This window comes from Miniopterus schreibersii, assembly GCF_964146895.1.
Source record: "Miniopterus schreibersii genome assembly, chromosome: 1".
Lineage (NCBI taxonomy): Eukaryota > Metazoa > Chordata > Mammalia > Chiroptera > Miniopteridae > Miniopterus > Miniopterus schreibersii.
Genome location: NC_138101.1, coordinates 119,757,180 through 119,879,075, shown reverse-complemented (window position 1 = coordinate 119,879,075; position 121,896 = coordinate 119,757,180). Strand labels below are relative to the sequence as shown.

Below are 121,896 nucleotides of genomic sequence, written 5' to 3'. Positions count from 1 at the left end.
CCATAGGCCTGCGCTTGCGCATCTCCAATACAGGCGCTTTCCCTTTCCTGGCGACCAATCCACTTCCTGCCTCCGGCCCTCGGAACGCTCCTCCCCTCGGCTGGGGCCCTGGCTCGAGGTGCTGGTTGTGGCTGTCCTATTGCTTGCCTGTCTCAAGAAATTTTCTCCTCTCATCAAGTGGGCAGTTCGAACGAACCATCGAGTGCCTGGTTCCTATCTGAGCCTTTGCTCGCGATCTGCCACCTCGTAGCTAAGCTAAGGGCATCGGTATGCTGGGGGATGGGCGACGCGGACTGTTTTCGATCTGGCAATTTAGAGGAGAGCTTCATCCTTTCCACCTCCCTCCGCCCCGCCCCCACCCACAGCCAGTCCGCGCTGGTGAGTGGCGGGCGGGAGGGCCGTCGGGCGGAGGGAGGAGGGGGAGCTGAGGGGAAGGCGGGCCCTCGGCTGCGAGATAGGTGGGGGGAGGGGAGGGGAGAGCCCGAGCGCTGGAGTTGGTGCTGAGAAACCCGGGGCTAATGTTGACAACAGGCTCGAGGTGAGTCCGGGAGAACCTCCTTCCTTTCCGCTCCAACGACCGGGAAGAAGTGGGTCTGGGGGACACCGGCCTGGATTCCTACTCCCTGGGGGGACCCAAGAAGCGACTCTTCACCCCAGCGCTCCGGGGGCGGCTAGCAGGAGACGGACTGTGGTCCAGCATCGTCCTCCTCAAACCTTTTTCTCCGAGGCTCCTACCAACGCGGGAGCCCCTGGTCCGGGGCAGGCATGAGGGGCGCCTGCCCCACATGCCGGGGCTGGGCCTCGCGGCTGGAGGCGGGGAGCCTGCTGTGTCGGGGTGAATGTGTTTGGGGGTGTGGAGTAGAGCGAGGGGAGGCTGGGGAAAGCTCTTTAGGAGCTGGGAGGGAAGCGAGGGCGAGGAAGTGGGGAGGGTGCTTGTGTGGGAGGATGTGGAGTAGGGAGACCAGCCGGAGAGTTTCAGTCTTCGGTGGTGAGGGAGTGTGGGGTGCGAAGTTAGGGTTGGGGCTAGGGGTGGTAGTCGAAGGTGACCGCGGATACCCGTAGCAAGGGGACTTGTGGCGGGGAAGCGTGGTAGGTATAGGAACGTGGAGCGAGAGCAGGGGTTTGTGGGAGATGTGTGTTAAGGGGAAGGGGGTTTGGTGTATTTGGGAATGGTGGTCGTAGATTATTTGGTTTACTTCAATTTAGTCTCGTAGGCTGATGATTCTTCGCTTTGCCTTCATCCCATGGCTCATGGTACTCTTTTTAGTACTGTTGAACCAAAGAGATGATCGCAGGATATTTGGTCTCCAGGTTGGCCAAGCAGAGCCAGCTCAGGGTACACACTGGACCGGACCTTCAGCTCTTTTTGTTTTAGGACTTGTACATAGTGATGCATCAGACAAAAGTGAAACTATTACTCACCCTTATCATTTATCATAGTTTTTAGGTGTTTATAAAAATTGTACAACTCATCAAGAGAATCCTTTTGAACACCGGTGAAATTTGTAAAAACTTTGAGTGAGGCTTTTATACTAAGGATGTTCTTTACATTCAAAGACTGGCAAATAATGCCCCTGTGCTGTTTTGCTCTTAGAACATCTGAATAATACAGAATTAAAAGGTAAACAGCATTCTCTTACTCTGGAGTATTTTCAGAGCAGTCTGATTGTGATTTCATACAGAGTCCATATGGTACTTTGCAAAGGAGGATCTTTAAAAGGGAAACACCCCTTTCTCTGCACTCTGTCCCCCAGTACGCTCCGTTGGTACCTGTTTTACTAGTGAAGTAGTTTTACTTTCTCTTGGAAGTTCAGATTATATTTAGAAAACTAAATAAAACATAAAGCTCAAGGGCCAGGACACTATTTGGGGAGCTAAGAATGTGGTTTTAAAGCATGGGTTCCTTTTAAGGACCATCTGAATGTAATTGTACTCAGTAAAATAATTTGTAAGAGCTACTTCTAATTAAAAGATCGCCAATTTTTATCTATTATTTTGAGATAGAATTTTTTTAAAGTTCTAGTTTCCACTTGAAAAACTTTGAAACACTTTAGGTAAAATATTTGGCTCTTTATTGAAGCATGGGTGTATTGAAGTAATATAAAAAGTTTAGCATTTCATTACTGCTGTTTAATTTTTTTAATAATTTTTTCAAATAATACAAATGCACACTGATCTCAATTATGTCGTTTGTATATTTTATTTGGCCTTTTAAATCTTAGAGTCAGGGTGTATAGTGGAAAAGAGCACTGGACAGTGAGTCTTGACCCAGCCACTAGTTGTGTAATCTTGGGCAAGTTACTGTTCTGAAGCCACCTCAATGTAAAAAATAAGAATTGGAGTAAATAAAAATCTTTAGTCCTAACTCTAAAAATCTTTAATCTTATGATGAACTTTTTAGTGTTCTGTGTGAAACAACATAAACATTTATTGAATGCCACCTTTATGCTAGAAGTATAAGAACTCTGTAAGAAAGGTAGCAGTATTTCCATTTTATCAGTAAATAGACTCAGAAGTTGTTGCCCAGTTTCCAGGTTGCAGAGTTGAGATGCAGACTTAAAGTTTTTCTGACTTTAAAGCCTATATTATTTTTTTACATGTTACATTGCTACCTTTATATGAACCTTCAGATTTTTACATTTTTTTGTTCACTGAAATTTAGTTCCAAGTATACTTGGAATATATGTTTGTAATATAAGGATGAAATGATTCAAAGAAGATACTAATACCAAGACTTAAGTGTGTTATTTAGAATCTTTTTTATTATGCTCTAGAGCAGGATCTAATTTATGAGTGCCTCCTACAGTGTGATGTAGTAGGCACTTAAAAATTTATTAAGTGAATGAAGACTATAGCGAATCACAAACATTTGGGAGACTCTGTTGAGCTAATAAATGATAATCCTTTATGAATTCGTCAGATTTCAAGTGAATTTCTTAATGTTTTAACAGTACTTAATATCTAATTTTATCTTAGAATTGAGACATTAATTGTAAATTTATTATTAGTTGTATTTCTTGTATTGCTGAAATGTTGCTTGTTGATGCTTGATATTAAAATACAAATTCTTTATAAACATTTTTTTACACATAATGACGAATATCGTAAGTAAGATTGTATTGGTTCCTCAAGAATTATCTTGCCCCTGAATGTTTTAGCTAGAATCTACCAAAATTTAAAAACATAATGTAAAAACTGCTTAGCCATTATCCGGAACTCTTTCTACCCTGAGATACATAATTTTGTGATTTTTCTTAGTATCTATTATGAAGTCTTCCAGCTCATCATTTTTCTCTCTCAAAGTTCTTAATAACTTTGGTTAAGCATATGGGTTCATCAGATTCCATCTCTGTCACCAGCTGTAGAGACCTTGGTCAGGTTACTTTGTCAGGTTTCAGTTTGCGCATTTGTAAAATAGGGAAAATAATACCCACCTCATAAAGCTTTTAGTATTAAATGAAATAAAGTATACGTTTACTATGGACCAGTGAGTGGTAGCCATTAGTATTATCCTCTCTTTTCAAAGTTTTCTTGCTTTAAGGCATGATATTTTCACATTAAAGATGGGTATTTAATTAAAGCAGTATAAGAAGTGATAACTATATTTCCCAGATAATATAAATAACTCTGTCTTGCCACATAAATAAGTTATGCCCTTTCATATTGCAATGATTGCTTAAGTAGGATTAACATCCTTTTTGTTCTGAGTTCCACTACTGGAGTTAACTAAAGCCTTTAGGTATCATTGTCAAAATACTGTACAGAACATGCAAGTAAGAGAGTAAGAGAGAGAAAGGGAAAGGAAGAGTTGACTGACATGTGCCTTCAAAAATTACTTAAAGTGCTTCTCCCGACCTAGGTTGTCTTTCTGTGATAACATTTTATTAGTGCTGAAATAAATGCTTTGTGTGTTAACAAGTAATATTTATTATTGCAAATGTTTTGTTTGCTAACCTAGTTTTTATTGCTTTAATTTAAAACCTATATTTGGAAATATTTAAGAGTACTGTGTATGTGTTAATAAAAAACTAGGCAGTTAAATAGAAAATATTTTGATTTTCTCGTACAACTTTCACATGATTTAGGGGTTAAAACATGGAGCATTGTCCATGAAAAATTATATTAAGACACTAGTTCTAAGTAGAGATATTTATTTTTAGAAATGAAAAATCCTGAATTTTGCAGGGAAATACATTTTTTTGTTCCAGAGTTTATTTCCAGCCAACTGTGTAGAGCCTGTACTGTAGACCAGTGCTATCCATTAGAACTTTCAGTGGTGATAAAAATGTTCTATATCTGCAAATGTCTGATTGGATAGCTACTAGCCACATATAGAATCTAGGACTTGAAATATGGATAGTGGCTATTGAAGAACTGAATTTCAAATTCTATTTAATTTTAATTAATTTATGTATGAGTAGCCACATATGGCTAGTGCAGTGGTTTTTGACTGGTGGTGATTTTGCCCCCAAGGGACATTTGGAAGTATCTGGAGTAACTTTTGGTTGTCAAAACTAGGGAGATACTACTGGCATCTACTGCATAGAATTCAGGGAATGCCACTAAACTTGGTATAGTACGTTACTACCCGTCTTCGCCACCCCACACACAACTCTCCCCCAAAACAAAGAATTATCTTGCCCAAAATGTCAGTAGTGCTGAGGCTGAGAAACTTGGCTGGTGGCTACTGTATTGGCAGATAAAGAACAGAATATACAAATTTTTATAAGCAACATGTTTACTTACACATTAATTTTGACTAATACTAATGAAGAGATTAAAAGTCTAGTCTAATTTGAGAGAGTTGACAGTTCTTGTATTTGAAAGTTTGATAAGGTTAGAAGAATAAGGCATCATTTGTGAGTCTTCTATTTTGTCAGTCGATTTGTAGGAGGCAAGAACTCATTTTTTCTCCAACTTAAATTCTTCTATTGAATATTGTATGAAGTGATGTCACTAGCATCTCTTAAAGGGTGTGAAATGTCTGATACATTAGTAAAGTATTAATGATATATTGTTTTGCAGTTGATAATTTAGGGTGATGCATATTTGGAAGTTTCTTATATTGTGCTCTCTACTTTTGTTTCTGTTTGAGTTTTTTTGTTAGTAAAAAAGTACTTAGACATAGGCATAACTAATAATGATAGAATGTGGAGAGTGACCAATATATTATTTTATCACAGAAATAGTATTCATTTTGCATGCATTTCTTTAATCTCTCACAATTGTCAAATTGCATTAGTATGTTCAGTTTTAAAAAATAGTGTTATATTACTAAAAAAAGTCACTGCATCTATGATACTGACATTCTTTTTTGTTTGACTACATGAACATATTTATTTAAACTTTTATATTTCCCACAAATATCCAAAGATAAACAAGAAGAAAAAAGTATTGGCAGTGTATTTAATAGACAGTGTTAATATTCTTTGTATGTAAAGCATTCTTACAATACTGACATTCTTTTACTCTTATAGATTGTCCTGGGTAACATAATGCCAGCTGAGCGTAAAAAGCCAGCAAGTATGGAAGAAAAAGAATCTTTGCTAAACAACAAGGAAAAAGACTGTGGTGAAAGGCGGCCAGTGAGCAGCAGGGAGAAACCAAAAGACGAGATCAAGCTCCCTGCCAAGAAGGAGGTTATTAAGGTCCCTGAAGATAAAAAGAAGAAACTGGAAGAAGATAAGAGAAAAAAAGAAGACAAGGAACGCAAGAAAAAAGAAGAAGAAAAGGTAAAGGCGGAAGAGGAGTTAAAGAAAAAAGAGGAAGAAGAAAAAAAGAAACATGAAGAGGAAGAGAGAAAGAAGCAAGAAGAGCAGGCAAAACGACAGCAAGAGGAAGAAGCTGCCCAGTTGAAGTAAGAACATTTTAATGATTGATGTGAGAAATGGGAAGGTAGAAATGTTTTGGAAAAGCAGTGATTTGAAATAAAACTTTTGGGGTGCAGTTCTTTAAGAGTTGGGAATATCTTATATGCTCTGTTAGTTTCACTAACTAGAGGCATGCCTACAGTGCTTTAATTCTTTTATTTTTTTTAATCCTCACCTGAGGATATTTTTTTCCATTGCTTTTCAGAGAGAGTGGAAGGGAGAGAGGGGGGAAAGAAACATCGATGTGAGAGACATCGATTGGGTGCTTCCCTGCACGTGCCCGACTGGGGCCAGGGATTGAGCCTGCAACCCAGGTACGTGCCCTTGGCTGGAGTTGAACCCGGGACCCTTCAGTCTGTGGGCCAGTGCTCTAACTACTGAGCAGAACTGGCTAGGGCAGTGCTTTAATTCTTTGAATTAAATAATAGTAATCTTTAATAAATATTTTTTGAGATATAGAGTAATCTGAATTATTTTGTTTTTTAAAAAAGCTTTTCAAAAAAAAATTCTATGGTATAATGCTCTACCTTTTTAAGTTGAAAGCTGCTATTTGTTGAGTTGTTACTATATGCCAGGCATGAGGAAGTGGATCAGTGTATATCCTTTAAGGCAGTTCTAATGAAGTTTTATGATCCTCATTTTACAGATTAATAAAAGTTAAAGAAGTTAAGTAACTTGCCTGAGGTCATAGTAAACGGTGGAGCACTGGGATTTGAACCTAGGTTGGGCTGACTTTAAAACCTTTGTCCTTAAGTTCTATAATGCCACCCATTCTTATCTTTATCGGAATTTATTTTTAACTATGTAAATCTATGCAAATAATATAGTAAATGGTGAAAAAGGTAGTCTTCATAGGAAGACTACTAGAATGTAGTGCAAATGACAGTTGTTGAATGGCAGGAGCTCTTCTCTTTACATATATAATTTAAAAAGCTGTCTGCAAACATGCATTGTTATGGATCTCTAGAATAGCTCAGCCACCTACTTTCTTACAGAAGTTCTTTAGTACAGTACTTTTTTTTAAAAAAAGATTTTTACTGATTTTTAGAGAGAAAGGAAGGGAGAGGGAGAGAGGAATATCTATGTGAGAGCATCGATTTGCTGCCTCCTGCACGCCCCCTACCTGGGATGGAGCCCGAAACCCCAGCATCTGCCCTGACCAGGAATCAAACCAGCAACCTGTCAGTACACCAGAGGACACTTAATCAACTGAGCTACACTGGCCAGGGCAGTACTTCTATTTTTAATGAGGAGCTGACCCTTAAGTCTGGAAAGCAATTGTAATGTATTATAGTTTTGGAATATTTAGAATCATGGTTCTTGAGAGTTTCTTGCTTATTTTATATTTTACTTTTTTAAAAAAAATTCACAAAGCTATTTCGTTTTACTGTAACTTTGGCTCCCTGTTCCCTCAAATACAAAGACCCTTAACATCAACAAAAAACCCAACTGTTTTTGGGAAAAATTCATACATATGCAAAAATATCTCCCCCCCACCCCCCAGTCTATACAGCATCAAAAATTATGTACATTTTTCCCCCTGGAGTATTTTGAAGCATCACATTATTTCACCTGTATATATTTCATTATATAAAAGTATTTTTAATACTGGTGAAAATTCAGTTACTCAGTGCACATGTATAGTGCAGTCTTGCTCAAGTTATAGTTTCTTAAAGTACACTCACTGTTAACCCTGTGTTTGTGTGTGGCTGGGAGACTTCCAAGAGATACATATCCCTGTTCCCAGTGATGGATGCAATCCTGTTGACATTGTGGTTTGTAGTGGGAAAAAAATCAAATATAGGGTAGCTCAAGATGATGAAAATCTACTTTTTAAGATATAAATATTTTAAAGTTATATATTTTGGTATCTTAGAAACCTAAAAGTCAGATTGTTTCCACTCTCCCACTCCTGCCCAAGTTATTTTACTGTATCTGCAATTTAAACATGTTTCATCTTTTTAGTAGAAATATAGGTAGATTTATTTTTAACTATTCTTTCCAGGATAAACTGAGTTTGTTAACCTTTTATTAAAGGAATTTTATCCTATAGTTTTCTTCTGGTTCCTTTCCAGATTTTTAAAGTTATACTTGAATTTTAAGACCCAAATGTAGCAAGGTACTTTAACATCTCAAAACATTTTTTTAAAAAATAGGTCTTTAGTGACTTCAGAGAGAGGAAGGGAGAGGTAGAGAGAGAGATAAAAACGTCAATGATGAGAGAGTCGTTGATTGGCTGCCTCCTGCACGTCCCCTACTGGGGGATCGAGCCCAAAACCCGGGCATATGCCCTGGCTGGGAATGGAACGGTGATCTCCTGGATCATAGATTGCTCTCAAAACATTTTTAATGTATTCTTTTATAATGTTTATTCTTTGTGGACAGTTTTTTTCTGTTTTCCCAGTTCTTTTATCTGTTTCAGGTTTTTTTGTTGTTGTTGTTAATCCTCACCTGAGGATATTTTTTCCATAGAGAGTGGAAAAGAGGGAGGGGGAGGGGAGGGAGGGACAGAGAGAAAGAAACATTGATGTGATGTGTGACACATCGAATGGTTGCCTCCTACATGTGCCCCAACTGGAGTTGGGAGTTGAACCTACAACCCAGGTACATGTCCTTCATTGGGAATGGAACCTGTGACCATTTGGTGTGCAGGCCAGTGCTCTAACCACTGAGCAACACGGGCCAGGTCAGTTTTAGTGATTTTTATCCTTCCCAAGCATATTATTTTATGTTTTTTATATTAAGCATCATGTATTTTATGTTTTTTTTTAGCTTTATCAAGGTATAAATGACAAAAATGCTTTATGCATTTAGCTTACTAGTTGGCAGAATGATTTTTAATTTAGGTATTTAAAACATCTGTTTTACTATATATGGCATTACCAGTACACTGAGTTCTTACTATCTTAAGTCATTAATAAAATGTCTTTAAAAGTAGTGAAAGGGCCTTTTGCATTTTTTGTTTTTCTTGGATTCTGATGCTTATGTGATTACTTTTTCATTGGCTTTCACCTTTATGAGATTTGGCAATGCTGCTTCAAAGGTAAACGGTATTTTACTTGTTTTTTGTTGTTTTTTTTATATAGGGAGAAAGAGGAATCTCTTCAGCTTCATCAGGAAGCTTGGGAACGACATCAGTTAAGAAAGGAACTTCGTAGCAAAAACCAAAATGCTCCAGACAACCGACCAGAGGAAAATTTCTTTAGCCGACTAGACTCAAGTTTGAAGAAAAATACTGCTTTTGTCAAGAAACTAAAAACTATTACGGAACAACAGAGAGACTCCTTGTCCCATGATTTTAATGGCCTAAATTTAAGCAAATACATTGCAGAAGCTGTAGCTTCTATTGTGGAAGCAAAGCTAAAAATATCTGATGTGAATTGTGCTGTGCACTTATGCTCTTTGTTTCACCAGCGTTATGTCGACTTTGCCCCATCACTTCTGCAGGTTTGGAAAAAACATTTTGAAGCAAGGAAAGAAGAGAAAACACCTAACATTACCAAATTGAGAACTGATTTGCGTTTCATTGCGGAATTGACAATAGTTGGGATTTTCACTGACAAGGAAGGTCTTTCTTTAATCTATGAACAGCTAAAAAATATTATTAATGCTGATCGGGAATCACATACTCATGTTTCTGTGGTGATTAGTTTTTGTCGACATTGTGGAGATGATATTGCTGGACTTGTACCAAGGAAAGTAAAGAGTGCTGCAGAGAAGTTTAATTTGACTTTTCCTCCTAGTGAGATAATTAGTCCAGAGAAACAACAACCTTTCCAGAATCTTTTAAAAGAATACTTTACGTCTTTGACCAAACACCTGAAAAGGGACCACAGGGAGCTACAGAATACTGAGAGACAAAACAGGTGATTTTCAAATGTTTCTCAGAATTGAGAATTTATTTTGGAGCTCATGCTTAAAAATGTTTAAAGTCTTCATGCTTCTGAAAGAACTTGTGGAAAAGGGCTCATTGCAGGTGATTTCTTAACATTCCAGGAAAATCTCAAAGTGTAACAGTCTAAGTACTCATATTTAAATGTGGGTCTATCATAGATTTTGCATCTGGTTTTAAAAGAAATCTGGCAAGCATATGGTGATTTTTACTTTGGATTTGTTTTCCTCCTGTGATCTAAAAACTCAATGCCAAGGGATAAATTTTCGTTTTCTATCATTAACTTACCTTCTATTCTTTTTCTGTGTGTTTCACTGTTCCCTCTCTATAACAGGTTTGGTCTTATTGTTTTGTATTTTAATTTATTGATATCACTATTGATGTCACTTGCTCTTTTTTAAAAAATGGGTTATTCATTATCAGTGGTATTTTAGATCAGAAATTTGGCAAATAGTGCACCAAATTTGCTGTGAAAAAAAATTTTTTTTAAATATTTTTATTGGTTTCAGAGAGAAGAAAGGAGAGGGAGAGAGAGATAGAAACATCAATGATGAGAGAGTCATTGACCGGCTGCCTTCTGCACACCCCCGCCTGGGGATTGAGCCTGCAACCCGGGCATGTCCCCTGGCTGGGAATCGAACCCCGATCGCCTGGATCCTAGGTAGACGCTCAACCGCTGGGCCACGCCCGCCCGGGCTTTGAAAAAATTTTTTAAATACCACTGTGTGAAGTGCATTTATAGAAGTTTTTCTCCTGGGGATATCCATTTAAAATACTAGAGAAATGATGTATGTGCATGTGGTAATTAGTGAAGACACCTGATTTAGGTGCTTCCTTTGTTGTTAACAAGATACTATAGACTACTGTGTAGTATCTGTAACTAAGAGTCCTCAACAAACTACAAGTTGATGGTAGCTGATGGCCATTAGGTCAGCTTTTACAGAGGGTAGATTTGGAGGAGGGCTGAAGGGGTACAGAAAGGAGGCAATAGCAATAGTCTGGCTGAGTACTTTGCAGCTATTTAAAGTTTATGGCTGAAAGTCTGAAATTGCTGTTGATAGAAAGTAATACAGACGGTACACGTTTCTGTTGCCATAAGACTAGTTGGGAAGGAAAAACTGGTTTAAGTAGTTACCACTAGAAGGTGATTGATTTAACTGGAAGAGAAGGCTAATATAGTTCATGTCAGTAGTACAGTTATGTCAGGATCAAGATAGGTGCAGAGGCTATATGGGTAAACTTTGGTGGTTGAGGGTTATTCATTCAGAAGTGAGAATTTAAGATGGCAATGTTAAAAAAAAAAAAAAAGATGGCAATGTTTCTTAAAAAAAAAAATTCTGGTTTTGTGATTTGAGTAGTGAGGACTTTTAAATTTTGAGGGGGCAACCAGAATGTATTTATATAGTCCGTAATGAATTAAAAAGGAAAACAGTGGTCCTCTATTAATAAATTTCACATATTTAAGGTTTCTTAATTAGGATTTACATAGTGTTTTGTCATTTTTCCCGTCTTTTTCCTTTTCACATATGTTCTACCTAGTACATCACAACTGATTTTGTAAATATGCGTACATTACTTTTTATTGGCTGCTTTAAGGATTTTGTGTCTCTTTGCTTTTGATTTGCCTCACAGAGGCATAGAGACTAGAGAAATTCTACAGTGATTTAACCTAATCACCTTTCCAGTGCAGGAATCCATTTTATAGGTTATCTGATAGATAAATTCTTTCTCTAAAAAACTCTCAAAGGAGATTAGTGGTCTGAACCATTCCAATGTTGGACACATGTATTTGCTAGGAATTCAAGCTGAAATTTAACTCCTCATAAAATGGTTCCCTTTGATTTATTTTTTCTAGTACAGATGGAATAAAGCTACTCAAACTGGGGCCATGACCTGCTTACCTGTTCACAGCGAATTAAATATAGAAACTGAGACTAAGCATTTGGACATTTTAATAGCAATTTTCCATTGTCATGATATTGTTACTATATTTTGTAAAAGTATCTGTAATGACTGGGAAAAACGTATTCCTTTATCACAGATAGTTTGAGAAGCACTGGCTTTTCATTCAGATACTAACTCATGATAATAACTCAAATACAGGGTGGGGCAAAAGTAGGTTTACAGTTGTTCATATGGCAAATAATTAATAAATGATAATATAAGAATAAACTTTTGTGTTTTGTACACTCACAACTGTAAATCTACTTTTGCCCCACCCTGTATTTGACAGATTGCTTGGTTTCCCTTTCATCAGGCTAAATACCTCCGGTTCCTTAGGTTTGCTCCATGATTTCCAGATACGTCACTGTTCTTAGGACATTTGTTTTGGATGCATTCTTTTCTGCCTAGGACCTAAAATTCTATTAGTTTTTATATTTGCCTTGTCATTCTTTTGACTTTTTGTTAGGCTTATATACATCTAAAGCTTAATTTCTTAACTGTTGCCAAGCCAGTTCTTCACCTTGAGCTAGTAAAGGAATTTTTTAAACCTAATTTCAGACTTAATCTCTTGTAAACTTTATTTAATGCTTTTGACCTATCATTTTAACCTAATGATGATTTTGAACATTGATTATCCACTGGTCACTTTAAGCTTGATAAGCAGACCTGTTTTTTCATTATTCAAGTCACCATGAAAATTTTGTACAGGAGGATATAGTGTTAAAAGCACAGTTTTGTGGCCTTTCTCCAGAAACTTTTACACATTTAAGTACAGAACATTAACTTGTGGTTATTAGAGGAGGTTATTTACCTAATGTAAATTGACCTTAGCAGTCTAGCAGTCATTTTGTCATGGGAGACTGTCCATTTAGATGTAATAATTTGGGGGATGTGAGAATCTTAATCACAATATAGAAAATAATTGGCATTTGGCTTGATAAATAGCTCATGCTTTAGGATAGCTTCAGTTTGAACAGCCTCTAGTAAAATGATTTAAATACTTGACTGAACAAAGAAGACATGAAGTGGATTAGTGCAGAGTCCCTGCTTGGCCTAATGTTAGGCTCCTTACTTCAAAGAGGGCATGATACATTTCCTCCCTCCCAATCATTATCTAGTAGATGTTCTGAGGTTTTTCTACATCCTGGGAATAAATTATGAGCAATAGTTTTTCCCAGTAGGTTTCTCTTAACGCCTGATAATGCTAGAAATCTAAGTGGATATTTAAGACTCATAGTTAAATTACTTTAAGCCTTTATTCAATATCTTGATAATGATGGTTTAAAAAAAATCAAATATACTGTTTGCATTCTGTAAATCTCAAATGCTTTTGGTCATTACAATTAGCTTGGGAGATGGCACTATTCTTAGAAGTTGTGATGTCTTATCTATACTCATTAAAGTCTATACTTAAAAATTCTTTCAACCAATTTAAAAAAGTAGAGTAATGACATCTCTGGTATTTTTTTAAAGACACTAATGAATGAATGAAAGGCAGTACAGAATGAGACTGACTAAGTCCCAGCTGTTCTTTTCTCATGTTATCTGGGCTGATACCATAGGTATTAGCTAGCTAGTTGTTTCCTAAGCCCCTGAGAGATTTAGATATTAGCGAGCAGTACAACTGACCCTAGGGTTGGGTAAATTCTAAAATTTGAGTTTATAAGCTTTTTGTACTTCAAAGAATATTTAAAATACATTTTGATTAAATGATTGATCTGGGGAGTTATAATTAATATCTACACATTTAAAAACATCATCTAGTAATATTTGCCAATTTAGAGTTAATAGCTTTACTTCTTGGTAGATTTTGCTTTGTATTACATTCAGTGCTTTTTATACTTTAGATATACTTTGTACTTTGAGATATTATTCTCATAGAGGTCATATGACAGTATTTTGGGGGGCATTTAATAAAAATTTGTCAAAATGACTTAATTTTTATTAGATACAACTTAATTGTGTAACAAAATTATTTCTTTCTGTATAGTGAAATCATGAATTCAGATATGTAGTGAGAATTTTGCCTGAATAATTCTGAAGTGTTTTAATTCCTTTTTTTGTCCCTAATTGGTGGGAATGGTGGCAAGTTTCTCTATGCATTACTGGTGAATTACAACCTTCATAATTGCATACTGAGTTCAGCAGCAGTAAGTGATTTGCATTAAAGTTTATTAAAAAAAAGAATTGTAGGTAGAATGTAGGCTTTTCCCCCCATTGTTAATAAAATCGGGAGGTGTTTTTTATTAATGCAAATTCACTAGATATTACCAATGTTGAAACTTAAAAACACATTGACCTTAAATTAAATAGTGTTACCTTTTACTTTCCTTCCAGGTAAGTTGTGCCTTGCCTTTACAGGGAGATTGTTTGATAAGCTGTGTAGTACTTAAGCACTATTAAGATGTTATGACATTTTGCTTTATTAGACTTAGAGGCTTTAACAATTTTGTAACTGCTCTAAAATTGTTACCTCCTTGCAGATATTCTCTAATTTTGATTCCGTGACTTTGACATAGTTCTTTAAAAATATTTGATTGTCCTGCCAGTGTGGCTCAGTTGGTTGGAGAGTCATCCCGTACACCAAAAGGAGGCTGGTTCGATTCCCAGTCAAGGCACATGCCCAGGTGGCATGTTCCATCCCCGGTTGGAATTCGGACAGGAGGCAACCAATCAGTGTTTTGTTTTTTTCTCCTCTCTCTCTCCCCCTTCCTCTCTCTCAAATCAATAAAGACGTGTCCTTGGGTGAGGATTTAAATATATATATATATATATATATATATATATGATTGAGTATATGCTTAACTGTGCTCTAGTATCTTTTCATGCAAGGTTATAAGACATTCATAACCGAATTCTAAAATGAAACCAAAAGAAAATGTAAGTTAATTCTCATGAAATTTAAGTTATTCTCATGAAAATTTGACAGTGTGCTAAAGGAGATGAAAAGTAAAACCAGGTAGTTTAAAAAAATTTTTTTAAATTGATTTTTAGAGAAAGAAAGAGGAAGGGAGAGGGAAAGAGAGAGAGCAACATCAGTGATGAGAGAGAGTCATTGATTGACTGCCTCCTGCACGTCCCCTTCTGGGGATTGAGCCTGAAACCTCAGCATGTGCCCTGACTGGGAATCGAACCCACAACATTTTGGTGTCCAGGGGACACTCCAAACAACTGAGCCACCTGGCTAGGGCTGTTATTATCCATCTCTTTTAACATAATTTGCTTCAGAATAAACAATTTTTTATTAACATTTTTCCTAATACATTGCAGAACATTTAGAGTAGCTGACTTTGAGTAGTATTCAAATAATTTATTTTATTTATTTAATTTTAATGACTTTTGTAAACTTCCAAAATGACATTCTAATGGAAATTTCTAACAAGCTCATTCAAAGTAATGTTAGTCGCTTCTTCTGTGGTTGGAATATTTTTAAATGCTTTGGGTTTTTGTTTCAATTTTTAAAATTTATTTATAAAACCAAAAGATACTTTGTTTTTGCCAGTAAAATTAGTCTGAAATAAATGTTTGGAGAGAGAAACTCTCCTCTATGATAATGTTTTTAGTTTTAAGAGAAATGCTCTTTAGCCTGGACTATTATGGATAAACTATTTTGACATTTTACTCATCTGTCCATAGAATTATATGATCTAATGTATATTTAAGTCATAAGAAAGTGATTGACAATTTCTCATTTTAGATCCTAAGGCCAGATTTTGAAAGAAAAAATTGGAGTTAATGAATAGTAATTTATATACATTGATCTCTCTTGTGCTTGTAATGGGAACTGATATTCCTAAAATAGAAAATGTTATTTGGAATGTAACAACATTTAAACAAAAGTTTATGTGGGTAGGAATGAAATAAGATGAGGAAGCCTGGAAATTGTTTCAAATAAGCAGGAACGAATAAGTATAGGCATGGTCTTTCCACTTTATTTACTGTAACTTTTAAGATGAAAACATCACCAAAAAAGCTTCTAAATCATTTTCTTCCTTGTTCATAAGAAAACTCAAATGACAAGGAATTAAAAAAATTTATAAATATTCCTTTTGAAAATTACTTTTAATTTACAATTGATAATTGATGTTTTAAAATCTATATCGTATTTGCATTAAGACTTATAAATTTCAAATGTTACACTACTACGTAAATATTTAGTTATTTAAAAAAACTAGATCCAGTTATAGACATCTCAACCATCTATGCTAATATAATAAGATTTTTATTTGACTTTATACATTTTGAAAATTTTTAGTAGTTTTGCATTTCTAATTATGGGTGGCTTATTAGTAAACTGTTTGCAGAGTGGAAGAGAAGTTGTGTCCTCTGCTCCTAGAGATGGCCTGGCCTTGGTTAAGTGGGTTGTTCACTTAGTATTTGTTACATGGATAAATAACCAGTACTTGCACAGTAAATTGAGAATTGGCTATGTGGAAGATAAGAGCTTTTTCAAAAGATAATGTCGATTCAAATAATTGTAGAAGTTTAAAGATACTGGTTCTTTCAATAACCTTTTGTTTTTGAAAATGAACTTGTTTAGGCTATGTTATTTTTGGTTAATTATCTCTTAGGGGAGTATGACTGTAATAAGACTAAATAATTTTTATTTAGTGGCATATTGTTAAATTTTATGTTTGCAGGCATAATTGTTTTTTTTGTTTGTTTTTTTAATATATCTTTATTGTTTTCAGAGAGAGGAGAGAGGAAAGGAGAGGGAGAGAGACAAATAGAAACATCAATGATGAGAGAGTCATTGATCAAGCCCACAACTAGGGCATGTGCCCTGACCAGGAATCGAACCCTGATCACCTGGATCCTAGGTCGACGCTCAATGGCTGAGCCACGGCCAGCCGGGCTGCAGGCATAATTGTTAATCATACTCATTCTTTGAAGAACCAGTGTTAAAATGTAATTGCTTAGGTGAATTATACAAATTTTAATTTTCAGATATATCTTAAAAATGTTAAATAAAAAAAGTTGTCAAAGAATATTGTGGTAATAAGCTTGTGTGATATATGGAACATTACCGGTGTAATAAAACATGATCACATCTATTTTTGGTAAGATTATTTTATTTTTATTTTCTTTTATAGACGTATTCTACATTCTAAAGGGGAGCTAAGTGAAGATAGACATAAACAGTATGAGGAATTTGCTATGTCTTATCAGAAGCTACTGGCAAATTCTCAATCCTTAGCAGATCTTTTGGATGAAAATATGCCAGATCTTCCTCAAGACAAACCAACACCAGAAGGTAAGATATCCTTAAAAACAAATACTATGATTTTTAGTAAGTACTACCATGAAAGTGTATTATTGTCAGATGTGTATTGAAAATTTAAGCCTTTTAAATGCCCTTAAAAAATTTTAAATGAAGTAGTAGTAAGACCTATTAAGAACCTTGAAAAACTACTTGAAATGCTCCTCTGAATGTAAAAGCCTTTAAACTTAGAGAATAATAATTAACTCATAATATTAGGATGAGTTCCTTTGGGTTCTTTTGTAACAGATACCCTTTATATCCAACGGGGGCCTGTCTTAAGCCATACTTGGAGTTGCAGAAAGATTCACTTTATTTATCAAATAGGTGATAAGGTGCATTGGACCTTTGGGATTCTAATATTTCTATACCCTTATTTTTAATCTGTTTGTTTTGAGTGATATATTATCTTAAATTGTTATTCAGAACTAAAGCTTACCTTGCAGTTTTGTGATATAAAGTGTTTATTATTTTGTGAGAGGAGTTGTTTTTCATATTATTTCAAAGGTGTATTTTAAATTTCCTTTATTGATTGTCCTTAGGTTGGTAGGGCCCCTAATATGTTACTCTAACCTGCCACACTAAATACTTGATAAAATAATTGTTAGGTAGATAAATGTTAATAAATTGTTAATAATTTTATTTTTATTTTTGAAATAAATTATTAATCTTGAAACTACCTGGCAATTTTATTTACTTAAAAATTTTAGCAGTGAAGTATTTGTACAGTCTTTGTATTACATGCTGTTGAGCCGACTCCAACTCCTGGTGACTCTGTGATAAGTGATGTGCAGTGTCCTGTTCTCAGCAGCCCTGCTCAGCTCCTGTAGACTCATGTCTACAGCTTCTTTTATGGAGTCAATCCATCTCATATTTGGTCTTCCTCTTTTCCTGCTGCTTTCTATTTTTCCCAGCACTCTTGTCTTTTCCAAAGAACTCTGCCTTCTCATGATGTACCCAAAGTAGGGCAGCTTCAATTTTGTCATTTTTGCTTCCAGTGATGTTTCAGGCTTAATTTGCTATAGGACCCACTTGTTCATCTTTCTGGCAGTTCAGGTATTGGTAGAGCTCTCCTCCAACACTGTATTTCAAATGAATCAGTTTTTTCCTGCTAGCCTTCTTCACTTCCAATTTTCTCATCTTTACATAGTAATTGGGAAGAGAAGGGTGTGGATGACCCTTAGCCTTGGTCTCTAAAGACACATCTTTGCTCTTGGGGATCTTTCCTAATTCTTCCATTCTGCCCTTTTGAGTCTCTGCCTTCTCTTGATTTCTTGGGTGGGGTCTCCATTTGAATTGATAAGTTAACCAAGGTAAGCAAAAATCTTTAACAATTTCAATGTCTTCATTGTCTGTGTTAAAGTTGTGTGTTTCTTCTGTAGTCATGATTTTTGTCTTTAATGTTCAAATGCAGTCCTGCTTTGGCACTTTCTTTCACTTTTGTCATAAGTTGTTTGAAATCATTGCTGCTTTCTGCCAGTAAGATGGTATCATCTGCATATCATTTTATTTTTTAATTAATTTAATTTTCTTATTTTTTATTTTATTGATTTCAGAGAGGAAAGGAGAGGGGGAGAGAGAGATAGAAACATCAATGATGAGAGAGAGTCATTGATCGGCTGCCTCCTGCAGGTCCCATGCTGGGAATCGTGCCCACAACCTAGGCATGTGCTCTGACTGGTAATCGAACTGAGATCATAGGTTGATGCTCATCCATTGATCCACACCAGCCAGGTTCATCTGCATATCTTAAGTTATTGCTATTTATTCTACCAATTTTCACTCCTTCTTCCTCTGAGTCTAGCCCAATTTTTCATATATTTTCTGTGGAAAGATTAAACAAATAGGGAGATCAAATGCACCCTTCTCTGACACATTTGCCTCTAGGAGGTCATTCTGTCTCCATATTCTGTCGTGACAGTGGCTTCCTGTTCAAGATACAGCTTATACATCAGGACAATTGAATATTGAGGATACATCAGGACAGTTGAATACTGAGGCACACCCATTTCTTTCAGAGCAACCCATAGCTTTTCATGATCAGCACAATCAAAGGCTTTATTGTAGTTTATAAAATGTAGACTAACCTTCTGAAATTCTTTGGGGCACTCTAGTCCAGTGACTGCTTGCAATTAGATCTCAGGGCCTCTTTCTTTTCTGAATCCAGCTTGAACATGTGGCATTTCTTGCTCCATGTAAGGTAGAAGCCTTTATTGTATCACCTTGCATATCACCTTACTTGTGTGGGAAATTAGAGCGGTGGTGCTATTGTTATTGTACTCCTTGGCATCTCCTTTCTTGATGATTGGGCTATATATTAAACTTTCCCAATCTGTAGTCTGTTTTGTTTTCCATATATGTTGACATATTTTTCTTAGGATTTTAACAGATTCAGTCTCTGTGGCTTGAAATAATTCTGTTTGTATCTTATATACCCCTGGTGATGTATTTCTTCTCAGTACTTTTGAGGGGAACTTTCACTTTACTTTCTAGAATTACAGGTTCTTCCTCCTAGTAATCTTCAAAGGTATCTGTCTCTTCTGTATAGATTTTCAGTATACTATTTCCACCCTCCCTTTTTTTATTCTGGTCAGATAATGTGCTTCCTTGTTGGTTTGTTCAGCATTCTAATCTAGGTTTGAATTTCCCTTTTTTAATCTTCTGGTAGAGTACTCCTGTTTTTCCTTTATTATTCTCTTCTATCTCCTCTTTATTTTTATGTGATAATTGTTGAGAAACTGAATTCAGGATTCTAATCCTGCTTTGTCACATTTTACTTTTGCCCCTCATTTATTTAGTATCTCTATTTTTCCTCCCTTTTTTCTTCTTCATTGTCTTCATTCTTCCCTAATAATATTTCCAGTTTCATTCCCCTGTTCTTCTGGTTTTTGGTCAGTGAAATTTAACCATGCAAATTTTTTTTTTTTAATGTGGACTTTAAATCCATCAGGAATGTTATTTACATTTTATTTTTTAGTGCTCTTCTTCACTTTTATTCAGTTTGAAATTAATAGTTCATGGTCAGTACCACAGTCTGCTCTTGGTCTTGTTTTGGCAGAGAAAATGCAACTTCACCTCCTGCTTTCAGTTATGTAGTCCACTTGATTTCTGTATTGGCCATCCCATGATGTCCATTTATTTATTTTTTATTTTTACTTTAAAAAAAATATATCTTTATTGATTTCAGAGAGGAAAGGAGAGGGAGAGAGAGAGATAGAAACATCAATAATGAGAGTCACTGATCGGCTGCCTCCTGCATGCCCCCAACTGGGGATCAAGCCTGCAACCCAGACGTGTGCCCTGATTGGAAATTGAACCCTGATTGCCTGGATCCTAGGTCAATGCTCAACTGCTGAGCCACGCCTGGCCAGGCCAGTGTGTCTTGTTTTGGTGTATGATTAAGTAATTCTTGGATACTGTGTAAAAGCTTTCAATTTCACCCTGGCTGGTGTTGCTCAGTGGTTACAGCATTGGCCCTCACACGTGGTGGGTTTGATTCCTGGTTAAGGGCACATACCTGGGTGGTTGTTTCAATCTCTGGCCCTGTTCGGGGTGCCTGTGGAGGCAACCAATTGATGTGTCTCTCTCACATCTATGTTTCTCTCTCTCTCTCTCCCTCTCCCCCCCCTCCCCTCTTTCTCTCTCTCTGTCCCCTGTCCCCCTATCCCTCCCTTCTGCTCTGTCTGGAAAAAAAATAACCAATGGAAAAAATATCCTTGGGTGAGGATTAACCAAAAAAAAAAGCTTTCAGTTTCATCTTCAGCCTCTGTGGTTGGAACATAGACTTGAATGATGGTTATGTTAATTAGGTTTTCTGGAAGTCTGATATTATTGGGTCAGACCTTGCATTGCAGCCCCTAGCTTTCTGTGCTACATCTTGCCTCAGTGTTGCAGCAATCCATTTTTTCCGAGTTTGTCATTTCCAAGTAGAACACTTTGTAGTTGCCCAACTAGCAATATTGCATTCCAGTCCATTTTCACTAACTGCAGGCATTGCAGTGCTTAGATGTTCCATTTCTTGCTTTATAATTTTTAGTTTACCTTGGTTCATGCTTCTCATGTTCCTAGTTCTGATTGTATATGCTGTGCAGCATCGTACTTTCCTTTTGCCTTTGTGCACATCGGCTGGTAGATGTCATTTTGGCTTTGATCTGGTTGTCATTAGCAACAATGCTCTTCCCTAGTAACTGTTTGACTGGCTTCCGATTTGGGAGTCTCATCTTTCAGCACTATCTCCTCTTTCATTTTGGACTGTCTCATTATATTGTTTTTAAGGTAAAATGAAAAAGTAAAAAAAAAAAGATGAAAGTGTAGTAGTGGCTTACCACTGCCTTCTGCTTCACATTGTGTGCGTCCACACCACAGGTGCTTGAGTCTGTGGTGTCGCAGTCACCAAACACATATGAGATGTAAGGGCCCTTTGGGTATTTTTTTTTTTTTTTAACTTTTTATAATTTTTATTTTTGTTTAAAGTATTACAGATGTCCCTTTTTCTCCCCAATGACCCATTCCCCCCCGTTCCTTCCCCCTCCCCAGTCACTCTCCCCACCATTGTCCGTGTCCTTGGGTTGTGTATATATGCACATAAATTCTTTGGTTACTCTCTCCCCCTCCATCCCCCCGCCCCCCTCCATCCCTCTGACATTTGGTCAGTCTCAACTATGCTTCCATGTCATTGAATCTATTCTGCTCGTCAGTTTATTAAGTTCTTTAGATTCCATGTATAAGCGAGATCATGTGATATTTTTCTTTCGCTTATTTCACTTAGCATAATATTCTCCAGGACCATCCATACTGTCCCAAAGGGTACGAGCTGCTTCTTCTTTACAGCTGCGTAGTATTCCATGGTGTAAATGTTCCACAGCTTTTTTATCCACTCATCTACTGATGGGCACTTGGGCTGTTTCCAGATCTTAGCTATTGTAAACTGTGCTGCTATGAACATAGGGGTGCATAAATCCTTTCTGATGAATGTTTCAGGATTCTTAGGATACATTTCTAGGAGCGGAATCACTGGGTCAAACGGCAGCTCCATTTTTAATTTTTTGAGGAACCTACATACTGTTTTCCATAGTGGCTGCACCAGTCTGCATTCCCACCAACAGTGTACCAGGGTTCTCCTTTCTCCACACCCTCGCCAGCACATGTCGTTTGTTGATTTGTTGATGGCAGCCATTCTGACAGGTGTGAGGTGATACCTCATTGTGGTTTTAATTTGCATCTCTCTGATGATTAGCGACGTCGAGCATTTTCTCATATGTCTCTTGGCCGTCCGTATGTCCTCTTTGGAGAAGTGTCTATTTAAGTCCTTTGCCCATTTCTTAATTGGATTGTTTGTCTTCCTCTTGCTGAGTGCTATGAGTTCTTTGTACACTTTGGAAATTAGCCCCTTATTAGATTCATCCTTGGCAAATATGTTTTCCCAGACCGTGGGGTTCCTTTGTATTTTGAGGCTGTTTTCTTTTGCTGTGCAGAAGCTTTTTAGTTTGATGTAGTCCCATATGTTTATTTTTTCCTTTGTTTCTCTTGCCCTAGGAGTTGTATCAGTGAAAAGTCCACTACGTGGGATGTCTGTGACTTTACTGCCTATGTTTTCTTCCAGGATTTTTATGGTTTCGTGCCTTACATTTAAGTCTTTTATCCATTTTGAGTTTATTTTTGTGTATGGAGAAAGTTGGTAGTCTAGTTTCATTCTTTTGCATGTATCTGTCCAATTTTCCCAGCACCACTTATTGAAGAGACTGTCTTTACTCCATTGGATACTCTTGCCTCCTTTATCAAATATGAACTGACCATAGTGGCGTGGGTCTATTTCTGGGGTCTCTATTCTTTTCCATTGATCTATATGCCCCCTTTGGGTATTTTTAAAGTATCCTTTTATAAGAAGGTGTTTTGTATTTTACGTCCTTAATAAGAAATGCCTATTGTACACTATGAATACATTTATTTTATTATATTTATATATAATCATGTACATAATTTCTACTAACTTTTGTATCTCCTGATCATTGATCACTGAACTTTTTAATTTTTTAAAAGAGGTTCTACCATAGAATTTGTTTTTTGGTTGAATCTGGCTGGCTTCTCAGACATTTTAAAATATTTATTATATTTTAGAACCGAAATATTTTCCTGGTGTTTAGCATCCTTTGGTGTTTACTTGGTTTATTTCTACCAAAGTTTTAGGAAGGTTTTGTATTGTTTTTGTTTGCTTTTTAATACTAAATTACTTTATAAGTATTTTTAGGCATTTTCCACAGATAATAGCTCTTGACAAAACTTTGTGAATGTTTTTAAAAGCTATATACTTCCACCAGGTGTAGAATTTGAGGGTGAGACTTTTCTCTTTCAGTACTTTAAAGATGCTGCTCTACTGTCTTTTAGCTTGCATTGCTTTGAATGAGAAAGTTGCTATCGTTCTTATCTTTGTTCTTTTCATAATGTGTACTTTTTTCTGGTTGCTTTAAATTTTCTTCATTATCACAGATTTTTAAGCAACCTAATTATACGTAACTTGGTGTAGATGTCTCTGTTTTTTTGTGCTTGGGGTTCACTGGACTTACTGAATCTGAGGGTTTATAATTTTTATCGAATTTAGAAAATTTGACTCTTATTTCTTCAAATATGTTTTCTTTTCTTCTCCCCTCCTATGGCGATTCAATTAAAATTGTGTTTGGTGGTTTGAGGTTGTCCTTTTGATTGTTAAGTATTTTTTTTTTATTGGATAGTTTCTATTGCTGTATCTTCAGATTCACTAATTTTTCCTTTTACAGTATCTAATATACTGTTAATTTCATATAGAAATGTCATTTTTATCTCTAGAAGCTGGTTATATTTTTCATGGTCTTGAATATGCTCAGTCTATCTTCTAGCTTGTTAAGAATCTGAAATATAGTTTTTTAATGTCCTTGTCTACTAATTTTATAATTTATATCATTTCTGCATTGCTTTTAATTGATTGATTGATCTTCTAAACATTTCTGGTAATTTTTCTACTTTGCATACCTGGTGTTTTATTGGATGTGTGCTGGATATTTTTTTTATTCTTAGAAATATCATTGAGCTTTGTTCTGGGCCTACTTAAGTTACTTGGAAACAGTCTCATTCTTTCCAGGCTTACTTTGTTAGGGGGGATCAGAGCAGCTTTTATTCTAGGACTAATTTTCTCTGTTACTAAGTAAGTATTCTTCTGTACTGATTTCCCATGAATTAAAAGGTTCATGAGTTGCCCAGCCGGGTGAGGCTCAGCGGTTGAGCATCGACCTAGGCTCCAGGAGATCGGGGTTCGATTCCTGGTCAGGGCACTTGCCCAGGTTGCGGGCTGCAGCCGATCAGTGACTCTCTCATCATTGATGTTTCTCTCTCTCCCTCTCCCTTCCTCTCTCTGAAATCAATAAAAAAAAAGGTTCATGAGTTATTATTTTCTCAGTTTCACCTAGCTCCCTTACACATAAGTGCTGATCAATATTTTCAAGGGACCTTGCATATCTCTGTGTTCTTTTCCCTGTGGTACTCTGTCTTGCAAAATTTAGCCACCTGGGCTAGAGTTTTGCCAGACTCTCAGGTCTGTCTTCCTCAACTCATGGAAACTGCTGGAGTCTGCCTGGGTTCTCCCTTTCTTGGCTGTGGTCTAGAATATCTTACCAGGCAATAAGCTAGGACAGTTAATTGTAGGGCTCAGTTTCTTCTCTTAGGAATCATTCTCCTGTGCTACCTGATAGCTAAGTGTTTGATAACCATTGTATTATATTGTTTGCCTGGTTTTTTAATACTTCATCTTGGCCTGAAGAGGCCTAAATTTTTCAGTAATTAGAATATCCTTTTTTACCTCACAGAAATGAAATTGTATCATAAATACTATTCTGCAACTACATTTTTAAGTTAATCATATGTCTTAGATGTCTTTTTATATCAGCTTATATTGAGTCTCATAATTGTTTAAAATTGCTGCATAGTAACATTCTCTTTTATAATTCTGCTGTATTTACCTTGTCCTCTTTTTACATTTAAGTTATATCTGATTTTTACCTATTACAGTCAATGCTATAATAAAATTTTGTACCTATGACTTCATGTGTACTAGTACTTCAGGGATAAATTCCTAGAAGTAGAGTTCTGAGTTAAAAGGTTATATGCATGTGAAGGTTCAATATATAACGCCAAATTTTCTTCTGAAGAAATTTGCATGCCACTAAGTATATAAGAATGAATGTTTCCTTTTGCTGAACCACTGAGCACACTGGCCAGTGTGGAAATTACTCTTTTTTATATACATTGCAGTATTTCCCCCCAATTTTCTGTTGTTTTTTGACTATATAGCATTTTTGCCTCTCAGAAGTTGAATTGTTTTTACAATTTAAAATACTATGCAAATGTATTATTTTTAAGATTTGCAAAATATTTGTGAGTGTTATAGAGTTAGAAAGTGAAAGTCTTCTGTCATATCCATTCTTTTTTCCAAGATAACCGTGGTTAAGTTTGATATGAATCTGTCCATACGTTTTTATATACAAAATGTATATGCAAAATATATAATCAGATATCATCTATATGCAGCTTTACTGTTAATTTATGTAAGATGACTTCCTTTTTTCTTTCAATGATGTATTTTTGAGAGTCCTCTGAGTCAGTTCAGGTAGGTATGCCTCATTTATCTTAATATCTGTGTCATTTGTTAGCCCTTCTAATATTGATAGACATTTAGATTCTTTCCAGTTTTGCTCTGTTGCAAACAGTGTTACAATGAATATTCGTGTAAATCTTAGTTTGTATTTTCTGTTATTTCTGAGGTACCATTCCTAGATGGAATCTTACACAGTCAAACGTTATGCTTATTTTAAATATTGACAAACAGTGACCAGTTAATCTCCCCCAATGCTAAATCTGTGCTTTAATAAAGAGAAAAGGGTGCTTACTTCCCTACTGTCTTGTCAACATTTGTTGGGATCAATCTTTTAAACATAATTTTATGGGTCAAAGTGATAAAAGTTTGTTTTAACATTATCCTGATTAATACTGAGGTTAAGGATCTTTTCATATGCTCTCTTACTCATCTGTTTAGAACCTTTATTTTTCTATTGGAGTTTTGGTCTTTATTTGTAGAAGCTCTTTATATTAGCATATTAATTCCTCTGTATAAATATTGCCAGTATTGTCTTCTAGTTTGTCTTTTCCTTTTGTTAATTTTTTATTAAACAGAAGTTGTAGATTTATCAGTCTTTTCCATTAGAGTATATGGGTTTAGTATCCTATGTTTAACTATATTTGTTCTAAGGCATATAATTAATGAGTTTGGGAGCCAGTGTTTTTTTGTTTTTGCTGTTCTTGTTTATGCTTAATAACTTTTAGTGAGTAATCTAATTTTTCTTAGGGTTATTTTTAATCTGCATGATCATTCTCCTATCTACAATTCTTGTTTGGAGAGAAGCACAGTGAGAATAGATACATTTCTGAATGGTCTCATGATTATGAAGTGGGAAGTTAATTACTTTTAATGTTTTCAGTTTAAGAATATATAGTTATATATAAAGGTAGACTCGTGTGTGTGAGTGAATTTATGTATGGTTTTCTACTCTCTACTGAAATATCTATGTATGTCTTAATCTTTCCTTCCCTTTTCCAGTTACTTATCAATTGACCAGTTATGACAATCTGCCTTATACCAAGGATTATGCCAAAAGGAGGGATGCTCTTTTCTCCCAAATTACATTTTTCAATTACAACTTTCATTCAGTATTATTTTATATTAGTTTCAGGTGTACATAGTAGTGATTAGACAACTATATACTTTACCCACTGTTCCCCAGATATTTCCAGTACCCACCTGGCGCCATGCATAGTTACCAAAATATTATTGACTGTATTCCCTGTGCTGTACTTTATATCCCTGTAACTGTTTTGTACTTTTTTTTTTTAAATATATTTTTGTTGATTTCAGAGAGAGGAAGGGAGAGGGAGAGAGAGATAGAAACATCAATTATGAGAGAGTCGTCATTGATCGGCTGCCTCCTGCACACCCCCTACTGGGGATCCAGCCCACAACCCAGGCATGTGCCCTGACTGGGAATCAAACCTTGATCTTCTGGATCCTAGGTCAGTGATCAACCACTGAGTCACTCCCTGCTGGGCTATTTTGTACTTCTTAATCCCTTTACCTCTTTCACCTAGTCCCCCAAACCCCTTCCTCTCTGGCATCCACCAGTTCATTCTCTGTGTCTATGAGTCTGTTTCAGTTTTGTTTGTTTGTTTAGTTTCCACTTATAAGTGTGATCACATGGTATTGGTCTTTCTCTGACTGACTTATTTCACTTAGCATAATACCTTTTAGATCTGTCCATGCTGTTGCAAATGGTAAGATTTCATTCTTTTTTATGACCAAGTTATGTTCCATTGTATATATGTACTACAATATTTTATCCACTTATCTATTAATGGGCATTTGGATTGCTTCCATATATTGGCTATTATAAATTACGCTGCAGTGAACAAACTGGTGCATGAAGAGGAATGCTTTTAAATTAAGGGTTGCCCAGCCTTCGTGGCATCAACCTATGATCCAGGTGGTTGCAGTCCAATTCCCGGTCAGGGCACATGCCCAGGTTGTGGGCTCAATCCCCAGTAGGGGCATGCAGGAGGCAGCTAATCAGTGACTCATCATTGATGTTTCTGTCTCTCTGTCTCCCTCTCCCTTCCTCTCTCTGAAATCAATAAAGATATATATTTTTAAAAATTAAGGGTTTATGGTCTACTTGGGAAGATAATTGTGATATAAGAGGGTTGGGAGTCATAAAAAAAAAGCTTTATGGGGGAAGTGAGATATGAAGCTGGACATTTTAGAAATGGCGAGGCTTATATATTTTTTATTTTGGTTTTAAGTTTCATGAAGATGGGCTTAATATATCAAGTGGCTACTTAACTTTCTTATTAATTGTTTAAAACATTGAAGAGAAAACCATCTTTATCCTATGCTGTTCTCTAGTTTGTCTTGGTTTAGAGCTTTACCTAAAACAATTTGCAGTTTGATGTTAAAGATGGTTATGTGAACAGTCCAGAGTGCTTGGTGATTGAAGAAGGCTTCTGTTAGTTGAATATTCAAGATTTATTAGTTATAAAATTGAAAATGTAGAATGTCTTGTGATGTTTAGCATGCTTAACCTGAAATAGTTTTTAATTCTCTGGGATTTACTATTTTGTAGAGCATGGGCCTGGAATTGATATATTTACACCTGGTAAACCTGGAGAATATGACTTGGAAGGTGGTATATGGGAAGATGAAGATGCTCGGAATTTTTATGAGAACCTCATTGATTTGAAAGCTTTTGTTCCAGCCATCTTATTTAAAGATAATGAAAAAAGTCAGAATAAAGAGTCCAACAAAGATGATTCTAAAGGTAAATTCTAGAGGACAAATATTTACATTAAGTGATATAAAAATTAGTTTCAAAATAGTATTTGTAAAAAAAAATATTTTTTAGTTACTAGTTTTATAATATGAACCTTGAATCGTTAGATTAAATGCATGACAGAATAATATGGAATGAAGCATGACAAGTTGATAATTGATATACTTTCAACAGTGTCAAAACTTTTAAGTTAATGTGAAATAATTTGAATATGTTTATTTGTAATACAGTGAATTCATGTGAGCTCTTGATAAGATCTAAATATCCCCCAGTTGGTTGGTTAGGGACAGTGGTAGATCTTCAGTGCTGTTTAGTGGAATGCTTTTTCTAGGCTAGATATCCCTAACTGTTTGTGAGAAAGAGTTACTTTAGAAAAATCAGAAGCTTTGAGATCATTAATATGGTGGAAGGTCCTGAATGCCAGTCACACCATGTTTTCTAAAGGAAATTCTGCCAAACCATAGAGATGGAGAAGAGATGGAAGGGTGTGGTGACAAGGATTTGGAGAGAGAGCAGATAATTTTTTTAAAAGTAATCTTGTATTCTGTTGTATTTATTAGGGAACCCATTTAAAAAATAATAGCTGATAATTTTTACTTAATAATCCCTTTATGCCAAATACCATTTTAGCACTTTATAATATACAGAAGAATTTATTTAATCATAATAACCCTGTGAGACAGCTACTACTGTTACTCCTGTTTTCCAGATAATGAAACTGTGGCACAAAGAGGTTAAATAACTACCCAGGGTTAAATAACTTACACAGCTAGTAAGTGGTAGATCTGAAATTTAAACCCTGTCAATGACTTGTGCTCTTAATTGCTCTGTTATACTGCTTTTCAAGTTATGTTAAGATTTTGTATTTTATACTAAAATTAGGAAGTAGTATACTTTGCTTTAGATGTATAAATATTGTAATACATACTTCCTAAAACATTCATTTACTCCAGTACCCATTAAGCAGTTTCTTCCCCTTCCTCCCTTCCTCCAGCCCCTGACATCTACCAGTTGGCGTTCTGTGTCTATGGGTTTATCTATTTTGAGTATTTCATATAACTGGAATCACACAATGTGTGATCTTTTATGTCTGTTTTCACTTAACACCATGTTTTGGGGGTATATCCATATTGTACATTTGTAAGTACTCCATTTCTTTTTATGGCTGAATTATATTCCGTTGTATGTGTATACTACAACTTATTTATCCATTCATCCGTTGATGGATTTTTACGCTGTTTCTATAGTTTGGCTATTGTGAATAGTACTGCTGTGTATATATACTTGTTTGAGTCCCTGTTTTCAATTTGTTCATTATATACCTAGGAGTAGAATTGTGATGTCATATGGTAATTCTGTGTTTAACTTTTTTGAGGAACTGCCAAACTCTTCCACAGTAGCTAAGCCATTTTACATTTTTACAGCAATGTACAAGGGTTCCAGTTTCTCCATATCTTCATCAGCTCTTGCTATCATCCAGTTTTCTCTTTGATTATAACCATTCTTATGAGTGTGAAGTGGTACTTCATTGTGATTTTGGTTACATTATTGTAATGACTAGTGAGTGACGTTGAATATCTTTTCATGTGCCTGTTGTCCATTTGCATATCTTCTTTGTAGAAATGTCTATTTGCCCGTTTTTTAATTGGGGTGCCTTTTTAGTGTAAGCATTTTTAAAATACATCCCGAATACCAAACCCTAATCAGATACATGGTTTGCAAATATTTTTCCCTTTGTAAAGATTGCCTTTGTACTTTCTTGATTATATCCTTTGATGCAGAAAGGTGGTTTTTATTTTAATGTAAACTTAATTTTTTAAAGCAGTTTTAGCTTCACAGCAAAATTAAGTGGAAAGTACAGAGTTTTCATATACTCCCTGCCCCATACTGGCACAACATTCCCCACTCTCCCACATCAACATATCATTATTATTTAAACACAAAGGTTTTTAACTTAAGTTTTTAAAAAAAGGATTAGTTTTGTCCCTTATTTCATGTACATATATATTGAATGGGGTGGGGTGGCGCTTGTTAGGATTGCTAATTAGAAGAACAGTAAAACTGTTCCTTACTTTTTATAACATTCTTCACGATCTTAAGTTAAAATACACTGAACTTTAAAATTAGGCTTTTTTTGTGAAAAAAGATAGTGGGGTCATCTTATGGTGAGAGAACCTTACAAGAGGCCCTTGTGGTACTTTAAAATAGTAAAACCTCTTGGTTGATCTCAAAGATATTTTTACCTTAACTTTATACTTTATGAAGAGTAGTATTGAAATATTTTAAGTATTTCAAGAATTAAAGGGAATAATGTATATAAAATACTCATTTTAGATACCTACTATCCAGTTTGTCAGTTAAAATTTTTTTAATTTTTTTGATTTCACAGAGAGGATGAGAGAGAGAGAAGCATCAATGATGAGAGTGAGTCACTGATGAGCTGCCTCCTGCATGCCCCCTACTGGGGATTGAGCCCGAAACCCAGGCATGTGCCCTGACCGGGAATTGAACCTCGATCTCCTGGATCATAGATCTTTGCTCAACCACCGAGCTACACCGGCTGTCAGTTAAAATTTTGAGTTGACATCATTTCTGTCTTCACCTCACTCTTCCATGCTCTATAACACATTTTTAATTCTCTAGTTTTTATTCTGCTTCCTTCCTTAGCAGGAGATTATGCTTGGTATAGTACTTCATAGAGAAGATAGGAGCCATCAAACAAATCTCTCTTGATATTGTGCTGCTGCTTATTTATAAATCTACCTGGCTTAGTAGTTATAGAATGTTTCTTCCCTGGGTGATATGGTAAACTTCTACATCTTCTATCAAAAGCCAGTCCATCTTCTCACTCTGAATCTTGTCTTTTTGTTTCTTCTGAACCCTGTGCAACCCATTATTCCTTTTCTGTGTCTTTAGCACCAGTCTTTCTCACTTTTTCTGTCTCTACTGTATCCTGACCTCAGTATACAAACATTTTCTCGTCTTTTAAAAACAAAACAGATCAAAACAAATTGTGAATACTTTGAAACCACCTGGGCCCCCTTTTAGCTACTGTCCTATTTCTTTCTTTCTTTCTTTTTTTTTTTTTAAAATATATCTTTATTGATTTCAGAGAGAGGAAAGGAGGGGGAGAGAGAGATACAGAAACATCAATGATGAGAGAGTCATTGATTGAGCCCACAACCCAGGCATGTGCCCTGACCGGGAATCGAACCCCGATCGCCTGGATCCCAGGTCTGCACTCAACCGCTGAGCCACGCCTGGCCAGGCGAGTTTACTGATTTCTTCTTGGAGCATTTCCGCCCCTTGACTTCTGTGATACTTAACCCTTCTGATTTTGCTTTCTACTTATCTTGAGCTTCCACTTTCATATGTCTTCTAAATATCAGTGTTTCTCAGGGTCCAGTGGAAGAAGAGGGAATAGTCAGTTTAGTAATCAAGTCTAGGTACCTCAGATGTACTTTATCTTTACTGCTACTATTCTAATGTAAGCTACCATCATTCTTAACCTGGGCTACTGTATGATAACCTCCTACCTGGCTGCCCTGTGTTTGCTCTTGCTTCCTCTGTGCATTCTAAAAGATGAATTTCACTCTTCTACCTAATATCTTTTAATGACTTTACCTTTATTTGTAATATAATGTAAACTTGTTAACTCTACATAGTTTGGTTAGTCTTCCTCTCCAACTGTGTCTGTTAAGGCATTGCCCTTTTTTCTCCTTTTTAGTCTCTGCAACAGCCAGTCTTCTTGCCTCATGGCCTTTATGCATTGTTCTATTATTCTGCTTGCAATCCTCTCCTCAACTATACCCCACTTGACTCTCAAGTGCATATTAGTTTAATTTCCTCAGATAGACTGTAAATTTCTTGAGATCAAGGGTCACATTTTAAGCTTTTTCTGAATGTTCAACAGCTTACCATTGTTCTGAATACATAGTAGCTAATCAGTAAATGTTGGTTTTTGATAACCAGACATCAGGCAGCACTGGAGAATGAGTATATATGCAATATGGGCAGGGTTTTTGTCTGGGACAGAGTTGTATCCTTGGTGCTTGGAACACTACTTGGCATGTAGTAGGAATTTAAATTTTAGTTGAATGAAAGGAAGAGTGAATGAAAAAATATTATTAGGTTGTCTCCATTTAGAAGCAGCAAAACCAGTCAATACTAGAGTTCTGATTGTCTCAAATATGGTATGGTTAAGTGTCAGTAAAACATTTCTGCTTTCAGTGCAGAAATTGTTATTGGAAGACTGTAAGGGAAGATGAGGCTGAGAAATGTAACAATTTCATTTATACTGTAACTTCATTACTCTTTGAAGCATAAATTCTTGAACTTCAGATTTTTTGTTTTTTACTTACGAAAATTTTGAAACATAGAGTAAGGCTAGTGTAGTAAACTAGCAATTACCTATTACTGAGCAGTAATTATCAACATTGTGCCAATCTTGTTGAATTAGGTTCAGTTTCTTTTTTTTTCATCCTTGCTATTTATTTAGTCTTTCAACAATTCCTGGCCTTTTTGTTTTGTTGCAATTTTTTGATTTCCTCTAACCTCTGACATTTAAATTATAAGAATGTTTTACTAATTGGTCTTTATATATTCTATTCTTTCCTATCTTTCTCATTTACCTTATATATTGTTGGTAAGTTAATTTTCCTGTCATATCACATTTAAATGTTATTCTCATGACCCAGCAAAGGTCATACTGTATAAAAGAGAAAGTCTGAGCTCATCTTGGGGTTTGAGACCTTCCTTAACCTGAGTCCACTTTATTTAATCAACTTTATTTTCCTCCTCATCTTTACCTCAGATCCTCATACCATGTATGTCTCCATCCATCCATCCATCCATCCATCCATCCATCCATCCATCCATCCCATCCATCCATCCATCCATCCATCCATCCATTCCTTCAGTGAACAGATGGCATACAGAGTCAAAGAAGTTATGGTTTTGCTTCTCATTGATCATATGTACTTTATAAAATCTGAATATATTAAATTTATACTCAAATGTTGCCAGGTATATATATAGATTCTAAGACAACTGATGCAAATTTTGTGAATTCTTACCTCTTTTGAAGCAGGATTTCAATATGACTTTTAATTCAAAGACACACTGGTTGTTTGTTTTTAAGCAGAGGCAAAAGAACCTAAGGATAATAAGGAGGTATCAAATCCTGATGATTTGGAACTTGAGTTGGAGAATCTAGAAATTAATGATGACACCTTAGAGTTAGAGGGTGCAGATGAAGCTGAAGATCTTACAAAGAAACTTCTTGATGAGCAAGGTAAGCACTATTTTTCCAAAATTTTAAATTTTTGATTAGTTTTTCTACCCAAAACTCTAGCCTAAGAATATGGATCTTTACTTAATAATTTCTGTTTTCCTTTTGTTTCCAAGCCATCGTTTTTTTGGAATTTGATTTAGAACAGAAACATTGCGTGTTCCATATTATGCGACGATAAGCTTTAGTGATCATCTAAATTCTAAATATCTTAATAGATATTTCTTATACTTCTCTACTTCCTAGCATTATTATGAATTTATTTTAATTCTATAATATAATCTTTACAATCTTAATGTAAATGTATTTGAGATTTATTCTGAAATGGTTGAGAGATAACCCTGGCCAGTGTGGCTCAGTTGGTTGAGCATTGTCCCATGCACTGAAAGGTTGCCAGTTTGATTCCTGGTCAGGGTACCAAATAAATAAATAAAATGGTTAAGAAGTAAAGAACAACTAGTAGATCAGTTCATCTGTAAAATGATCACTAGTAGATCATTTTATCTGTCTTTATAATTGAGTAATGTTTTGTATTCATTAATAAAAAACATTGTTAGTTTTATTAGTTAGGATTCTTTACTTAGAAGGATCTCTTCTGTCAGTATTACTTTTCTCTCTATTGGCTTCATTGTTTCCTGCTGCAGATTTTCTTTGTCTGTGTCATGAAGGGAGGATGGGCATGGCTGGTGGTGCCCCCCTGCTAAAAGCATACCAGCTGGTGACATCAAAGGAAAGAGAGATTCTTTCCACTGTCTGAATATAAGTTTCATGGAAGGACTTAGCTGGTCCTCTGTCATTCTTACCTGTGACCCAGGGGAATGGTGGTGTGCTGTGATCTGGCAGCACCCTTCCCCATCAAAATCCCATGGATTTCTTTTAAAAGGCAGCAATGAGAGTGCTGTTAATTGAAGACTTGCAGGAAGGGATGCTTAGTAGATAAAAATAACAAATTTACTATAAAACTACATGCAATCTATGAGTAAGATTTTGTGTCTAATGCAAAAGTTTGCTGCTTTATTGTTGATATCTGAAAGGCTGTAGTGACATGGGGTTGTGATTTTAGAGATACCCAAACTTTCTAGGGCAAAATCTCAAAAAAGGCTTCCTTTTTTCATTGGTAAGAAAAGTGTCCTAGGTTGTCTATTTCCCAAATAATTAATAATCTCATGTTTTAATTCTTATATTACTTCTATATATTAGAACAAGAGGATGAAGAAGCCAGCACTGGATCTCATCTCAAGCTCATAGTAGATGCTTTCCTCCAGCAATTGCCCAACTGTGTCAACCGAGATCTTATAGACAAGGTATGATTGTCTCAATATAACTTGACTCAAGCATATACACCTTGTAGGATAGCTCTAATTAGTAATGTCTGTGGTTTTTGGACTGTTTTAGCCATAGAATGAACCATTTCTTCAAACGGGATCTTATAATGGTATCCAAAATAAATACATAAAGTTGGAGCCAATCTGTAGATGTTCATTTTGGAAGTGGAACTGTCTCTAAAATCCTGTTTGCTTGACACCTCTTCATATAGGGACCCCACAGTTTGGAAAGTAAACCAGAAATTTTTAAAAGTATGCTCTGTAGATTACTGGTGTCTTCTGAGGCATTTAGGGGGTCTATAAGGTCAAAACTTTTTTTATACTAATATTAAGGTGTATTTTATTCCTTTTTCACTGTTTTTGATATTTACAGAAGTGATGACGGGTAAAGCTCCTGACATTTTTGCACAAATTCAGATGAAGCAGTAGCAGACTGTACTAGTAGCCCTTGTTGTCTTTGCTGCCGTGTATTTGAAATTTAAAAAATTGCCACTTTCACTTAAGAATCTCCTTGATGAATCCATACAAATTAGTGCTTTTATTTCATTTCACCCTTTGTGAGTACCTGCTGTTTTAATGTGATGAAATTGGAGGACATGTAAAAGCTCTTCTGCTGTCTCAAAGCTGTCTGGAGAAAAACCACTTGTGTTTGAGTTGCGAGCTGAACTATTTTTTTTTTCATAGAATACCATTTTTACTTGAAAGAATTGATAGAAAAACATTTTTTCAAACTTGGGTGTTTAGCTGACATTTTTCTAACATAAAAGGTGACCCTCTCACTTCAAGGATAACAACTAAAAGTATTTATTGCCAATGAACAAATTTGAGTTTTCAACAAAAATTAGAATTTTGGAAAACTTATGTCTACCACCATAAGCTTGACAGCTTCCCAGTTCTTTTCTGAGGAGACTTTATTCATGAGACTTTTCTGGTGGGATCAGTGGTGATATTAAATAATGTAATTTAAAAATATTATTTATGTGTTGGAAGATCTGCGTAGCTCAGTGAACCATTGTTTTGAGTGACCAGTACACAGTGTTAACAAAATTTGCTAGGGTGTTAAAGATTCACTCAAAGTGCGAGATAGATTTTAATCCAACAGTGGGGCAAGTTGATAAGGTTTCAGATTCCACATTTCTCCTAGCCCTTAAGAACTACCACTTGTCAAGTTTTGGTGTAGTATCGAAGAATATTTATAAATCCTGAACAGAATATTAAAATTCACCTCTTTTCCCCAGCTATATGTATGTGTTAAATTGGATTTTCTTCATATAGTTCGTCTAAAACAACATATCACAACAGATTGCATGCATAATAGATATGAGATTCCAGCTATCTTCTAAAAGAGTGCTACTCTTCTGTCATTAAATTTTTATTTATTTTTATTTTAATTGCTTTAAAATATGCTTTTTATTGATTTTAGAGAGAAAGGAAGGGGGAGGGAGAGAGAGAGAGAGAAAAACATTGATGTGAGAGAAACAGTGATCTTGTACTTCCAGAATGTATCCCAACCAGGGATCCAGCCCTCGGCACATGCCCTGACAGGGAATTGGACTGGCGACCCTTCGGTGCACAGAATGATGCCCAACCAACTGAGCCACACTGGCCAGGGCAATTTTTTAAATTTATTTTGAAAAATATAGTTACTTCCAAAAAACGTTAACAACTATACTTCAGGTCTGTAATTTGTTGTTGTTAATCCTTACCAGAGGATATTTTTTTCCATTGATTTCTAGAGTGAGTGGAAGGGAGAGAGGGAGGGGGAGAAAGGAGGGAGAGAGAGAGGGACAGAGAGAGAAACATCGACGTTAGAGAGACACATTGATTGGTTGTCTCCCTCATGCATCCTGACTGGGGCTGGGGATTGAACCTGCAATCCAGGTATGTGCCCTTGACCAGGAATTTAACCCGCAACCCTTTGGTATGTGGGCCAGCATTCTAACCACTGAGTAACAGTGGCCAGGGTGGGTCTTTAATAATTTTTAAGAGCATAAGGACTCTTGAGTCCCAAGGCTTGAAAATGGTTGCTTTAGGCCATATTTTTGTCAAAGTGGAATGTAATCTTTTATCTTTTTTTCCCCATAATGGTTTGAGGGTTCCCTATAGAGAGCTACAGAAGTTAGGTTATTTTTTGACTTTTGCTTGTGCAGCTATTCTTAAATAATTTAGATGTATTTCAGTAACTATGTAATCAAACAGTCTTTAAACTCTAAAATGCCTTACATCTTGCAGTGATTAGATCAATGTATAGTTTTCAGAAACTTTGTAATTACAGATTTATTTCAGTTTTAGGTAGTCTAGCCCAGCTGGGTGGCTCAGCTGGTTGAGCATCATCCTGTACACCGAAAAGGTTGAAGGTTAGATTCCTAGTCAGGAGCATCTATCTAGGTTGCAGGTTTGATCCCCCGTCAGGGTGCAGATGGGAGGCAACCAATCGATGTTTCTCTCGCACATAGATGTTTCTCTCTCTTGCTCTTCCTCTCTAAACAATCAATAAAAATATCCTCAGCTGAGGATTAAGAAAAAAACAAGAAGTATTCTTGATTTTTCTTTTAGAGTATATTAGAAACCACCTCTTAAACTATTGCTTATTTTTCTAATTTGGGATATCATTGAATCTTTCCCCTGCTAAATTTTCATTTACTTATTGGATATAAACAAAGGATGAAAGAGAGATACTTTGACACTCCTGCTCCATCCCCAATACCCCATTTTGAGTGCTATAATGGAAGTTGAAGGTGGGAAAAATCTCATCAGTTTTGTAGCATTACTGTTACAAATCTTTATTAGAAAGTATCCTTTAGTGCCCAGCTCAGTATTAAGTGCTGTTGCCAGTAATGACCATATATTAAATTCTGAGTTAGCTTTCTAAGGTCAGATGGAAAATAGGGGGCCACTCCTCCCTGTTGGATTGGACCCTGGTGGATTCCTCTGGGAGTCCGCTTTCTCATGACAGGAATTTCTTCCATATATGTTGTCAAAGGTCCAAATGGCTTAAGAGGGAAAAGTATTTGGGAAATAGGTAGAAAAATTGAAGAATTGTTTGAATTCAATAATTAATGTAACTCTGTAACGCAAAATGAAGATTTCTTCTGGGTGACTTCTGTGGGTAGTGTCATTCATGGTAATGCTTATTTCTGCATGCATTTGATGATCAGAAGAATTTATTTTTACTTCATAAAATAAAAAATGGTGTTGAACTGTCTTTCATTTACCTAAAACATTTTGAAACAAGTTTTTAAAAAACTGCTGACTGAGTTGTTAAGCAACAGTTGTAACCAAGGCAAGTAGACAACACCAGTGTAGGCATCTCCTTTGCTTTCATTTCTCCCCATAGGGCAGGACTAGTTAAATCTAACAATTAATATACATGTGACACTTTTTTTCTCTTTTTTAATTTTCTCGGGTTTATTAATTCTGGCAGTTTTTTTACTCCTGTGAGAAAACTTTTTACTCTACATATTTATTGAACCCCTGTGGTGTGTACCAGGCATTGATATACTTTATGAACTTTTAATCTGTGGAGAGTTTTGAACATTATAGTGGTGTTTGTTGGTTTTTTCATGTAACTGGCCTTTGATTATTATGGTAGGAAAAGTGTTTATTGACTTCTCTATTTCTATACAGTTTACTTAGATTATGCAAAGTATATATGTATTTAAAAGGATAATGTCTAAAATAGTTATTGAAGTACTTTTTATTTTTTGTGTTTCCTAGTTATGTTGAAACCTAGGCCATTATTAGTCATTTAAAAATTTTCTTAATATATTTTTTAAAAATGTTGATAGGAGAGTTGCTTTTCTTTTTGTTTTTGGCGTGTGTGTGTGTGTGTGTGTGTGTGAGTGTGTGTGAGGCTTCCTATTTTCTTTTGACCAATTTTCTTTTATGAGTACATGACCTTTGGGATTTTTTTTTAGTAGGTCCAGAATTTTTCAATGTTTCATATGGATGAATTGCTTGAAGGATTTTTGGGTTTTCTCTTTGTTATTCTCATTAGCTATGATAAGCTTTAATGTTATAAAATGTAAACTTCAATGATATTTATTATATTTCCTTTACAAGCAGAAGAAAAATATAAATTGATTTTACTTTCTTGACTAATATTGATCTAAAGATTCCGTCTTGGTGGATACTTTCACTGTGACCTAGGTTTAAATCTTATCAACCTCAGTTGTGCCATTTATTTCATCAAAAGTTTTAACCAAAAGGGAGATGTTTTATTATATCACTATCTACAGTAAAGAGTAGAAATCGTTTCTAATTCAGGGAAATCCGAGAATCTTTTATTTGTATCTGATCTTCAAATCTACCTAAAGATTGGTATGGAAAATAAAATAATCATGTGAGCCTATGGAAGGAAAATATTTGAGAAACTCAGAAGGATATATGATAATAGTTTGTTCCTTTTTAAAGTGTAACTTGTTATTTTCTGAAACCAACTATACTGAAAATTTTTTTAAAATTAATATACTTGCCTACATTTAAAAAATACCAGTTACTCATGTTGTTGTTTTTCAATGGTTTTCCAAAACATGTACCTCTCCTAGCCTTTTTTTTTAATGTTAAATTTATCTTTATTGTTGAAAGTATTACAGATGTCCCCATTTTTCCCCCGTTGACCTCTCCCTCCCCCCAGGCCTTCATCACACTATTGTCTGTGTCCATGTGTTATGCATATATGTATATAAGTTTTTTGGTTGATCTCTTTCCCTCCCACACACATTCCCACGCCCACCATCCCTCTGAGATTCCTCAGTTTGTTCCATGCTTCTGTATCTCTACTCTAGATCTGTTTTGTTCTTTTACACTTATAGTAGATGTTAGACATGTTGATGAAATATTGAACAAATATTTTTGTTATTAAAATATAGAACAGTGGATTGCTATACTAAATAGTCCTGTGATGTGGTTTGTTTAATTAAGTTACCAAATCTGATTGCTGACACTGAAACTTTCAGTCATTGTTGAGGCACTTTTACATGTCTTTTACATGTTTCTGGGAATAATCTATGCCTATCTCTCTTCATCTTTATTCCTTTTTGATGATTGGTTTAGTAATTTCCTCGGCTCCTGGTAAATGTTCTTGTTCCTTTATAATTTTACCAGAAAACTTTTCTGATATCAACATTGGTTTATTCAAGTCTAATGAGGTTAAAGCATTGATTGTATATTTAATATAATTATTTGCCAAACATTGCATGATCTTCAGTTCATCCACTCAAAGTTCTGTTTCTAACACTAGGTTGCAATTTAAAAGTTTATTAAACAAACTTTGAGATAAATAAGGATAGAGGAGCCTTAAGCTCTGTAAGCTTTTAGTTTGGGATATGCTTACAATACTAGTGTTTTAAAACCATTTGAAGTGTTTAGGAATGAGTGGAAATCCATTGTAGCATCCAGGGGTTTTGCTTTTAGTACCTAAATAAAGATTTTTTTTTTTTTTTAAGAAAAAAGTTTGCTTTTTCTCCTATAGGCAGCAATGGATTTTTGCATGAACATGAACACAAAAGCAAATAGGAAGAAGTTGGTACGGGCACTCTTTATAGTTCCCAGACAAAGGTAGGTATTTTTTTTTTAAAAAAAGAGTAATTTGTTAGTGTTTTTACTTTTGCAGTGATGATTGTAAGATCAAAGTTTTTATTTAATTCTTTAAAAACATTCCTTGTCAACAGACATTATTATTAGCAAATTTTTAGAACTTGTTTCTCATTGATTTTTGTTCTTTTTTTCTCATTAATTCTAAGTGGAAATATTTAGTGAATGTAACTTAATAATCTTTGCTAGAAGCAGCTGACTTTGATTTTTCCTTTTGAGAAGAAAAAATAGTAAATGGTATATAAGTTTTTTGGAGAGTTTTAATTTTGTGTAAAGATTAGACTAATTGAGTGTGTTTAATTCTTGCCGTTGTGTTTAAATGAAAATTTTCAAGTTATTTTGTAATTATTATAGTTTGGAATTGGAAGTCATATTAGTATGTGCTGCTAGGAATTCAAGTAGCATATTCAATTGTGTGCATTATGCTCTTAGAGAATTCTAATGCTCTAAATTACACTAAATGCCCTACTTCATCTGCAAATTTCAGGACCACTCATAGATTATTCACCTTTGGAACTTGGAGAAGATTCATTTCTGTTTATTCAACAGTAAATAATTAAAGAATTTTATTAACTGTTATGATGATTACATACAAGTTAGCTAAGATAGATACAAAAAAGATAAGAATTCTAAGGGATTTTACTAAAGGTTTCTTAAGCAAGATTTTAATTTGGTTCTTTCATTGATAGGGGCCCATGATCTCTTAATGGTAAGATTTCTCAGTGAAACCAAATCACTACCTTTTTTCTCTCTTTAATACTGGTTTTTATTTCTTCTCAGCATCATTAATATGAGCACTTGGTTTTTTATTTTAGTGGGGCAAAGGAGATGGAATGTGCTAATATCATAAGTAAGTAAGAATTATCTAGTTGAGAAAGTAAAAAAGATGAATATTTTTATTACATAAAATTATATATTGCATTTCATCAAATGCAAGATGCTTTTAGTTATGAGGTGTGCCAGTATTTTATGTGCAATAAGGAAGAAAAATATTGGCAATTTTAAGGCTTTGATTATGAAGCATATTTCACTTTCATATATAGGGGCAAAAGTAGGTTTATGGTTGTTCATCTGGAAAATACTACAATAATAAATAATAACACAAGAAAAAACTAGGTGTTTTCTGTATTCACAACTGTAAACCTACTTTTGCCCCACCCTGTATTTGTAAATGGGAAAAAGTGTGCACCTTGAATTAATGAGAACTCAAATATTTTTTTCCTCCATGTCTTGGACCAGATTTTCTCAAGTAATGCTTTTCTTTACCTTATACAATGGAATGCTTACTTTCATATATTTCTTCTCAACTGTGTATTTGAATGAAGAAACATGTATAGCAGTCATCTGGAATTATATAACAGAATAAAGCAGAGTTAGCAAAAATAAAAGGCTTTATTAACAAAAGAAATCATGCAGTGATATTTAAGCAGTTTACTTATAAAAGAGCATCTTGTTTCTCTGTATTCCCATTTCATTCCACTCTACCATGACCTGTTCCCCCCTCAGAAAAAAAAGTTCTCAAAGACTATGTACTATTATTTGGTTTTATACCAGTTATGTCCTTTATTGCTGAATTTATGTGCTTTTAGCTTAGCAGTTATCTGCAAATTAGGAATAGTTGGAATCTGCTAGAAACCACAGACTTGAAAGTAGTAGGAAGTAACAATTTAAAGTTTAGTTTGAGAGGAAAAGAAAAAAAATAAAAGATACAAGTACTTAAAATGAATGTATAACATTCTGGAGCCATGAGGAAGAGTCTTACATACCTAAAAGGTATAAATATAATAATTTAGGCTTTTTAAAAATCCTCACCTAAGGATATAGTTTTTTTAATTGATTTTTTAGAGAGAGAAGGGGGGGGAGAGAAAAATATCAATGTGAGAGAGAAACATTGACCTGTTGCCTCCTATGCACCCCAACCGGGAATCAGACCCACAACTTTTTTGATGTACTGGACGATGCTCTAAGCAACTGAGCAACCTGGCCAGGGCTAATTTAGGTTTCTCATAATCAGTCTAAGTGATCAGGAAAGATTAAATTATGTTCTAAAATTTTTTCACTCATTGACTGATTCATTAAGGCAGCAATTTTCAACTGGTATGTGCAAGAATTTTTAAAACATGCAGTACCTTACCATTTAATCAGAGGCACTGACTTCTTTTCCCTTAGATTGTCAAATAAAAAAGTGACAACAGCCAACACAACAATGTGAGCAAATCAAAATTATACTAAATTTCTTGTCAGATCAGCAAAAAATATATTTTTTGATGTGCCACAGAATTTTAGATTAGTTTATTTGCACCATGAGATGAAAAAGGTTGAAAAATTGCTGCATTAAGGGTTTGCTGTATACCGTGATTAGTGCTGGAGATACAGTAGCGAACAAGAGAGGTTTGTCTCTTGTGTTCACGCAGACTACAGTTTGGATAGGAAGACTAGGAAATCTAAGTGCAATTACCAAGAAGAATCTCAGCATGCTTTCAAGTATATAGCAAGTGGAACTGATTGATTTATTCTGGGGTGAGAGAAGGCTGCCTGGAACAAGGTCATTTAATCTGAGTTCTGAGAAAGGAATTAGCTAGACTAGGGATGAGTGAGGAACGGGAATGTTGAAAGAGCATTTCTGATAGAGGCAATAGTGTGTGCAAAGAGCCAGAGGCACACATCAAACTACTGCAAAAATCTCTTTCTTGGTTTTCCTGGACATTGACCTCTAAAATAAGCTGCAGGAAATGGCCCTGTGTACTTCTTTATCTCTGGCACTTAGCACAGTGCCTGACAACTAAAGATAAGATCAAGTAACATGGCATTTTATACGCCATTTCAACTTCTTTAGCCACTCTTGATCTTGGAAAATCCTGATCTGTAATGATATTTTGACTACCCTTTCTTCTCTCTACTTCCAAGCTTCTGTTTTCTATTCTATCTGTGGGGTATCCTTTATTATGCCTCTGAAAATCTCTGGCTCAGCCTTTAAGTCTTAGCATCAGAGCTGTCTTCACTGAATAATCATCCTTATTTCTTTTTTAAAAAATTTATCTTGCCCTGCCGGGCCTAGCTCAGCGGTTGAGCATTGACCTAGGATCCAGGAGATTGGGGTTCGATTCCTGGTCAGGGCACATGCCTGGTTTGTGGGCTAGGCAGCTGATTAATGACTCTCTCATTGATGTTTCTATATCTTTCTCTCCCCCTCCTTTCCTCTCTCTGAAATTAATAAAGACGTTTAAAAAAAATAATAAAATAAAAAATAAAAATTTATCTTTATTGTTAAAAGTATTACAGATATTCCCCCCTTTTGCTCCTTTATTCCCCTCTACCCTGCATCTGCGCCCCCCCCCCCCAGGACTTCACCACACTATTGTTTGTGTCCATGGGTTATGTATATATGCATATAAATTCTATGATTAATCTCTCCCTACCCACTCACCTACCCTCGTCTTCCCACTGAGATTCATCAGCCTGTTCCATGCTTCTATGTCTCTGGATCTCTTTTGTTCCTCAGTCTGTTTTGTTTATTAGATTCCACATATGAGTGAGGTCATGTAAAACTGAATCAGGAAGAATCAGAAAACCTGAATAGGCTAATAACTGATAAAATCGAAGCAGTAATAAAAAAACTCCCAGCAAACAAAAGCCCTCAGCTTCCTCTAATCTACTGTTTATTCCTTCCAATGTATTCTTTATTTCTGCTATGTCATTCTTAATTTCCTTCATAGTTTCTATATATTTTTTCATGCTGTTGAGCATCTTTATAATTAGTATTCTGAACTCTATATCTGATAGATTGCTTATCTCCATTTCATTTAGCTTTCTTTTCGGAGGCTTCTCTTGTTTTTGCATTTGGGGCTTGTTTTTTTGTCTCCCGATTTTGGTTGCCTATTTGGGTTGTTTCTATGTATTAGGTAGATCTGCTAGGATTCTCAGTCTTTTTGGAGGGTCTCTGGTGCAGGCCAGTGTCAGATGCAGTTTGTGACTGGCCCGAGTACCCTGTTTGGAGCTATCAGCAACCCTCAGCTTGAGGTCTCCTCTGCTGGGGCTGGGTGCGTTTGGACAGGACCAAGATGCACACCAAAGTCTGTTTTTCCAAGGTCCAGGTCCAGAAGCAGATCAGGCAAAGACTCAAAGCACTCTGAGGTCTGCCTCTGCCTGCAGGCTGATTAATCTGATTCTCTTAATGAGCTTCAGGCTGTAGAAACTTCTCTGAGTAGGACCAGAGGTTGTCTGGCAGGGTGGGGCTCTTGCTTACCCCCCCAGGCAAAAGCAACAAAATGTCTGAGAAAGATGTCCTCTACAGTATGGGGAAATGAGTTGGCACGGGAATCCAGAGGGGTGTGAGCTCTATCTCCAGAGCCCACAATGCTAGATTCCCCTCACACAGCTCCAGTCTACTCTGCCCTCCCTCTGCTGGAGCCCAAGGTGAATGGCTGCACACAAAATTTTGTGCGTTGGCTCTTTAAGAGGGTGCCCGCAATGCAGCCACCTCTCCCTGGGAGATAGAAACCCGGCTGCTTTTCATAGCCAAATGTTATGTGGGCACCTTTCTTAGTTTTGGTACTCTTGTCTGAGAAGCCCATCCTGGGGTTCAGGCTCCAGAATCTTCAGTGGGAACCCTCACAGCTGAGATGTCCCTCTGGACCTTCAGCTGCTGCCTCTGGGATTCCCCCAGCCCTCTTGCACCTCCGCACTTCCTACCAGTCTCTATGTGGTCTCCACTTTAGGTGCTTGCTTATGAGGTTGCTCTCCAGCTCGTCTTCAGTTGCAGTTGATTATTCAAGATGGTTTTTCTACATTTTAGTTGTAATTCCAGTTTGGTCCAGGGAAAGTGTCAGTGTAGCTTCCACTCAGTCTGCTGCCGTCTTTAATCTCCCCTTATTTCTTTTATGTAGATATAGGTGCTCTTTTGTAGCACTTTCAACGTGTCTTCATATGAAGAGCTAGGCACATTATATCACAATGTTGGTTTGCCGCCTGTATCCCTACCACACTGTAAAAAACTGTAAGCTCTTTAAAAGAGAAGACTAGACCTTTTCATTTGTACATCTCCAACAACAAGTGTCGTGTTTGCTATACAGTTAAGTGCTTGAATATATTTGATGAGTTAATGTTGGTCATATGCAAATTAAAAAATTTATTTAAAAAAAATAATATACCCACAGGGCTCACAACTCAGAAGTATAAAACATTACATCCTGAAAAGTATCCTTTCTGTCCTGGTCTCCCTATCTACCTAGTTCCCACTCATCCTAATGGGAAACCACTGTCTTGATTCTTGTGTACCCTTCCAAAGTTTCTTTTGCATTTAGGACAAGAAAATACACTTATAGGTTCTTATATTTCCTGATTTTTACACAAGGGCAACTTATTGTACCTATTACTCTACTACTCTTTTCACTGAACGTTATCTTGGCGATAGATCTTTTCATACCAATATATAATTTCCCTTGTTCTTTTAAAGATGCATTGTTTCTTTTTATGTATGTACTATATTTAACTGTTTTGGACATTCTGTTCTTTACTGTTATGAACAATGCTGTATTTGTACTTCACCTTTTTTTCTTTTTTCTCCTCTTGATTATGTTAGCTAGTGGTTTATTCATTTTATTTTTTTATTTTTACGAAGGGAGGGAGGGAGGGGAGAAAGAAAGAAAGCGAGCTTCTGGATTTATTGTTTATGTATTTACTCTACTGTTTTACTGTTTTCTTAGTCATTATTTTTGGCCTTTATCTTTGTTAATTTTTTCCGTTTTGGTTTCATTCATTTTATTCCTTTTTTGGCATTTAATATATTGTTGTCCTTTGAGCATGGTTTTAGCTGTGTCTCTTAATTTTGACTTGGGATAATTTCTGTTTTTATGTTTTCTAGAAATTCTCTAATATCAGTTTCTTTAATTTTAAGTTTTATTTAGTTTGGTTACCTAATGAGATATTTGAGAGAGAATTGAAATTTTTATGTCGTGAGACTTTTTGTTTTGTTTTCTGACTTGGTTAATTAATTTATTTTTTTTGCATGGTGATTAGAGAATAGTATTATTTTTACTTTTTGGAATTCTTTTGAAATATTCTTTGTGGCCTATTCTATAGTCAATTTTTATGAAAATCCTATGAGCATTTTTAAAAAAAGTTATATTCTTTGTTTTTATGGTGTAGAGTTAAATGGATTGATCAGACAGGTTTACTTTATTTTTAAATTTAAAAAAAAAAAAAATCTTTATTGATTTCAGAGAGAGGAAAGGAGAGGGAGAGAAAGAGATAGAAACATCAACGATGAGAGAGTCATTGACCGGCTGCCTCCTGCACACCCCTGACTGGGGATCGAGCCCGCAACCTGGGCATGTGCCCTGACGGGGAATTGAATCCTGATCTCCTGGATCCTAGTTCGACGCTCAACCACTGAACCACACCCGACCGGGCAGGTTTACTTTATTAAATCACTATTTTATTAAGGTCTTGTGTTTCCTTGACTTTTGTTTTGTCCATTAGTCTGGGGTTATGAGTTGAGAGAAGTGAATTGAAGATAAATGCAGTTGATATGTTTTTTCTTTTAAAATTTTTTTTTAATTTTAATTTTATTTTTATATCTCTTTATTGATTTCAGAGAGAGGAAAGGAGAGGGAGAGAGAGATAGAAACATCAATGATGAGAGAGTCATTGATTGAGCCCGCAACCCGGGCATGTGCCCTGACCAGGAATCGAACCCTGATCTCCTGGATCCTAGGTTGATGCTCAACCCCTGAGCCACACGTGGCTGGGTGATGTGTTTTTTCTGATAACTGCTGTGTGAAGATAAAACTTATATCTCATTGTGAATTATACCTTTTTTCATTATAAAGTGTTCTTGTTAGTCTTATTTAATGCTTCTTTGTCCTAAACACTAACTTATCTGGTATTACGATTTTGGTTTTTATGCTTTCTTTTTATTTTCATTTATTCCAGTATACTTTAGTCTTTTTATATTCAGTCTTTTAGAATCCCTTCCTCCCTCCCTCCCTCCCTCCCTTCCCTTCCTTCCCTCCCTTCCCTCTTTCCTCACCTTAGTATATTTTTTTCATTGCTTTTTACACATCAACTGGTTGCCTCCTGCATGCACCCCAATGTGGGTAGTGGGGGAGGGAGGCAGGGAGTGAACCCCAAACCAAGGTACTGGGAATCAAACCTGCAGCCCTTTCATTGCACAGGCCGATGTTGTAACCACTGAGACACATTGGACATGGCAGAATCACTTTAGTTGAGTCTCTTTTGTATATTATTGATTGAATTTTACTTGGAGATTCATTCTGAAAGTGTTTCTTATGATAAGTTAAACTATTTACATTTTTGCTAAGACAGATAGGAATTAGTTTGAGTTCTGTTATATTATTTGTCTTTTCAGTTTAATTTTTTAAGTTTTATATGATCTGTTTGTATTGTCTTACTTAGTGTACACATGTGGGTTTAGGTGTTTTCTGATTTTAGGATGGTTTTTGTATATTTGTTTGAGTAGTTACTTTCATGATTATAGGTTTGCTTAGTGATTGTTTAGACAGCCTTACTGTTTCCCATGAGCAATGATAAAATAGCCTGTGTTCCCTCCCCTTTTTCCTCTCTTATCACTCTCCTCACCCATCTGAATTTAATCAATAATGTTATCTTCCTTAATATGTATTTTTTTACTCCTGAATGTGCTTATACTTGTATTATTTGTCATCTTTGAATGATATTTAACTTTTCAACAGTACAAGTAGGCACAGCAAACTTAATGACTTTCCTTCTTTTTCATTCTTTCTCCCTTTTTTTTATTTCTACGTTGATAACATATCTGGATAGGGAACATAACATTTCCATTCTAATTTGTCACTCTAACCCCCTCATTTGTTTTTATCTTAGTTCTAAAGTTTAAAATATTTTATGTTCCCTGCCAGTCCTCTTTCTCTGGTTTCCCCATTTATCTGTTTCATTGCTGAAGTTCATCTTCTAATAATTTTCTCAAGAAGAATCCTTGGGAAAAAAATATCCTTTGAGTTCTCGTATATTCAAAATGATATATCTGTGAACTTTTTACTTGGTTAGAAAAGTCTTTAATTTTGAAGATCTTTTGTCCTTGACACTCAGGTGTCTTTCTACCTTGCCTGCAAAATTTGGCTTGACCCTGAGGATTATAACTTGCTACCTAGGGAGGCTGGAGTAGAAAGATAGTAGTCAACTGCTACTAAGTCTCTTCTTCTATTTCTTATTCTCTTTTTCCACATCCCCATGTACTTACAGACCTTTCTCCAATCTTTGAACACAAGAGAAAAGTGATAGCCGTCAAGGGGAGAGGTAAGGGAACAAAAAGGGGTGCTTCTAGAGTGAGCAGGCTAGAATAGTCTCCTGGGTAGCCAGTTAGATGGTATTAGAGATAGGAGCAGGTTACTCTGTGAGCCCTGTGGACTTAGGGACAAGCTGGGACACTTTGGGAGAGAAGGGCAAGGAAAAACTTAGCTCCTTTTAGCTCCTGTTCTCACCTAGCTTCATTATCCTCCCATGCCCACCTAGTCCCTGTAGGAAGGACCTTTTAGTAAACTGTCTCCTTTGTGCGGCATTTTCTCTCCCTCACCCAATTACATGAATCCTATTGAATATCTTTATTCTTTTTTGTGGCCAGGATTTCCTCCTTCATCCATCCAGCTCATTCATCTTGACCAAAAAAATGAGCTAACAAAACAAGAATGAATTATTTAATAGTAATTTGAGTGCCTAGGACTATAAGGAACCAAGAGTGTTATATATGTGTATATATAAATAGTCTGTGGTAGAGAATTTAACAATCTTACCTAGTGTGTGTAGTTTGGTTTGGGAAGCACTAAATTAGGTAACTCATAAGGTTCTTTATAGTTCTTTGGGGAAAAATAAAGCTCTATTGAGATATAATTCACATACCATAAAATTCACCCATTTGAAGTGTACAGTTAAGTGTTCTAAATATATGCAACCATCACTACAATCAAGTTGTAAAATATTTTTGTCCCCCTAAAAGAAACCTTATGTCTGTTCGCAGTTAATCCCATTCTGTCTCTGCCTACCCTCCCCCTGCCCTAAGAAACCACTAATATATTTTTAGTCTTCATGGATTTGCCTATTCTGGATATATGATATAAATGAAGTCATATAATATGTGACCTTTTGTGCCAGGCTTCTTTCATTTAGCATGTTTGCAAGATTCATTCATGTTGTAGCCTTGATTAAATTTTTCTTTTTAAGGCTGAATAATATTTTATTGTATGGATGTACCACATTTTATTTACCTACCCATTCATTTATCAGTTGATGGACATTTGAGTTGTTTCTACTTCTTAGCTGTTGTTAATAATGCTGCAGTTACTATTTGTGTACAAGTTTTTGTGTACCTTTTATATTTTCAGTTCTCTTGGGTATATATACCTAGGAGTGGAATTGCTGTGTTTTATGGTAACTCTATGTTTAACATTTTTGTAACTGCCAAATTTCTGTGGCTGCACTCTTTTACATTCCCAACAGCTGTGATTGAAAAATTCCAGTTTCTCCATATCTTCACCACTGCTTGTTGTCTCTTTTTGCTTATAGCTATCCTAGTGGGTATGAAGTGGTATCCCATTATAGTTTTGATTTGTGTTTCACTAATGGCTAATGATTTTGAGCATCTTTTCATGTGCATATTGGCCATTTGTACGTCTTCATTGGAGAAATGTCTGTTTAAATCCTTTGCCCTCGTTTTAGTTATGTTGTGTTTTTGTTAAGTTTTGAGTTCTTTATACTTTGTACATGTCCTTGTCAGATATAATTTGCAAATATTTTCTTCCATTTTATGAGTAATCTTTTACTTTCTTGGTATCAATTATAGTGCAAGTTTTAAAATTTGATTTAGTCCATCTTTACAATTTTTAAAGGTTTTAACTTTCAGTTATCTTCTTCCTTTATTAAACAAATAGTGGTTGGCCCTGGCTGGTGTGGCTCAGTTGATTGGAGTGTCTTCTGTGCACTGAAGGGTTGTGAGTTCAATTCATGGTCAGGGCACATACCTAGTTGATCCCTGGTTGGGGAACGTAGAGGAGGCAACCGATCGATGTCTCTCTCTCTCCCTCTCTCCTTTCTTTTCCCCTTCCCTCCCTCTCTCCTTTCCTCCCTCTCTAGAATCATTAAAAAAAGAATAGTGGTTAAAATAATCTCAAAAAGCTGGCATTTTATTGCTCAGTCTATTAATTTGAAGGACTCGACAGAAAGGAAATCTAGAATTTCCCTTAATTGGATATTATTTTATAGTTAATTTACACATTTATACACACATGTAATTGAAATTTCACAGAAGTGTTTATATCGTAATTATACATATGTATCAAGATTAGAATCATTCCTAGCACCTCAGAAGGCTCCCTCACCTAGCAAACTTCTTAGTGTAAAGTCAGAATTAGGGGAAGTACCTAGGGATCTCTTAGTTCCTTGTTTTAAATATAGACAAATCTGGTATTGGTTTAGTGACTTTGAAGCCATATAGATTTATCCAGATTTTAGCAGGTGGATGTTCAGATTTTCTTTAGATTAATATAAGCAGAATATTCTTTACAGGCAGAATACTTCTCTTGATTCTTGAACAACTTTTCCTGGTCCAATTTTTTTTTTTTTTTTTTGGTGAGGTTGCTGGAGTTTTTATGAGACACTTGCTAATTGAACCTCTCCCCTCCCTCTTGCTGAATTCGGATATACGGAAAAAATGAGTTTGTGGGAAATCTATTAGTATGTTATACCACTTGATGGCACTGTTGCACTGGGAACATCAACATTGTGAAAAAAGTCTCAGAGCATTTGGATGTTGATTTCAGAGTAAATGACCCCAGTCTTTTGTATATTATATTTCATCTTTTTTGAATTATCATCTGCTTTAGTGTTTCCTATGAAGAAAATCCTTTATATTCTTTAATTGACTGGTAACAGTTTTCTGTCATTTTTTTCCAGGCATTTTTTAAAAAAATTTTATTTTTGTTTAAAATATTACAGATGTCCCTTTTTCTCCCCAATGACCTGTTCCACCCTTTCCCATCCCCCTCCCCAGTCCCTTCCCCACCATTGTCCATGACCTTGGGTTGTGCATATATGCATATAAATTCTTTGGTTACTCTCTCCCCCTCCACCCACCTGCCCTCCTCCATCCCTCTGACATTTGTTAGTCTGATCTTTGCTTCCATGTCATTGAATCTGTTCTGTTCATCTGTTTATTAAATTCTTTAGATTCTGCATATAAGCAAGATCATGTGATGTTTGTCTTTCTCTGCCTGGCTTATTTCACTTAGCATAATATTCTTCAGGTCCATCCATACTGTCCCAAAGGGTACGAGATTATTCTTCTTTACAACTGCGTAGTATTCCATGGTGTAGATGTCCCACAGCTTTTTTTATCCACTCATCTACTGATGGGCACTTGGGCTGTTTCCGGATCTTAGCTGTTGTAAACTGTGCTGCTATGAACATAGGGGTATATATATTTTTTCTGATTAGGGTTTCAGGTTTCCAGGCATTTTTGAACACATAAAATTTGTAACTTTCAACAGTTAAATTCTTTAGATCACATTGATTTTTTTTTTTTTTTTTTTTTTAAAGAGATGGAGGGAGGGAGAGGGAGAGAGAAACATTGCTGTGAAATTGAGACATTGATAGGCTGCCTCCTACATGCCCCCTACTGGGGATCGGGATAGAGCCAGCAAGCCAGGCATGTGCCCTGACTGGGAATCGAATCAGCAACCTTTTGTCGGACAGATTATGCCCAACCCACTGAGCTACACTGGCTAGAGAAATTCTTTAGATATTAAAAAGAAAAAAAAGCTGGAAGTTTCTTTTAGAAAACTGATTATAAGATAAAAGCCTTTAAGAACCCCCTCCCCCCCCCCAAGTAGCAAATGTATGTTTTGTTTCTGAATTCTTGTTATTACTTGTACTTGGTGACTGGATGTCTACTAACTTGATGATCATTAACTTCTAGGAGAATACTTAAAATGTGTGATTCAAAAGGCCTTGAAAGTATAAGCAAGGTTTTATTATTATGTAAGGAAAAAACATCCTTTTAAATGGTTCACTCATTAACTCTTAGTAAAATAATTATCACTCTCTTAGATGATTATAGAATTCAGTTTTCAAAGGAAAGATATAAGGTTATTTTCTAGTTGACTTTCAGAAAAGTCAAATAAAATACATACCTAGCTTAAATTTTAACACAGAAATTAGCTCTTTATGTTGATTAAAATGTTATATTTGTGTTTAAATAACTTTAATGAGATTGATACAGAATTTGGCACTCCATTTTCTTTCAGGCTCACATTTGTAGAGAAGGTAGAAAAGACAGAAAAGCACGCTTGTGCAGGACTAGCTTTGAAAAAATGTATTACATTATTTATAACATTAGGGATTTTATTTTGTGAAGTAATGAATGAAGAGTCATAGAACTTGAAGATTTAAGTAGGGCAGAATGACATTTAGTTTCAGCTATCTATGTAATTGTAAAAGTGTAATGGAAAAAGAGGAATTTTAGGAACTTGTTAGTTTGAGAAGGATGTGTTGAGTTTAATAGGGAGTAGGGGATTCTGAGAGAATGAAATATCTAACTTCCGTGTTGCCAATTCCAAAAGAAACAAATACGAGGATTACACACTACCTGGAAAGGCTTAAAAGAGTTCAGATCTTCCAGGGAATCCTTAAACTATGCTTTAAATCTGTGCTGAAGCTGAAAACACTTATCTGTGGTGTTAGTGCACTGATGGGAGCCTGAATGGATAGCACAGACTACTTTACTTTAAAATAAATAGCTATACCTACCTTTTTTGGGGGGCTAGGAAAAAGCTTTGAAGTAGATTCAGCTAGTTGGAAAAAGAAAAAAATGAAGCAAAACGTAAGGGTCTTGCCCAGGAAAAGAAGAAAAAGGAAATGACCTAGTTGAAATTATTTTTGATGCTAAGTTATAATCTGAAATTTTATTGAAAAATACATTGAAAAGACAACCAAGATTAAAATTAATTTTAAAATTTAAAAACTCAAGAGCTGGTTCTTCAAAAAATCTAAATAGAGAAGCATTTAGAAAACATAAAGAAGAGAACATTAAAAAGTTTAAGAAATGAGTTATGATATGCTAGAAATATTTAAAAACTACTTGAAAATCTCAGTGAAACAGGTAATTGTTGGGAAAAAATACACAGTTTATAATTATTCAAGACAAAATAGATGAGTTATCATGGGAAAAATGTAAAAAATTATATTTTGTTTTGAATAGATTAAGACTAGATAGCTTTATTGAGTTTTTCCAGTCTTTTATGGAACAAGTGATTTTTTCTGCTATATTGTTCATTCCAGACCATAAAAAAGAAAACTTGCCATTTCATAATATTAAGAAATAGGCAAAATTTATAACAAAAAAAGTGAGAAAAGTTAAAAGTATTAACCAATCTCACTTTTGAATTTTGATATAAAAATTTTAAGGAAACCACTAACAAATCATATTTAATAGTATATTAAAAATAAAAATCTAGCCCTGGCCAGGTGACGCAGTTAATTGGAGCATCATCTGTATACCCCAAAAGGTTGTAGGTTCGCTTTCTGGTCAGGGCATATACCTAGGTTTGATCCCTGATCAGGGTGCATATGGGAGGCAACCTGTGTTTCTCTCATATCGATGTTTCTCTCTCTCTAAAATTAATAATATATCCTCAGATGAGGATTTAAATAAATCAATAAATAAATATCTTGTGTGATCAAAAACGATTGATCTTAGGAATGAAAATATGTATATTTTTTTATTTTTAATCCTCTCCAGAGGATTTTTTCCCCATTGCTTTTTAGAGATAGTGGAAGGGGGGGAGGGATAGAGGGAGAGAGAGAGAGAAACATCAATGTGAGAGAGTGACATCAATTGGTTGCCTCCTGCACACGCCCTGACCAGGGCCTGGGATTGAGCCTGCAACTGAGATACGTGCCTTTGGCTGGACTCAAACCCAGGACCCTTCAGCCCACAGGCTGATGCTCTAACCACTGAGCAAACGGTGCTAGGGCTGAAATATTTTAAATAGGAAACCTATTATTATATATGTAACGAATAGGAAACCTATTAATATATAATGTTAGTAGTGAAAACTATATGACTATTTCTTTAAAAATTTTTTTAAAATTTATTTCGAGAGAGAAACATTAATTTGTTGTTGCACTTATTTATGCATTCATTGGTTGATTCTTCAATGTTCTCTGACCAGGGATCGAACCTGCAACCTTGGCATATTGGGATGATGCTCTAACCAACTGAGCTACCCAGCCAGGGCCTATGAATATTTCATTAATTGCATAAAAGATATTTGATAAATGAGCTTTTGTTTAATAAAATAAAACTTGATCAAGTTTAATATTCGTATAAAAATAGGATATTTTCTTAATATGGTGAAGAATAGACTAAAAGTTAACAATATACTTAATATGTGAGATACCAGAGACATTCATTTATCTAACAAGTGTCTATTAAGCACCTGCTATGATCTAGGCACTGTTTTGAGAGTTGATAAACTGTCTCCCGTGGAGCTTACATTCTAGTGGGGAAGGGTGACAAACAAGATAACAATAAGCATAACAAGTAAGTAAATTATATAATATGTTGGAAGGTGATAAATTCTATCTTTAAAAATAGTGCAGGATACAGGAATTGGGAGTAGTGGAGTGGGTGGATTTACGTTTCAGTGGAGCATTCACAATGGATCTCAATGAGGAGGTGTCATTGGGACTGACTTGCTTCCTGAGGGAGTTAGCAGCATGAATGGATATTTGGGGAATTAGAGCTGTACTCCAGCTACCTGAGAACAGCCAGTGTGGAGGCTCTGAGGTGAGGGCTTGCCTGCTGTGTTGAGAATTAGTGAGGGGCTGGTGAGAGCAGTGAGCAGAAGACAATAGTAAATGAAGTCAGATCAGTTTGTGAGGTCACAGGAGTACTATTTGAGAGACTTAGAACCCAAGTCTCCTAACTTCTAGTGCATTGCTCTTTGTTATCCCATGACCTTAACTCATCCTAATTTTTCTGACCTTTAGTTGTGGTAGTTGGAAGCGATGAACCTAAGCATAGGTCTAGAGTCCTATATTTGTATTTGGCAGTTGATTATGTGGAAAAGAAAAAAGTAAAACCTAATAATCTAATTGACATAATTATAATACATTAAATTATGATATTCTAACTAAAGTTTGGAAATTTAGCAAGTAAATTTGGTATTGGCATGAATCGCTCTATTATGCAAGAAAAGTAAATGTTTGCCCTAGGCTTTTTTTTGCACTAGCAGACATTCAGAAAATTATTACATATTTATGAGAGTATCTTTTTTTTTTTTTAAATATATCTTTATTGATTTCAGAGAGAGGAAAGGAGAGGGAGAGACAGAAACATCAATGATGAGAGAGTCATTGATCAAGCCCACAACCCGGGCATGTGCCCTGACTGGGAATCGAACCCTGATTTCCTGGATCCTAGGTCAACGCTCAACCGCTGAGCCACGCCCGGCCGGGCTATGAGAGTATCTTACAGTAATATCTCACTTTTGTAATATCATCAAGGAGTGATGTGACCCACATGTGTGCATTTTGTGTGACAGGAGCATAACCTTCAATTGATACAACTTTTGAAATAATTTTTATAAAACATTTAAAATAAAATTTACCATTAAATTTTCTGATTCAGATCTTTCTATACTAGATTGTACTTTTCACTGTTTCTTTAAAGAAGGATATGATGCATTTAAAAAGCTTATTGAATTATCCACTATAAAGCCACCATGTTGTTTACTTCTCTTAACATCTGTTCCCTTATTTCTGAAATGATGATTATAATGTCCACCTCATAGAATCAACAAGTTAAATAATGTATGTTAGATGCCTAAAACTGGGCCTGGCACATTAGTAAGAATTAAATAAGTGATAATTTTTAAAAGAAATTATAATGGTAAAAGAAATATAAAGTTTTTGAGGTCTTAGGCATGAATTTGAGTACTTTCCTTTTCTTGACCCTACCTTTCAAATTTTATCTGCGTCCTTTCTTCCTTCACTATGTCCCTTCTTCCAGCTAAGGCTTAATCTGTCCATGCTGGGAGTTTTCAAGATCTAATTCTAAGCCTTTCATGTTATGCAGACTTTTCTCTGATGATTAAACCATTTTCATGTATTATTCTATAGTGATAGATTCAGGGATAATTAAGCCATAGGATTATTTGCATTCTAAATGTCTTCAGGCTATTGTCATTTGGGGGCTCTTTTGTTGAATTTTTATAGTTCTTAGCTTCCTTCTTCACTGTCAGCTCCCATTACTTGTTGCTGTCAATGCAGCTGTTTTTTTGTTTTTTTTAAATTAGTTTCTCACTGCTTCTCATCTTTAGTGTCTGATCTGCTGAGTGTTGACTTATTGAATAATCAAGTTTTATAAAGTAATGTCTATGGCAGGAATGGAAAGTAAATTTTAGCTCGTGTGTTGATTTTGATTGGTAGTGGTTGCCCGGAGTGCTGTGTTAAGCAGGATTCTACATCCAAGTTTGATGAGAAAGTCCTCTGATAATGAAAAGGGATGGCAGCATGAGTAACCACGTATTTGCCATTTATTGTCTAAAGTAAGAGTAAATAGGCACTGCATGAGAATCTGAGAGGGTTCTGTAGTGAATAAAATATGTCACTTAGTATGTGGGTTGTGATATGATTTTTACCCTTAGATGCCTTTTTGGTTGTTGGTTACCCTTTTAATTTAGACATCGATGTTTCCAAATAACTTATCCATTGATAGGTAAAGGAAATGGCTTAAAAGGATTCTGTCTCGCACTATTCAAGTTAACTTCGTTTACTCGGTAATTATGTGATTAAAAATTTAGAGTATGTAAAAACTTAGAGTTTTCTTCACTTGATATTCTGTATTTTATTAAAATTGCATACTAAGTAAAATTGCAAATGTATGATTAAAGCACTGAATGGAGAATACTGGATTATTAATAAGCTTTCACAAGGCAGACTGAATTTCTGTGTACTTCATTATGATGGCAATAAATAGGCATGTCTGTATGATTATTAGTTTTTATAATAATTTAATTTGTGAATATATTTGAGGAAGTTTAAATTTTTTAATGAATTATTTCTGCTGTCTTTTCTTTTACACATATCACCTATAACTTTTGCAGGTTGGATTTGCTACCATTTTATGCAAGATTGGTTGCTACATTGCATCCCTGCATGTCTGATGTAGCAGAGGATCTTTGTTCCATGCTGAGAGGGGATTTCAGATTTCATGTATGTATTTATGCATTTATTTTGTAATTTACATATATACATATACTTGAAAGTTGAGTGAAGATTCTTTAGCTTAAGAATATGATTACTTTATTGGTAAGCATATTTTTGAAATTCGATAGTGGTCTGAGAGTTCAGAATATAGGTCTTCTAAATTTTTTAAATATAAATTTACTCAACAAAGCTTGAAAAGATTAAGTGATATTCCAATTTGCGGTTGAGCTGTTGCTGCTACCTTGTTTCCCCATTGTAGGTACTGCACATTTTGCTTTTGTAAAGTGGACACCATTCTCCAAGGTCACACCATTGGCCTCCAGCAGACCTCATTGGTGTTCCCAGAAGAAACAGGATTGGCCATTACAAGTCATGGCATAGTGCCTGTAGGATGCCTGTTTAGGTTTCGGGGTTCCAAATGTTTGGGGCACGTGAGGTTTCACAAATTATGTGATCTCAGTGAATGCTGTTGTAGCCCATGTTTTTATTGATTCTTGCCTTAAGAATCTTTACCTGGGATACTGGTGAATTCTTTAAAAAGTACCCTGGTAAGTACCAGGGACCTGTTACAGACAACTTGCTTCCCTTTCCGGTCCCAGGAGTCTTAGTAGACTGACTGCCTGTTAGTGGTTTTTCAAAACCCATGTTACCCAGTTATCTTGTGGAGGTGTTAAAGTTTCAAATATAGTCTTGAAAACAGTAAAATGATACATTGGAGGACTGAAAGTGAACATTAGTAGACTTTGAAAAGACATGAAAAGTTTTTATGTTGTTAGCCAATGGAAAAATTGTGTTTACAAAATTTAGCTTTATAGCAAGTTGCTTGGAATGCAAATAAATGTTTGCTGTGCTCAATATGCACTTTATTGCACTTTACACAAATCAGTATTGCTGAGCACTCAGAGAACAATTCCTGCGGTCAGGACTTTCACTATGTAGTTGGGGAGATAAAGCATAAGCACTCAGAAAAGCTAGAAGAGAAATAAAAATTTAAACCCTAAATATATTTCATATTATAAGGAATTGCATGCTTAATTGCCAAATGACTTGAGAGTCATTACCTTGAGTTTAGAGAAAGGCGAAAGTATCATTGATGGGTGGAACCATCTCTAAAGGCTTCTTGTCCTAGGTGTTAATCTGTTAATATGAGATTTGTGGTTAACATTTTTCTGGGCCAGCTTTTGCTAAAGTATATTTCAGATTTTCATAGTATTAAGTAAAGGCAGGTTCCTATGTTTAAGGAAGTTTGGAATCACTGAGATCAAGAAAGTTAAATGATTTTGTTTTTACTTTATTATAAGAAGTCTGAAAACTTTAATAGGGTAATGTACACTGTGAACCTTCTGGAGGGAGTTAAATATATAGCCACTCAAAGAACATACTTTGATAAATGCTACTAGTTCAAGGACAGATGCATCAGAAGCCATGATATTCTTGTTGATATATTTAATCTTATCATACAAACAAGAAAAATTGTTTTACTAGCAGACAGTATGATTGTATTATATTGAGGTATATGCATATGCCCTCAACCAAATCCAAAATTAAACAAAACACAAGTTGCTACACCAAACGTAATTAGTGCTTTTGGTGAGAAACTTAAAATTAAGAAAATTCTATTCATGTATACTTCCCCTCTCACCTTTGAAAATTGGAATGGGAGTTGAAGGAACTGGTATATTTTGTTACTGATTGCAACTAGAAGAATATCAATGTTAGGAGTATACTTTGGTAACCACTGCTTTCAGGCGAGAGGAGAAAGGGCACTTGAAGTTATTGATCACCTACTTTTTCCACAATCTGTTTGTTCCCCACCCCCAAATCTGCACACTTTGCCAATGACTTTTTATTAGGTTATAAGTATGCTTAACACTAATATCCTTAAATGAAAATAAAATAATAGCAACAAGCAAACCTATCCCCCTCCCTGCCCCTCCATTCTCTTCCGTTTCCTTCTTGTTCAAGTTTTTTTTTGTTTTTTTTTAAAATATATCTTTTATTGATTTTAGAGAGAGGAAGGGAGAGGGAGAGAGTGATAGAAACATCAATGATGAGAGAGATACTGATTGGCTGCCTCCTGCACGCTCCCTACTGAGGATCGAGCCCGCAACCTGGGCATGTGCCCTGACCAGGAATTGAGCTTGCGATCTCCTGGATCCATGGCTCAACCGCTGAACCATGCCCGGTCAGGCATTGTTCAAGTTTTTTAAAGTATACTTGTCTCTTCTACTGCTGACATTTATCCTTTGTTCTACCATCATAGCACCCTGGCAGAGACCACCAGTGTCTTCCTAATTGCCTAATGTTAGTTGATGTCTCTGCAAATTCTAAACTGCTGGACTCTTCTGCTTTTTAGGAAACTCTCATTCTGGCTGTACCACATGCTAGTGTTGTAACTTAGCGTTGGCCAAGTTACTTAAGTGTTCTAAACCTCAGTTTCCTTGCCTTATTAAATGGGGATAATAATTGTATCTTTTAAAACAAGATTGTTCTTAAGGATTAAATGAGATAATGCATATAAAGTTGATCACACATTGCCCAGACACAGATATCATTGTAATAGTAATTCTTCTCTCCCACCACTTTCTCCTAGTTCTTACTTATGACTACCATTCTCAGTGTCCTTTGCTCTTTTTTCCAGCTGAGTTTATGTGTTGGTGTTCCTCAGACTTTCTTCCTTCACCCTCCTTTTTGACGGAACACATTTTACCTGGGGTTCAGTTAACATCTCTTTCCCAGCAACCTCCAATACATATCTCTTGCCAGAACCTCTCTCCTGGTGCTTAGTAAGTTCTCATGTACTTCTAGCCAAATAATGTTCGTAAAATCATTAATTTCTTCTAAAAAATGTCTTTATCCTTCTCTTCCTTATTATATCAACTTCTATACTCTCACGGTAAATTTGCAATATATTTTATCTGATCACTAAGAGAAATACCTCGATTTTTGCCCCTCTGACATTTAGGAGCCAGTGGTCACAAAATTCTGTTGATACTGTCTTCTATAACACCTTCTCAAATCTAGGGTTTTCTCTTCATACCCACTGCCACTGCCTTCCATTTTCCATAGCTTGAATTATGAGAATAGCTTTTTAACCAGGTATATCCCCCATCTCTGCTATCTAGCTCCATCATATTGTGACAATCTGATTTCATTTGACCTTGCTTAAGAATCTCACCTGAGAAATAAAGCTGGTTAGCAGAACTGCATGAAACACATATAGTAGTCAAAGAAATTCTAGTATTCTAGTTAAAACAACAGATTCATTAATTTGACTGGCAGAGTAGTAAAGCTAATAGAAATGAAATCATTCACATATACTATGATAGAAATTTAGAGAGGGAATTTGGCAATATGTTTCAAAAGCCTAAGAGGCATTCATAAATTGGACAACTCTGAGAATCTGTCCTAACAGTTCTATAGACCCCCAGTGCTTTATTCATATCATGAATTGTAATAGGAAAAAAGTGGAAAATAGCCTAAAAGCCAAACAATGGATTAAGAAAGTGATATAGAGCCATTGAAAGTGGTATTTACCAAAAAGTTTTCATTTTATAGAGAAAGCACTTTTAGGGGGCAAAAAACAAGCTATAAAATCTTACACGTATAAACAAAGTTACGTTAAAATGCATTATCAATATGTTAGCAGTGACTATCTTTGAATAGTGAGAAATAATTTTTCTTTTTTAGTTCTCCGTGTTCTCTAAATTTTTAGCACAATCTACTTCTCTGATAATGGAGGGGACAGCTTTTATATAAAATATAAATAAGCATATCACCCTCACAGATTGACATTTTAAAAAAAATTTACTTTTTCCCCATCACCATTTATCCCCCCATACCCTCTTCCACTCTCCCTCACCCCGGCAATTACCACACGGTTGTTTGTAACTGATTGACATTTTTAAAATTAGTGTTCTTTTAGCTTTATAAATAAGCCTCTCTTGCTAAAATAAGTTAACCACATATCCCAATATAGACATATTTATTTATAAATTATATGCATTTGCAATTGTACCAAGTATTTTATGTACATTATAAAACATACAATAGTAAATTGAAAAGTATTATATAAAAAACAAAAACAAAAATAGAAGTTCCAAAAAATTTTTCCCCCACACCCCTGTAGATCAAGAGTCTTGCCCATCCTACTTTGGAGATTAGTGGTCCACAGAATAAAATAAGCTTCTTTGAAGGAAAATTTACTTGTTTATAGACTTAGTGCTTACTTAGTATTTAGCCTATAGTAGATTTTCCAAAAAATTAGTTGAGTGATTGTGAGAATAAAGTTTATTTAAAACAAAATGAACAAATTACGGAGAACAGAAAGTATGTCTATTATAGATGACATTTGGGTGCGGGAGTGTTCTTTTGATAGGAAAATAATGAATGATAGGCCTTGGAAATTCTTTTTATGTGTTGACGTATCTTAAGGCTTTTTATTAATAATGCATATGAATTTAGTTATTCAGTTAATCTCAATTTCAGCTCTCATTAATAAATTAGCTGTAAGCACCATTTTTGCTAAAGATGATTGATTATGTAAATAAGGAAGCATTTCAAAAATGATACACTGAAGCTGAATATTTAGGGGAAGTAGTAGGACTGGGAAAGACATATACATGTTTTTAGAAATCTCCTTGGGTGATTCTGGATGCATAAGCTCTTAACTGTAGTGGAGTATCATAGAATTTTAAGTATTACTGAGCATTACAGCTTTCAAAACATGTAACATAGTGTATTATCCAGTTACTCTTAAATATCATTGAGGTTAAAAAGATACAATCTCACTAGCATGACAAAATTATAGAATTTTCAAATGAAATATTAGAAATCAATTCTCTCATTCCCTTATTTTTATATGAAAAAAACCTGAAGGCTTTTCAAAAGACTGTAACTTATGCAAAAAAAAAGACTAACTCATTCTGAATCGTCATTCAATATTTTCCAGTCTCATTTGTTGACTCCTTTTGATCAAAAGGTATGTCAAAACACTTCTGCAGCCTGGCTGGTGTGGCTCATTGGTTGAGCATCGACCTATGATCCAGGAGATCGAGGTTCAGTTCCCGGTCAGGGCACATGCCCGGGTTGTGGGCCGGATCCCCAGTCGGGGCCGTGCAGGAGGCAGCCAATCAATGACTCATCATTGATGTTTCTGTTTTTCCCCCTCTCCCTTCCTCTCTCTGAAATCAATAGACATATTTAAAAAAAACAAACAAAAAAATAAAAATTAAAAACAAAAAAACACAAAAAACACACACAAAAAAAACTCCACTTCTGCAAAAATAAATGCAGATGAATTAACGATGTATAATTTTCATATATATTTTATTTATATATATTTTAATTCAGTAATGTCTCAAAAAATTTTAACTCTAAAATAAATACGTGCTTAGTGTGGATGATTTAGAAAATATAAAACATATAAAGTAGAAAGAAGGCAGGACAACCACATAATTTCATCAATTAAAAGCAAACCCCAGTGATATTTTAGTGTATTTCTTTACTTTTATTCCTCAGTAGTTTTTCATGGATGAATTTATATTGTATGTACATTTTCCATTCTTTATTTCTCATGCAGAAGCATTTTACAGTGTCATTTAAAACACTTCTTAAACATCATTTTAAAGATTGTATAATCTTTGTCTCGTATATTACTTGCTTATTATCAAGTGAAGTATAGTTATTATCATTACCACCACCACTACCACCACCACCCTTATTTTTATCCTCTTTTACCAAGCGAACCAACAGGTTCAGGGAGTAAATGTGAATTGTGCAAGATGATATACCCTCAAAAAATGGCACAGAATGACCATAAGGGCTTAGATGGTCTGACCATAGACAATTTGTTCTTCTGTCTCTGCAGTACATACATAAACATTAAGCGTTTTCATTTATTTGTTTACTCAGTAAACATTTAGTGTCCATGTATTAGTGATACAAATATAGATAAAATTAATAGTAGCTAATATTTATTGGGCTCTTCCTGGTTCTTGTAGGTACTGTTGCATGTGCTGTGCATATACCAATTCACTTAAGACAACAGCCCTACTAGGCATGTTAGAATTGAGGCATAGAGTTTAAGTAACAGTGAGTAAATTATAGAGCTTGGATTTAAACCCAGCAAATCTGGTCCAGGATCCACATTCTTAATCTATCTAGGAGTTCACAAAGTAAAAAAAATTAATAAGATCAAACATATTTGTGAAAGGGTCTTTATGAAGGCTACATTCTTTTCTAAATTGCAAGGCTAAAACAGTCAAGTTTATTCAATATAGTTAGTTCTATTATTTTTCTTGTTTGTCTCTAATCCCAAAGCTATTTTGAATTCCTAAATGATGTGATTAAAGTTCTGTAAGTTAAGTTTTTGTGATTTTATTTTGAACTGATGCAGTTTTATTGATGCTTTAGATTAAATACACTTATAGTGAGCTCTAATTTTTTTTTTTTTTTTAAATATATCTTTATTGATTTCAGAGAGAGGAAAGGGGAGGGAGAGAGAGAGATAGAAACATCAGTGGTGAGTCATTGCTTGGCTGCCTCTTGCACACCCCCGACTGGGGATTGAGCCCGCAACCCAGGCATGTGCCCTGACCGGGAATCGAACCCTAATCGCCTAGATCCTAGGTTGATGCTCAACCGCTGAGCCACGCCCGGCCGGGCTAATTTTTTTTTTTTAATGTGTAAGCAGTTTTATTTAAAAATGATTACTGAAGATCTAAAAGGTCTAAATACCACCTCTGCATGCTATAGAAAATAGGTCCTTAAAAATGAAGATGATAAATTTTATTTAAGTGTTAGCTGCCTGAGTATGTAGAATTTAGTATTTATATATAAATGATTATTATTAGTTGTCCAGCTGCTGGTCAGGTTAGGCCCTCTTTTGAACCCCAGCACATACTAGTGTAGTGGAATTCTCAAGTAACAGAAGACAGGGTTTTTAGTGCTGATCCTTGGCCAAGTGATTTGTTAGGTTTCTTTTATTATTGTCTTAACTGTCAGATCAGAATTGTAACAGGTATTGTTCCTTTTAGAATGTTGTTATGTGGAACAAGTACGATAGTGTTCTGAAAAAGAAGAGAACACCAGACTAGTTCAGGCACCAACATATTTTTGTCCTTATTGTTCAAATAAAAGGTTTCAAGTCTGTAGGTTTGAAAATATAATTCTGCGGTTAAATTCAGTTACATTTATCTTGAGGTGTCTGTTCACATTGTCTGTTGTAATAGGATTTTGTCATATTCTGTATTTCTTCATATATGTGCCTAAGTAGGGGGTTATATTTGCAAAGGACTTGAGCTTTGATATATGACTGTGACTGGTAATAAAAAAGAATAGTTATATTGGAAATTTTATTATAATGAATTTTTAATAAAAATGCAATATATAGTTTGTCACTATAATACACCAACTGAGCCTTCATAATATTTTTGCTTAAGTGAGCTCTCGGCGTTCATTATTTATAAAGCAGCATCTCCTAAAGTGTGTTCCTTATATATTAATAAAATGGGAGGCTAACTAGTCAGAGTTAACATTTCCAAGGGGGGATTTATGTTGCCAAATAAATTTGAGAAACATTGAATTAAGTTAAACAGATTTCTTATTTTGAGACCCTCTTAAGTCTGATAAAATGCATTATTTGATTATGGAACTGTTTGTGCAAAGCACATTCTGGCACTGGTGTTCTATAGAGCTTGTTTTGCCTTAACTGAAAACAGTTTGAATATTGCAAGAAACTATACCCAAATTTACTTAAAGTATTGAAGTGAATTCAGTATTATTAAAATAACAGTTCTTACCAAAGAGATTTCAAAATGTTAATTATCTAAGGAGTATCTCTTTTAATTTGTAGGTGCGAAAAAAGGACCAGATCAATATTGAAACAAAGAACAAAACTGTTCGTTTTATTGGAGAACTAACTAAGTTTAAGATGTTCACAAAAAATGATACACTGCATTGTTTAAAGGTTAGTGCTGAATTATTTGAATTATTTTTAATAGACAAGTTTATAGTTTTAGTTACAAATGCTAGAAAAATAATTTAAAAATATTTGATTAATCCAAAGGAAAGCAAGAAGGGAGTAAAAAGGAACATTAAACAGATGAGCAAAATAGAAAACAAATAATAGGATGGTAGATACAAAAACACAACTGTAACAGTAATTGCGTGAAATATAGGACAAAATACGTCAAGTAAAAGCCTTAGGACTATAAGGCTTGATTAAAACACCACCACTATATGCTGCCTATAAGAGACATACAGGCTTGGGCAAAAGTAGGTTTATAGTTGTGAGTACGTGAAACACAGTTTGTTCTTGTATTATTATTTACTGTAGTATTTGTACAACTGTAAACCTACTTTTGCCCACCCCTTTATAAATATCAGAAAGGCTGAAGTAAAAAGATGGGGGAAATATACCATGGAAGCACTATTCAAAAGACACTTGGTTGCATTATTATCAGACAAAGTAGACTTTGTGGCATGACGCTGTATTAGAAATAAAGGTTAGCCCTGGCCTGTGTGGCTCAGTTGGTTCCATGTACTGAAAGGTCACTGGTTCAGTTCCCCATCATGGCACGTGCCTGGGTGCAGGCTCTATCCCCAGTATGGGGTGAGCAGGAGGCAGCCAGTCACATCAGTGTTTCTCTTTCTCTCCGCCTCCCTTCCTCTCTCCCTAAAATCAATAAAAACATATTCTAAAAAAAAGAAATAAAAAAAGGTTAGTTGATAGCAATGAACGTGTTACTTCCTGAATTAGTATGCATCTAATAATGTAGCTTGAAAATATATAAAGCAAATACTGACAGGGAGAAGAGAAATAAATCCACAATCATAGTGTGGGAGACTTGAAAATACTTTTTAATAGCTGAAAGAACAGGCAGACAAAATTAGTATGTACTGTATATACAGAATTGAACAACACAATGAACAGTCTTGATCTAATTGGCACTATACCCAATAGCATCAGAATTTACAGTGTCTTCAAATGCAAATGGACCATTTACCAAAATCAACCGTAAAGAAAGTCTCAGCAAATAAGAGAAGGTTGAAATTATTCAAATTTTGTTTTTTGTCCACAGTGGAATTTAAACTAGAAATCAGTAACTAATATGTATGGTAAAGTTGATGCAGCTAGATGGAATAATTCTATATATGGAATTGTTCATTATTAACAATAATACTATCAAATTGATTTCCTTGGGATATTACTAGGTATATCACACAAAATGGGTCTCATGGATTCAAGTATATTTGGAAAACCCTGAGTTAAACAAATTAAACAAATTTCTTTACAGCATGGTTTATTAGTGTTTAAAATACTAATAGTCATTGTAAATATTCAAGGGGTTAAATTTTCTAAGTCTACTTGGAACATCTCACGATACTATAGTACATTTAGGGAAACTCTGAACAGCATTTTATGAGGGATTGTGAAAGTTTCCTCAATACTATAATTGAAAGGAATAATTTTAACAGTATATTTCTTTGGACTAAGTATTAAAACTTATTGGAAGGGTATATTTCTTTGACAGAAATTTCATTTCTATAAATTGGTTTTAAGAAAATAATCATAAATGTGTGTACAGATTTATCTACATGGATGTTTGTCACATCATTATTTATAATAGCAAGAAATTTTAAACAATTTGTCCAATAAATAAGAATCAATTAAGTTTTAGTACAGTTTATGTTATACAGTAGTACTTTTAAATCATGCCATAGTAAGATAAATAAGGACATGGGAAAATATTCAAGTTAGCCCAAACAAACAAACAAAACAAAACAAAATATCAAATGATGTGATATGTCTGAATCTATTTTGGTTTAGAAAATATGCATAGTAAAAGATTGGGAGGATAAATACTACTAAAATGTGGTAATGTGTTGTGTTTGTAACTTTCATACAGTAAGTCTTTTGTAGTCAGAATTTTAAAAATAACTAACACAGAGTCATTTAGAAAATGTTAGCTATGTATTGTGATGTGTTTAAATGTGGCATTTAATAATACATTTAGAAAGAGCTTTGATATTAATTTCCATATAGCTATCTAAAAGGAAAGACATTAAATATATTGAAGCTTTTAGGTAAGATTTTTATGGAGAAACACAAAAGATGCCCAGCAATGAAGATTGTTAAACTAAAAGACTAGCTTTTGTTTTTTATACTGATATTTTTAAAGTTGTTACACAAATTAGAAATATAATATTTTTTTTCTCTAATAGGATTGAAGTATTGTCTTTGTGGTTTTTCATCATTATTATTATTACAGATGCTTCTCTCAGATTTTTCCCATCACCATATTGAAATGGCATGCACCCTACTGGAAACATGTGGAAGATTTCTTTTCAGATCTCCAGAATCTCACTTGAGGACCAGTGTACTTTTGGTAAGGGCTTGAGAATCCTAGCAAAAGCTTGAGATTCTTGATTTATTTGAGGGGTTAAAAATATTGACCAGTGCCTGTTACCTTGCTCTGCCATATAAACATAAACATTTCTACCTCAGTTCGAACATCCCATACATATGAGCTGCCATTCCTGGAGAGTTGTTGGAATTTTTCTTACTTGGCTCTCATCTCAGTGAGTTAATAGTATTTGTGAATAGGTATTAAGTTTAACCAAAAATAGCTTGACAAATGTTGAAAATGAGCAGGTACTCTTAATACTATTATGTTAGTTTAGGTTGGTGTGCCATAAGCACGTAAATTATAAACTTAACATACAATTACATTTTAAAATGAAACATAAAAATATAAGCCTAAAAAATTACCTTGGGGGAGAAATTATTTCTTAAGTTTATTAGGATCCCAAAATGGCCATTGAGTTTATTAAGCAATTAAGTTATTATGCTTATTGATAATATCTATGCATTTTGCTGGTAGCCTTTGGCAAGGTTGGTGTTAGTGTTCAAGAGGGCTCTTGGTTTAGGAATCCCTGGGCATGCATAGTCTTACATCAGTGTTGCTGTTAACAAAAGTCTTGATTGTGTCATTTTCTCTAGGTATGTTATTTTTTTAGAATCTAGTTGTGAGCCTGAATTCTCTGTCGATGATATTTAGAAATGAAGAAACATGAGAATTTATTTCTCCTAAACAAAAATATTAATGTGAAGGTCATCAAATGGAATTGACTTCCAAATTCTTTCTAGGTTTATATCATATTAATCATATAATAATTATTCCAAGTTCAAATTTTTATTGTAACAAGGAGAAAACTCTTCCTCCTCTTTGACTCATACTGGTAAGGTTAAATGAGACACTGCATATAAAAATGTATTAGTTGAAACTTATACAATGTTTTTTACCAATGTTACCCAATAAATTTAATTTCATAAAAATGTAACAGAGATGCTAGGAAAGCTTAGTTTTTAATATCTACTTTTTATTTACAACATTGAATCCTCAGTATTTATTTTTTGCTGGGGAAAATATTTACTAATTGTGGTAGTATGAGTGAATATCATACTACCTGCCTTCCTGCCTGACTGGTTTTCTTGGCTTAGTGGATCTTTTCCCCTCTTATAGCAAAAGAAGCTAGCCTTTATCAGTGATTCTCTTGCTTTCTGAATAGGAGCCTTATTTATCATTTATCATTTAACATTTTTGTGAGACCTATGTGTCAGGCATGTTAAGACTGGTTAGGAGAAGTGGTACAAAGAATATAGTTGTCAAAGTGGTCCACATCCAGTGCTAATTCTAATACATTGTTGTAAGTGCTTTAATAGAGGTATGCAGAGAATATGGGCTCATGGAGGGGGTATTTAAGCCAGACTGATGAGTTAGGAAATACCTTCCCTGATAGCTTCTTAGTATTCATTGAGTGCAAACCCTTATGTTAGACCCTTGGGATATATAGAGATGAAAAGATAGTCCATGCTTTCCTGGAGTTTAATAAGTCAGAGGAGTAAATAGGCAATTGGAATACATGGTGGTAAATGCAGTATAATAATGTGGGTAAGCAAAGGGTATTATGGGCATAGATAGAAGAGGCACTTAATCTAGTCTTGGTATGTCAGGATAAGTTTTGTGGAAAAGTGGTGTTTATTTTAGAGACTAATCTGAGTCTTAAAGGCAGAGAAGAAATACACATCGAGTCAAGCGGGTGCAGATAAGACTGGAGAGGTGGGCAAAAAACTAGATTTATAAAGAGCCCTGAGTGCTTTACCAGCAGTTTCCCTCTACACTCTTAAAACCCAAAGTTCTTACTGTGTCTTCAGAGTCTGGTACTACTTAGCTTTCCGTATGTCTCAGATCTCATCTCATGCAGTTTTCCTATGGGCACCTCAATGGCCTTCTTTTGGTTTCTGTAACGTATATCTCTCCTTAGAACCTCTGTTCTTGCTGTTGATTCTGCTGTGAATGCTGTCCCCATGGCTTTTCTCAACGTTTGTCATCTTTCAGATCATAACTTAGATGTCACTTTCTTAGGCCATCCTTAACCCTCTCTACCTAAAGTAGTCTCCTTGTGACTCTCTAGCTTAGTGCCTTATTATTTTCCTTCATACCACTGATCACAATTATTATTTAAAAGATTGTTAGTTTATTTGTTGAGTTCTTTGTTCTGTCTTCTTATGCTAGACTGTTAGGCTTCATGAAGGTAGAAATCATGTCTGTCTTATTCACTGGTGAGTTCTAGCACCTGGAATAGTGCCTAGAACATAATAAGTGCCAAGTAAAATGTTTATTGAATGACTGGATAAATTCAGTAATCTTAATGCTTAGTATGATGCTGTTTTAAGAATTAGGAGTGCTATTTAAAGATCTTCAGCTAGTCAGTGGTTCTCAACTGGCATCTAGTGGGTAGATGTCAGAGTTGCACAAAACAGTCTACAATGTACAGGAACAGCTCCCATCCCCCCATGGCAAAGAATTATCTAGTACACAGTGTCAAGTTGAGAAAGCCTAAAGTAGATGATGATTGATCAGATCTGTGTTTTTAATCACCTTCTCTGGGTTGATGCTCTGGACAAAGATATAAGACCTTGGAGGCTTTTAGTTTTCTTGTCTATAGAAACATGTCAGATTTATCTGGTATAGTATCAAATGATACGTGCTCTGAGAATAAATTTTTTTTCTCAGTTGTATGTGAAACAGCCAGAGCCAGAGTCACCCCTTTTGTTCATATTTTGTAGTTTGGAAGAGTTATAAATTACCTTTGTTTGTAGCAAAAGTTCTCTGAGTATCTTATTGGACAAGGCCTGAGACCAAGCAGTTATGAGCTAATTTGTTATAAACAAATGATTAGTGGTATATTATGCTTGCACACTCCTAGAAATATCTAGTGATTGTGTTTTTTCTTTTTCTAGCCCTTTATCCTGAAATCTTTTCACTGAGAACAGAAGTTTTGTTAGGAATAAAGAAACCTTAGAATGAACATATATTGACTAATGTAGACTTTTTATTTTAGGAACAAATGATGAGAAAGAAACAAGCAATGCATCTTGATGCAAGATATGTCACAATGGTGGAGAATGCATATTACTACTGCAACCCACCTCCAGCTGAAAAAACAGTGAAAAAGAAACGTCCTCCTCTCCAGGAATATGTCCGGAAACTTTTGTACAAGGATCTTTCCAAGGTTACCACTGAGAAGGTAAATCTTAATGGAATCATGGTCAACCTGGGATTTGTGGTAGTTATATAATATTCAACTAAAGGAATTCTTTTTCATCCTAATGATAATAGTGTTAAAAATAGTGCACTTTTTAAATAGCCTGTGCACAAAATTTTAGGTCAGGGACATATATTTCAGTTTTCCTAGATCAGTTCGTTTATAAATTGCTTCAGTGCTCCACTAGATCAGAAATGCAAGTACCTTGCATTATTCACATTTTGTAAATGGAGAAATTGAAGCAGAGCTATTAGTGTCCCAGCAGTAAAGTTTATGAGAGTTGGGATTTGATCCCAAGTTCCATTATGATTGACTTTATACAAGTCACCCTAAGAAGGAATTCATATGATGATATGTAATATATGGGACAGCGTTTTGTTTTCCTGTTATGATAATAACTTCTTACTTTAATTAAAATGGCCATTCTTCTAAATTGAAATTTTTTTTTTTTTTTAAATATATCCTTATTGATTTCAGAGAGAGGAAAGGACAGGGAGAGAGATAGAAACATCAATGATGAGAGAGTCATTGATCGAGCCCGCAACCCGGGCATGTGCCCTGACCGGGAATCGAACCCTGATCGCCTGGATCCTAGGTCGACGCTCAATCACTGAGCCACGCCCGGCCGGGCCAAACTGAATTTTGATGCTGTATATATATTTGAAACTATGACTGTGTCCAGTATTCTGTCGTAAATAAGGCAAAATTTATTTTAATTTTAATAAATTTTGCTTCAGAGCAAGGGATCTTAACTTTGAATAGGCTTTAGGAAGCCCATGACCCTCTGAAATTTCATAATTTTGAATTCTGGGACTGTCTGTATTTTTCTGGAGTGAAGGTCTGTGGCTTTCTTTAGATTCTTGCAAGGGTCACTTTCCAGAAAAGTTGAAGAAGCACTGATCTGTTATCTTAATTATTGTAGTTACCTTGTTAGAAACTTCACTTTTAAAGTAAGATACATTGAACAAAATATTTCTTGGTTAATTCTACAAGTTGAAACAATACAATGTAGAACTTTTTTCCTTTTAGGAGAAAAAAAGTAAATTAACTTCTGGACAGAGAAAACCTATGGGGAGGATAAAGGCAGGAAATAATACATGAGTGGGGTAAAAGGAAATAGGGATGATAGTGCAGCCTTGAAAATTGAAACCAACTTTCAGAGAGTCAGAATAATAGTTGTTTAAAACATAAGGATTTTGACATCTGTTTAGAATTGACTAGAAGTTTGAAAAATATGGAATGCTTAGGCATTTGAGACAACATTAACATTGCCAGTGAATCTGATATGAGAAAATACTTAGTGCTTAAAAGATGGATTGTGGCCCAGCCGGGCATGGCTCAGCGGTTGAGTGTCGACCTAGGATCCAGGCGATTGGGGTTCGATTCCCGGTCAGGGCACATGCCTGGGTTGCAGGCTCCATCCCCAGTCAGGGGCATGCAGGAGGCAGCCGGTCAATGACTCTCTCATCACTGATGTTTCTCTCTCTCCCTCCCTCTCCCTTCCTCTCTCTGAAATCAATAAAAATATATTTAAAAAAAAAAAAAAAGGTGGATTGTGGATATAGAGATGAAAGGAATACTTTGCAATCTGCCAATAGTATCCATTTTCTTTCAGAATAAAAATGGAAAGAACTCGATTACAGGTAGAGCTCTGCTGATTATGTCATTACCAGTAGAGTTTTTGAAATAGCAATACCTAACTTTTATGGGGTACTTAAAATGTGCCAGACACTTTCCTACATACTTCACATGTTTTAACTTACAACAGACTAGGAGGTGCTTTTATTATCCCCTCCTTTTACATATGAGGAAACAGGACAGTGTAATGTCAGTCTTGATGTTATGTTCTCCATCTTAAGTGATCTTTTAACCAGTTCACCTTGGGTTTATTTATTTATTGGAAATTTTTGATTTATAAAAGAAGTGTCTAAGATTATTTACATCAAATGAAGCACAAAAGAAACATTATTTTTGGTGAGCCTTGGCAATTTCTTTCAGTGACCTTAGTATATAAGTATATACTGTTAGCGTGACTGAAGACCTAGAAACTCTAGGAAATTTTGGGGGCATTACAGAAAGATGTGGGGAAAATGTGAGTACATTTTGTCAATAATTAGAAAAATCTCATGTTTCATCTCTAAAGTGAAAAAGCCGATAGAGGATCTCTAAAGTATTTTCCATTTCAAAAGTTCTTTATCTGTATAATCATAATAACATATCTATATTATTGAGCATATTGGACTATGTGCTTGTCTTAGTAATTTAATTAAAATTCTCTTCATTTAGGTTTTGAGACAGATGCGAAAGTTGCCCTGGCAGGACCAAGAAGTGAAAGACTATGTTATTTGTTGTATGATAAACATCTGGAATGTGAAATACAATAGTATTCATTGTGTGGCCAACCTCTTAGCAGGACTAGTGCTCTACCAAGAAGATGTTGGAATCCATGTTGTGGATGGAGTTTTAGAAGATATTCGATTAGGAATGGAGGTAACAAGGACTTTCTTTAAAGTTGTCAATTTGGAGTTTGGGAAGAATTTAAACAACTCTTAAATCCTATTATTGAAAAATAATAATTTGAAAACCTTCCTTTCCCTATTTGGTGTTGTTTACTATTACCTCTCCAGAACTAGTGGTTTCTTAATATAAACCCTGTTGTACTAGATTTACTAGGCTTCTCTCAGGCTAATGCTGGGGTTTATTTTGCCTCTTTTTCTCAAATACAGTTGTTTATTTTGGAAGACTATAGTACATTTTTATTATTTCTGGGTTACTATTGGGACTCAAGTTATATGACCCTATAAACTTTTTAATTAGAAGATTGATAATCATTTGGTAAGACTTTCTGTAAGCAGAAGCCTTTTTCTGTAGGCTTATTGTTTTCTTAATTCATGGATAATAGAGAAAATAAGTTATGTGGGGGATAACTACATCTTAATTGCTTTATAGACTAGCAATTCATTTAATGATAGCTTAATACTAAATTTAACATTTAACGTGTTTTTATTAAACTTTTTAAAAAATTGATTTGAGAGAGAGAGATCTATCAGCTGGCTCCCACATGTGCCCCAACTGGGGATTGAACCCACCACCCTTTCTTGCACGGGATGACACTTCAACTAACTGAGCCACACCAGCGAAAACAACATTTCATTTTATTTTGTTTTATTAACATTTTATGGATAGCCATTTCCGAGAGAGAGAGAGAAAAGGATATTAGAAAAAAAGGAAAGAACCCATTTTTTTCTGTTTAGTGTTTTTTCAGTAATTGATACTGTCAAGTGACAGAGGGGCATTTTACCTCTTTTCAAACACATTACTGTTCTTTAATGCAAATCTTTTTTTTTTCTTCTTTTAGGTTAATCAACCTAAATTTAATCAGAGACGTATCAGCAGTGCCAAGTTCTTAGGGGAACTTTATAATTACCGAATGGTGGAATCAGCTGTTATTTTTAGAACTCTTTATTCTTTTACTTCATTTGGTGTTAACCCTGATGGCTCTCCAAGTTCACTGGACCCTCCTGAGCACCTTTTCAGAATTAGACTAGTGTGCACTATTTTGGATACCTGTGGCCAGTACTTTGACAGAGGTTCCAGTAAACGAAAACTTGATTGCTTCCTTGTATATTTTCAGGTATATAAGCCGAAGTATGCATTTTGGCATCATTTGATACATTGTTTGTGTTAAAAAATAGCCAAGCAGAGACATTGTAGCATTCACATATCATATATGAGATATATTCATAATTAGATTAAATTTGATTTAATCTGCCTGCAAGGATGGTTTAGAGATTTTAAAATATTGATGAATTTTATATAAACATTCTAATTGCATTGTAACTTAAAATTCATAATGATTGATTATTAATTTTGGAAATTATTTTGGTATACTTTATAAGTTTAGTATAGTAATTTGTGAACTATGTTACAGTAACTTATGAATTAAGTAACTTGTGATTTTTATATATACATTTTTAACACTCATTTGTGTTGTGGTTTTACATCTAAAATTCTTATTTTTAAATAATCAAATTTTCTTTTTTTAAGGAAAAAACTGTCACTCTAGGGAAAATGAGTTGTTTTTAACACAGAAATATTAGTTCATTTATTGGTAAACTCTTGGGTTGTGCTTTCTATACCTTAATTTTTGTTAATTATGTAGACTTATGATTTCGAGCAAGTATAGTATAAATTAAATTCAGATAAAAATACAGAGATGTTTCTCCAACTCCTATAAAGTACGTATTCCAAAAGTTAACTTTGTAGGTTGGTTGTTTGGAACCCATTCACTATTTCCCATAAAATACAGTGTTACAAGTATTGATTACGGTGAACAACTCACTATTGAATTGTCCAGATGTTACTGAAATAAAGTATGAATAGTACCATTCAAGTTTATATGATCACTATTGTTAGTATTGTTTTCATTCATCCATTGATGAAGAAAATACATTTAAAACTACAACTGGAGGTATCAAAAATACATTCACATAATGGCAGGTGTTAAGTGGGGGCAAATACTCTAGGGGAAGAGCAGTTTAACTTTATCCATCAACAGGGGGTTGCACATTTGAGAATCAGATTCCCTGTTGTCTTTGAGGTCTGCCTTAGGTTGGAGAATGCCTGTATTGAAAACCAGTTTTGCTGCAAAGCGTTAGCTGTAATTGTCAGCATCCAAAGTAAAATCTCTTTCAGAAGAGAACCCTTATTTGCATTCAGTCTGACATCCCAGGTGGAGAGGAAAGAGCTACCCCAAAATATCCAAGATCAGAAAGAATTAAAAGCATTTTCCATATTGATTAACAGGCAGAAATGTGCAGAAGGGATAAACATGGGGGAATGGGAGTAAAAAGTGAGGCCTGGGGAAGAGGTGAGTGTGTTTTGCCTAGAATGTAGAGTGAACAGTTATGTCTTGGAAGGCCAGGTAGAAAGGATCACCCATAGCAGTGCTTCTAAACTTTAATGTGCATACATATTACCTGGGAATAGTGCTGAAATGCAGATTATGATTCAGTTGGTCTAAGGTGGGAGCCTGAGATTCTGCATTTCTAACAAGCTCCAGTTGAGGTTCGCACTTTCGAGGAGCAAGGACCTGGAACAAACTGGGGAGGAAGAGTGAAGCACTCAGATGTATAACTGTTTATATATAAGTAAGTTCTTAGGCCGTGCTCTTTAGTTAGTGTTAACTTATAAGTATAAAACAGAATGAGGGAGCCAGGATAGGAGAAGAGGGAAAATATCTGAACAGTGCCATGTACACAGTAGGTGTTCAATAAATGATTGTTGAGTAATGATTTTTATGTTAAAAAAATATATATATTCAGATACTTTAATTTACCTTTTTTAAAAACATGTATCATAGGGAAAATAATGATCACTTATCAAAACTATGGTTTTGAATCTAGTTGTTTTCATAAAAAGAATTTTTTCTGTAATCCTCACCCGAGGATATTTTTTTCCATTGCTTTTAAGAGAGAGTGGAAGGGGGAGAGAGAGAGAGAAAGAGAAGGAGAAACATCAGTGTGAGAGAGAGATATTGATTGGTTACCTCCCACACAAGCCCCCACAGGGCCAGGGATCGAGCCTGCAACTGGAGCACGTCCCCTTGGTCAGAATCAAACCTAGGACTTTTCAGTCCTCGGGCCAATGCTCTCACCACTGAGTGAAACCAGCTAGGGTTGTTTTTGTAAAATTTAACATTTAAACTTGGTTTGGGATTGGGGTTTCTGACTTGTTTTATTATCTGAATATTCATTTGGTATTTTATTCACAATTTTTCCTTGCCTTTAAAAAGATTATGACAGTTATAATAAAACAGTATTTAGATTCAAGTCACCAAATGGCTTTGAAATTGTATAGTTGGAGGGAAATAATTGGAATTAGCATCATTGCGGTTGACCATTAAAAATGGTAGGTGTTTTGTACAATTTTTTTAGCTTAGTTGTCATAGCTAGGTGGCATCACATTACAGATTATTTTAAAATATTTTTGTTATTAATATTTTATAGCTAAATTTATTTTTTATTTGTCATCAGCGTTATGTTTGGTGGAAGAAAAGTTTGGAGATTTGGACAAAAGATCATCCATTTCCTATTGACATAGATTACATGATCAGTGATACATTAGAACTGCTAAGACCAAAGATCAAACTCTGTAATTCTCTGGAAGAATCCATCAGGCAGGTACACGACTTGGAACAAGAATTCTTGATAAAACTAGGTAAGCAATTAATTACAGAGAGAAAATGAAGGTAATATTGGGCAGATTGTTTTTAGAATTTGCTTTATAATGTTAAAAGAGTTTCCTTTTGTATACTTTCCATTTCGATATTTTACATAATAGTATTAGCTAAAACCTGGGTGATGTATTTTTTTATTTCATTAAATAATCCCAAATTGGAGGTAAATAGTCATGTAAGAATTGAAGCCAGTGATAGTGATGAATAAAGAATCCTGTTGGCCCCCTCTTAGTTTTAGAATTTTGGTTGCTAATATAAAATCTACTTTTAATCAGAGCAGTTCTTAAAATACAGTATGTAATTGTAACAAGCATTATTTCCCAAGACATTGTAGGCCACTATCCTACAGAATTTGAGACTTTATTCATTGGGAGAGTTGTGTATTTCTAAGGACTAGAGAAAATGTGAGAAACGTGCTATGGGAGAATTGATCTATTTACTTTCTAAGTGTCCCTCTGAGACTGTTGTGGAAGAATTGTTAGCTCTTTTTTTTTTCTTTTTTTTTTTAAATGTCTTTATTGATTTCAGAGAGAGGAAAGGAAAGGGGGAGAGAGAGATAGAAGCATCAATAATGAGAGAGTCATTGATCTCCTGCCTCCTACGTGCCCCCACTGGGGATTGAGCCTACAACCTGGCCATGTGCCCTGACTGAGAATTGAACCACGTTCTCCAGAATCCTAGGTCAGTGCTCAACTGCTGAGCCATGCCGGCCAGGCAAGAAGAGTTAGCTCTTGAATACCTCCCATGAGGTACTGTAGGAGCCGACTAACTTTGTCAGTGGAAATAACTGGAACAACATATAACCGTACTAATCTGGTTTTCTTGCAGATAGTTGTTAGCATGTTTCATTTTAGTCATTTCAAAGTGACATATGTTTTCAAGCTGTTAAGCTAGTATTTTGTTTCCTGCTAGCACTTGGGACTCCTAAGTCTGTCATTAGGAGATTCTTACCTTCACCAGTTACACTAATTACATAAATTTACTACTTTGCATATCTGAAGAATTTTTTAAAAATTTATCTTTATTGTTGAGTCTTACAGGTGTCCCATTTCCCCCCCCAATTGACCCCCTCCACCTCGCTCCCACCCCCTCCCCAGGTATTCACCCCGTTATTGTCTGTGTCCATGGGTTATGCATATATGCATATAACTTTTTTTTTTGCATATAACTTCTTTGTTTAATCTCTTACCACCCCCCACCCCCCTTCCCTCTTCCCCTGAAATATGATCGTCTGTTGCATGCATCAATGTCTGTGGATCTACTTCGTTTGTCAGGTTCTTTTGTTCATTAGCTTCTTAAAGAAGACCCTTCAACATTTCATGTAGTACTGGTTTGGTGGTGATGAACTCCTTTAGCTTTTTCTTGTCTGAGAAGCTCATTATCTGACCTTCAATTCTAAATGATAGCTTTGCTGGGTAGAGTAATCTTGGTTGTAGGATCTTGCTTTTCATCATTTTGAATATTTCTTGTCACTCCCTTCTGGCCTGCAAAGTTTCTGTTGAGAAATCAGCTGACAGTTGTATGGGTGCTCCCTTGAAGATAACTAACTGCTTTTCTCTTGCTGCTTTTAAGATTCTCTCTTTGTCTTTAATCTTTGGCATTTTAATTACGATGTGTCTTGCTGTGGGCTTCTTTGGGTTCCTCTTCTTTGGGACTCTCTGTGCTTCCTAGACTTGTAAGTCTATTTCTTTCCCCAGGTAGGGGAAGTTTTCTGTCATTACTTTTTCAAATAGGTTTTCAATTTCTTGCTCTCTTTCTTCTTCTTCTGGCATTCCTATAATACGAATGTTGGGCCTCTTGAAGTTGTCCCAGAGGCTCCTTATGCTATCTTCATATTCTGGATTCCTTTTTCTTTTTGTTCTTCTGGCTGGGTGTTTTTGTTTCCTCATGTTCCAAATTGCTGATTTGATTCTCAGCGTTCTCTACTCTACTGTTGATTCCCTGTCAATTCTTCATTTCAGTTCATGTAGCCTTCATTTCTGATTACTTTCTTAGGTCATTGATGGTCTCACTTGTTCTTGTAATAGTCTTCCTAATATCCATGATCATCCTTATAACCATGATTCTGAACTCTGTATCTGTTAGCTTGCTTTGCTCTATTTCATTTAGTTCTTTTTCTGGAGATTTCTTTTGTTCTTTCCTTTGTTTCTTTGCCTCCACATTTTGGCTCCTTCCAGGTGTTTGTTTCTATGTATTAGGTAGACCTGCTATGTCTCCTAGAATTTGTAGAGTGGCTTTGTGTAGTAGGTGTCCTGTAGGGTCCAGTGGCTCAGCCTCCCCAGTCACCTGAGCTGGGCCTTCTAGGTGCTCCCCTGTATGGGCTGTGTGCACTGTCCTGTTGTAGGTGAGCCTTGGTTGATGTTGGCATCATTGGGAGGAATTGACCCCCAGGCCAACTGGCTGTGAGGACCAGTGGCAGCTACAGCCAAAGGGCTGCTGTGCTGGAGACACCCCTGTGGAGCAGGATTTACTTCAGTGGAGCTTTGGTGTTCACCAAGTGCACCCTTTGAGTGTGTCACTCGTGGATGTGGTAGGGTTTTATCCAGTGTGGTCGAGGCTGACCACCAGGTGCACTGTCTCTGGGGCCTCCCTGGAGGTGCAAAGTCAGCCTGTGCCAGTGCCTTACCAATGGCCACCCAGCATGAGCTACACAGCAAACCATAGTTGGCTGCTACTTGTGCTGGGCTTGGCGTTGTCCAGGGAAGGCCAAGCTATGAACCAATGCAGACTGCCACTAGTTCCAGGCCTGGGGCCACTTATCAAGACATATGGGGCACGCTGCTGCTTGTTTGAGAGATTTTAGGAAAGTCCTAAGCATGAGGCACGAGAGGCCTCTTGCACAGAAAAGCCACTGGAAATGGCTTGGATGAGCTTGCAAGTAGGGAGGGGTGGAGCCTCCGGGAATTACCGGGGCGGGACAGAAGTGTGAGTCAGGTGCTGGAGATTCAAATATGGTGCCTGTCTGCCTGCTCTGTGGGGGGAGGGCTCCCCAAAGGAGCAGTGGCCTCTGCCAGCTCTTCTGCCTGGGAGAAAGCTGCCCCTCCAGCTCTCACCCCGATTTCAGGCAGGTTAGTTCCTCCCCAAATGTCCCAGGTTCCTTTCAAGCTGCTGCCAGGTGCTGGAGCTCAGAGGAAGCTCCTCTGAGTGAGTCCATGCACGGGTCCTTTAAGAGGAGCTGCCTGCGGCTCCTGTAGCCTCTGTGACCCTCAGTGACAGTCCTCGCTGGTTTTTACAGCCTGAAGTTGTGGGGACCTCTCTTCCCGGCCCTGGAACTCTGAGCTGGGGGCCCTATGTGGGGCTGGGACCCCTCCCTTCTCCGGGAAACCTCCACAGCTGAGATTTCCCTCCTGGGTTTAAACTGTGGCACCAGGTGTGGTCCCGTGGCCTCGTCTCCCGGATTCAGTCCCAACCCACCCGCGTTTCTGCCTGTCCTACCGGTCTCGTTGCTTCTTTAGTTCCCTGGTTGTAGGGTTTCTGTTCAGCGAGATCTCAGGAGGTTCTGAGTGATGATGGTTCTGTATTTTAGTTGTAATTTTGATGTGGTTGTGGGAGGCAGTGGGAACAGTTGTTACCTACTCCGCTATTTTGTTTCTGAAGAACTAGTTTTTATAGTGAAAGCATTTGTAACTTTTTTCCCTCTAAAACTATTTTTTCATAGTACGTCCAGCATATTAGTAGGATTTCTTTTTCCATAGGTAAATCCTCTTTTGGAGAATATGATTGCTGTTATTTATTTGAGCATTAATTTTAAAGGTGCTTCTAATTATACAACTATTAACTTTTCCTACTATTCAACCCATAAAGGTATAGTTGATTCTTTTTTTACTTTGTCCCAGATTGTCCATTTTCTTTTCCTTTTAAACTTCTAGTTGTATAAAATTATAATTTTAATCAGAGTGCTTATTTATCTACTTACTTCATTTTTTATGCTTTGAAATAGTTGAGTCTTAACCTTGTTTCTCAAAGACCCTTTATGAATGATGTCTTGTATAGTGGGCATGAGGGAACAGTAGTTTGACAGCCAGTTGGTAGCAGTAAAGAGAGCAGTGTGCTTTATCCTTTATAGACTGAGGGTTAAATTAAAGGGCTAAACGCTCTCTGGAGGAATCTGTCCTTGTTTAGAATATGGAAAGGGAAAAATAGGTCACCATTTGCAAATGAAACTCTAAAGATGATGGCAACTGGAATCATGCTACAAAATTGTCCCATTTTTTTCCTGTTTTAGAGTCTAAAGATCAGGAAGAAGAGCTATATGAATAAATCTACATTAAATTTATTTCCTGTTGATTAAACCCATAAGATAATACAGTATCAAGAGCCTTTGGTAGTTTTTTGTGTTCAATCACTTAGCAAATTCATTATCTCAGTTTTACAGCAACCCAATTCTAGCATAATAGTTAATGGAAAAACACAAAAACTTCTTTATAATTATGCTTAACATCAGTTTTAAATCATTTTTAGTATTATTAAAAGTAATATATGTTCTTGGCAGAAATTTTGAAAAATACCAAGAAGACAAAAATCAATATTCCATACTTAAGGATAATTATGTGTTAACATTTTGATATTTTCTTCTATTCTTTAAATTTTTTTCTCATGTTTATACAGTTTTATAAGTGGATTTCTCTCCACAAAATACATTATAAAATTTCTTCCTTACGTAAAGTATTTCTCTAAATCTTTATTCTTTTTTTAAAAACTGGCTATGTTCCTTTTTATGAATGTGCCATAATTTATTTAATTCTATTGTTTGACACTTAGATTATTTCCAATTTTGCACCATTATAAATAACATACTTGAGTTATTTTCGTGTGCATCTTGATTTTCTTAATAAAGACAGAATTATTGGCAAGGACATTCTCTTTAAATTTAATAACAAAAGGTGGTAATAAGCAATATTATTTAATTCTGGTTTGGAAATTCTAACTAGTAGTATAATAAAAGGAACAAAAAAGAGGGAAATAAAGTGAAAAAAAGAAAAGAACCCATAAGAATAAATTACATTATAAATCAAAAGAGTGTATTTTATAAATTAGAAATAAAATCAGTAGGATAGAATAAAAGGCCTAGAAGTTGTCCAGTTAAATAAAAAACATTTTAGTATATGGTGAACTAAGAATGTTAAAGATAGAATAAGGGCAACAGGTGAGCATTTGGGAAGAAAATTGATAGAGAGCCACATCTTATCATAAAACTCTAGGTGGATTAAAGAGTTAAAATATTTACTTAAAAAAAATTTATTTACATTATTATTATTTTAATATATCTTTATTGATTTCAGAGAGAGGAAGAGAGAGAGATAGAAACATCAATGATGAGAGAGTCACTGATCGGCTGCAGCCCGCAACTCGGGCATGTGCCCTGACCGGGAATCGAATCCCGATCGCCTGGATCCTAGGTTGACGCTCAACCACTGAGCCACGCCCGGCCGGGCTATTTTATTATTTTTTAATTATCACTTGAGGATACTTTTTCCATTGCTTTTCAGAGAGAGTGGACAGGAGATAGAGAGAGAGAGAAATATTGATGTGAAAGGAGACACATTGATTGGTTGCCTCCCTACATGTGCCCCAACCAGAGCCAGGGATCAGGCATGCAACCAAGGCATATACCCTTGGCCGGAATCAAACCTGGGACCCTTCAGTCTGGAGGCCAGCACTCTAGCCACTGAGCCAGACTGGCTAGGGCTAAATATTTACTTTAAAAGTTAAAAATAGATCTGTTAAATATTTGCAGAGTTGTTAATTTTCCCAAATTTTAAAATGATAGAAGAAAGCACACATATGGGACAGATTTGGGTGTTTAAAGATTATAGAATAAAAAATTAATATGAAAATAGTTTTCTTGCCAGGTTATTAGCACTTGCATAAAGAACACAAATTAATAATAAAGTAGAACACCCCAGTAGAAAAATGAATATGACATAATCAAATAAGGGAGAGCAGGGAAGAGTTGGTGGTTTTATTGAGTACTATCTTTTTGCCAGAATGATAGAGGAAGGTAATGTTACTGGTGTTTGACAGATGAGTTAAATAAAGCCCAAATCAAAACACTAGGTTAAGCAATCAAGCCGACTTTGCTCTTTCTGACATGTTAAGTATATGAGGGAAATGCTCAACATGACTAGTAGACAGAAATATAAATTAAAACACAATCTGAAAGGAAATATTACAGTTATTACCATCTCTGTTATGAATGAGCAGGAAAACTGAGGCACCAAGCAGCTCAAATTTAAGTGAACAGTGTTTGATTTCTATCCCCAAGTACACTTAACTTCTGACAGATATATTTAAATATTTTACTATCTAGAGTTTGCATTTTGTCATCTCTGTTCTTTATATGTATATATTTGTCTGAATTGTTTATTTTAGATTGCAGTGACTTATGGGTCAGCAACTGGGTAGTTATATAATTTAGCTAATGCAGAATATAATATTTATAAAATGTTTTTAAAACTAACACAATGCAAATGAAAATATGTTAGGAATAGTATGTATTTTCCTTACAAATTAGAAGTATGGCTATCAAAACAAAGCTATTTACACAATATAGTTCTTCCTGTGACAAATATTTTAAGTGGATATAACAAATGTGTAATGGTGTCTCATGCCATGTGAGTTTATCACCACTGTGATATTTTTACTAAGAATGCTTAGATTTATATATACAGTCCTGACTTTCAGTTTTTTGCCTCTGATAACTTAAATAACAGTCTAATATTTTGCTGCTTCAATTCCCTATAAACAAATAAAATTTACACATATAAAATCTATTTGTATCTATGAAAACTAATAAGTAATAGGTAGGAAATATTTAAGTTAATGGAATTTAAATCTGAGGCACCAACTTTTTTTCTCAGTATTATTTTCCATTTAAAATAGATCTCGCCAAGCTTCGTCCATTTTCTCATTTTTTTTAAAATTTCCCAACTTGAATGTACCCACTTTAATCACCCTGTACTTCCATATTTTTGTCAGTTTTTAATTACTTAGACTTAGGACACTGGGGTAATTTTTACTTTGATTGGTTGGGTTATTCAAACTCTCTTGGGTTCAGTATTCCTCATAAAATGGAAGGGTTAAATCACATTAGTAAAGTTTTTTTGTGTGCTGTTGCCCAAGATTCTGTGAGTAAACTACTATTTATTAAACACCTACTGTGTATTTATCCATATATGGCCTCTGATAAGTTTTGAATATATGTATAAAACAAGTTTTTTGTTCTTAAGGGTATTCTAATCTAATGTAACATTTGTGAAATCATTTTAAAAATATTACATGGTGTATATATTCTTAATGTAAAGTGCTATGGTAAACTCTCCAAGTGCTTTAGAAGCAAGTAGTGGGAAAAGTAATGGATTTTATATTGAGAAGAATATTGATGAGCAAGATTGCAAGGTAGTGTGCTTTAGTGATAGAAGAATCTGACCTCACTATAGCAGAAGGCTTGGGAGAAAACAGGGGAAAGAGATCAAATGAGGCCATATTACGTACCTCTTGAAAGTAGAGAGAATAGTTGAGATTCCAATGATAAGAAGAATTGAGTAGGCAGTGAAATCTGGATGAACATGGGGAGGTGGAAGCAAATCCAAACCAGGAAGTTCACTCAGGAGGAGAATGCTGTTACTGAAGGAAAAAAACTAAGTTCTGTGGTGACCAGCTGCTAGGTGTGTCACCAAATTGCTTTGTCTTTTCTCAGTCTTAATTTGCAGACATTCAAATTGATAGACAAATGTGATTTCTCCATTAAAGTGACCTCATTTTTTATCTTTGCGTTTCCAGAGATTATTGAAATATTTGATTATAAAGTGCGACCAAGGTGAATCTTATATGGCTGAGGTGGCATCTTATGTGCTGCTATTTTTTGCCTTTGTTTTTTTGAGACAGTTTGAAGTTCTAAGAGAAGGAAAAAAAAATACATTTACATATATATATTTTGCTAGTGACTAAGAAATCTATCAGTTGAAATGAAGTTCTGTTTTTTAAATGTTTATCAAACTAGTTTTAAATTTTGTGTTTATTTTACTATTGTTTTGAGAAAGTGGCTGTTGAATTTTCTTTCAAATGAAGTGGTATAATATTGAAAATTTGCCTTTGTCTTTTTTAAATGTGTTTTTCTGCTTTCCCCTCACATTTCAAGGCCTAGTAAATGACAAAGATTCAAAAGATTCTATGACAGAAGGAGAAAATCTTGAAGATGATGAAGAAGAAGAAGAAGGAGGAGCTGAAACAGAAGAACAATCTGGAAATGAAAGTGAAGTAAATGAACCAGAAGAAGAGGTGATAACTTTTATTTATAGCAAATAGGTACATTTGTACAAGAGTATTTTGATTATATGAGCCAAGATTTTTTTTATAAAATAAGATCTACCCCTCAGTTTTATTATAGTAAATGTAACTAATAGTATATTTCTGTTATAAAATCTTTAGGTTAATTAAGGGTTTTTCAAAAAGTAAATACTGATCATAGGATTATTTTTATTATTAAGACTATTTTTTTAGAGCAGTTTTAGGTTTATAGCAAAATTGAGGGGTAGGTACGGAGATTTCCTATGTATCCCATATGCTATCCCAGACATGCAAATCCTCCTCCATTATCAGTCCCCTTCACCAGAGTGGTATGTTTGTACGTTGAAGAACCTACATTGACACATCATTCAATCATTCATTCTTGGTGTTGTATAGTCTGTGGACATGTATAATGATATGTATCCATTATTATGGTAAGGATTTTTATTTAATAAGCATTTGAAGAAAAAATTGTTTGATCTCGTGTATCTTAATCTCACTTTTGAATATGAATTTTTAACCTGTGGGTTTTATGAAAACAAAATTATTGACTAGATATGAATGAACTTTGCTTTATTTTTTCTCAGATATAATGGTATATGAAATCTGAAATTCATCATGCACCATGATAACATGACTGTATTAGGCTAAACCATATGAAATTGCTCTTCTACCATTTTGGACCTACCAAAATTTCATTTTCATATGGGTCAAGCTAATAGTCACAATTTTTTACTTTTTTCTTCTAAACATGCTTAAGCTTTAAAAGTTCCAGCTAAAATAATAGAATGTCTAAGAGTTGCTTCATGATCTGGAGATAGACTGAGGATTGTTACAGGTATGGAAGAAACTATAAACTGACCATGAGCTAATAGTTGTTCAATTGTTAAATGAGTAACTAAGGGTTCATTAAGCTATTCTGTCTCTATTTATATATATTTAAATTAGAAAGTTAAATAAAAAGCAGGATGAATAAGAATAACAGAAAAATAATAATGAAAATAAAATTTAAACCATGGAATTAGCATTTTTTTTTTTGTTTTAGTATAAGCATAAGTTTATAATTATTAAGGTTAATATTAAGGTGTGTGTGTTTTTTTGTTTCTTGGGTGCTTAAAGCATTTAGGAGAGTATGATAATTTAAAAGTGTTATTTTAACTTTTCTGAGCCTTAGTTTTTTCACATATAAAAATAGAGACAGTAAAGCTTATCCTTTCTTCTTCTGAATTGGGTAAAACAAAAACAGTGTAGTACTTTATAAAATTTAGTCACTGCTTTCAACCAGTAATGTTAAAATTGAATTCTTACTTTTTGCAGAGTTGGATGGATATTAAAAAACAACTATGACAAATTCAGTCTCTTAAGTTAGGGAGGAGAAAAGTACAAAAGGTTCAGGAAGCTCATTCCTTGTGGAATTCAAGGAAGAGATTCTACAAAGGATCTTTGTATTATGAGATTAGTGGAAGATAGTGAAATGGGATTTCAGCCACTGGTGTGTAGTAACTCTTGCCAGCTGACTTTGCCCTTCCATTGAAAATAATAAACAATTATACAGACATTTCAAAATCTTTTTAAGACATGTAAAATGTAATAACCCTTTTCAAAATGTTTAATGTTAAATAATTTCAGGAGGGTTCTGATAATGATGAGGATGAAGGAGAGGAAGAAGAGGAAGAGAATACAGATTATCTTACAGATTCAAATAAGGAGAATGAAACCGATGAAGAAAATACCGTATGTATGGCTGAAAATTTGCTTCTTGAAATTGTGCAGCATTTTCACAGTATTTCAGTTTCAGCTACCAAAGTTTTATTTCTTCTGATTATTGAAAACTGTTTCTTTAGACATTTATTTTCAATTTGTTTTCCTAAATACTTCTCTTTAACAAGTTCTTTTAACATTTAATAATGTTATATATTTTACTCACTCATTCCTTGAGTATGTTGAACAAGTTATCAATACAAAAGGCTCTGCCATACAAAACATTAGTGTTAAAATTCTGGACTAATTTGTTTTTGTTTTGTTTTAATAAGGAGGTAATGATCAAAGGAGGTGGACTTAAGCATGTTCCTTGTGTAGAAGATGAGGACTTCATTCAAGCTCTGGATAAAATGATGCTAGAAAATCTTCAGGTGTGAAATGTTGCTCTAGTCCAAAATATCTTCTCAATACAAAACATTGCAGCACATTTAGTTCTGGTTAATAGGAGGGTCTCTACTCTAAATATTTGCCTCTTGAGTATTTTCCTAATTTGTACAGTTTGCAGCTGCCAGTACTTGCATTTCATGTCCTGATTTGCACCTTTCTTTGAGATAGAGTGGGGGTAAGTGTAGTAAATATAAGACCTGGAGTAGAGTAACTTCATTGTACCAACTTCCACCTTTACTTTCTGAATCATCTCTAAGACCCTTTACTTGCAGTTTCTTTAGGAGTCATACTTTGCAGAAGATAAATATTTGGGGAAATTTAATTTTGTAAATTCCTGAGTTTGATTTATAATTTGAATAACATAAATATTTAAAGGAATATTGGTTGATGTTTACAGAAATGTTAGTTGTTTAATGTATTCATGACATTAATTTACTGGATTTTATAAAAAGCTTCATCATCCCAGTAATTTAGAGTAGTTACAGATAAAATCTCATAGACTGTTTACTTTAGTCCTATACATAGTAGCTGTTGTTGAACACTGGTGACTTGAAATGAGTGCTTTTGTTGGAATGGTGGGATGAAAGCACCTTGGGGTGGGTTCAATGGAAAATGGGAAGGGAGGAGGTGAAAATGCTGGGTAACAAGTATAGCTAACTCTGAAGGAGTTTTATTAGAAAGGGAAGAAAAATAGGGAGGTAGCTAGAGAAGGTCAGGTTAAAAGAGGAGGATTATTATTAAGATTGAAGATACTAGAGTCTATATGCTGGTGGGGAGTAATCCTTTAGAGAAGAAATAATGGATTTTACTTTTATTGATGCTACTAAGGTTGAAAGCTATGATAATGTACAAATTACTACTATAGGTATATTAGGCCAATTTGCTTCTTTCTACATATATAAAAATTTCATATATCTAGAAAACTCTTTAATTTATTAAATAAATCTTATATTCATGTCATTTAGGAGCACATCAAGTAAAACAATCATAATAATCTATACTCCCTTTGAAGAGATAATAAACAATTTACTTCATAAAGAAACTTGTCCTTTCTTGAGTCAGAAGCCACTTACTTAGTCATTCATTTGTCTAGCAAGTATTTATTGAGCACCTACAGTGTGCCTAACACTGTGTAGCAACAGGTTTATTATAAAGTAGTAAGTAAAAACAGACGTGCTTTCTACTCAGAAAATGTAGTTTTATGGGGAAGGTAGATATTTAACAACTAAACAAATTCATACTTTCAAATTGTGATAAATGCTCAAGAACTAAAAGAACAGTGCTTTGGTAGAGAGTAAGGAAAGAACCTTTAGATAAGATTATCAGGGAAGGATCTCTGAGATCTGACTTTTGAGTCATCTAGGTGATGTAGGGGAATGATTTGTCAAAGTTCCTGAGGCAGAAAAGAACTAGAAGGCCAGTCTTAGTAGAACATAGTCTGTGGAAGGGTAGCACAGCATGAGAATGGATAATTGGATGGGACACCTTTGGAGTGGCCTGGTGGTATATGGAGGTGGTTCAGACTGGGACATACTAAAAAGCAGGGAGACTAATCAGGGAGACTGGATAGAAGGCTGTTGTGGTAACCCCAGGTGAGACATGATGGTCGTCTGTCTTGATAGTGCCAGAGCACCTGGAGAGACATCTGGATTTGAAAGCTGTTTAGGTGGTAGAATGAACTAGATTTATTTGGTGCTTGATTGGATAGTGGTATGGAGGATGAGGAGTCAAGGATGACACTCAGTTATTTAGCTTGGGCCACTGGCTAGTCTCTCTGACAGGAAACAAGGGCAGATGAGCAGGTGTTCCACTTTGTCATGGTAAGTTTGAGAAGCCTGTAGAGATGTCTAGGTATCAGAAGAGAAACAAATGGAGTGGTTGTTAGAGCATATTTAAAGCCTTGACAATGAGTGAATTACTCAGGTGTAAAGTGTGGAGAGAAGAGAAGCAGATTCAGAGTTGAACCCTCAAGAACCCCAATGTATAATTTATAGACGATTTACAAGTCAAGGATCATCTAACATGATCCTTTCAAGTTTTAAGTAAAATTTTTTTATAAATCTTATGAACCTGGGAGAACTTCAAGCTAATTCTAACAAATTGGAACTTAGAAATAAAAAAGCAGTGAAACCTTACACCTTTATTACCATTTTGCTTGATTTGCAAGTCTCTTGCAAGTATGGAGTCTGTATTAAAAGGCTGTTTAAATTGTAGTAAAGCCATTTAAAACCTTCATGGCCTTTCAGCATTACCTGCTTAGCTTTGAATAATCATATTTACCTTTTTCTCATTTGTGCTCTATTCATCAGACATAGAGATTTATTTGCAGCTCCCTAAATGTGCTGTGCTGTTTCATATCCATATTTTTGCACCTGTTCTTCCCCTGCCTAAATTTCCTCCATATCCCACCTACTCAGAAGAAGTCATATGAAGTCTTTAACTTCTCAAATGTCCTATTTTTATTCAACTTTTTGTGAAATCTCAGCACTTGTTCATTCTCAATTAGGCAACTCCATCTCCAACACAGTTTATATAACTTAGGTGAATCATATTTAATTAATCTATTTCTCTCTTGCTTAATACGTTTATGAGTTCTTTGAGAGGAGAGACTTTTAAAAAAATATTAATATATCCAAGCCTAACGCAGTAAGTCTTCAGTGAAGGTTTGTTTAAATAAATTGGTTGATAAATCTAGTGTAAATGTAAAAAATAATTGATATTAACAAACAGGAAATTGATCTGAGCATTAATAGATTCCATTTATTTGTAAATATTAATTGACTACTTGCTATGTGTAAAGCGTTGCTATAGAACACTAGGGAAAAGGGTATACAGTGATGAAACTCACTAGTCTTAGGGAGGATTCTCACAGATAAGCTTGCACTTATGACACGGGAAAATTATGAAGGAAGAGGTTTGCTGTGATTATGAATGAAAGGGCACAGTACATTAGAGGAACAGGGAAATTTAGTAGAACCAACGTTGTGTGTTTGGGCTTGGAGGGGCTAGAATGATAACGAGGAGCTAAGTCATAGTTCTTCCAAGCCAGATGTAAGGGTTCGGGGGCCAGGAAAGAATAGTTTCATCTGCATTTCACCAAGATTACTCAGACTCTAATGATTGCGTTTTAAGAAATACAACACTGAGTGAATTGTTTGTGGTTTATATTTACATATGTCTGTGTACCTTGGAGTATTTATATTTTTTAATTTTTATCTTTAAGCAACGAAGTGGTGAATCTGTTAAAGTGCATCAACTTGATGTTGCTATTCCCTTGCATCTCAAAAGTCAACTGAGGAAAGGGCCTCCACTTGGTGGTGGGGAAGGAGAGGCAGAATCCGCAGACACGATGCCATTTGTCATGTTAACAAGAAAAGGCAATAAACAGCAGGTAAGAAACTGTCCACTGTATTCACAATTGTTAGTTATCAAGTATAAGTAGTAACTATGTTTTTTAGGTTCTGAATTCTTCTCTGCCTACAAGGGGAAAAGAGTGGGAAGTATTCAGTGGTAGAAATAATTTTATCTAGCATATGTACAGAAGACACATTTGACTTGTTACCGAATGGTATTTTTGAATGGAAAGGACATTTATTTCAGTAGGAAGGTTTCCTAAGAATGTTTATAGTGGGAAGGGAAAAGAGGGTGATGACAGATACACCTCAAGAAAATGCTCAGGCCCTGGCCAGGTAGCGAAGTTGGTTAGAGGGTTGTCCCTATACACCAAGGTTGCGGGTTTGATCCCAGTTAGGGCACATACAAGAATCAACCAGTGAATGCATAAGTAAGTGAAACAACAAATCGATGTTTCTCTTCCCCTTCTCTCTCTTAAAAAATAATTTAAAAAAATAAATCAATTAAAAAAAATCAAATGTTGATCATGAAAAAAGGAAAATGCTCAGTTGTCAAGGTTTTTCTTGAAAATTACTGTTTTTTGACCCTGAATCCTCCATTTTCCTTAGATTGCTTCCTTCTTCTTTCCTGTACTTGACAGATGGCCCTCAGAATCATTTCCCTGACTCCTAAGCTGTTTCTTCAGGGATTGATACATTGACAGCTCACATCCTGCTAAGGGAGATAGACAAACATCATATACTTGCAGATAGTGAAAAGTGTTATGAAGAAAAATAAAGCCCAGCCCTCAGACACAACTCTATATGATATATCATGTATTACCAGTGCTGTAAGAACATTTTTGAAGTCAAGCTGCTGCTTAAAATTGATAGAATCTTGTAATAATTAACAGTATTTTCCTGTTTTAGTGGTTTGTAAAATAATAGTACATCTTATAATGGAATCTTAGATTCTATGAAATAGGGTAGCTACTATAGTTTCTCATAGATAAGTCCAGTACTTCGCTCCCACACTCATTCAAATAGTCATTTAACAGATATTTATTGTATACTTGTCATATAGCAGGCAAACAGATTCCCTCCTCTCTTGGGAGCTTTCATTCTAGTGTTGGGAGGCAGACAATAAAATACATAATGTCAGGTTGGGAAAATGCTATGAAGAAAGTAAAGCAAGATAAGAAGCTGGAAAGAAACTAGGGTAGGGAGGAGGCCATGAGAAGGAGATTGCTGTTTTAGATGGATGATCAGGGAATACCTCTAATAAGGTATAATGTCACCTATGATGGGAGGGGTATTCTGTTCCCTCCCTACCAGTGCAACCTCAAAGAAATGATTGCCTAAATTTTATCTCTGCTTTTGTCATGTAATTTCTTGTTTACACAAAAAATCAAAGTTGTACAGTATACCATTATTTTGCTGTAGTGCAAGTAAATCTTGAGATACAAAAACTGTATGCTAATTAGAATGTGGAATGAATGGCTGGAAAGGATTTATATCGTGACTCATTTTAATAGTTAACTTTGACTTAGGTTCAGATCCCTGCTGTAACTTTTTCAGACACTGTCCTCATAATTACTTTCCAGTCATCAAGCCTTTCTTCATTCTCAGGTTATGGTGCTTTCAGGAAAGTTTCATCCTGTCTCACTCTTAGGTCAAAGCTAATTTCCCCAATCCCCTGTCCTCCACTCATTCCCTGGAAAAATTAGGACTTCTTTTGATCTTTGCACAACTGCTGTCCTCAGTGCACATGGAATTGCTAGTTCACCACAGTTACCAGGGTACTCAAAGTTCAGAGTTTTTGCTTTTCTTGGGACTAAGGTCTCTGGGCTAGACTTTCTATCATCACATTTTAGGTCTGCTTCATTTTATTTTTCTTTAAAAGCTTTCAGTTCTTAACACCAGATATTTGGGCACCAGAAAAGGTGTTTTTTTTTCTTTTTTCTTTATTTTTTCCCATCACTATTTATCCCCCCATACCCTCTTCCACCTCTCCCTCTCTCCCACCCCAGTCACCACTCTGTTGTTCATGTCCGTGAGTTTTTTCTCTTTTTTTCTTTTTTGCTCAGTCCCTCTATCCTCCCAACATCCCAGCCCCCCCCCCCCAAACAGCTTTCTGCCTGCTCTCTATGAATCTGTCTCTATTTTGCTTGTTAGTTCAGTTTGCTCATTAAATTCCACATATGAGTGAAATCATATGGTACTTGTCTTTCTGACTGGTTTATTTCACTTAGAATAATGTTCTCCAGATCCATACATGCTGTTGCAAAGGGTAAAATTTTCTTCCTTTTTATGGCTGAGTAATATTCCATTGTGTAAATGTACCATAGCTGTTAAAAAGTGTTTGTTTTTTTTTAATTGTGAAGGGCAGTACATGACAGCATCAGTTAGCAATACCTTGGTTCCCATACCCTTGCAGCTACTGAACATTTGTATTTCATTGGCATACTTCTTGAACCTTGATTTCTCTTAGCTAGAAGGGGGCTTAGGAATATAATTACACAAGAGTAAATAATAAGTTTTTTCATTTGTCCCTGCCTTTTGTGAGGCACACATAAAAATTCCATTATATAAACCTTTGTAAACTTGTATACCCCATATGACCTTTTCAGAATGAATAGGCATAATAAATTTAATCAAAACCTGCCTTAAACGTTTGAGCTTTGAAAAATAAATTTATTTCAGCAGACCTAAATTCTAATTCGTATAGTTCAAAATAAGACTGTGTTTATTTCTTAGAAGGAATGCTTTTAAAGTGGGTAGATTAAATACTGTGTAATCCATATATATAACTATACAAAATGAGTAGAAGTCCTTTTTAAAATGAGAAATTTTGTTTAATTTTTAAAAGAACATTTTTATTGAACTTTATTAAAATACATTTGCAAACATGAAGTGAGAATTTAGAGTATTTGATTATTAAGTAAATTTTCAACTCAAACTTTATTTGGAATTTTGGAAAATGTTCAATTTTAGGAACATTATTTGAAGAAACATCACTGGTATTTTGTGGTCTGAAAAAGAAAATATATTTTGTTCTGATTTTTATTTCTTTATTTGAATTTTGGGTGTTGGCCCTTTTGGTGCAGCAGTTTTTCTAGAAATGTGAAATGTGTTGCCTTTATAGGAATCTTTGGTTCTTAAGTGAAAGATGTCTTTGTGCACAAATTTGTGCTCAGAAATAACTTTCTCCTGTAGTCATTAGGAAAATAAAAATTTACACCCATGAGGTAAATAGGTGAAAAGAAAGAAGGATAATGCTGTTGATAATTTATTTCTAGATTTAAATATTTACGAATTAGAATACTGAATTGAAATGTTTCGATTATTAAAATGTTTTAAATTAATAAAATCATTATATGATGTTTTAAAGATACTTGTTTTAAACAAGTGCACAATATATTTATTATAATTTAATACTTACAAACAACCCTTTTTTCAGTTAATATTTATAAAGAATCCTGATTTGTTTTACATATCTTTTGATTAGAGTTGATACTTATCTATCATAGTAACTTGGGATTGATTATGTATGTATATGTATTTGGATACATACATGTTTTTTCCCCAATTTCAGCTACAGTTATAAAGTAGATTTATTTTTAAAATTTTTTTTATAGTTTTACAGATGTCCCCCACTTCTCCCCACTTTTCTCCCTCCACCTGGCCCCTGCCCCACCCCAGGTCTTCACCACTATTATCTGTGTCCATGGGCCATATATATATATATGTATATAGATTCTTTGGTTAATCTGTTTCTGTCCCCTCCAACCCTCTCCCCTCTGAGATACATCAGTCTGTTCCATGTGTCCATGCCTCTGGACCTGTTTCGTTCATCAGTTTATTTTTGTTCATTGAAGTAGCTTTAAATTACAGTGTAAATCACCATGACCCATTATCATTTTCCAGGAAATCTAGTTTGACTATAATTTTTTGCCATCTAATTTGCCACAAAGTAGTACCTCTCTTTTAAAAGTATCTTAGCAGCTTTAGGGTAAAGGCACTTGGTAAGGGTGGTTTCAGGAAGTTTGTCTCTTGGGCTGTCTGTATTTATTACTGTCTATTTTCTACTCTTTTAAAGTGCATACTACTTAAGAACTTTCCCTTTTGTAAAACTTGTGTCAGGTCATAAAGTGTTTTTGTCTTTTATTTATAATTATTTCCTTTTAGAAGATACTTAACTTTCTAGAAGAAATTGTTAGTCCTAGAAATGAATAGAAAGCCTATATCTTTTCACATTTTTATCAGGTCATTCCAGAATTATTTGTAATATTTTATGTTGTTTCATTAGTATGATTAGTACCATCATCATTAGACTTGACATTATTGATTTATGAAGGAAATTTTAAATGTTGTGATCAGGAACCTAGTAAGGGGAAAAAATAGCCACCCTGTTTACTTTCTGGGTGTGTGAATGGGACAGATAAAAGCATCTTAGAATTTCAGCTTGTGTTTTCATGGTGATCAGGAAATTATCTATCTACATTTCTTATTGGGCTAGTCTGATTATTTTGTAAAACAGTACTATGTCACTCCCTCTGTGTTTGCATATATTTACCCTTACCAGCTCAAATAAGTCATCTTATTTGATACTAGGAACAGAGAATGACTTAAAATTTAGCTGTCATTCTCAAAGCCTAATAGATACTTTGTATTTTACTGAGTCAATACTCAAATTTGCCTAGAATTTCTACCTGTAATAAAAATAATAAAGTAATTGTGATAATAACAATAACAGTTAAAATTTATTGATTTCATACTATACTCCAGACATTCTTTTATATGTAACCATATCTTTAAAATTAATATATTAATTTATGTAGCTGTCTTTGTTGATTTATACTGACAAGCTAAATTTTACTTACCTGTATCTCAGATATATCTGCTAACCAGATTTCACAGTGGCCCTATTAAGGGAAGATTGAGAAATTACTTCTTTCTGGAAATTGTTCTCATAGTTGTAGTCTTTTTTTTGTCTAGAATTTTACGTTATTCTCTCTTGTGTCATAGTAATTTGGGCCAGCTCTGTTTACAATGCCTACCTTAATGGAGCTTTTTTTCTAACATTAGTTTATAGCACCTGAATTTGGAAATACAGGTACAGCAGAAAGCTTTCCACATGAAAAGTGCTGAAAATAAAGAATTTCATTATGAATTACTATTACACCTTAAAATTACTCTACTGCTTAACAAGAGTAAATTTATTATATTCTATCTCACATATTAGACACATATAAATTCAGAGTCCAGAGTACTAACCATTACACCATGGAACCGACACACATAAATTCATTTTGAGCTGAACTTTAAACTTATTTTTTGTGTGTCTTCCTGAATTTTTGAAAATTATTACAGGGAATGATGGCTATTTTATTTAACTTTGTTTCATTTGTTTTTGTTAGTTGAAATAAGAAACAATTGGGGAAAGTCCTGTCGGATATCGAGCATTCTGCTATAGATCACAACACAGGCCTAAGGACATGTGTATGGAAGTAATAAGGATTTCAGTTTCTGCTTGTTGGTTGTCAGTCTCATTTTGCTAAGAAGGTGATTTTTAAAAATTGACTTGTGATTTCACTTTGTCTTGTAGTTTTATTTTCAGCATGTATAGGAAATAATGAGGGAGACTATTATTCTGAACTTTAATGCATTTAAATGCACTACTAATATATACTATTTATGGAGTACCTACTATGTGCTAGGCACTATCTTGTGCACTTTACATATTTTTTACATACTCATATAATTCTCACAGCAACCCTAAAAGGTAGTATCAATCTGCTCATTTTACCTATGAGAAAAAGAATGTTTTTTTTTTTTAATATATCTTCATTGGTTTCAGAGAGAGGAAGGGAGAGAGAGATAGAAACATCAATTATGAGAGAGTTGTTATTGATCAGCTGCCTCCCGCACATCCCTGACTGGGGATCGAGCCTTAACCCAGGCATGTGCTCCCACCGGCAGTCGAACCTCAATCTTCTGGATCCAAGGTTGACACTCAACCGCTGAGCCACAACCTGCCGGACAAGAACATTCTTAACTGATTGGCTAGGTCATACTAATAAATGATAGGGCTGAGGTATGAACCCAGTGTCTGACTACAAAAATCCATGTTTTTTTTTTTTTTTTTAAAGTCCTCACCCTAGGATATTTTTTCTATTGCTTTTAGAGAGAGGGGAGGGAAGAGGGGGGAGACACTTCGACTGGTTGCCTCCCGCACGTGCCCCAACCTGGGCCGGGGATCAATCCTGCAACCAAGGTACGTGTTCTGGACCGGGAATCAAACCCGAGACCTTTCAGTCCATGGGCTGATGCTCTAACCAGAGCCAAACTGGCTAGGGCAGATCCACATTCTTTACTTCCTTTCAGCAGAAAAAAAGATAGTATAGAATTCATAATTGTGGAAGAAGGGAAATTGACCATCATCAGGCCGTATACACTAGAATTGAGAAATAAACAGCCTACAACCAGCAATTTTTAAAGGAAATGTGATTCAAGAAGATGAGGTGCTTTCTTAAAAAGCTATGTTTGGGGTCATGGGAACAAGTAAGGGTAAATCCCACTGCTTTTTGAGAGGTTATGGGAAAAACAACCATTCACTTTCCCTTTTATCAGGAAGAAAGATTTCAACTTGAAAGGGTAAATTAAAGATTGAGTAAAATTAGATAGTATCAAAAGTGATAATTTATTTACTTTAAATGAGTGTCAGTTTTCAGGCACAAACAAATTATATCCTCAAGGACTGAAAGAACTTCTATATGTAATTGTAGAGTAGTGGTCATTAAACTTCAAAAATCTTACAGAATGGAACAGTAGTCAAAAGACTCTTAGTGGGCAAATAATCCCTTTTTCAAAGAGCAGGAAAAAATAAATTCTGAAAACTATACAATCCAGTAAAGTTGATGTCAACTTTTAGCATAATTTTAGGTTGAGTTTTAAAGTAGATGATTTTGGTCATTAGGAAAAAAAACTAAAACTGAAATGAAAGTATTACTATATACTCACTAAAATGGGTAAAGTACCAAGTGCTGACAAGACTGTGCAGGAACCAGAACCCCCATCCACTACTACAAAGGGTGCAGCCACTTTGGAAAATATTTTTGCAGTTTTTAAAATAAAACACTAGCTAGTCCCAGCATTTTTCATTTAAAAGAAATGAAAATGTGTCCACACAAACATTTGTACATGAATGTACAACTGTATTTGCAGTAATCCAAAACTAGAAACACCAAATGCTATCAACAAGCAAACAAATTGTGGTATATTTATGCTAGGGAATACTAGTCTAAAATGGAAAGGAATGAACTGTTGATACATAAAGCAACATGGATGCGTCTCAAAATCATTGTGCTAAGTAAAAGAAGCTGGATAAAACAGAATATGGGTTGTATCATTTAATGTATATAAAATTTTAGAAAGTGCAAACTAATCAGTAGTCACAGAAAACAGATCAGCAGTTGCCTAGGGATAGGATAGAGGAAGAGATGTGTTACAAAGAGGGGCAAGAGGAATATTTGGAAGTGATGGACATGCTCATTATTTCGTGTATGCATAAGTCAAAACTCGTCAAATTGTACACTTAAAATATGTACAGTTTACTGTAAAGTATACCTCATTAAATTTTTTTTTTTTAAGATGGTTTGAGCTCAGAGAATGATAGTTGCAAAGAGTTTGTTATATCAAACTTAGTTCATTGGGGAGATAGGATGAGGTCTGTTCTGCTGGTTGCTAAATGGACTACCTTAAATATATTTTTGTTTTGATATGTGAGGTATTATCTGTATTTGATAAATATGAAATGTAGTTAGTTGGGTTTGCAGATAGTACCACTTCAGTGTATCTGGCCTTAGTGTTCTAGGTATTAACATTTTAAGAGGAATATTGACTATATGCATCATAAGAGAGAATAAATACCAAGAAAGGACATCTGAGATAATTCAAAGCAGCAAATTGTCAAATCAGACTCAAATGAGTTAGAGATCTTGTGCAGTGTTTTGCTTTACTAATACTTTTAAGGATGCAGGCATTCAAAAGGCATAGACCAAGCAGGGAGAAGTCCAGGATCCTGAGCACAGCTCCCCAAGTCCTTCCTTTCTGCATCAGATATGCCTTTGGTTCAAAGTATTAGAGGCGGTCTCTTAAGTGAGGGGCGCAAATTTATACACAGCAGAGAGAATTTAGGTTACAAAACATCTTCATTTATTACTCAGAGAGTTACATAGCTTATTCAACAATTTCCAGGGAGCCCATAAATTCGTAGATTCTATCTTGTTTCATTTACCTTGCACAATTCTAAATCAAAGACACCCTGCTAAAAACAAAAACGTTCTATGGATAAGGACTCTCTCCCATAACAGAAATAGATCTTGTATGTCAATTTTTTAACTCTTCCTTCTTTCCAACATCACAGCTATTTTTAGAAATATGAAGGTTTGTTAATACTGAAGGTGGACTAGATTTGTTCCGTATGGTTCAGGAGGGCAAAACTGGTTCCAGAGGATAGAAATGAAAAGGATGCAGATTACAGTTTGCTACATAAAGCCTTTCTGACAATTACTTATACATTAGGGGGTCTACAGGATGGAAATGCTCTCGTTGCTAGGTGTGTGCTTCCAGACAGTGCAGGAAAGAGGAGCTTCTGCTTTTCATGGAGGTTGAACTTGATGGCCTCCACTTCCCATCCAACCCTAATGGATTTGTCTCTAGTAGAGTAGTACTATTATCTGTTTATGTTCTTAGATTTTACTGTCTTTACTGACTTATAGGGATGGAAAGACATTATTATTTTTTTCTAAACTCATTTAATTCTACTTACTATTTTATTTGAAATCTTTTTTCCCTGTTGATTTTCTCAAGTCATTTGTGATTTCTTTTTCCCCCCCTCAGTTTAAGATCCTTAATGTACCCATGTCTTCCCAACTTGCTGCAAATCATTGGAACCAGCAACAGGCAGAACAAGAAGAAAGGATGAGAATGAAAAAGCTCACACTAGATATCAATGAACGACAAGAACAAGAAGATTATCAAGGTATAAAATCATTTATAGGACAGAAACAGAAAATTTTGATGCCTTTTGGACTTTTTAAATATAGAACATCAGTTGTTCTCGAACTTTTCATGCCATTTATATATATTTAGACTTGAGAAGTTGAATGTTTTTTATAGTCCATTCTGTCTTCATTTTTCTCTCACCTACTTGTAAAATAAAAATAATGTAATTGTCATCATAATTTGCTAATTCCATAATTCAGTTCTGTTCCATACCATTAGAGCTATGTTTGCAAGTGAGATAGTAATAAATTTTTAATCATGTTGTCAGCCAACTGTTAGCAAATTAACTCAAGTATTTATTATCTCATTTTGTCTATTTGGGAATCTAGCTCTTGAGGAACCCATGTTCCTTCAGATTTGGGGGTATGCTCAAATTAGGGTTCTACTTTTATGCAGGCATACTTAGCATTCTTGGATTAACTGGTACCTTATGCAAAGAATTCATGGATACTTCGTAAACCTCATTTGGCATTTCTGTAGCACTCAGATTTTAGAGCCATAACATGGTTGTTTATATAGTGCTGTACTGACAAACTGCTTTTTTGTGCAAGAGAGTGTTGTGTAAATAAATACTTGGTTTTCTTTTTCTTTATTTTTAATCCTCACCTGAGGATATTTTTTCCATTGCTTTCGGGGCGGGGGTGGGGGGAGAAACATCAACTGGTTGCCTCCTGTGTGGGATCAAGCCTGCATCTGAGGCATGCATCCTTTGCCGGAATCGAATCTGGGACCCTTCGGTCCACAGGCTGACGCCAAATCGCCAGTGCAATACTTGGTTTTCTGTCTTTAAATCCTACTTCTAGAATCTCCTCTTTCAGTTGATAGCCAGCGTTCTTACTGATAAATAATAAGCTGATACTCAATAAAACTATGGGGCAGACACTGTTTTATGTACCTTTTCAAAGCATTTAACCCTCACAATTCTATAAATGATTATTATCCACATTTTACATTTAGGGAAACTGAACCCAAAGTCCCACAACTAATAAGTGGCAAAGCTGGAATTTGAACCAATATTATCCTGTTCCAAACACTATGCTTGTAATTACTGTATTATACTGTGGCTCATATTGTTTTATTGCCTCACAAGACACTATATAGAGGCCAGATTGACAGTAAGGGAGACATTGGGTCTTAAAGAGCACATCTCATCTCTTGATGTGCTCTTTCAGTATTTCTTAATCATTTTAGTCTGTTTAATGGTTATTTTTCTTTAGTCATCAACCTGACAGAACTAATACACTTGATCTCCCTAGGGTTTTATTTGCTTCATGGGGGGAGTACACTTACCAGAGTTCACCACCTTTTCTGTTTTGTTCCTCATGACAGAAATGCTGCAGTCTCTTGCCCAGCGCCCAGCTCCAGCAAACACCAATCGTGAGCGGCGGCCCCGTTACCAACATCCAAAGGGAGCGCCTAATGCTGATCTAATCTTTAAGACTGGTGGGAGGTAGGACTATCTCTCTCATTGCTCCCTTAGCTCTTCTGTGAATAAATTAATTCTGGATTATACTTAATGATAAAGGCCTAATTATTAGCAAAATAGAAAAGCCTTTGCGTTGTAGATGTTTGAGAAAAGAAAATTAGTTATAAAATGTTACAGGTTTTTGGGTTTTTCTTAAGTCTTGATTTCACCCACACTGATTTTGGCTCTCTCCAAGTGGACTTCCCTGGTTTTTAAATTTTCTCTTTTGTATTTATAGAGAAGACTGGTTATAGATTGGTTGAGAGAAATCACAGGCTTTGTGTTAGGATATCTCAGGTCAGTGTTCAGGCATCTTAATGTTTACAGAAACTCAAAACCTGTTTGCTAGACTTACAAGCATGCAGGTTGAGTTTGTTTTGAGTTACTTTTTTTGTTTGTTTTTTAAATTATGAAATGTCCTTCTGGGATTCATGCCAGTTCTACTTGAACTTGAGTTGCTTAATGTGAAATAATTAAAACTCTATAAAGAATTTCACATAGAACATGTTCTCTAATGCCACATTCATCTGTTTTTAAAGAATAAAAGTATTCAAAGTTTTTCTGGGACTTGACTTATACCATCAACTCAATTTTCTTTTTCGTGGTCAGGTTATGATCAAAAGTAACATTGGCTTTGCCACTCCTACTGATTTCTCTCCAGGTATTAGTGTTTAGGCTAAAGATATACCATAGCCCCTAGATGTCACCTTGTTTTGGAGGGCAGGTGAACAGGTGTAGAAGAGAGTGTGGTGAGAGTAGTAACAGGAGTAAATTCATTTGTTGAAGAGAGTAGCATTAGGGAAAATGCAGATGTTGTTTGAGCCTGTGTTTTTTACTCACTAAATATACTTGTGTGTTCCTGATAATGATTTTCTTTGAACTATATGTTCAGACAACTCGAATCAAATTGAAATCTAGAAAACTGGTTTGTCATGACAGTTTAGAGATCTGTTTTTAACGTCTGTTGGGTGTAATGTTTTTAGAAATCAAAGTTAGAAATGCTGGAAAAGAAAAAGAAATACTATACAAACCCATCCAATTAGGCATAATAATATATTAGGTTATATTTAATTATCCAAACTTCACTAAAGTCCTTTAATGAAACCTTTTATTCCTGTCAAAATGTAGAAGCTGCTAGGTTAAGAAGCCATGAAAATATTAGTTTTCTGCTTTTATATTTTTTTAGAGTGGCTTTAAATATATACCATAGTGTTCTTGATAATACGTGTTTCCTCTTTTTGTCTTGTGATTGGAGAAAAGAACTGTTAGAATATTTTTATCTTGATGTTTTCCATCAATTTCACATGTCCTTATTGCAACTTACCATCTCTGAAGAGCATTATTTCTATTAATGCCTGATTCCTTCTTGAGTCAGATATTGCAAGTGTAGCATCTTTTTCTAATTTCTAAATGGTTGGGTGACTTTTCAAAATCAGTAAGAGTATTATGTTTGATACACAGTTGGTATCTGCAGTAGGGTTTGTTCTTCTCAGCTTACATGCATCCAGCTACCGTGGGTGTAGTACTGCACTATGGAAAATTGAAAAGTAGGAAAAAAAGTGTTAATCTTCAGTCTTACAGTCCAGTGGGAAAACCAAGTACAGGTAACTTGAGAGAGCTAATTCTGCCCTAGTCATAATATTTCTTCAAAAAATCATTGATTGAGAATCTGTGAAGTACCAAGCATTTCTTAGACAGTAGGGAACAAAAGTATGGGAAAACGGATGTGTAAATGTATATGCTTTGATGGATGTGTATATGAATACAAAGGTATGCCTTTCTTAGTTTGGTTGCAGGTTTTCAAGTCATTTTCCAAAATTCTTTGTTAACATTCTGTTTTTCTCCCCCCCTCCCCCAGTTAGATAAATTTGGAAGAATTGGCCACATTTGTTCTTTCTCACCTCCCACTGTGTGGCTAACTGTAGCCTGCTGCCTCCCTGCCATTTCACTGAAACTGCCTTCCCTTTAGCCACCAAGCTGCCTCCTAATGATTGCTTCATTCAGCACTCTCTTAGGCTATCAGAGTACTTAGCATGTGGACCCTCTTCATCATCTTGGCACACTCTCTTCTCTTGGCATGGCTCTGCTGTCTTCTGGTCTTTCTTTTCTCTCCTTGACTACCACTACTCCTGTCTCCTGACTTCTTCGTGTCTTTAGTTTCTAACTGTATATCTAACTATCTTCTAAACATTCAGCTAGACGTCTCAGAGGAACATAAACCTCAATGTGTCCTCCACCCCCAAGCCACTCTCCTCCCCTGTTCTCTGGCTCAGTGAATGGAAGCGCACTGCCCACCCAGTTGTCCAGACTACAAATGGAGGTTTTTAGTTTAGATTCCTCTCTCCCTCAATTCCCTTATCTAGTTAATTAACATATTCTCTAATTCTGTTGCTGTATGGCTCTTACACTTCCCCATTTTATTCCACTTCTGCAAGATCCTAGATCCAGCTACCGTCACCTCTCATTGCATTATTGCCAGCAGCCTCCTGATCTGCTTCTCAGTATCCAATTTCAACTTCTGTTTCATTCTCTGTGCTGAACCCACAGTGTTCTTTCTAAAATGAAATCTGCTGTCTGATTATGTGAGCTCTTCTGTGGGTCCTCATGGCTTGTAGGATAAAGTCCAAACTCCTCCACTTGGTTACATGTTGCAAATGTACTTACCTTATTGGCTTTATCTCTGCTATTTTTTTCCCTGTTCCCAACCAAGCTGGCCTTTTAGTTCTTTTTATCATTTTTTGGCCTCCCTCTGGATCCCTCTCATGCTTTCCCCCTGGATAGCGCCTGTTCCTCCAGCAGGTCTCTCTGGTATTCTAAAGTCTGATAGAGGTCAGTTTGTATTTGCTGCCCCTGGCTCAGGGTCTTTCCACAGACACTGCTAATCACTTGTCTCTGTTCCCCATGAGGTTGAAGAATGGGAGCAGAGGTGTAGCCATTATAGCTCCTCCATAGCTCTTAGTGACCAGCACATAGTAGATGCTCAGTAAATATTTGTTGGATGGACAAAGGGCCTTTAACAAATCTATTTGTAGTCATTTAATAAACTTCTTCCATGTGTTCTACTCCCTAGCTCTTCCTTTTGTTTCCTGATTTTGTGAGAATCCCAACTCTTCAGCTACCCTCTCTACCTGTTTTAAATCTTTTTAAAATCCTAAGTCAAAAAAGAAAATCCTAATTTGTCCATGACTCTTAAAAATGGCCCTCTGCAAACTGTGGAGATATTTTCAAAGCTAGTGCTGCTGTTAGAGTGTCCTTGTAATAGCAGCGTAGAGGAGCTGGCAGACATGAAAATGTGAGTTTTTGAGCCTGTTGAGCACCAAATTTTTTTTGCTGTTTTTTAAACTTTTTTTTAAGTGAATAAATGTAGTCAGACTAACTGATGAGGCGGAGTCTCCAGTGGTTTGGCTCCTCTTTATTTTCTCCTATTTTTAACGCTGCGCCAGACTTAGTCAAAAGATATGTATGTCTTCAGTGGTTCACCAGATATCTTCAGGAAAACATGCTGAGCGGGGAATTCCTGTACAAAGGAACGAAAAAAAAATTCTGTGAATGAAGTCTTAAAAACAGTTTCAATTTGACTTAACTTGGCTAGTGCTTTAAAAAAAAAAAATTATATGGAGATAAAGGGAAATTTATTTAGAAACTGGTTGTCAGAGCAGTTTAATGTTTTTCTTACCTGTGAATTTTGATAAGGCTCCAGCCAGGCATTATGTTTTTTTCATGTTCTAATCAGGATTGAAAAGGGCTATAAGTTAAAATTTCAGCCTTTCTCATGGGACAGTAATGCTCTAACAAAGTCTAAACAAGTGATGAGTTAAAATAGCAGTAGTACTCTAAGTAAATAATTACCCAGGGTATCCTATAGTGCAGAACAAGGTTGTTTTCCACTCTGCTAGGGTTGAAAAACTGCAACTTAGCATTTTCGGTAGGTGTTAGTACTAAGATGGTTTATATGCTGCAAACTTATATGGATTACACCCATGTGCTTTAATTATCTTGACTTTTATTAAACTGTTGGTTCTGATTCGTTTCTTATAAGCTCCCAGGTGATGTCAAAACTGCTGAAGTTGTGGACCACACTCTTGAGTAGCAAGGGGTTACATACTATCAGACTTTTTTAACCCATCTTAAGGAGAGTATGCATATTTTATTAGATATTCTCTTTATGTCCTTATTGTAAGGTTAAGTAAGTGATAGTTTTGTTATAAAATAGAGTCCCTCCTAGAATAGCATTTAATCCAGAGTGTATATTATAAGTACTTTGGGGGCTCTTAGATTTTTAAATCTCTCAGAATCAGTTCGCTTATAAACCAGTCAAGTGACACCTCCTACACTATAACTAGTGATATAAGTGTGTCTTACCTACCAAGGACTATGAACATTTTTTTGCCTATCATTCATTGTTTTAGACCATTGCTTTCTCTTGATTTCAGGAGACTTTTATCTTCCCTTTCTCTCAGGGAATACTTGTGTTAATTGACCTTTTTTCCCCCATTTAATTCAGTTCTGCATGAATTATGGATATATCCAGATGACTATATACCTTTTCATATTTGCATTTTATTCTTTGAAAGTTTCTTGCTAATGTACTTGCCTTGTGAAAAACAAACTGTTAGTTTACTAGAGCTGCCATAAGAAAGTACCACAAACTGAGTGACTTAAGTAACAGAACTGTTTTCCTCACAGTTCTGGAGGCCAGAAATCCAAGGTCAAGGTATCTGCACAGTCAGTTCCTACTGAGGGCTGTGAGGGAGAATTTTTTCTATGCCTCTCTCCTAGCTCTTCTGGTGGCCTGCCAGAAATCTTTGGTGTCCCTTGAGCAGCACCATCCGATCTCTGTCTTCATCTTCATGTGGCATTCTGCTGGTGTGTGTCTGTTTCCAAATCTCCCCTTGTTCTAAGGGCATGGTTATACTGGATTAGGGGCTCATCCTACTCTGATATGGCCTCATCTTAATTGATTACATCTGCAGTGACTCTATTTCCAAAGAAGGTCACATCCTGAAGTACTAGGAGTTAGACTTCAATGTTAATTTGAGGGGTGCACAGTTCAATCATAACACAAACCATGAATTCTCAGCATATTAGAAAGTAGTTGTAGGAAAGATACCTGGATCAGTGTCAGAATTGCTTTTTTTAGTGCCTTTTTTCAGGCTCCTATTGTCTTAGTCCAGTAGGAGTTTGTGTTCTCTTTAAAAAGCACTGATTAGCCTGGAGAAGACAATAAACAGTGGTTGGTGATATTTAGGGGTCTTTTCTTGCCGGAGGATTACTCTCAGTACTAGTTCTTTAACATTGCCCTGTTTGCCTCTAGGAGACGTTGATCCAGCAGCACGTGTCATTTCATTAGGTCCTGTATCTGATGTTGTGGATAGTGGAGTCCTCCAGCAATTGAGTGAGAGCAGTGGACACATCTCAGCATGTCGGTCTAGAGAGTTGCGAATCTGAACAACCTGGGACAGGCTGGGGCCATGAGGCAGAAACAGCAGCCTCTGCCTACACCGGAACAAGCCGCTTCCAGATAAGGCATAAACGGCCTTTTGTAATGGAAATCACGTGAGGGTTAATCTTCTCTGAGAATGGCAGTCAAGAAATGAGATGGTTAACTTGACTACTGAGCAGTTACACCCAGAAGAGCGTCAGTGCGATGACTGAGCCGGAGAAGCAATGGTTGTAATGGTAAAATGGTATGGGGGAAATGAACTTGAGTTTTAAACTTGATTTGAGTTACAGTGTCTCTGAATTGAACATCCCATGTTGGAAGAAGATACATTTGGGGGCTCCAGAACTACAGTAGAAAAGTATAGCGTGAGCAGTAAAATCTTCTAGTAAAAACTTACATGCAGGACAACAAAATGATGAAAGATCAAAATACCAGATAATCCACCAGGAAGGCTTTTGTTTAGTAATTTGTTTCAGGAGGAACAAGGGATGAGGGAGAAAACTCAGTTTTATCCATCAGAGTCAGTGATACAAAATTGCCTATTAGGGTAAAAGAAAAATGTGAAAGACTATTAGTATAACAAAGAGCTTGGATTCAGATGGCTTAGGGAAGTCACACCAGCCTGAGAAGAGGGATACTGAGCCCATTGTAAGTATCATTGAAAACAAATGTGCCAGTCAGCATGTCACAGAAAATGGACGAAGGACAACAAGAAGTGGATCAGAAGATTTTGTTGACCTTCATGGGTTTACAACCTCTGTCTCTAAACAAAGTATGGAAACAGTAGAGCTTTTATTTTGCTTTTGTTTTTGTTTTGTTTTTGTTTCCCCTTCCCCCCCCCCCCCCAAATAGAAATGAGGGTTCTTAGTCTGTTTCTGGCAATCTGTTAATTTCTTAGGATAGTTGTCTTTCGTTTGCTTTCCAATAGGCATAGTAAATTTAGTTAAAGAGCACATCTGTATGCTACAACTTGATTACATCTTTTTTCTAGCTATTTTTCATTTTTTCTTTTACCATGTTTCAGTTTCTGCATGTAGAATTAAATAAGAAACAAAACTTGTAAAGTTGTAACATTTCACATGGAAATGCTGCCCGATCTTCACCAGCTTCAGAAATCTGACCTTTGCCAATGCTGCAATAAAGTGTTGTAATTTAGATCTGCTGTGGTTGCGTTTTATTTGGGTTGGGTTTTGGAAACCTATTAAATGGATAAGTCAGTATCTTCCAAGGTCATCTTCGTCCTTTATAAAGTTGTCTCAGAGACAATTTCTTTAGCATGTCACTAGTAGTGTTGCTCTCACTTCAGCATTCTGTATTTACATTCTTTTCCTGGATGCCTGAGTTATTAGCTTACCTTTGGGTCAGTATGAAAAGTAGCCTGTGGAGTCCAGTGGAATAAATAGGCTTAAAACTTTGCCCTTTGATCCTTTGATGCCACTTTAGAGGACTAAAAAGCTAAAAAGGCCTCTGGCAACCTAAGAGTCTCCCTGTGAGAGCTGCCCAGGCCCTTGCATGCTCTTAGTCTCTATTCAGCCATTACATACTTGACCCAGGATAAAAAACCCAGTGGCCAGACAGAAGAAAGGATACAGATAGCACACAGTAGCTAGAAGAGCCAAACAAAAAGCAAGACTAGAAAAGTAAACACATAAAGGAGACACAGAAACATAAAAGAGGAGAGATCCTGGCCCAGAACCCTGTAAGGCCACCCCATGGTGGTGATCCTGAAACATGTGGAATGTTAGCACCAGAAGAAACCCTCAGTTTGCAGATGGGGGCTCATCCTGAGAGGCTGGCGCTTAATTCCTTTCAGTGCTGTGAGATCAGTCATTGGTGATGTCAGAGTTTTTTATGATTAGCAGAAATAATAACTTCACTAAAGGAAGTAAATAGGCCTAGAGTGGTGAGGCCAACAGCAAAAAGAATGGCAGACCTTAGATTTCTTAATAACTATAGCCATATCATAAAATACTTTTATAACACTCATACAGGAAAACCTGAGGTAATGGTTTAAAAAAATTTTTTTTATAAGAGGCAGAGGTGAAATATATCTCAGATTCCCTTCTAAAATGGCTTTAAAGTTTTTTACATTCAGGGATAAACTTCCATTTATCCAGAAGCCAGTGTTTGTTTGTTTGTTTAATATGTCTTTATTGATTTCAGAGAGGGGGAGAGAGAAACATCATTGATGAGGGAGTCATTGATCCGCTACCTCCTGCACGCCCCTCACTGGGGATCAAGCCGGGCACCAGTATATTATTTAGTTGAAAATGAAAGATACCCAACTTAAATCTCTTAAACTCACAGGAGATTATTGTAAGGATCCTAAAGTTTGAAACCAAGACAATATTATTGGTCTCTAGACATGACTAAATGGAGTCTGAACTCTAATGTGTGCTTTCTGCTCCTTGGTTTTATTCTTCCTCACTGTCTCAGTGGACTCTGGCTGCCATAACAGAATACCACAGATTGGGCAGCTTAAACAGCAGGCATTTATTTCTCAGTTTTGGAGGCAGGAAGCCCGAGATCAAGGTGCCAGTTTCTGGTGAAGCCTTGGCTTGCAGCTGGCTGCCTCTCACTGGGTCCTTATATGGCCTTTCCTCTGTGCATCCCTGATATCTCTTCTTATAAGGACACCATTCCCACTGGGTTAGGTACCCACCCGTATGACCTCATTTAACCTTTAGTTACTAAAGGCCCCATCTCCGAGTATAGCTATACTGGGGGTTGGGGCTTCAACCTATGAATTTATTTGGGGACACAGTTCAGTTCATAACACTAACTGTAAACTTGGCTGCCAGATGTCCTTGAGTTTTATGCCTTGTAGCTATACAAGTAACACATACTCTGCAGCACAATCTGCATGCCCACAGAACTGCTAGTCCCACTTGGCATAGGTGTCTGTCCTTTGACCAGTGTGATCTGTGGTCAATGGGGTGGGTCCTGTGAAATCATGGCTGCTCTCCAGCATCCTTCATAATTACCTGGGGAGGGCCACTTTCTAAACTAAGGATGCAAAATTGGAGTTCTCTCAGATTTTAAATGGGAAGTTTTCCACACAGCTATAAGTGCATTTCTAAAGTTTGGTTTTAAAGGATTCTGAATGTTTTATCTATATAAGCTCTCATTTACTCTGAATGGCTAGCCCCTGGGTGTAGCTGTCCCAGCTCTCAGTCTGGTGGTCTTCCCTGGACATCTTTTGAATGAAAACAAAATGGAGGTGGAGTCCATTTAAATTTAGAAATCCTTAGCATGTTACAGGTAAAATCACGTTTTTGGCATTCTTATTTAAGTGTGTGTGTGTGTGTGTGTGTGTGTGTGTGTGTGTGTGTGTGTTACCTTTGGAAATCCAAAGGAAATTTCACCATCTTTTGTCATCTCAATAAATATGCTTTTTTCCAGAGGAATAACTTTGAAAATTGTTGGATTATTTCTCAAATGTTTGTTTCCTTGGAAGCAATTCTAATTTTATAGTTACTGGGGAAAACATTTCTAATTCTGTTGAGTGTATGCATGTTTTACCCTTTCGCTTCATACGTGATACTGTATAGTCAGTTTTATTTTGGATTCATGGGCACACAGTGCAATATACAGAACATGTATCCTAGAAATGTATACTTGAAACCCATATAATCTTATTAACCAACATCACCCCAGTAAATTTAAAAATAAAACCAAGACATTTATATAAATACTTGGCAACCATTGGAAGAGAAAGATTTGTTGACATATTTATTGACTCCGTTCTGTTTCAGGGACTAATCTAAGCACTGGACATACAGTGGTGTGGAAAAAAATCCCTGTCCTTGTGGAACTGACATTCTAGCAGGGGAAGCAGTCAAGACATGAAAAACTTCAGTGAAATTAGTGATGATACCTGTAAAGTGCTTATCGCAAGGAGTGGCACACAGGAAGGATTTGTTTGATAGCTACTCTTCTCACACCTTTGCATCTGCTCTTTCCTCTGCCAGGAATATCCTTTCCTTTACTACCTGGCTCCTGCTACTTGCCTCTCAAGATTCAGTTCAGGATTTGCCTCCTCTAGGAAACCTTGCTGTCCTCACTACCCACCATTTGATTTAGGTGCTTTGCTTGAACTTTATTAAAATGCCTCTCTGGCTGCCTGCCCACCCTGGGGAGTCAGGAGATGAGGTTTAAAGGGGTGTGGTTGCTCCACTGCTGTTTTGCAAAAGAGACAAGCAGAGCCCCTTGTATAGGAGTACAGGCTAGGAATGGGGGACCCCTGTGAAGTGCTCAACAAATGCTTCACTTCAGACTATAGGAATTCTGAGGGTATCTGCGCAACCCACAGGAAGTGTGTGTGGTCATGTTTCCAACCACCTGCCCCTGCCACATTGAGAACAGGACTTCTGCACTTGACCCAAATTCTGCCTGACCTTCGCTCTTACTTGCCTTGTTTGGCTTGACCACTTGAGCTCAGGGATCTGGAAAGTGGAAACAGGTCCCACTAGTCTGCCATTTCCCATTTGTCACTGACTGGATGGTGGCATGGCAACTTCAGGGTCAGCGCTGGCAGGAAAATTTGCATCTGGACTAATGGGCAGAGAATGTCATTCTAGTTTTATGAACTGTTTGCTTTGTAATCGAAGAGGTAAACAGGTGAGCTTCCTGTATTTCCCTGAGAGCCGTGTGCACCTGTATATACTTGCCATTAGGGAGTACTCAGGTCAGGTACATTTTTTCAGTAGAGGTTCAGAGGCAAGAGATACCTGCTACGCTCTGAGGGGCAGTGAAGGCACCAGGCTGAATGTGGTCACTCATTAGATGTCCATTGAACACCAGCTCTGAGACTTCCTTCCTGTATGACCCTTGGTTAGTTATTAACTTCTAGACCCCAGGTTTCTCTTCTGTAAAATGGGGATGTTAATTAGGGTTGTGTGAGGAATCAATGGGATAACGGACATGAGGGCCCTAATACAGTGGCTGTTACATAGTGAGCGCTCAATAAAGGTTCACTGGTAGTGGTATTACTACCGCAGCTTCTATGTGCCATATGCAGTGTTGGGTACGAAGCTGACCAAGCCGACTGCCCTTGAAGAACTCATAAACCCTTCAAGTGTGCAGAGTGTGAATATGAAGTTCGAACGATGGCGGCTAAAATCAAACCTACTTCCCAGTAAACTATACATTATTGCCCACAGAAAAATGTGCCCGAGCCCCAGCCAGTGTTGCTCAGTGGTTAGAGCACCAGCCCATGGACTGACAGATCCCCGGCTTTGATTCCGGCCAAGGCACGTACCTCCGTTGTAGGCTCAATCCCCAGCCATGGTCGGCATGCAGGAGGCAACTAATTGATGTGTCTCTCTCACATCCATGTTTCTCTCTCCCTCCCACTCTCTCTGAAAAGCAATGGAAAAAATATCCTCAGGTGAGGATAAAAAAACATATATGCCTGAGCAGCAGTAGGAATGCCACCCTTCAGGCCATTCTGGGCTGGACTGAGTCCTGTGTTCTTCCCAAAAAGAATAATGTCCCTGTTCCCTAGAAATCACTGGCCATTTAGATTCAGGCATGGACCTTTTATTTTCTCATGAATTTTTTCCTGTATGTCTCCTCCCCAATAACAACAGGTTGGTTGTTGATTTGAATATTAAGGAGAGAGACATGGTGGTTCTAGTTCACATGACTCCAAAGGTATCATGGCAGCTTCTGAGTCCAGCGTCCCCAGCAAGAGTGGGCTGCTATTGCGTCAAACTACCCTGAGAGTTTTTCTGAGAGGTTATGGATGGGGGTCAGACTGACAAAATTCCAGCATGCCCTTTGGAAGAGATGATCCTTGAAACCACACAGGCTGGTGACTTTTCTATCAGCAGACAGAGTGGGCCTGGAAAATGCTCCAAAGTCATCTTCAGGTTGAGGTGGACTTTTGCTGGGCTTCTTGAAAGCGCATTGACAACAGAAAGTGAAAGGAGCCAACCAGGAAGCAGTTTTGGAAAGGGAACATCTGTTATACTGTCAACAATAAAGGTAATTTTTTTTAATTAAATATATCTTTATTGATTTCAGAGAAAGGAAAGGAGAGGGAGAGAGAGAGAGAGAAACATCAATGATGAGAGTCATTGATTGAGCCCGCAACCCGGGCATGTGCCCTGATTGGGAATCGAACCCTGATCGCCTGGATCCCAGGTCGACACTCAACCGCTGAGCCATGCCCTGCCGGGCGGGTAATTTTTTTTTAAAAAGAGAAAGTGGAGTTGTTTTTCAGTTTAATCAGCTTGATCCCTTGCTTGTGTGTTTAGCACAAGGACCTGTGGGGGTTGGTTTTCAAATAAGTGAGCCCACATTTACTAGGACTTCCGTGTGCAGAAGAGCCATTGATTAAACATTGAGACTAGAAGGAATTGTAGGGAATGACCCAAATACTTCAGTAATTTAAAATCTTGTTCAAAGCCGCACATGGAATGTGCACCCTCCCACGTCAACACAGGACCAGCTACTGGGCTGCCCCGTTCTGTAATTCCAGTGCGGTGGAGGGGTGCTCGCTGTGAGCTAGACAGAAGTGACTGGAATCCTGGTCCTGCCACTTACTGGGTAAGTTTCTTAACCTAAGCCTCATTTAGCTCATTTGTACCATGAGAATCAAATTATGAATCTTCCAGGGTGGCTGTGAAAATTAAACAGCATTCATTCAACACTTGTGCTAGGCTGAGGTCACAGTGATACACAAGTCAAAATCCTGCTTCTATGGCACTTAAACTCTGGGAGGGAGAGACACACGTAAGAAAAATTTAGTAAAACATCAAATAGAGATAAGCTGTGATGTATACTGTGATGTGCCGCCCAGACTGCCTTCTTCGAAGGCCTTGTTCTGGGAACACTGTTGTCAGGCAGCCTTGAGCTGTCAGCTCCTTCTGGGATGGGCTCAGCTGCAGGTGTTGCTGGAGGTGACCCAGAGAGGCCCACATGCAAAGACTGATCAGTACAGAAGTACAAAGGCCTGGCCATTCTTGATCCAAGTCAAGGGTCATTCCAACTGCAGAGCTCCACATGGGAGCAGCTGTTGAGCCCGCTTCACAGCTAACTTGCCACTCTGCTGGTCCTTCCTGTCCCTCTTCTACAGTTGTTGATTCCACAAGTGCTCCCTAATGAACTTCCCATGCTCTCAGCTTCTCCTCAGAGTCTGCTTTCCTGAGACCCAGACTGCAGCCCAAGTTCTCTGCCAGGGGAGGTGCTGTGACTGCTTGGCCTCCTAAGATTGGGCCTGTAGAGAGAGCCCTCCCTGCAAAGACAGGCAGCTCAGCCAAGACCCAATGACATGGAGCAGCCGCTTGAAGATGGGGAAGCACATCTCATACAAGGAGATGAGGGAGAAAAGGCCTAGCATGGCTTATTGAATAACGGAGGAAAAAAACAGTGAGAGATGGAGGAAAGAATTAGAAGACCTTTGAGAGGCAGGGCCTGTATTAGAGGACTTTGTCAGTCAGAATAAGAAAGTTGAATTTTCTTCTAGGTGTGATACAATCTATTTGATCTGAGTTTAAAGGTCACTCTGGCTGCTGAGTGGAGAGTGAGATTGAAGGGGCTAAAGCAGGATTGGAGAGACCTATGTGGAGGGAACAACTAGAGACGATGGGGGTGATGATGGAGAGGAGACAAATTCAAGATACATTTCCCGGGTAGAGCTGAGAGGACTTGATGATGGAGTCTATGTAGGAGGGGTGGTATGAGGGAATTATTGGGCTCTGGGCCTGAGCAATTGGGTGGATGGAGTATTGAGAAGGAGTGCACGCAGACAGGCCCCAAGTGGTGTCCCTCACTGAGAGGGAGAGCTGTCAGGAGCTTCCCACTTCCCCTGTTCAAATAGTTTGCACAGCCTGGCTCCACACCTAATGTTTGATCACCGCCAGTGAAAATGGCCACGGTGAAATGGACCTGGTTTCTAGAGACATCCTAGTCTGCAGGTGGGCAGGCAAAGGTCTTGTTTACAGAGCTGAACTGACATTGCCCCGGCAAAGGGAAAGGAGGCACAGGAAGGGGTTCGGGGTGCTCTGTTTTAGAGCTACTGTTCAATGTGAAGCCTGTAGTGCTCAGGCCCTGCCTGTCCTCTTGGGAGCCTTGTGCCTAGGCCTGGGCCCAGATGAGGACTGAGGGAAATGCTCCCTGCAGGAGCCCTGGGTCACTGGGAGAAAGGAGCTGATTGTAAACTGATCCCTCTTTCTCTGTTTGGTCTGACCTAGATTTTCCTTTCCCTTTAATTTGACTTTTGTTTGTGTGCTTTGCATTTTTTCTGAGGCACTTAGGAGATATAACAGGTGGCCCAGGCCGAAGGTGTCTATGATTATTACTCACCTGGATCAGGCTGGAAGTGTGTGTGTATGTGTGTGTGTGTGTTTCTATATAATGTGATCCCATGTATAGAATCATGTAACCCTATGACAATCAAGATACAGAACTGTTCCATCGCCACAGAGGAACTCCGATGTGCTACCCTTTGTCACCTGTTCTGTTCCCAGATAAACAGAACCAGTAGACTCTATATAGATATATATGAGGAGATTTATAGGAATTGGTTTATTCGGTGATAGAGGCCAAGAAGTCCCACAATCGGCCTTCTGCAAACTGGAGATGCAGGAAAACAAGTGGTATGATTCAGTCTGAATCTGAAAGACCTAGAACTAGGAGCACCATGTCTGAGGACAGGAGCAGATGACTGTGCCAGGTCAGGCAAAGAGAACAAATTTGCCCTTTCTCTGTTTTGTTCTATTCAGGCCCTCAACCAATCAGATGACACCCACATTGGGAAGGACGATCTTCTTTACCTATCCATTCAAGTGCTAATCTGTTTCAGAGAAACACCCTCACAGGTAAATTTAGAAATAATGTGTACCAGTGATCTGGTCATCCCTTAGCCCAGTCCAGTTGACACATAAAATTGACCATCACACCTAGAAATTGCCACTTTGGCTTCATCTGTATAGTTTTGTCACTTTTAGAATGTTATATAAATGGAATCATACAGTATGGATCTATGATGCCCTTGAAACCCATGCAAGTTAGTATATGTGTCAGTACTTTTTCCTTTTGATTGCTGGGTAGTATCCCATTGTATGGATCTACCAGTGTTTGTTTAGCCATTAACCTACTGAAGGGCATGTGGATTCTTCCCACTTTTGGGCTATTCTAAGTAAGACTACTATGAATATTTGTGTACCATTTTTAAAATTGTGGTAAAATATACATAAAATTTACCATTTTCACCATTTTAAGTGTACAGTTTAGTGTATGTACAGGTTTTTGTGTGAATGCAAGTTTTCATTTCTCTGGGACCAATGCCCAAGAGTACAACTGTTGGATCACATGGTAAGTGGATGTTTAGTTTCATAAGATACAACTGCTCCATTTTCCATTCCCACCAGCAATGTATGAGAGATCTGTTTCTCTACATCGTTGCCTGCATTTGATCTTATTACTGTTTTTTACTTTAGCTAATATAATAGGTGTGTTATCTCCTTGTAGTTTTTTTTTTTAAATCCTCACCTGAGGATATTTTTTTCCACTGCTTTTCAGAGAGAGAAGGCGCAGGGGGGAGGGAGGGAGAAACATCATTGTGAGGGAGAAACATCATTGTGAGGGAGAAACATCATTGTGAGAGAGACACACATCTATTGGCTGCCTCCTGCACGAGCCCCAACCAGGGCCAGGGATCAAGCCTGGAACTGAGGTTCGTGCCCTTGGCTAGAATCGAACCGGGGACCCTTCAGTCCACTGGCCCATGCTCTAATCACTGAGCCAAACTGGCTAGGGCTCTCCTTGTAGTTTTAATTTGCATTTCCCTAATGGTGAGTGATGTTAAACATCTCTTCATGTGTTTATTTCCCAATCATATCTCCTTTTTGGTGAAATATCTATTCATGCCTCTTGCCTTTTTAATTTGGTTATAAGGAAGCTTGCATTTGTATTTTTATTGCATTTGTGTTTTTCAGTTTTGAGAATTCTTTTTATAGATTCTAGATACAAGTCAGATATGTGATTTTCAAATATTTTTTCCCCAGCCTGTAGCTTGTCTTTCATACTCTTAACAAGGTCTTTTGCTCAGTAAAATTTTTAAATTTTGATGAAGTTCAACATATCTTTTTTTGTAAAAATTCTTACCCAAGGTTATGGGTTTTTTTTTTTTTGATTTTTTAGCAAGAGAAGAAGAGAGAGACAAAGAAAGAGAGAAATATTGATATGAGAGGGAACTGACTGGCTGCCTTTTAGTGTATGGGATGACGCTCCAATCAACTGAACCACCTGGCCAGGGCCAATGTATCTTTCTTTAGAATAAACGTATCCCTTTGATATCGTATTCAAGAATTATACTTTTTGCCAAGCCCTAGATCTCAAAGATTTTCTGCATCCTTCTTTCCAAAAATGTTTATAGTTTTACATTTTATATTCAAGTCTGTGATCCATTTTGAGTAAATTTTCCTGTAAGGTCTGAGGTGTAGGTTGAGGGGTTTTGTTGTTTTGTTTTTGCCTATGGATGTTCAGTTGCTCCAGTGCCCATTTGTTGAAGAGGCTGTCATTCTCCATTGGATTTCTTTTGCCCCCTTTTTTAAAAAAAACCACAGACCATACTGTGTGGTTCCATTTCTTGGTTCTCAATTCTGTTCCATTGATCTCTGTGTCTATCCCTCCACTAATAACACACTGTCTTGATTACTGGAACTCTATAGTAAGCCTTGATATCGGGCAGTGATTCCTCTCACTTTATTCTTTGTCAAGATTATTTTAAGATTAAAGATGGTGGTGGACTGAGTGGAAGCTACACTGACACTCTCCCTGGACCAAACTGGAATTACAACTAAAATACAGAAAAACCATCCTGAATAATCAGCTGCAACTAAAGACGAGCTGGAGAGCACCCTCATAACCAAGGAGGAAAAGTGGAGACCACACAGAGACTGGTAGGAAGTACAGAGGTGCAAGGGGGCTGGCTGGGCTCCCAGAGGCAGCAGCTGAAGGTCCAGAGGGAGATCTCAGCTGTGGGGGTTCCCACTGAGGACTCTGGGGCTTAAAGCCCAGGCTGAGCGTCTCAGCCAAGAGCACCAAAACTGAGAAAGGTGCCCACATAACATCTGGCTGTGAAAAGCAGCCAGGTTTCTATCTCCCAGGGAGAGAGGGCTGGAAATGCAGGCACCCTCTTAAAGAGCTAACACAAAAAAATTTGTGTGCAGCCATTCACCTTGGGCTCCAGCAGAGGGAGGGCAGAGTGGACTGGAGCTGTGTGAGGGGAATCTAGCATTGTGGGCTCTGGAGACAAAGCTCAGAGGGGACCTCTCTGGATTCCTGTGCCAAGTCATTCCCCTATACTGCAGAGGACATCTTTCTCAGGTGGACATTTACCTTACAGGCAGCTTTTGCCTAAAGGGGAAGCAATTGCCCCACCCTACTGGAAAACCTCTCTCCCTACCCCTCAGAGTTTCTATAGCCTGAGACTCATTAAGAGAATCAGACTGATCTGCCTGCAGGCAGAGGCAAAACTCAGAGTGCTTTGAGTCTTTTCCTGATCAACCTGAGTCTTGGAAAAGCAGACTTTGGTGTGCATCTTGGTCCTGTCCAAACCCACCCAGCCCCAACAGAGGGGACCTCACGTTGTGGATTGTTGATTAGCTCCGAACAAGGTACTCAAGGCCAGTCACAAGCACATCTGACATTGACCTGCACCAGAGACCTTTCAAAAAGACTGAGAGTCCTAGCAGGCCTACCTAATACATAGAAATAAACCCAAATAGGCAGCCAAAATGGGGAGACAAAAAACAAGCCCCAAATGAAAGAACAAGAGAAGCTTCCAGAAGAAGAACTAAATGAAGTGGAGATAAGCAATCTATCAGATAGAGAGTTCAGAATACTGATTGTAAGAATGCTCAACAGCATGAAAAAAGATATGGAAACTATGAAAATGACCAGTCAGAAATGAAGAATGACATAGCAGTAATAAAGAATACACTGGAAGGAATAAACAGATTAGAAGAAGCTCAGGATCACATCAGCAAATGAGAAGACAAGGTCGAAAAAAATCACTCAATCAGAGATCCAAAAAGAAAAAACAATTAAAAAACAGGACAGTCTAAGGAAACTGTGGGACAACATGAAACATTATTGGAATGCCAGAAGATGTTGAAAGTAAGCAAGGGTTAGAGAACCTCTTTGAAGAAATAATGGCAGAAAACTTCCCTAACCTGGTGAAGGAAAAAGTCACACAAGTTCAGGAGGCACAGAGAGTCCCAAGCAAGAAAAATCCAAAGAAGTCCATGCCCAGACACATCGTAATTAAAATGCCAAAAATTCAAACATTCATCAGAAAGAATACCCCGATGTTCATAGCAGCACAGTTTACAATAGCTAAGATCTGGAAACAGCCCAAGTGTCCATCAGTAGATGAGTGGATAAAAAAGCTGTGGGATATTTACACTGTGGAATACTATGCAGCTGTAAAGAAGAAGAATCTAATACCCTTTGGGACAGTATGGATGGACCTGAAGAATATTATGCTAAGTGAAATAAGCCAGGCAGAGAAAGACAAATATCACATGATCTCGCTTATACGTGGAATCTAAAGAACTTAATAAACTGATGAACAGAATAGATTCAATGACATGGAAGCATAGATGAGACTGATGAATGTCAGAGGGATGGAGGAGGGCGGGTGGGTGGAGGGGGAGAGAGTAACCAAAGAATTTATATGCGTATATGCACAACCCAAGGACACGGACAATGGTGGGGAGAGGGACTGGGGAGGGGGAAGGGACTGGGTGGAACGGGTCATTGGGGAAAAAAAAGGACATCTGTAATATTTTAAACAAAAATAAAACTAAAAAAAAAGCCAAAAATTCAAGACAGAGAGAGACTCTTAAAGGCCGCAAGAGAAAAATAATCTGTTACCTACAAAGGAGCTTCCATAGGCTGTTAGCTGACTTCTCATCAGAAACTCTACAGACCAGAAGGGAATGGCATGAAGTATTTAAGGTAATGCAAAACAAGGATCTGAAACCAAGACTACTCTATCCAGCAAGGCTATCATTCAAAATAGATGGTGAAAGAAAGAGTTTCCCAGACAAAAAAAAAGCTAAAGGAGTTTATCACCCTCAAACCTGCATTGCAGGAAATGTTAAAGGGACTGCTGTAATAATAAGAAGAAACAGAGAGAGAAACAGGCATCAAGGATTAAAATGGCAATAAATAAGGATCTATCAATAATAACCTTAAGGACTTTAAGGGAGAGATCAACAGCAATACAGTCATAGTGGTGGACTTTAACACGCCACTGACTTCACTGGACAGATCTTCCAGACAAAAAGTCAACACAGAAACAGTAACTCTAAATGGCACACTAGATCAGATGGATTTAATTGATATTTACAGAACATTTCACCTCAAAGCTGCAGAATATACATTCCTTTCAAGTGCACATGGGTCATTCTCAAAGATAGACCACATGTTAGGACACAAAACCAGTCTCTACAAGTTCAAGAAAATTTAAATATCAAACATCTCAGATCGCAATGGCATGAAATTAGAAATCTACTACATTAAAAACACTCAAAAACATTCAAACACATAGAGGCTAAATAGTATTTTATTAAACAATGAATGGGTTACCAATAAGATCAAGAAAGAAATCAAAAACTTCCTGGAAACAAATGAAAATGAACACACAACAACCCAAAATCTATGGGACACAGCAAAAGCAGTCCTAAGAGGGAAGTTCATAGCACTACAGGCCTACATCAAAAAGTAAGAATAATTTTTAGTAAACTATCTAACCCTACAACTTAAAGAATTAGAAAGCTCCCCTGTGAAGCCATCTGGACTAGACTTTTGTTTGCTGCGAGTTTTTTAAATTTTTATTACTGCTTCGATTTCATCAGTTGTTATTAGCCTATTCAGGTTTTCTGATTCTTCCTGATTCAGTTTTCATGATCTCACTCTTATGTGGAATCTAATAAACAAAATAGACTGAGGAACAATATAGATCCATAGACGTAGAAGCATGAAACATACTGATGAATCTCAGTGGGCAGGCGGGGGTGGTGGAGTGAGTGAGGAGAGATTAATCAAAGAACTTATCTGCATATATGCATAACCCATGGACACAGACAATAGTGTGGTGAAGGCCTGGGGTGGGGGCAGATGCAGGGTGGAGGGGATCAATGGGGACAAAAAAGAGGGATATCTGTAATACTTTCAACGATAAAGATAAATTTTTAAGAAAGAAGAAAAAAAAGATTGTTTTAGCTCATCTAGTTCCTTTGCCTTTTCCTATAAATTTTAGAATAAGCTTATATGTGTCTACAAAATATTTTTCTGGGATTTTGATAGGAATTTCATTATTATTTTGAAATATTGTGAATGAAATTATTTTTTAAATTTTGTTTTCAGATTGTTCATTGCCAATATCTACGCATGTGGTTGTTTTTTACACTGACATTGCTCAACCCTTTAATTAGTTCTAGTA

The 121,896-nt window shown here is 36.2% G+C and overlaps 1 protein-coding gene across 6 annotated transcripts; it reads left to right on the top strand.

Moving 5' to 3' along the window:
• Nucleotides 1-413: 413 nt before the first annotated feature.
• Nucleotides 414-108,590, top strand: UPF2 (UPF2 regulator of nonsense mediated mRNA decay; the record flags this gene model as incomplete). 6 transcript variants are annotated; one of them, XM_081132472.1, is made up of 22 exons in its annotated part: nucleotides 414-538; nucleotides 5,478-5,857; nucleotides 8,957-9,736; nucleotides 16,800-16,960; nucleotides 28,162-28,356; nucleotides 33,512-33,661; nucleotides 34,859-34,962; nucleotides 40,457-40,542; nucleotides 57,735-57,843; nucleotides 65,693-65,806; nucleotides 68,112-68,228; nucleotides 71,248-71,433; nucleotides 73,738-73,941; nucleotides 74,810-75,085; nucleotides 77,487-77,670; nucleotides 85,830-85,969; nucleotides 87,608-87,712; nucleotides 88,012-88,110; nucleotides 91,350-91,517; nucleotides 100,363-100,504; nucleotides 101,857-101,977; nucleotides 107,307-108,590. In XM_081132472.1, the coding sequence occupies exons 2-22, from the start codon at nucleotides 5,496-5,498 to the stop codon at nucleotides 107,314-107,316; spliced, it is 3,813 nt and encodes a 1,270-aa protein (XP_080988598.1). In that variant the 5' UTR covers nucleotides 414-538; nucleotides 5,478-5,495. The 6 variants fall into 6 exon arrangements, with proteins under 6 accessions (XP_080988598.1, XP_080988597.1, XP_080988602.1 ...); XM_081132471.1 differs by having other exon boundaries at nucleotides 33,509-33,661; XM_081132476.1 differs by lacking the exon at nucleotides 74,810-75,085.
• Nucleotides 108,591-121,896: the final 13,306 nt, after the last annotated feature.